This window comes from Lotus japonicus, chromosome 1 (assembly GCF_012489685.1).
Source record: "Lotus japonicus ecotype B-129 chromosome 1, LjGifu_v1.2".
NCBI lineage: Eukaryota > Viridiplantae > Streptophyta > Magnoliopsida > Fabales > Fabaceae > Lotus > Lotus japonicus.
In genome coordinates this window covers 128,594,588-128,738,068 of record NC_080041.1, presented here as the reverse complement: position 1 = coordinate 128,738,068, position 143,481 = coordinate 128,594,588, and the positions used below count along the sequence as shown (strand labels likewise).

The following is a 143,481-nucleotide window of genomic DNA, read 5'->3' as shown; positions in this document are numbered from 1 at the left end:
GCCAAACAACGTCTCCGACCTCACTCGACACGTCGCCACGTGTTCTAACTAACTTATTGTCTCTAAAAAGAATACCCTAAGGTAAATGTCGATTCTGCGACAAAATGAATTAATCAAAAGAAGAAGAAGATACTTTGGAACTCATGGTTCCCGGCTAAACTTTAGATAGCCAATCAATAAACTGCTCATCGAGCGAAAAGGTACCGAAGTACTTGGAAACTTATAGTCTCCGGCTAAACTTTAGATAGCCAAACAATAAACTGCTCATCGAGCGAAAGGGTATCAACGTACTCAGAAACTTGTAAGTTCCCTCGAAACTTGGACTCGACGACACTTCTCATATCTTCAAAACTAATATTCAAGCTCTAAGTTCTTATCTAAGGTTGTTATCATTGTTCAAGGGTTTTAGAGATTGATTAATGTCTTATGAATTTTCCTTGAGAAAATAGATTTCTTTTAGTCTTATAATACTTCCTATAAGTTTTCAGAGATCCCATAATCCCAAATAATTCCCTGAGAAGGTCTCGATCCATTAAAACATACCAAGGTCCGAACTTCGTTCGTCCTTTTAAACTCTCTCAAAATCTCATAAAAATTCGGCATGACTTGCCCGCAATCCTCACTCCTCAGAATCACAGTTATAAGTGGAATAACATAAATCAGCTCAATCAATAACCATAAACAGCATATTCCAACATATCCTAGATTAACCATGTAGCACGTAGCATGTGAATCATTTAACACACAATGTCATGGCATCAATTACTCAACAAGATCGGCCGAAGCCTCAGAGAACATTTCAGACATTTAGCAGTTAAGTGCATAACACATAAATCAAGTCGAATTCGTCGACACCTAAAGCATTATCTAGTAATTCAGAGAGTAGCCCTCACCTGCAGCTCCTCCAGCGTTTTCCTCACAAGCTCCTTCACGTTCCTCGCCTTGATCTCCAAGAACCTCCTCAACATAACCTTAAGCAAAAATCACAGAATCAACACAATGAGTCAAAAACTCAGCAAACAATAAGTCCTAGGGTTACACGGTACATTACAACCTCTGTGGTACGACAATCTAACGCATTAAGACAAGTTTTCGAAAAAGTCGGATTTTCCTCCCCCCTTGATATAGCTCTCGGCCACTTTCCTTAATTGGGAGGGTCGATTTTTCTTCGATCAAACTTGGTTCCTAGGTTAACATAAGTCGTAACTAAGACGGTTCTAAGCTCGGAAAAATTTTCGGATCGAAAACTGATATAGGGGTAGTTTGGTCATTATTTTTAGCTCAGAATTTCAAAACTGGATTATTGAAAAACAAATTGGATGCAGACGTCCACAACGACGTTTATGACGACAAATCCTACTAGCACTAAGCCAAGTCGATAGATTTCAGCTTAAAGGTTGCGACTTTGCCGAAAAATGGGTATTTAAGGTAGAAATTGATCCCGGCGGCATTTCGTCGACATTTGACAAAATCTAATCCGCAGAACACGCTCAGGAGCATGCAGGGAAGATGGTTAGACAGAGAAATCAAGCTATTTGGACAATTTTCCAAAAACCTCAAAATTTTGGACACAGAAAGACATAGGAGAAGTCGACAGAAACGACGATCAGAAGAAAGATATAGTTTACCTACCTCAAGGTCTTCGATTAGAAACGATCGGTGAAGCAAACGGGCAAGAATTCATGAAGATCAACTTCCTCCTCTTCTCCTCTCTTGGCCGCGGGTTTGAGCAAAGAAATGGGTGAGTTTTGCAAAATTTTCATTTTCTAGCTTACAACCTATATATAGTGTAGGAAATGGAGATATTTTGCAAAGTTTGGATAAGGATGCATTGGTGGATGGATAAGGATGGATAAATATTTTTAAGAAGATATTTTTGTAAAGATATTTTGTAAAGATTAGATAAGGATGAGTAGATATTTATCAAGGATCGGATAAGGTTGAATAGATATTTATCAGAGGTTGGATAAGAACGAATAGATATTTATCAAAGATTGGATAAGAACGAATAGATATTTATCAAAGATTGGATAAGAACGAATAGATATTTATCAAAGATTGGATAAGAACGAATAGATATTTTAGGGAGATATTTTGAGAAGATATTTTGTAAACCGGTACAGATTTGTTTAGATATCGGAGGATTTAACTCATAGAGTTAAAATAAAATATAAGAGTGATTCCTATTTTTTTCCGGCTTCATTCTCCGTGAGTTCTAAGATAGGTTTTGGCGACAGAATTCCAAAACTCAACAGAGGTTTCCTTGTATTTTAGGTGACTAACGCAAAGTCGATGTAAAACTATTTTACCCGATAAGTTACTTTTTGCAGTGGATGTCGGATGAGAAAACTTCCTTCGGAAGAAAGATTAGAAACAACGAGAGAAGTAGGCGAACGCGGGTGGAATCTTCATTTGAAGCTCCGAATAGAAAAAGTCTTCATCGTCCGTTGATTTTAGGGTTTCTTGAACTATCAGGGATTCCGTTTCGGCAAACTTCCGAGAATTGGAATTTGACGTTCGTACGTTCCAGGGTTTCGCGTCGAAATACTTGTTTATAGACGAATAAGAGAAATTCTAATATTTCTCTGAAGATTTTTGGAATTAGTTTCCATCGTGTCCTAAAGTATAAATTAACTATTCACTAGGGTCTTCGACCTAAGATTAGGCGAATGTTAGTCGTGCTATAACTTTTATCGGTTTTGATATAATCCTTGGCTTTTCTTGAACTTTCTCCTTCACAAATTCACTCCTTCCATTTAACCCTTGTTCAGGTTTTCCCTTCACGTTACATCAAATTAATCGTGAAAAGGAATTTTATTCGATTTATTCCAAACTTAAAAACTTGGGTCTTACATTGTGATTTGGAGATCTAAGTCAATTCAATGGATATGTTGTTGTTTAATATGTTGGCAATTCCTTATATCTATGATTTGTGCTATTGTCTTCATATTCATGAAGAATGTGAAACGAGTTCCTGTTGATTTGGTTCAGGCTTATAAGAGAAATCTTTATATCCACTTTGCTTAGGATTTCTAACTCTTCTATTTCATCCGTTGTTTAATATATTTTTAATAATCAAGGTATCAATTGATGTATCAAATACGATAGACATATTTCCCGTGCAACGCGCGGGTAAAAAACACTAGTGACATATGAAAAAACAATTGAAAAAAAGTACAGTAAGGAAAAATTGTAGAAACGCACATGTATGTAGGAGATAGAAGTGCAGAAACGTAGATGGAGGAACAAATGCAAGAAGGTATAGAGTATTGATAAATAAAAGGGGGTATAATTGTAAAATGATAATATTTTAAAGGCTTAAATATTCTGAAGGTCCCTGGAATTGTATGGTGTACGAAAATAAGTCCCTGAAAAAAATTCTGAATCCCTGGAAAAAAAAATTTAATCGAAATAGGTCCCTACCCGTATTACCAGCCTATGTGGCTCTAATTTTGCACAGTCATCATGTCCACGTGGCTTTTATAATTTTCTTTTAATAGCTTATGGGTTAAAAAATTAATTAAAAACTAAAAAAATAAAACCCAGAAAAATTCATCACATTTATCTAAAAAACCAAGAAATTTGGTGGTGGTGCTGAACATATATTGGATACCCAAAAACCCATTGGAACCTCTTTTTCTCATTTAATTAAAAAAAAATCAATTAACACAAAACATAACAAAATAACACTGCAACATTCACGCGTTTTCTCTCCCTCCCTGCGCTTTTTTTTTTCTCACGATTGAAGCTTCAGTCTTTAGATGAAATCTTCTCCTCCACTAAAGCTTCTCCGTCTTCATATCGCGCCGCCCCATCTTGGCCCAACCACCTCCCAATCGCGCAGCTGTAGCAAGGTCTTTTGACACAGGCCCACCCCGATTTCGACCGCAAACGACCTACCCACCTTACCGCAACCCACCCTCCCCCACTGCAGCCCACCTACCCACCTCACCGGAACCCCATCCACCGAAACTGTCACCCACCGCAACCCAGAACCCCCACCCACCACACCCATCGCAGCCCCCACCCCCAAAACCCAGATCTCAGAAAGAGAAAATAGTAAGAGAAACCAAAAAATCCAGATCTGGAAAAAAGCGAGGTAAGGATGACAACCAAGGACAGTTGCTAACTATGCTACATGTGAAACTCATATAGGGTAGCTTTTCACGGCCACAAACAGAAAACTGAAACCTAGGTCATTTTGGGGCTTACGACGCTGTCAAGTTGTGGACGAAATGCACTAAAACCAGTATCAAGTGCGTCGTATTAATCACCAAGTATGAGCTTGATCTGTATACACTCACCTATCTCCAGTTTACTGTCGAAATCTTCAAATTTGTACATGATGTGGTATTGATGATGATATAGGCATCCATTGCAATTTCTTTTCCATCTCTTCCACCACTGTTTCTTTCTTCTCCTTTGCTTTTCTAAATGCCAAATAAATGGTTACTGTTGTTAATGTTGTTTATGAAAATAATTAGGGATGAAGAAGATGGAGAGGGTGAGGGTGAAGGTATGTTGTGTTTTGTGGCTTTGAAGTTAGGGATTGGTTTTTTATTTTTTTGGATTTTTTTGAATTTTATGTTAAAGATGATAAGGAAGATGTTTAAAGATGATGAAGAAGATGTTAGAAGAAGATGAAGAATGTTTTGGGTTTTTAAGATTTTATTAATTTTTTTAATTTTCGGATTTTAATTTTTGAGTATTTAATAAGTTGTGGAATTAAAAAAATGACTGGGATATATAAAAAGCCACGTGGACGTGATGATTATGCAAAAATAGAGCCACATAAGCTGGTAACACGGGTAGGGACCTATTTCGATTAAAAAAAACTATAGGGACCGGAATCGGAAAAATAATTTTCAAGGACTTATTTTCGTACGTCATACAATTTCAGGGACCTCCAGAGTATTTAAGCCTATTTTAAAATATTAAAATTTTGGTTCCATCCCATACCTCCCAAATTGAGAGGGAACCAAATTGATGGAATCCAATGAGATTAGGTGGTATTTATCCCACCACATTCCATTCCATCCCACCCTTCATTAGCTTACCCAAACAGGAATTTAAAAAAATTACATCCCATCCCCTCCTACTCCGTACCACCAATCCAAACAAACCCGTAGTGAATTCTAATCTGAGCATTTTCTCTTATGCGGTATAACTTTTTAATCTACTACTTCTTATTCTCCAATTACTGTAGCTAAAAGACCCACCTGTCCTGCTTGACATTTTTTTTTTCAACTTGAAAGTAGGAAACAACGTCGTTTTCCACTTCAGCACTGTTTCACCGCATCTCTCATCGTTCCCTTTCTTCTTTCTTCCGTCAAATCGCGTTTGCTGCTTCAGAGGCTTACATCATCGCCGCCGCTCGCCGTTCCGTGTTGAAGGAGTTCTGCTCGTCGAAAATGGTGGAACCTACCGTATGTCACCACCTCCCTCCATTTACTGTTGTTTGTTCATCAGTATTTCAAATTCTAGATCTGAATCCATTTCCAAGGAAGAAATCGCGGATGGACAAGTTGTTGGTCAGTATCTAGTCTCAATCGCCATAAATTTTATTGATTTTATTTGAATTGTTTGTACTTCTCATTCATCTGTATCTGTTTTCACTTCATCTTTTTCATTTAATTTGAATTTTTGAGTAAACATTTTAGATGAAAGTACATATGATTACCTACAACTGATAGAGTTGTAGGTATGCCAGCTAATTTATCCAAGTTCTCTATAAATACTCCCTCCCTGTGTGAGGATTTTCATTCATTCTACTTTGTTGATTTGCTTGATGCATCAATGGTTCTGCTGGAGCAACTGATAAAATTATGCACGACTCCCATTTCCATTTTTCTCCTTTGTTGATTTGCTCCTTTGTTAATTGCAGGTTTGGTTAGAGACGAAGATCTGGAATTATCTTGGAACACTATGATTGGTGTCATGGTTCAAGTGAGCATGTTTGAAGAAGGGATTGAGCTTTTCAAGGAGAGGCAGCACCGAGGTGTGCAGCAAATTCATTTGATCATATCACAATTTGACAGCTTAAGTTTACATGATTAATTTTCTTTGAACTTCCATGTATCTCTTTCATTTTTAATAGTTATCAGATTCCGAATGCCAAGATATCTGAACATCAGTTTTGTGCTTGATTAAATGTTACATTAGTAATCATCCCTGATTTTGATGTCTTTTGCTATGTTCAATATTTTTGTTACTTGCTTTGTGTTTTGCCTATCCTGTTTTTATTATTAATCACCCAACACACCACTTTTTTTTATTAAGTTTGGTTCCACATGGTATTGATGGTGACATGCCAGTTGGAGAAATTGAAATCATAATTGGTGACATAATTTCATGTAGTGATACCTCAATGCCTTATCTTTCAAACTTTTCTTTAAGGATGTAACTAAAGGATTTTCCATGGGTTGGATAGAACGCACTACATGAAAGATGTATCTCATAGGTCATCCGTGGAGATAACTAACTACAACTTGAACAATTTTAAGGTCACCTTTGATTCAAATTTTAGACTAAAAACACCCACCTTCACTGCAAAAACTTCTAAACCAATCAACACAATCATATCTGGATTCTTTGTATGTCTTTTACAGCTGGGACATAATTGCAGAGAGATAGAGAGACTGGGATTCATGTTGGTCTTTGAAGATTTAGTGTGGATTCCTTTTACTTTTACCATTCAGGTATTTTTTATGATTGTGACAGTTATAATTGCTTAAATCATATTTGAGTTTTCTTCCCCTCTTTACAGAAAGAAGCACATAAGCATCTACAAACATTGCATATCCAATTAATTTAGTAACTAAATACTTGTTGAATTACACATCCGTGAGAAATCTCTTAGATGTAAAGCATAAGAGAGAGAGAGAGAGAGAGAGAGAGAGAGAGAAACTGAACAGAAAGTGTGATTTCATTACTTGAACTAACGGAATGAACAAATCATTGTATTTATACAATGCAAAGCTAAGAAGTTAAGAATACATTTTTGAACTAAAAAATAACATGCATTTCATAAAGATGACGGGAAATTATGCATTTGAAAGCCAAGCTTTATTCTAATCAGGATACAATCTCATACCCTCACCGGCAGTCTACTTTCTCATACATTAGTTTTCAATTCTTCATCTTTTTGTTCAATAATAATTATCTTCTTCAATTGATTTTGATAGAGTATAGAGAGTAGCTTACAGTGATACATAGTATAGAGTGCGATGCACTGGATAACGCTATCCTATATTCAGTTAGTTTATTATAGTTAATTATGTACATCTGTCAAAACTCACCATCTCTGCTCTCCATCATTTGTAGCTCTTGGGCAGAGTTTGTTGATTATTTTGCAACTTCCAGAGGATCTCAAGCTGGTAGAGGTGAATTCAAACTCATGGTAGCTACTACTCTTATTACTCCTACTCTTTGCTTCCTTCTTTTGAAACTTTTAAAAGTAAAAGTATTACAAGATATGTTATTTATGAAGACATTTAATTGCTAAAGTGTGTAACCATAGCCTTATTTATTTCTTATTTTCAAACATGCACTCAATACTGTCTAATCCATGAGACTCTTTGGGATGAGGAAATTGATGAACTGTGACCTTGGCATTGTCCATGAGACTCTTAAAGTGATCTCTTTTTAATTTAACACGAAACTGGTTTGAACTGTTTAATTTGAAGATGCTTACTCCCTACTTTTTAAATTATTTAATTATTTAAGATTATTTTATCCTGATATAAGTGAGCATTGTAAAAATCATGGAACCTGATACACACAGTTCACATTCTCTTTATGAGTCATAGGATATCATTTATGTGCTTTCATTATTTAATTGTGAAACTTACAGAGTAGGTTTGTTGATATTGAACAAATCTTAGTAGTAACTGGAATTACTGAAATTGCATATTTCATGCAATATGATTGTAATCATGTAATATACTTTTTGGCAATACAAAGCTAAACAAGAAAGTATGCTTAGTGTAGTGGATAAGAGAATGTTAAGATGGATGAGTAGTTATACGAAATATGATAGGATTAGTAATACAATCATTAGAGAAATAACAAGAGTGGGAGAGAGAGTTGGAATAGCTTCGATACTAGAAAAGGTGGTAGTGTTTGGTATTAGGTAGTTTGGGTACATATGGAGTAGAAGTATCTCTAATTAGGGTTGATCAGATGATAGAGAGCTCAGTCATTAGGGTTAAAGTAAGACCTAGGGAAAATTAAGGCAAAGTCATTAAGAAGGATTTAGAGGTAAATGACCTATGCAAAAACTTAATATATGACAAAGCATTATGGCTAGAGTGATTCATATAGCCAGCCGTGGGAAAAGGCTTAGATGATACTGATGGTGATTGACTAATTGGAATGTTGTTTAGTCTGATCCAAATAATATCTACTGAACTCATTTATCCAAATGTATTTGAAGCATTTTTAACACTTGCTTGCCTCTTTCATAGTTTGTGAAGGCTATATTTGATGATACTGGCCAACTTCATTTTTCTGATAAAATTGCTTGTGCTCAAGTTCTATGTATTCTTTTGTTTTCCTTAACTAATGGATACATACCCTTGCCCCTACGTGTCGAGCCAAAGCCCAAGAGTGGGATCAAGTAGATCTTCATCCATCCACTACTTACCCTTTCATGCATTTTATTAAAGAGAAACCATGATTCAGATGACTAAGAACCCATGATTCTTGACTCTACATACATGTGGGTTACTTTCTTAAAAGAAGGTTATTATATATAACCCAAAACAATCCCTAGAGACCAAAAAAAAAATATGCACTCTACTACTTTCCAACTCTAAGCATTTAGCAAATTATCAGGGATTAAAATAATACTCTATTTTTAAATTTAGATCCCTTGGGATACCACCATTTCCATGTGAAATTCTTAATTTATCTCTAACTTTCACCATCATAGTAAGCTGGAGAGTCCCACATTTTTGTTTTTTCAAGTTTTGATTGTACCACCATGTTTTGAGTTATACTGATGTCTTTTATGGTTGAAACTGTGAATTCCGTCCGCAGCTTATGTTTTGGCAGAGAGAGATACATGTACCATACGAGGAATACATAAATAGATACCATAGGTACCATTTTTATGCACCATACATATATAGCTATAGGTAGCAAGAGTGAGAAAGAACAATTTTTGTTTGTTCTAAAAAAAAATCAAGAATATTATACATGTAACAAATTCTCTGTACGAAATGGACGATCAAGCTAGCTGCTACTTAGAATGCAAAGTATAATGAGTGTGAAAATTATGATACAGATAGATGAAGCATTTGAAGGTGGTAAATCCAAATTGCTTAACAATACATATATAGTTTATCAATATATTTTAACAGTTCCAATGGCAACAACTAGCATGGATAGTTTATTAGATGAGGATACAAAATTAGTTTTAACCATAGAATATATTTTAGTTGTGTTGATTTGTCTTAATTATTGATTTTATCCATGTTGAGGAGTGCTGACTGCACATAGAACTATGTAGAATTTTTTGAGGTAAACGTTGGTACTTTTGAGGACACAAAACCTTTAGTTCTTAAGGATCATGTTTCCATTTGTTTCCAACTGTCTCTCTTCTACTTACTTATTTTGTTTTGATTTGATTTTTGTGGTGCAGATATGAATGATGGTAATAGATGAAGAGTTGTTGGGTGGATCATATCATTCATATGCTTAGGGGTATTTTTCTGCACATATGCAGCTCTTTATATAACTCTTATGTTAGTTGTGCCATATTTACATAGCTTTTCTCAATCTGTTTGAATCTATTTAGCATCCTATGTCTTTTTCTTTTTCAATTGTTGGTTCTGAATCTGTTCCATTGAACAAGTTTTTATTTTTTTTAAAACCCTGTTTAATATACTTTCAATTTTTGCTTTTTTGAAAGAATTTTCTGGTCTGCTATTTTCTTTTTAAATGGGGCCTTCGTGTAGTGGAAGGACAAATGATAAATCTTTTATTTATCTCACTGCTTTCTATTTTGATAAAATGTTTCATCTTATCCCCCTCTTGAGACTTTCTCTAAGACATCAGTTGTGAAAGAATCTCTCCCCTGAAAATTGAGCATGTCCCTAGAAACATCTCTCATTTTACTTTTGTTTGCATACCTCTATACTGTGAAATTATGTGAAATCTTATACCATATTATTTCACTGGTAATACCCTATAGGGAGAAGAAATCATCTACCATACATGCTATGAAAAAGATGAAAAAGTCTGAAATGCTTAGTGGGGGTCATGTGAGTTTTCATATTTTCCTCTATAGCATTTAAGTTTGTTATTTCCATTCTTCAGCTAATATTAGAAGAAATGGAAAGTTCTTTGTTATATTGTATTTTAAGTTTCATTATTTGATTTGAATATTTTTAGTTCATTGAGTTTAATTCCATCAGAGGTTGAGCATGTTAGAGTTGAAAAGAATGTGCTTGCAGAAGTTGTCAGTGAATTGTGAAACTCTATTACTCCATGTGACTAAGTAAATTACTTTATTTCTAATGAATCCATCTTTTTTATAGTGGAAACCGCTTAATTCATGCAAATAATGGCTGTGGATTTTCATTATTGTAAGTGTAGGTTTATCTAGCTTTTAATTATATGCTAATTCTATTCATACTACTACAATCAAAGGGAGTACAGAATTGGGGCTGGTTTGGTCAACATCCGCTCAGTTCACCAAATACAAACTACTGTGATGATGCACTTTATCTATCGTGGACAGGCCAGATTTTATATCCACATATTTGATCCATTTCGCAGGGAGATTTCTTACAAACTCTGTTTCATGGACTTGTGTGAAGAAGCTGTTAAGTTTCTTTTAAACATTGGTTGTTGCCATTTGTTAGATGTATTTTGATGTTTGTTTAATATCATGCATTTTAACCTTCGAAGTTAGTAATCATCTTTGGGGTGCTCCATTAAACATTATGTGAAATGCTATGTTGTATTTTGTGTGTGATGTTGTTTTATCAATACCTTTAATCTTTATTTTCCAAATAGATAATGTTATGTGTTAGAATTATTCTATGGTGTTATTTAATAGTGAAGATTGCCCCAAAGTGGAAGTCGGCAAAGGGGTCAAAGACAACTAACATTTAAAACTCATCTAATTCATATATATGATCAAAAATTTAAACATAAACATAATATAATAATGACATATAAGTGTTTGATTAATTATCTGTGCATTGTATTACTCAATTGTTGTAATTAGCAGAAGAGTTCGTAAAAATTTATCCGTGCATCGCACGGACAAACGGGCTAAATACTAGTTAAATAGATTTTTAAATGTTTAAGTCTTGTTTATTGATGTATTTGGTCCGGCTTGGCTCATGTCAGAGACAGATTAAGTCATAGACGCCTACGAGCAAACCTCTTGTGATATGTACACACTACACACACATATATGCTACTTCATCGTTATGGTAAGACTCTGCTATGTAAAATTGAAGCATAATCTGCAATATTGTGTTAACCTGTGGATCTTGATCAGACTTTTTTTTTGTCTAAGATCTTGATTCAATTAAAGTTCATTCAATGCAACACATCTAACTCCTTCAGCCCTTCTCCACTTCCCACGGAGCCCCTGCTATACCATTCTAAACCAATTGATTGCGAAAAAGGAAAAGTGTCAGAGAGGAAGGTAAATTTATGTTATTATTGGCGATAAAAGCTGTGAATTGATGTTGGCATTTTCAATAATGGCTTGGAATCAGGCCCTCATGTTTCAGGAACAAGAAGATATTCAGAACGTGTGTGTCTCTTTTAATAGAATTACCAACTCAGAATTCAGATGAATGAATGCCCTGACATTAGCATGAAACTAGTATGCAGACATATAGTAGTTGTTAATTAGTGCAGTGCCTCCTAGTACAATAACGTGATGCCAAGAATTATTGATCAATGCCATCAACCACTAACATTCTTTGATTTTTTTTGGTTGTATATCCCACCACCGACAGTTATGAGATGCTTAAGAGTTCATACACACCGTTCAGGGATCGAACTCTTAACTAAATACTTAAGGAGTTCAATTATCTACCAACTGTGTTTGCGCGCACTTTATTAGTTAACCTTCTTCGAATAACCCCCTTTCCCTTTTCCTTTCCCAAATACAGTAAAGGTTATATTATTAGGATTTGCTTTATAACTTAGACTATCAGCAATGGTGTGTAAAGGGGGGAGTTGAATGTTGAAATGGGTGATTAATGGTGTTGAAATGTGGTGTTGAAAGTTGAAAGGAGGAGAGAGGTGTTGAAAATTTTCAACACAGCTTAAACCTGAGTGCGGTGACACGTGGCAGCGCCTGGTTGGCGAATGCCAGGCGCGTGCCACACACGCGCCAACAAGACGCGTGACCTGCAGAAATGGCAGGCTGTGGGACCCAGGGACTGCGGTGGTGGGACGCGTGGCACGCGTCGGTTGGGCACCGACAGGCGCGTGCGTGCCACGCGTCAGAGGAGAGAGATATGTTCTGATGGCTGACGCGTGTCGCGTTTTAATTCGTCCGGGCGATTTTCTTTTATCCTAATCTTTCCAACTCAATTATTTCATTAAAAAAAAAATTAAAAAAATATAAAAAAATTACCAAAATTCATGATTTTTTTTTCTCTATAAATAGAGACTTGGTTCGTTTGATTTGGACACAGAAAAAAAACCAAGTTTTCCATCATCTTATTCATCTTATTATCTTTCAACTATCCCTTTTGCTTTGAAATGGATCCCAACAACTACCATTTCAACACCCAGAATTCTTCTAACCAAATTCCCAACAATTATCAACATCCAAATCAGTTTCCCAACAATTATCAACATCCAAATCAGTTTCCCAACAACCAAATTTCCAACAATTATCAACATCCAAATCAGTTTCCCAACTACCAAAATCCCAACATTTATCAACATCCAAATCAAATTTCCAACTACCAAAATCACAACAATTATCAAGATCCAAATCAATCCAACTACCAAAATCACAACAATTTTCAAGATCCAACTCAATTTCTCAACCAACGTCCTCATCCCCATCATGGATCTATGTTCAGATATCCATCTCCAACACCGTCGTCTAATGATGGTGCACCTGAATTTCCCGAGTTTTCAACACAAATGAATCTTACTGGCATGACAGCTGGTAATGAAGTCACTCCAAATGAAGAGGATTCAACTCCTACGAGCAGGAGAAGTCACTTACCAGCATGGAACACTGATCAAAATAAGGTGTTAATTAGTGGGTGGCTTAAATATGGAACAAACAGTGTTGTCGGGAGAAACCAAAAAGGAGAAACATTTTGGGGTCAAATTGCTGAGTATTGTAATCAACATTGCTCATTCAATCCTCCGCGGGATGGAAATGCATGCCGAAACCGTTATAATTATATGAGCAAGCAAATAAATAAATGGATTGGCGCTTATGAAGGCGCTAAGCGTATGCAACGAAGCGGTTGGTCGGAGAATGATATTTTGACCCAAGCGCAAGAATTATACGCAGATGGGAAGAAGGGTCAATTTAATTTGATGGCAGAATGGGAGGCTCTCCGCGATCAACCACGTTACAGTAGTCAAGTAGGAGGAAGTGTTGGCTCAGGAAGTAGTGGATCTAAGAGATCTCGCGAGAGTGATGCATGTGGCTCAAACTCTATAGGATCGATTCCCCGTCCAATGGGTAGGGATGCAGCTAAAAAAAAGGGTAAAAAGAAGAGCACAACAGCTGCCTTGGAGGCGATGGAGAAAGATTGGACTGCATACAAACAAGTCAAGGAGATAGAGGTTGAACAATTGAAGCAGATGGCGGCGATGCAACAAGAGACTAATAGATTGAGGAAAGAGGAGACTGAAGCTAAGAAAATGGAATTATTTCTAAAGTTAAGTGAAGAGGAGCATCTCAGTGACCACAAGAAAGAGCTGTTGAAGCGGTTGTCCCAAGAGCTCTTTGGAAATTAATTTTCTGTAGTGTTTGCTTTATTATTTTTCATGTGGTGTCAAGTCTGTAGTGTTTGCTTTAATAATTTGTCAGTGTTGTCGAGTCTGTAGTGTTTGCTTTAATAATTTGTCAGTGTTTTGTCAAGTCTGTACTGTTTACTTTAATAATTTGTCGGTGTTGTCAGTGGCTTTAATGTATGGGTTACCGAGTTTGAATATGCATCACTCAATTCGAATCTAGTCCTTATCCGATAATTAACTATAGTTCATATTATTTCGAATCCGTCAATGTCCATCATTCAAGTTATCTATATATATGGACTCATAGATCCACCATTCAATGTATCTCTTCCCATCTCTTCCCATCTACTTCCCATCTACTTCCCATCTCTTCCCATCTACTTCCCATCTTTTCCCATCTCTTCCCATCTACTTCAAATTTCACAAAAAATGGATCCACCAGAGTTTGATCTCGAAGCTTACCTTGAAAAAAGCAAGAGAGAAGACACTTATGTACTCAACCACTTTAGGGAGCGTAGAAATCTAATATTGGAGGGTAGCGCACCTCGTGGTAGAAAATATTTCAGTAGAGATCATGCAGGGGCAAACCAAAGGCTAATTGACGACTACTTTGCCAATGAGCCTACATACGACGATGGAATATTCCGTCGCCGGTACCGGATGCAAAAACATTTGTTCCTTCGAATCGTTGCGGACCTTTCAAGTAGTGATAGCTACTTCACCCAGCGAGTCGATGCAGCGAAGAAAGAAGGTATATCGCCCTTAGCAAAATGCACCACAGCAATGCGAATGTTAGCATATGGTGTGGCAGCAGATGCAGTCGACGAGTACATCAAAATAGGAGAGACTACAGCATTGGAGTGTGTACGTAGATTCTGTAAAGGAATCATACGATTGTATGAGCAAGAGTACATGAGAGCACCAACCCAAGAGGACCTGCAAAGAATACTACAGGTTAGTGAAATGCGGGGGTTCCCAGGCATGATCGGGAGTATTGACTGCATGCACTGGGAGTGGAAAAATTGTCCTAAAGCATGGGAAGGTCAATTTGCTAGAGGGGATAAGGGAACTACCACAGTTATTCTTGAAGCAGTTGCATCTCCTGATCTTTGGATCTGGCATGCTTTTTTTGGATGTCCGGGAACCTTGAACGATATAAACGTTCTAGACCGGTCACCAGTGTTTGATGAATTGGAACAGGGAAACGCTCCACGTGTGAATTTCATCGTGAACCAACGTCCCTATAATATGGCATACTATCTAGCTGATGGTATCTACCCTTCTTATCCAACTTTCGTCAAGTCTATTAGACTTCCTCAAACTGAACCCGATAAGTGCTTTGCAAAACATCAGGAGGGATGTCGGAAGGACATCGAACGTGCATTTGGAGTGCTTCAAGCTCGTTTTAAAATCATCCGTGAACCAGCTCGCTTCTGGGACATAACTGATTTGGGTATCATCATGAGGTCATGCATCATATTACATAATATGATTGTTGAGGATGAACGAGATACATATGCTCAACGATGGACCGATTTTGAGCAAGCTGAGGGAAGTGGATCTAGTACACCGCAACCATACTCGACCGAGGTGTTACCCGCTTTTGCGGATCACGTGCGTGCTAGATCCGAGTTCCGTGATCCAAATGTCCATCACCAACTACAAGCAGATCTAGTGAAGCACATCTGGGCAAAGTTTGGAATGTATGATGATTAAATATGCTTTGTATCGTACTAATTACGTTATTTGTGTGTTGTGTGTTTAGTTTGTTGTCTTGCATTTTAAGTTAAGCAAATAAAATGTATTATTGTGTGCTTTGTTACTTTTCTTCCATTTGAAGTTAATAAAATAAAATAAAATATTGTGTATATTTTTTTTAAAAAATATTAAATTGTTAAGTGTTTTAATTTAAATTATGTTAAAAAAATATTACGTTAATTTAATTTAATTTAAATAAAAAAAAATTAAGTTAAATTAAATCGATAATAGTTTATTTAATTTAATTTTTATCGTAAATTTTAATTTTATGAAATCATAAAAAGAAAAATATAAAATTAAATCAAAATATGAAATAAAAGTGGTGGGGTAGGGGTAGGGTGTTGAATGAAAAACCATTGGAGTGGGTAAAAGTTGAATGAAGTGTTGAACTGGAGAGAGAAGGTGATGTGGAGTGTTGGGAAGAGAAAAAGTGGTGTTGAAAGTTGAAACCATTGTGGATAGTCTTATAACAGTTGAGGCCATTTTAGTAGGGTGTTCTCAACCCTATTTCTATCATCACGCGAATAAACCTTAGCTTTACATAAAGGTTAAGCACCGAATATTCCAACAAGTGCTCACACTGACCAACAACTAAAGTGATACGAGAAGAAATGCAAATCCTTGTCAAAAGAGCTTCCTACTTGAAAATCAATTGATAGGAACCAACTAACTTATGCTTTTGATTCACCCTGCCACTCTCAAGAATTCCAAGGCAATCCCTTTCCCTAATGAGAACCCAAACTGAAGCGCACACAAACTGAAAATGGCCGTGGTCCCCTTCATTTCCCCACTCTCAGTACCTCGAGAATCCTCCACTAGTCTTAATTAAACTCAACAAATTTTACCTATATTCAGATTCTGCAGGCTGACATGTGTGAAATGTGAAGAGATTCTTAAGTATCCTGGCGCAGAAGATAGTGTGACATACACATTACTTTTGTCAACCATTGCTATTTTTAAATTTGAAAACAAAATTTAATATTATTAAAAAGCTCAATTCTATATGATGACATTATCATGTTTTTGGTCCAATTCCCTTAAGCTATCGATCTTTGTGTTGATAGAAAGAGGTGGAAAAATATGAAATGAAACGAAGTGTTGTTATATTCCATTAATTTTTTTGTTTTGTTAAATGAGGATATATGGAATGAGGAGTAAAAATCATCTGTCTTCTTTTCCTGTCTCAAACCCTGTCCCTCCAATAAAAATATGACACATCATTTAAAACTTACACATCAGCTTTTAAATTTGAGAAACGACGTTAGATCATTGTTAAAAAGAAAACGACATTAGATCCGTTTTTTCTCTTTCAGTAACATCCTTCCTATTATTTCAATTTTCTATCTTCTCAATCGGTAGCAGTAGCACTTCCAGCAATTGCAGAGGCTACCAAAACCCATGGATTATATATTTTTGTCTCCATCGTGGGTTCCATTTATCATAAGTTTTTTCCTTTTCCTTTTCCAATTACCAAAACACATCTGGCAGAGGCTACTAAAACCCATGAACTATGCTGTGGCGGAAAGCAGCAGAAGGAGGAGGAAAAGATAGACAAAAGGGTAGGGCAAATAGAAGAGAGATGTTAGAGACAGAGACAGACATAAAAGAAAAACAGATCTAGCCAATTTGCATCCCCTTCTAAGAATTGGGGGCTTGGATTTCTCGTTCTATTGTTTTTCTTCTCAAAAACTCAGATCTGGGAAATGATATAGTAGAAAGTAACACAGATGTGAGTGAATTATTAGGAAGTAGGAACAAGAGAGAGATTTAACGGCGTTAATCAATTCAGAAAAAAAAACTGTGAAAGATGATGTGTTAAATTAAATGACGTGTTATTTTCTTATTGGAGAGACAGAGGATGGAGACAGAGATATGAGACAGATGATCTCCACTCATGGAATGAGATGAATACCACCTTCGAATACTTGCCATCAATTTTTATACCATCACAAAAAAGATAATGAAATGCAAACACTAATAACTAGTAATTAAAACTGTAGAATTATTTTTCTGTTATGAGTATTTTAAAATAAGAGTAATATATTAATAAAAAAGTTAGATATAATTAACTCAACACACACACACAGACAGACGGTATGTATATATATATATCATCACTACATAAAAAAGGTGAAAATTATGACAGTTTTATTATGGCGGTTCTATGAAACCGCCATTTTGTATGTACTTTCCGACAGTTTTACAAGCCGCCTACGACAATCGATTTTTTCATATAACGGTGGTTTAAAAAATAATTGAGTACCTAAAAGCAGGATCATAACTGTCAAATAATCAAAAACTTAAGTTGTTGAGTAAGAGTTAGATTAATAATTTTATAATATTATTTCTAACATATTTTCTCATGCAATAGCTCGTTTGGGTTTTAAATGTGAACAATTCACATTTTCACTTATCATGTGCCTAAATTCAATCTTTTATTAAAAGAATTATAGGCGTTAATGATCAAACTATATATCGCTTAATCATAAGGACTCAGTTATCTTTTATTAACAGCTTAACGTTTTAGTTTTTAGGATGTAATTGGTTGTTTTACAATAAGAATGACAAAATATAAGCAGGGTCATAACTCAGTTAATAAAATTAATTAATAGTATAAAGTTTAAACGCACACTTAGTCTTATCTAACCCGTGCTTTCCCAAATATTATTATTGGGTGAGTAGTTAATGATATAGAGGTGCAGGGAGCATCGTACATGCCCTGTCACAGGTCAACATAACTTGTTTTTGTTGTCAAGTCTCTGTTGTTATAAATAGGCTTTGAGAAATGTTCAGATAAAGAGTAAAACACGAAGGAAAAACCGAAAAACCAACAGGGAAAGTGACAGAAATTACAGGTTATTAAATGTCGTGGCACTAGCAACCGGTGGGTGGCCGTGTGATGCCAGCAATGCGTAGTGGGGGAGGAGTACTGCACTGCAGCAGTCACCAAACATACCTACCAAAAGAAGGACGAAGATAATTCAGAAGACCATGCTATAAATGAAAAGGCTGAAAAACCAAATGAATTAATGAAAAGAGAAAGCTAATTTACGTATTGTAAGCTTTGTACGTAATAGTAAAGTGGAATCAAGGAGGAAAAAACGGCACTTGTTTGCTATCACCATAATAATGATATCAGTTTGACACTAAATGCTGGAGTAACATGTAAACTCTTAACACTAAACACAACCTAAAGGAACGGGTTGTCATCGCGTCAAGCGAGTCAGTTGGTATTAGGTCGGGCGGGTTAACATTCATTCAAGTCAGCGGACGTTGGATCGGGTGGGTTAGCGTCAAGTTAAGTAGGCAAAATGGATTGTTAAATTTAGCCATTTAGGATTTGTAGTCAACTTTAGGGCTTAGGGCGTGCGACGCCGAGCCGCTCTGAGCGGGCTTGTCTGCACCAAGTCAAGCAGGCAAAATAGACACGTTTAATTTGGTCAACGTTGGGCAATTTAGTGTCAGGTCGGACATGTCGGAGCCGAGTCAATTTGGAATAGGATTCATGTGTAAAATTTGAAAATTATTTTTATTAAAAGTCGTCTATTTAATTTTCAAAAGTACATTTTAAAAAATAATTAAAAACTAAATATTTTTTTATTAACTATTTTATTTTGTCAACTGTTAAAATAATAGAGTATGGGCTGCAGTGACGGATCCAAAAATTTAATGTTGTGAGGACAATATATACATATAAATTTGTAATAAAAAAATTTAACATATACTATTAGAGGTTATGAATTTTTTTACTAAAGATAACACAAGTGAAAGCATTTTTTTACTAAATGGGTCATCAAAAACCATACTTTTACAGTTTTACTACTCAAGTGAGGGCATTTAACAATGTGAGATACAAGTGAGGTCATTTTTTACCAAAGAAAGCATAAAAAACCACATATTTTTACTACTCAAATTTTTTTCTAATGATATTTTCTAAATTCAAGTGAGAGCACTTGCCCTCATATGCTTGAACATAGATCCGTCCCTGATGGGCTGACCTTGAGACCGACATTGTCCTATCCTACATCTTCGGTAGGTTGTAAGGGGCCATGGCTAATAAGCTCTCGAGTTTCGTGAGCTGAAAAAGTTAAGGCCTCAATAGGGGGTTTGATGGGCTAGCCTTAGAGCCATGAGCCAAATTAACACCTCTAATCTCACTAAATTGCAAATGAAACTTATATCTTTAATTAATTTCACATGAATTTTAACCAATTAATTAAAAAGTATTAAAAAGAAATGGTTATAGTGAATGTTAATAACTTTTTTTATCATCTCAATTCAATCCTTAATATTAATAAAATAGTTAACCAAACAAGACAAATGAAATTATCAATATTTGAACATTTGTGATATCACATATGTTCATTACATTTGGTGAACTTCTACTCTACCACTCAAAATGGAAGGATTTTATACTCTTTTTACTCTATTTTTTTATGTAATTTTTAAATTTACAACTCTTCACTCCATTATAATCTAAATAATGAACTAAATGATACTATATCTTCTCATTTCAATACTACCTGAACAATACCCTTACATTTATACATCATTTATCAAATTGAATTAAAAAAGACAAAAACCACAAATGGAGCACAAAAACGTGATTATTCTTAAAAAAAGAGAGTTATAGAAATAGGTTTGTCACGACTCACGAGTATAGTCGTGGAGCTCCATCTCCACGAATCACGCAGCCATTTTGGGAAATTACCAATCACATTAACCGCAGTTACTACCATTTAATTAGGTGTGTTCTACAAAACTCAAATCGTCATGTCCCACTTTAGAAAACCACTTCACCTCACACCTTCCTTCCCTAACATGAAGTCAAAGTCAAACTCTTATTAACTGCTATTCACTCCATCATACAAGTTCCTACTACAACTTACACCACCGTCAACAACAACAAAAAACTGCCGTCAGCGACAAAGCTTACGGCGGAACCTTACAAGGACTTGGTGGTAAACTAGATTTTCCGGTAGCAACAAGGCGTTGCACGAAGCTCTTGATCCTCTCACCGTTACTTTCTTCTAGTAACCGCTTCCCGCCAAACGGTAACGATTCCAACGCTCTCTCTTTCAACACATCGTTTTCTTCTCCTCCCAAACCAAACGCCTGCACAACAAAACACGCCGTCAATTCTTTTCTCGTTCCTCATTTTCTCGGGAAACAAACAGAAACAGAAACAGAAAGAGAAAGAGACATTGGCTTTGGTGTTAGCGCAGCGTACCTGAATCCTCACGTAGTCCGTACGGTTCCAACAGAATGCGTTTCCCACCATCTGGTCAACGATCTCGGAAACGCCGTCGAGCGCGATGTCAACCACCAACGACGTCGAGCACTCGCGGTGGTGGTCGCTCATTTTCCTCACCGGCGATCCGTTCCCGATGGAGAGAACAAGGAGATCCTCGACGCCGTTCACTGACGGGAAGTCACGCTTGTTGTGGAGGACGTGCGTGACCGCCGCTGCCGCCGGGTTGTTCATAACCAATCCGCCGTCGACGGCGGAGCATGAGGTTCTTCCGTCGATGGAGTTAAACTGGAATGGCTTGAACACCCCCGGCGTCGCTGACGTGGCTCGGCAAACCTTCCAGAGCTCGAAGTTGAAACTCGGCGATTCCGACGCGTCGGCTCTGGAGAATACGAACGGCGCAGAGCTCTTCAGATCAAAGCAAGGGATCAACAATGGCTTACACGTGTCCTTCAGTGTCAACAAACGTCGTTGATCTTCTTTTCGGCAGAAGACTTGCTTCAACGTGTTCTCCATGCTTCTCGAGGAGAATCTCCGTTGCCGGCGGAAAACCCCGGCGAACTTCGCCTTATAGAGTTCTTTGTTTTTGTTAGTGATGATGTCAACAGCGTCTTTAGCGGTGTGGAGTGGCCTGCCGAAACCGTCGTCAGCGGTGATCATGGCGGCCAGGATTGCGCCAATGCCGGTGCCGGCGATGATGTCGAAGTAGTCAGCGATTTGTGCGTGGGGGTCGGAGGTTTGGGATCGGATCTGGTCCTCAAGGTGGATTAAAGCGGCTCCGGCGACAATGGCGGTGGTTCCTCCGCCGTCAATGGTGAGTATGCGGGTTTTGACGGTGGATTCGCAGTGGGAAAGCCATTTGGTTTCTAGTTTGGTGAAGATCTCGAGGGTCACATTGCTTAACTCCATTGTGTTGCAATTCAGAGTGTGAGTGAGTGAAGTGAGTGAGAGAAAGATGGAACAGAGAAAGTGAATAGTTGAGTTTGGGAGTGGGGTAGTTATATACAGACACGACGCTTTTGTCGTTTCCTCCACTCGTACGTGTGAGGAGTGGGGTTTGGCACGTGCAATTGCGCGTGTTATTATGGGTCAGCCGGCTCGGCTTGCGCTTATCACTGCCTACACTACACTACTATACAGTCTCTAGTCTCTACTGTTGTCACTGACTATCTGTTGTGTTTAGACTGTATTTGTTTTATTTTATGATGATATATGTTTTGTTTTTAGTTAGATTTGGGGTGGTTTCTGGTGTCTTTCCTTGAATTTAATTTTTGTTGCCAGCTTAATTTTGTATTGCCTGCTGCAGCAGCTAGCTCAGTGATCTAGATGAGGAAGATGACTGGAAATCTCAATCTTCACTACTCACGTTGACAAGGAATCAACCTGGAAAGGAAGTGCAGAGTATATTATATACCAGTTCGAGTAGAGTTCAATTCAACCCCAGAAAACTAGCATTGTTAAGAGAATTTAAAGTTAATTACCATTTCATGCCTCTCCAAAATTTTATATTACTCTCACGTCCTTTGTTTGGGTACAAACTCGATCTCATGTCATTTGTTTTGAAGTGAAAGACAGAATGTTAAATATTTGAGATCATATGAATATTTATGAACAAATAGATAGACACAATGTTTGAATTGATATTATCGGCACAATAAGATTGACTCAAAGTTTAAGTTAGTTATAAAGTCAGGAATTAAACTGAAGTAAAGTTGATGCTACGTTAGAAGATGACACTTGCACACATGTCCACTGAGCCGTACATACTTAGGATTTGGAGGGTATTTAAATGCCAATTAAATAAAACTAAAGCTCGGCACAACTAGGTCGAGTATTGTTAGAGCTAAAAGCTCGACATAACTAGTTAAGTTAATGGCAGAGTAAACCATGAGTTGTATCAAATGTATCCCCCGATGATGACCAATATAATGAACAACAGTGTTATAAATGACGAATTAGCTTTTAGAAGTAAATCATTTCCTGAAACTAACTTCGAATAATTATCACTAACAATATGTTTGTTTGAAAAAAATTAAGAGCAAATTGGGAGAGAGATAAAGAGGAGAGTGGGCAACCTCCCTTATTTGGAGGGGGGGGGCAGAGGAGCTGCAAAGGTGAGTCTCACCACCTTTTTACCGTCTCGTTAAATTAAAGAGATGAGACTGCATGAGTTACTTTTTTTTAAGATTAAATAATTTATTGGCGGTTTGACACCCCTAGCATGTGTATAAAAACTGCAAGAAAATTCGCAAAGTTATACAAAATTATTTTTTAATATAAAAATTAATTTTCTTTCATTTATTCTTCTCTTCTCTCCCTATCACATTAAATAACCTTTATTTTTTACATCGGAAAGATATATCAAATAATCTCTAATAGATGGCCCGATATATTATTGCAGCCCGGTTAAATTCTAGGAAATAAGTGGGCCACAGTGGACTAGAAAATTTGAGCAAAAGAACTATGGAAATAAAACAGGAAAAAATAAGATATTTTTGGTTAAGAAAGAAAAGCCATTGACAAAAAAAAAACCATTCCTTCTGCATCTTCCAAGCTGGACTACTCTTTTTTTTGTCGAAGCTGGTTGTTTTTGGCCAAATATAAAAGTGGATTGAAAGACTCAAACTGTCTTCTTTTTCAGATGATTGGGCCTCAGTTCAGCATACAAGATGTCGCCCAGTTTATGTAAAAAACAATAGTTTTTCTTTAAAATATCTTTGCTGCAAGAAAATTAGCTTTCTTAGCTGATTCATCGCTAACAATAATGACTAATCTCTTTGCCGCGATTGCTTGCTGTAAGTGGTAAACGGATGATCATAACATACGTTCATTTCTATGAATGAGGATCAAACCCTCCGACCTCATAATTAAGGGACAGAGTGAGCTGATCAAAATGGAGAGCAAAGCTCAATTCTCTCATTGATTGTCCAAAATCTCATCTGATTACCTTTATTTTCTTAGCATAGCTTCTAAAGTGGATTTGGGCCCATAACACTTAAAATAAAAGGAAATTAAGATAATTTGATAAATTGTGCTAGCCCATATCAATGTTTTCATCGTTTTTTTTTTGAATTTTCATCGGTTTCTTGCTGGCTTTTTTGGCATTGTAATGGGCCGTACATTTTTCTTGGGCCCAATGCCATCAGGGTACTATATGTTAGTTTTGGAATTTACTAACTCGCTATACAAAAAGAGAAAAAAAAACACAAATTAAAAAATATAGTTAATTTTGTTAATTAATTTTCAAAATAGTATTATTTATTTATTTTATTTTACCATATAAAATTTATTTTATCTCACATTTTTTCTTCTCACAAGAGCATTTATTTTTCAAAAATATTAGTTAAAAATCTCTTGAAATTCTAAATGTACATATAAAAAAAATGCATTTTTTTCCTCTCTGAAACAGAGGTGTAAGCAGTACTGGGTATAACCGTATAAGTGTTTCTCTTTCTGTATGAAGTGTGATCATTTCCTCACAATCAATAAACAGAATTATTTCTATACATTCTAAAGTATATTGTGCGTCCTTTCTTTGCTTCTTTTATCCCAAAAAAAAAAAAATACTGTGCATTACTTTCTTGTGGGTTTTCTTCATAAAATCACTATCGAAATCTAACAATATTCAGGGCAATTTCATATTCAAAACTCAATCTCATCAGCACTTTTAATTAGTTAGATCAATCCATCAATTAATCGATCCATGCAGTGAATCATCAAGCATTTTAGTCTTGAATATTGGTATAGACTATACAGAATCATCAAGCATTTTAATCAAACAGCTGGCACGCAGTAGAAACATTTTTTTAAAAAACCCTATAATTCATTCTATAAGTCCAGGCTTAATATAAAAAGCAGCATGGGAACCAGTTATGAAATCTTATATTATAAGGTCTATGATAAACCAATTAAGAAACTATTTTTCTTCATAATAAAATAATTTGTTGTACATTACTATTTCTTAATCATGGTGAGTTACACGCATCGCAATTAGCAATTTCATATCTGTACCAACAAAAAAAAAATTAGCAATTTCATATCACCATTCAGGCATTCAGAATGTCATTCCAACGTGGAGCAACAAACGGTGGCCAACTCAACATGTATGTCCAATGAAATCATTATTAAAGTTTATAGTTGAGTCTGTGGAGACAGCTTGATCCATTATATTTTATAAAAAAAAGTTAGTCAAACATCTAATTTTCATTGGTGAAGAATATAGGTGGTTAATATTAAAATAATTTAATAATTAACATTAAAAAAATCACATGACTTTATATTCTTAACCATTCAATATATCACAATTGATATGTTGTGTGTTTTTTCTCAATTTATCTATCTTTATTCAAGATATATATAGCATTGGTCAAAATACACATACATCATTTATTGAATTAATCTACAAAACTAACTTTTGCTTATAATAATGACCGGAGGATGTAGTTTGATAAAGAAGTAATGAAGTATTATATACTAATATCCCTAATTAATCAATGCCTTGGTCATGTGCAGTGAGTTGAATTTGAATAACTATTATATCTGATTGAAGGTGCATATAAACCTTGTTTTGGTGTTAATTGAAATATTCTTACCGTCGACAATTGTGTCATTAATTTATCACCGCACTATCATCATATTAAGCGGCATAAGCTTAAACAATGACTTTTTCTTATTCATAAGACTTGAGAACTGAATCTTAACTACTTACTTAATAAATAAATATTTTTATATTTAAATAAGCACAACATTACCAACAAACTTAAATAACACTAGTGGAAAGAATTTTTATATTTAAATAAGCACAACATTACCAACAAACTTAAATAACACTAGTGGAAAGAAAAGTGATCCCTCTTCATGTATTCAAATTAAAGAGTGTCGGAGTCGGTAAAAGGGTTCTGTGTAACTTTTCCAAATTTGTAAACTTGAATAAGTGTTTATTCTAGTTAGCTAGCAATAACTTTCTACAAGCAATGTCATATAATATCTAATTATCTATAGTTTAGGACGCAATAATGTGTCCTTTTATTATTCTTTTTTGGGAAAGATAATGTTTGATTGTTTTTATAATGGAAAAAAGACAATCTATGTTTCGATCTGCATATTCTTGCATTAAAATAATACCCTTTCTCTTGTCCAAAGATCAGTATCAATGACTTAACAGTTCAAAGTCCCCAAGTCATCCAACAAGAATAATTTATAAAGGCATCAATGCATGGTGGAACATACTTTTAATTATAATTTATCATATTTAATTATCCCGTTTTACTTTTTATCCTTTTTATTCAAGTGAAAGGAGAAGACGTCTGGCCTTGTATACGTTCATTGATTGGCTTTATAATACAAATAACCTTTTGGCCCAGCAGTGCAAATCAGACTTTTTTTTGTTACATGCAAATCAGACTTTAAAAAAACAATTTAAATATATTGTAAACTGAGTATAAAATAATAATGGTTGTATTAATGTAAAAATTTAAAAAGGAAAAGGACGAAAGTCATATGTTTTTTATTTGAAAGAAAAGGGCGAAAGTCATTATGTTTATTATTTAAAAAATTAAAAGAAAAACTAATAATAAGGTTCCACTTTATTTCTTTTGAATTTCGCACGAGATATTTTCTGAATAATTATTTGAGTAAACCACTACTTTAATTTCTCAATAATTATTTGACCAACAATCCATTGATGTTGTGTCCAAATGATAACTCAAGTGGTAAGAGTTGATTGACACATATGAATTAGGGATGAGAGGTTTAGGACCAATATTTGGCGGATGTAATTTATATTTCTAATGTAAAAAAAACAATGATTCATTGATGTTATTTTAGCAGTTGCTTTGAGTTTTTTTTCAGTAAACTCATTGAAGCAATATGACAAGAGATTAATTCAGATGAGTATTCTTTGAAACATCTTTCTCGATCAATATTTTTACTGCAGAACCACATTAAATGTGTGAAAGAATGATTTTCTTTCGATTAGGATTAACTGAGGAGTAAGAGACAAAGTAGAAAACACTTTTAACCCTCTTTTTGTGTTGTATTTATTTATTTCAAGAATTTGCTTGGTAATTATGTGAAGAGGTATTTAGAGTTAGCCCAAGAGATATAGAGGCCAGAGTCCTCATAGAAGCTTCTCATGCGAGTAGATGGAGATCTTCTTGCCTACAAAAGCGCATGGTTTTGAAGTTTTAACAAGGAAGGAGGTGGGGAGAATGAGATGGTGGAGAAAAAGGGAGGAGAAAGAGAGTGGGAGGTGAGGGTTGAAGATATATACCATGGATCGAAAAATGGCGGAGGTATGGTCATCGCCGTTGGAGGTGGTGTTAGGATTTGGGATTAGGGAGAGGGGAAGATAATATAGACTAGGACTGATCTGGAAATTTTTACAGGACCAAAGTTGATGCACACATTGACGATCTATATCTAACTAGGAGTGTCACACAGACTGATAACTAAATAAAATAATCCATATATGGGGCATAATATGACCTTATTTCTAATAAAAAAAAATATTTTGAGCGACCAAAAAACTATGCAAGTATTTTACAAACAATTTAGATTCGCTTCTATATGTCAATGAATAATAACACGAGTGATGTATATCTTTTTACAAATCCTACTACAGTTAAATGAATAAAAAAAATTAAATACTTTTTACATTTTTTAGATATTAAATGCATTAATTTTTCATAAAATAACTTCTTCATTAAGTATACGTATGAGAATTGAGAACATGAGGATATATTTTGGTGGAATATAATTAATAACTTTAACATTGTCTTTTAATTTATTTATTTGAAACAAACAAATGAATATCCCGTGGTAATTGTTAAAGTCTATCAAAGCTTAAATTTTACTTCCCCCTACCTCAGCTAAACCATAGTAGTTGTCACTCACAACCAACTAAGCATCATATAAACTTTCATTACTTTTATCATTTTAATAGAATGAACCCTTAACGTGTGATGTTATTTTAAGTTAGCTCTAAATTCCGGGCACTGAACCATTATACCTCTGTAGTTGTTTTGAATTCAAAAGAAATCATGGTGATGGTTATTGCTTTGACGTGTATCGTGATATTGAATCTGAATTAGACCTTAATCACTCAACCGCAAAGAATGAGAGTATACTTTAATAACTTTATTAATCAATGCTTTAGATAGATAGATAGATAATCCCTTTTTTGTCTAATTAAAAGCCTTTTTATCATTTTATGTTATCAGCTCAATTGAATTCATAGTCTAATCAATCGGTTATTGAAGGTGGATGAAAAGGAAAGTTTGCTTACATTGAAAAATTGAATTAATTCACTTAAATATGTAACTTCAGTTCTCAAAGCAACCCATGAATGATGGGCTCATGATTTGAATAAAGAAATGATAAAACATTTAGCATCAGAATATTTTCAACCGTCCAAAATATTTTGTTTAAAAATGGACATATTATTATTGTACTTGCAGTTAAGAAACATTAAAGTTTTGTTCACGAATAAAACCACCTTGAGATTTAAGAAGGAAAAAAAGAGAAATGTGAGATATGATGATGTGATAGAATTAGAAGTGAAAAATATAAAAAGAAAAAAGTGAAAAAAAGGTAAAAAAAAAAAAATAGGTGTGAATGAATTAAAATTTATTTAAAAAATACTCTTTTGTGTCACAAGCACCACCCACCATTAGGTATTTCTTGTTAAGACAATTTTATTCAAGAAGATGGATATTATACTGAACCTATGTGATATTGTTAATCATGCATGTACTACATGAGTATATTATAAATTTATAAGTTAGTTAAAATAGTTTTACTTGCGTTACAGGGTTCATTTTACCCAGATAGAACTTAGACCAAACTGACCCAGCCGACTAGATAAAGATTAACCCTGGCTAGCATGTGTGACGGTTGGGCGACAAGTGATGACCCAAACTATACGTGTCAAGTGCCTTTGACGTCACCACTAGATCCAACAGTGGAGGACTTCAAGTCCCTTGAGAAGGAGCGAGCTGAAAGATACCCTTCATCAACCACCCCGACAGGCGGGGCTACAACATTGCTGATTGAACCGCGTCTCACGCTAAACTTGCTAGGCCTACCACTTTTCCCCACCGTAAGATCACGACCCAATGGCAAAGATCTAACGCTCCGTACCACAAGTAGGGTGACACCCTTGAAAGCGACCACTCCTTAAGCCTTCATCCAAACCTCCACTATAAATACTAACATCATTACCACCCTAAGTTCTTTTAATCTCATCTCTTTCCATTCTCTTTAGCTTCCACTTCCCTTACTGACTTAATTAAGCATTAGAGTCCCTACAAAAACCCCCCACGCATCGGCCCCCTCTCTGGCTCATTCTTCATCCAAGGCTCCCTATTCCCCTTTATTCTCTCGCAAAGTGTTTTGGACTTTTGGTCGATTTACCTGACCGCGGCCCTGCTGGTTCAACTTGGATCATAAAAAATGAATTTTTTTCTAAAATAAAATATTGATTTTTTGAATTAAAAATTGAATACTATTGAATAAAGAAAATGTCAATTAAAGAGAGCAGGGTAGGGATACATATGTCCCTCTCATACTCTAAAAAAGTGAATGACATTATGACAAGTGAACTTACTCAACTAAGCAAACCTAATTTATTGACATTGTTGCCTAAATTTACCAGTGCTATTTAAATATTTGAATTCGTTTCATATAATTATATAAATTAAATATAAAAAAATGTCCACTTACGTTGCTGACTTTGCTGTTATTTATTTATTTATTTATTAAAATAGTACTCCACTACTGTACAATATTTTACATGTTAGTAATATATTTTATTCGTTATATCTGTTAGTACTAATTTTTTATGGGAAAGTGTTTAAACAAACAAATTAAAAATGAACTATCCTCGTGAGTCGGCATGAAAATTTGGAAAGACGAGTAGTTAGTTGGTGGCGGTGCTAGTGTTCAAGTGGTGGGTCCTCACCTGGAGACCATTCCAAATTCTCTACCTGAAACTAAAGTTAACTAATATTCTGTCAAAAAATAATTAAAAACTATTCCTATGTGGCCTTTATCACATCTTTAATTATTTTAATTCGGTGAAATATCTTTATAACTTCTTAATTCAAATCTAAATCAAATTAATAATAAAGAACTCAAATATTAGATATGGTTTGCAACCAAATAATAATATACGAATACATAAGAAGAATATAAATAGAAAAAAGTTATACTATAAGTTAAGTTTGAGTGGGAAGCATTGGTCCACTGATCCATTTTCTTTGTAGTACTGTTCCATTATTTTTCTTATATTTGAATAACTTTAAATACTTTAATTCTTGTTAATATAATAACCAAAAATGATAATTCAATTTATTCGTGGCAGTGGCACTGACTCAAGATATTTTTAAGCCTTCCCACTAATATCCTGCGACGCGTATCTCACACTGCTGCGAGCCCACGACACAAAATGGGTACAGTGACGTGCGTTCATATCACGCGCCACCTTAACGCGTGCGAGTGGATCTTTTCACTTTATATTTTTAATAGGTGACACATGGCGAAGTGCACATTGCTCATATCAAATTCTGTGAGACAGGGACGTGTGTGCCACGTAGGCACGAGGAAGCCGACTGATCCAACGGCCAGTATGTGGCGAACTACTTCATCACGAAATCTCAGCCGCTCGTTACTCCTCCGGAGTAGCTTTCGCGTGAGTCTTAGAGTGAGAAAGAGAGAAACATTTATTAGATGAGCTCACAAGTCACAAGTCATAACATTACAATAAATAAAGTGCTTTTTTCCTTTTATATTTATTTATTTTTAGAAACTTATCTACATTTTTTTCCTTATTTTTATATTGTAAAAGAAGGTGCAACAAATCTTCGTTTGGTAAGGACGAACCACTTTCCTACGTTCAATTCTCGTTGTCGCTTCAAAGAGTTATGAGTTCGATTCCTGTTGGTCGGTGATCTGTAACTACTTCAGTATGTGACTTATGGTCGTGGACACATGCTCTAGCATGTGATGGTGACCGATGTCGAACTCACAAATTTTATATTAAGAAAATATATATATTATAAAGAAAAAAAAAGAGAAAAAAAAGATGAAGTGAAGTTTGAGAGAGAAAAAGTAATAAGAGAAGCAAAATCTGAAGAGAAAGGGTTGGTGTTATTATTATTATTATTGTTCTCAAAATATTGCATGATTCACACACCGAGTGAGAAGCGGAAACCACCACCACTTCTTTCGGTGTCAAAGGAATCCGAGCCTCTCGCCGCCGCGCGTGCTGGGATTCCGGTGACGCATCCACTGATTTCTCGGCTTAATTATTACATGACACATACAACACAGAAATCTCCAGATGAACAACAATAGAACCACCAGAAGATCATCCATGCCTTCCACTCCAAATGCCTTCCCTAAACGCCGTCACTCCTCCGATCAAAACCACCGCAGAATCTCCTCCGCGCCTCTCCGCCACTTCGATATCACCGGCGAAATGATCGGCGCCACCGTCCCCAGGAAAGCTCGTTCAGGTGAGAGTTAGTTACCACAAAAAGCAATAGCATAATCAATTTCACTCGGTTTAGGTTTTTTGATCGTTGATTTTTCTTCTTCTTCTCTTCTGCAGCTTCTGTGAAAAGACCGCATGAGAGTGCGGTGGAGGAGCAGAGTTTACAGACTGAAGCGGCGTCGCCGTCGTCTTTTCGGAAGAAGATGGTTTGAGCTTTTTCTTCCCATCTCTTCTGGTTTTCTTTCTGAAACGATTTTAGAAAGGTTAGAAAACGAGTGAATGAGTTTTTGTTTTTTTGCTTTCAGAAATCGATTGAACCGGAAACTCAGATTCCGAAGGCGGCGGCGTCGCCGGCGACGACTGAGGAAGACATCGAGATTGAGATAGCTGAGCTTCTCTTCGGGTTAAGGTCATCCACTAACCGCGACTCTTCTTCTTCGCAAAAGCTTGGAGCAAACGATTCACATCCTCAACGGAGTGCTAGCCCTTCCATGGAAGCTGGTAGGTTCAGTTTTTGAATCAGATCATGGAGTTTCTCAAGTATCTTTTGTGTGTTTTGTGTATTTGTGTTTCCGATCCTTTTTCAATTCGCATTTTTATCACCAGAGGAAGAGAAAATGGAAGATTACTCTGTGGCTGAGAACAATTCAGCTGCTGAATCAGTTAGAATTGAAAATGAACAACCTGAGAAAATAGAGAAAGCTTCACCTGGATCAGCGATGATTTCGGGTTGTCACGAGGATGAGAATGCTGCTTCTGGTAAAGAAGTCGGGTCATCCGAATTCCCAAAGGAGGACAATGAGAAAGACAATAAGAATTCAGGTGATACTGTGAATGGAAGATCAGAACTCTTATCAGGCTCCAAGTCTAAAATGGATGTTGATAAACTGGGTTCTGTTTCTACCAGAGAGTGAGCATACTAATAAATGACTTCTTTTTTCTGAGTGTGTTGTTTGAGGTACTTGTTATTGAGATGGCTGATTATTGACACCATTTGCTTGTTGCTGAATTTGACTAGGATTTCTGCTGTTCCGGGCGCCAATGACCAACGAGCGGACAAGTTTGAGATTGATCTGATGGTGAGGATCCTTCTTTTCCATTTACATTTTCCTTTGGTTTTTGCTATCAAATATCTGAAGATGGGTGTCTTTCTAACAACAGGCTCCTCCACCTATGTCCCTATCCGCGGAGATGGGTAACTTATCAAGGTGTGTTAAGAAAGAGGAAATGAAGGAAGATGTGAAGATAAAATTTGATTTGGAAAATCAGGACAGGAATGAGGAGCAACTTCTCACACTGACAAGTCCCAAAGTGGAGAAAAGTGGTAAGCTTACACTTTTGACTTTGATTCATAAAATTATACAGTACAACAATGTATTGCTTGTGGTTCACTTGCTGATTGAAGGTATCTTATATAAGAGTATGATCGAATGTGTTATGTGTTGCTATTATCTTACACTTCTTATTTCCTTCTCAGTTCAATCCAGCTCAATGCCTTTGTCAAAAGCTGTATCAGAATGGCCAAACTGTCTCTCTCTACATGGGTATAAGACCATTTATTCCCGCAGGAACTGTTTTTTCATCACTCTGTTCTTTATCTAATGTTTTGATCAAATAACCATGATTGGCAGATACGGGCCTCCCATGGAAACAGTTGTGAAGACAGAGAAAACCACAGGATCAACGACAGGCCAAGAGGTAATGAAGCTTCTCACTCGGTGTTTTGTTGTAGTACTTATTGTAATTAAGCCCCTTTTTTTACCCTCACAACAAGTGTCAATATTATTCTTGCATCCTACCTGTTATATGGAAGTTAGAACTGAATCATGTATACTTCGTGAATAATTAAATCATGCAGAGGGTGAATTTTGCTCTCTCTAAGCCTCGAACTAAAAGATGTGCTACCCATCATTGCATTGCCAGTAACATCTTCAGGCACCAGCAATGTGCAATGATGAACCCCCTTTTGCCATTAGCTATTGGCTTTGGTTCTCTGGGTGACACAGAGCCCAGCTATGTCAATAGAATGCGGTCTGCAGAAAATGTGGTTGTCCGGAAGCAGTCTCAAAAGCACTCACCTGGCATGGACCAAAATGCTGCACAAGGGAAGGGAAGGGCTGGCGCAAGTGAGTTTAGTCTTGCTGCAACCAAAAGTCCTGGTCCTGCCAACCCAATGGACTCGATACAAATGAAGCAGCTTGTGCTTCAGCAAGGTCATCCAGGGTCTTTTGGCAATACACTGGTACCTTTTCTCTATTAATTGCTTCTGTCCAGTTCAATGATAGAATGCCATTTATATTATTAGTTGCATTAATAGGTTTTGTTTTGGAAAGTTATGTACTTTAATTTTGAATGTAGCATGGTCCTACTTTCCTATTTCCTCCGGGCCAACATCAAGCATCTGTAACAACAGCTACTACTCAGGCAGGTGCTGCGAGCTCCATTATCAGTTCTTCCTCATCTAGTAAATCCCATAGTTCAGCAGCTGGTTCTTTTAGTACCTCAACACTGCCAGCAGTTCCCTCTCCGATGAGCTTCAGCTACCCAAATTTGTCTATCAATGATACTCCATATATGACAACAGTTCAGAATACTGGGTATCCATTCCCGTTTTTAACTCCTCTTGGAGCATCCGCAGCTATCAGAGGTGCAAGCCCTGCGCAATCAACACCTATACTCAATGGGCCTTTGTACTCATCTCAAATGTTCCATACCCTTCAGTATCCACAACAGCATCCTCATTCCCAAGCAATGGTTCAACCAAGTTATCTTAATGCAAGCTCTTCAAGTGTTTTGTCATCATCTCATAAGCAGTCACAGGGTATGCAAGTTAACCACAATGTTTTGCCCTCTACCTCTATGCAACTACAGCAGTCACAAAAGGAGCACACCTCGTTCTCTCGTACTTCTAAGCTTGAGACTGGGATGGCTGGAGAGAATGCCGTATCTGTTGCTAGTGGAAAAAATCACTCCCAAAAGAATGTGTATGGACAGAAGTTCACAATTCCAGTTCAGCCACTGAACCTTTCTTTCAGGCCATCTGCAGCATCAGACAATTTTGCTGGCAATAGTGGAAATTTTGGTGACAAGCAGCAATTGCCACAGGCTGTGAAAGGGGGAGCTGAGCAAATACCATCTCAAGCATTTGCAATATCGTTTTCTGGATTTAACGGGACCAGTGCTCCTTCAAATCTTAACTTCTCAACCATGGCACAGAACCCAGTGATATTTCAGAGCCTGCCTGATGTTGCATGGCCTGGGTATCAAGCTGTAAGTACATCTCATTCTACTCAGCAAAAGATATATTCGCTTAATGAAGGGAAGAGTGGAGGTAATTCTTCCCACCAAGATGATGAAATGAAAGCCACCTCTGGGAAGCCATCAACCAATGGGCCAACTACTCTTGTTTTTGATAATTCATCAAAAAATCTCAACTTTGCTTCATCTTCCATGAATGGAAACCGGCCTAGTCGTTCCATTACTTCAAGTGCAGCAACCTCAAGTTTGCCTCTTTCTAGCAATGCTTCAAATTATCAACAGCCACCGCAGTTTCTTCATCTTCAGCAGCAGCATGGTATGTTGCAGCAGCATCCTGCTATGGCTACTCTATATAAAGCATCATCAACTACATCTAATGCTACAACAGCTACGAAGTTTTTTAACGGTCCCCCGGTTTTCACACAAACTCAAACTCAGTGCAAAAGTTCTAATCAAGCTTCACAGTCGAAAAACTCGGGAAAAACCCCAGATTCTCAGGTTACATCTATTATAACATCTACTACACCAACCTTCAAAAACAATTCTCAGGAACATGGAAGAGTTATACAGGGTCATAAGCAAATATCTTTTGGGGGAAATTACATGTCGTCCCTGCCACCCCAAGGGCAACAACTACTCAGTAACAACCAGCCTCTTGGTTCAACTGCAACAGTTGCTGGGATTCCACCTCATGGGGGCAACTTGAAGACAAATTCCCAGGGGAGCAAAGTTGGTCCATCGATGAACACTTCGCAGACGCAACAAACTGAGAATTCCTCTGCTGGGACAGGCCAAAAATCTTCCCCAGTTTGTGGGAGAAATGTCCCATCGATTTTGAGCTCATGCCCTAGCCAACTATCTGAGCTGAAGTATTAAAAAACATAGTTACTTCATCTTGACAAAAAGGTTATCTCTAACAATCAGCACACCTGGGAGATACTTACTGCTACTACTTATTTTTCAAACTGCACTGCCCTTGAAGATTGAGGGCAAACGTTTTGGGTTGGAATATTATGTTGCAGTTCTGAGGTGGCAAACTAGGAGGAAATGGATAAAGCTATGATGTGGATGCACTCATCTGATATTCATTCTGGTGAGATGACAGGTACTGCTGCCATTTTTACTGGTGAGTGATAATGATTGAACTAAAGGAAGTTGGGATACATGGGCCTACAGTTTTGTAATCAAATCAAAGTAGGAACCACTTTCTTTGTGGAAGGTTATTTACTTGTTGACGGGGTCTTATTATTTGATGCGTTAAAGGCAATTCTGATACGTAGGCCTAGATATAAATACATCATGACTTTTTCTTATTTTGCTCGCATAGCAAGAAATGTACTTAGAAAATAGAACTATTTTTTATAATGGAATCTGTAGTTATTTCTTTCTTTCTTCTGTTCTTGTGTTGGGTGGAAATATGTGATACATTGATTTGGAAATTGGAAGTAATAGGATCGAGGAAAAGATTATAGGAAAAAAATTAAATAAGTGAGAAATGGGGAAAAAAGGAGGTACAATGTGTCAATAACTCAATATCAACAAGAAAAAGAGGTACAATGTGCAAGGTGAATAAAAGAAAATAAAGGAAGACAAAAAAAAAAGATAGAGAGAGATGTTAGTTGTAAATTTTAAGGCAATATCTCTGTTTTTTGTTAGCAACTCCGACTTTTTCTTGAAATCTGGATGTTCTGATTCCAAATTAGTAGTTATTCTTGTATATCTTTCCGGTGAGCCTCCGATTTGGAAATTAATAATGAGCTCGCTCGCTTTCTGGATGAGGATAGTGGACGTTAATCTTCGCGCCTGCATCTACTCTTGGATCTATTTCTGTTAAAAGTCACCTCATGCATTTCTAGCTGATATTGTAACAACTCCTCGCGGCATTCTGATTTCCTCAGTTCCTCTTATGGAAATTCACTTTGGAGAGGATCCAAATCTTTTGAGGTAACTCAAGTAATGCATCAAGTCTTAGAATCAATTGTTTTTAGTCCCTCTCAACGATTTGTGATTTTAGTCACTAAATTTTTGAACAAATTTAATCTCAGCTTTCATTTCTACACCCTTCTAAACTCTCAAATCCTCATTTTCTAATAATTGTTTTTCAACTTGAATCAAGCTAATCATCATAGACATTTTCCCTTCAAAACTCACTAAACAAAAAATACACTTTAACAAAAAACAAAAGAATCTCAATTTTTTATCTCTTAAAAACCCTAACATCATATCTTACCAAACTTTACTGCATTTCTGATTTTAAACTTTTAAAGTCATTTTATATTGAAAATACGTTATAAACTCTAAAATATTTGAAAACAAAATGAAAATTTAAGGATTTTAGGTATATTAAAATTGATGAAGGAAAAAAATATTTAATTTTAAAAGTAGAGTAACTTTATTAGCTCAAAAAAATTAGAAGAACTAAATTCACACATATAATCCAAACTAAATGGATCAAAAGTGCAATTAAGCGTAAGTTTTGATTAGTGTTTCATGAGAGTCTCACAGTCTAACAATAAGTTGATTATCTGAATCAAATAATTAATTTAAAAGCAGTTTTTAGTTTTTATTAGGGGCAATAGATGGTTAGAAGTTAATCTCCCTTAGAGGATCAAATTTCTATTTTCACAAACACCCTCAAAAAATGTAAAAATGCCTGTAAGTCCTGTTTTATTTTTCCAATTACAAATACTTAACCTGCCGGAGCTGGATCCTCAAAATAATAAATCCTAGATACTTCATAGTTCAGACATAATTGTTAAGAGTTGAAGTCTGCTGGAACTATAAGATGTTTAGGCTTTTGGGATAAGCCTAAATAAGAAATTAAATAGGGCACATTAGCCTCCTTCTACAATTGCCAGAATCAATTATGAGGTGAATCCAAAATGCCATAAATTCTCTTGACTTCGGATCCTAGATGTTACATTTTCATGTACAAGAGCGAGAAACTAAATTAATCGCAGCTAATAGTCGAAACTCTAAAGAATTGTCAGAGTAAAATAGTTATGAGATATGATTAAACTCACACGACAATCTTGAAGCCCAAGGCATACATCAACAAGGTTAAATTGATAACTAAGAGACATGAAACGAAAATTACTAGAGGCATGGAATTGAGTAAATTGACAAGTGTAGAATCCATGTCTTAGAGAAGATTTTCAACTTAACAGTCTATTTCTGGAGGTAAGAAGCAATGTTGAGCTCAATGTCTTCTTTGGCTTGTTTATCAAACGGTTCCTCCCCAACATATAAATCTAGGAGTGACCTACATAGGAGTTTACTCTGGATGCTTCCCACTTCCTGTCCATCAACTATAGCAACCAAGATAAAAATAATTAACTCCAAAGGTTCTTGTTGCAATGTAATACACACGCACACACACACAAATCGAGTAGTTTCTTCCTTTCACATTAGAAGCATAAAGAGTCTATAACGCCTAATACTAGGTGCTACTGATTCACATTGTTAAAAGGACATGAATACAGATCACTGTTTACAAGTTCCACTCTGAAACATCCCCTTAGTTGAACGCCTATTCATAACTGCTCAAGGTACAGCAAGATACTCTAAACTTAAAATTGAAACTTTCATTTGTTTTTTATACTCACTGTTTTTGGTAAAAGTAAAGGTAACCCCACAGCTAGTTTGTTGAAAAAAGTACATATTAGAAGAAGAGAATACATATCATCCACATTTCAACATTAGCTGTATTAATTTGAGGAAACTCTTTCCCACTATCAAATTGTCACTTTCAAAATAAAAAATTATAGCAGCTTTCATCAGATCACCCATTTCCTTTTAATGGCAAAGGTATAAATTAAATATGAGGGATAGGTCTTTCTCTTACATGCATATGCTTCACTAGCCAGTGTGGAATTATGGTATATGACTGGACATCCCATAAGCTAGACTGAGTACTATTTTGAACAAGAAGTAAACAGATAAAAAAGATGCATGATGTTGCAATTGGATCTTATGAACCACTGTTAAGAAGATTTGATTCATACTTATATGAAATACTCAACGCATGCGCGCACACACACTCAAAAAGTAAAGCATGCATGCTTTATAATTCTGTAACTGAAAGTTGAGAAGATGGAAATGCAAACACGGAGAAGGATATCTTACTTGATGTGCGAAGAATGTGGCCCTTCTCTCTTGAAAGGTGAATTACAGATCCACGTGGTATTTTGAATTCATCTTTAAACTGTGAGGTGAACCTACATCATAGGATGCTAGTAAAGTAAACTATGATACACAACAAAAAATTCTCATCCAATCAGAGAAAAAAGTTACACTACATACATCTCATGAATAGACACTTGGAATAAAATTTCCAGGGGGTTATCAAAGCTAAGATATCAGTAACAATAAGGGAATGATTTCAATGTGTCTTTTAGAGTGGGAGAAAAAAAAGGAATGACAAAGCTTCAAACTTGATACGTGCGCCGAAAGGCAACCTCCCCACCATGAAAAAGGAAAACTTCAAGAGAGTTCTGAAGTGTTAATGTGTTATAGTGATATGTATCAGAAATATGATATAACCAAAGTGGTATCACAACCTCTGTTACCAAGTGGTCTAAAACGTAATCTTTACTGCCCCGATTATTCTAATAAAAAGAAGCGAAATTTCTCACAAGGTAGTCAGGTCTATGCATTGTTCACGCTTCAAGTCCAAAGGGCTTTTGAGATAGTAGGCTCATGATATTATGCACACATATGCTATTGTATAACAAGAGATTTGTGAGTGTATGTGTGCATGTTAGAGAAATTGAGGGACCAATAGCCTGAGGCATAAATCTGAAAATTCCTGAGTAGTTCTACTTCTAAACAAGTAAATATAATGAATAATTCTCAGTATGTCAAAAGAAGATCACCAGTTGAAGGATCTATTCACCTCTGAAGCAATTCTTTATTGTCTGATCCTCCATACTTTTGCAACCTGCTTCCTACAGACTCTTCAAATGCACTACGTACTGAACGAATGCTCAATTTGCCATAAACAATTTGAAGTCTAACTGTCATGGATATATCATTTTCCAGTAGATCTTCACTGAACTCCTTATTACCCTTCAATTGGGAAGCAGACAAGTTCCCATATTTCTCAGAAAGACATCTCTTTATGTCATCATCATCAGCATAAACACCTACAACAAATGACACACATTTTCTAAAAATTATAGTTTCACAACAACTAGAATTAACAGTTCAGAAGGGCACTAATTAATAAACTTAGATAGCTTAAATAGGCAAAAATACAAAGAAAAATTGGTCAAATTTAGCATCAATTCAACATTTCAACACCATTTGAGTAGTAGAAAGAAAAAAATCTAATGTCATACCAAATGCATACACATCAATATTCTTCAGTCCAAAAATGCATTTCCTGCGCAACCCAATACCACAGAGCTTCTGAGAAGAGTCTAGAGCTGAAGGGAAAGACGATCCGGTTCTCGACTCGACAACGGGAGCCGCATTGTCAGCCAAACTGAGGGAACCCCAGAGAGGCAAGGAGTGGTGGGAAGAGAAGAGCGAACTCATGGCATTCCTGTCACGGTCGGAGGAGGAGATGGAGACGAAGGCTGCGGTGGCTCCAGCGGCAGCCGCTGCTGCTGCAGCGAGTGTGGAGAAGGGGCGTGAGGGTTGAGGTGGTGGTTGGGGTAGAGAAGACAAGAAAGGGAAGCGCAGGGACACCATGTTTGTTTCGTTACTTTCAATGTGTTCGTTTGTTTCAGTAAACTACTCGAAAATGTTATGTGTACTTAGCGGTTTTTTCGGTCATCTAATCCACGTAGCGGCGGTTAGAAACACACACTATCTGCTTACACTCAACGGAGATTTATAACCTCTTTCACGTTTGAGGTATTGGAATGTGTGATCTTAAATTTCAATGTCCTAAATGGACTTCTGAACTGAAAATTAAACACAACCTATGGCTGATCTTGAATGTTGGGTCTTCAAGTTTATATGCTATTTTCGTGTAACTCTGTTTTAATCATGTCTTTATTCTGTTGTTATGTGCTCTGTTTTCTTACATATATTTTTGGGTTGAGGTACTCATTCTCCCTCCGATTAATACATGTTTTTGTTTATAACAAAAAAAAAAGTACACATATAATCACCTTAAATTTGACTTGTAGATTTTTTTTAAGTAGGTTTAGATGGTTTAAGGGTTTTTCAACACCCGCATGTGAAGAGGGTAACCTGAAAACATTTTAGTAATAACATCAAAAGTCCTTATACATAAACCTTGTGAATGTGTGACCATCGTTCAAAATATGTATTTAGCGGCGACTATTCGATATATGTATTCAATGACAGAAAACTACCGCTTGACACCGTAATATTTTTTAAATACATTGCATATGATGGTTGTCTGAAACGATCACAATCTGCGTATGTTTATAAGTTCTTCATATCTATATATATCATTATTGTAAACACTCACTTTAACACTTTTTTCAACTAATTAGTAGTTCGTGCAATGCATGTATATTTTTCAATTCTAGTATATTTTACTTGCATTTCGCACTTTTTCATTCAAATTTTAAGATACAAACTAATATTGTATACATTTTATATATTTTTTTCTCAGTACAATAGAAAACTACATTTTATATTTATTAAACAATGTAAATGTAGAGTTCAAAAAAAAAACAATGTAAATGTAAAAAACAAATTTGAAAAGTAATATAGAAAATAAAGAAATGTGAGTAAAATACACTCATCCCCTCAAGATTTGCAAGAATGACACTCAACCTCATTCTTATTTAAAATCTATACTTCATCCCATTTTATATACTACATATGGTCTTTTTATAAGAGCCAAAAAATCACCTCACAGAGTTTAAGAAAATAAGTTCAATCTAATAAATTTATTCAATATTAATGGTAAACTTCCAAAATTACCCTTGTCATATTATGTGTAAGTGGCATTGGAAAGTTTGATTGTTGTTGATTAGTGAGATGAGAGAAAATGTAATCAATGAGTACACATTTTACTAGTTCAAAATTATTAAGGGTAATAGTGTCAAAAAAATAATTAATGTAGCACAAACTTCAATTAGGTTCTTATAAAAAGGATCAAGATAAACACCTCACTTAATTCTTGTAAATAGGTAGAATTTAGTGACGAGAAAAAATCATCACTAATATTTACTAATTAGTTAAAATTTAAATAAATTTAATGCATATACACTATCATACATTAATTTATTAACATAGTTTAACTGAATTAAATTAAAAAAAAAACCCACTGTGCATGTCGAGCCCACGCCCCATCCATCTCCAAAGCATGTTTCCCACCACAAACGACCACCCCCAAGCCTTTGTTCCCTTTAGCGCGGCGGCCACCATCCCAAAACATGAAACCCTAGAGGATGTGGCCAAACTCCATCTCGCACCAGTCGTGACGGTGCCCCTTCACCGTGAATCACACACCCCCAAAGCCACGTGTTCTTCTACTTCTTGTGAACCTCGCTCCACTGATGTTGTCAGGGAACGCTTTGTTAGTTTAAGATACTACTAGATTTTGTTAAAAAATGCTCCACCACATCGATGAATTGTAGTAGTCTCAGATTCACTTCACATTTCTTAATTTTATTTCTCTCTCTTCTTCATTCATTTGTGTTCTCTATCATTAAAAGATTAATTTATGACCACCATTGCTTTTGTGGGTATACAATCCATATTTGAAAATTGGAAGTAGAAAAAGATTATTTTGATTAAAATTGAATTATTACCAAATACAAGATGAAAATGAAATCACAAGCATGTTTGACCATGTTCAATAAATGATTTGTCTACCGGTCTGGTGTGCTATTGTAGAATTTGCATAAATTGCAATATGAATTTACGGAGGAAGAGCGCGGTTGAGAGAATGAGGAGTATTGAGATGTTTTCATTTTTGAATTTATCGGATTATATCGAGAAAAATTGAAATTATTGATTAACAATTTTAAATTATATCTCATTATTGATGAAGAAATTTTTTTCTCGTCACTAAATTTTTCTGTATATACAATGGAGTGGGTATAGATTTTAAATAAGAATGAGGTGGAGTGCAATTCTTACAAACCTTAAGACTTTACTATAAATTTAATGAATATATATACACTATCATGCATTAATTTATGAAAATAATTATACTAAATTAAATTTAAAGAAATCATCCACTATGTCTATTGAGCCCACACCCCATCCACCTCCAACCATGTTTCTCACCACAAACGACCACCACCAAACTTTTGTTCCCTTTAGCGCGCTGATCACAGTCCCAAAATGTGAAACCTCATGGGACCACCATGCCTCAAAGTTGTGTTGTGACCTGAACCCCAAAGAATATGACCAAACCCCACCTCCCACCACTAATGACGACGCCCCTTCGCCGTGAATCTCACGTCCCCAAAGCCCCTTGATCTTCTACTTCATGTGAATTTCGCGCCATTGATATTGTCGGGGAACGCTTTGTTAGTTTAAGATGTTGTTGGATTTTGTTAAAAAGTGCTCCACCACATCGTTGGGTTGTAGTAGCCTCAGATCCACATTATATTTCTTAATTTTATTTCTATCTCTTTTTCATCCATTTGTGTTCTCTCTTATTAAAAAAATATTTTGTGACCACCATTGCTTTTGTGGGTCTACCATCCAATTTTAAAAATTATTGGAGGTAGAAAAAGATTATTTTGATTAAAAATGAATTATTACCAAATACGAAGATGGAAATGAAAACACAAACACGTTTGATTATGTGCGAGAAATGGTTTGTCTACCCGTCTAGTATGCTGTTGCAGAATTTGCGCTGTGAATTTACGGAGGAAGAACAAGATTGAGAGAATGGGGAGGACTGAGATATTTTCGTTTTTAAATTTATTGGATTATATTGAAAATATTTTTTGAAATTATTGATTAACAATTTAAATTATAACTAATTATTGATGAAGAATATTTTTTCGTCACTAAATTTGTCTCTATATATATAGAATGGGGTGCGATGTAGATTTTACATAAAAATGAGGTGGAGTATAATTCTTATAAACCTTAAAGGGGATGAGTACTTTACACCAATAAGGATAATTAGGAGGCAATAATCAATGGAGAAAAAACCTACATAGCATTTTTAAATAATATGAATAATCGAGGTCTAAAGTCCCCAAAACCTGGCACATCAACCAATAAAATCATTTTGATTCTACTACATTCAAGACAAAATGCAGGATCAAGTATGTATTTTCCATCTAATTCCTACTTGAAAGTTTTCTGCAATTCAAAATGTCAATTGAATACAAAAGAATGGTCGCTGGTTGGCAGCGTGTAGGGAACAACTGAACATCAGAGAAATAATTTTAAATAAAAATGACATGACTTAGAGTGAGGGAGAGTGTTAAATTTGATTAGATGTACATTTGAGCTCTACATCCAAATGTATTAGTGTGTGTTTGGTTTCAAATCTGGAGAGGCCAAACGTGGATTCAGAAATCCAAAAGCAACTATTTCTTGCTTCTGCAAACATGGATCGGGGCCAAACGTGGATCTGCAGAAGTTTTCCAAACACACACTTAATCTGCATACCAGTCTCACATACATGCAAGTCACGGTTGTCGGTTGATGAATCCTACAAGTTTAATTTAGAACACATGGACTTATATGCATCAATGACAGTAGCAAAGAAAATAAAGCATGGTTTAATTAGAACACATGCAAAATATTACTGTAGGTTTTAGGCTCCAATCTATTAGTTACAATTTATGTAGATTCTTATAAATTAAAATTGAGACCCACATTTTAGTAAACTCTACAAAAATTTCAATCAATACAGTGGAAAATGTTGTAGAATTAATATATGATTAAAATTAATATTTTTAAATTTATTTAATAATATATTATAAATTGTGAAACTTATAAATACTGAATAATCCTAATTTGGAACGAGAGTGAAAATGGAAGAGAAATTAGTTATTTTATCATGTCAGGATAAGTTTTAACCCAACTCCCCCTTCATAAGTTTTACACGTGATGAATATGATAAGATAAGATATGTTTGTGTTATCTTATCTTACTGGTGCAACAAATAATTAATTACATCAGGATATTTTTTTTTGGTACAGACATCAGGATATGATTATACTAGTATTGTCATTAATAATTACATCAGGATATAATTACACTAGTATTGTCATTAGAACACATGGACTTAAATGCATCAATGACAGAAGCAAAGAAAATAGAGCATGGTTTAGAACACATGCAAAATATTATTGTAGGTTTTAATTTCCAATCTACATAAATTTCAATTATTGCAGTGGAAAGTATTGAAAAAAGAGAGTTAACAGGAGTATAATTCGCATTTTTCTCACACGCGATCGAATACGTAAGTATAGTTTATTGAAGAAGTAAGGACACCCCTATGTACCAACAAGACTTGTCAATCTTGAGGTGAAGTGATAAAAGCGTCAAAATTGCTATTTAATTTCATCTCCTACTGTTGCTCATGGAATATTAACCCGAGCCCTAGATTGATGCTTCAATATAGTCCTCCACGTGAGTTGTGAGGGACGACTTTTATTTATTTTCTTCTTGATTGTTGTAAGACTTTAATGAATTTATAACTAAGATCGCGAAACTAAAAAATAAAATAAAAAAGGGTTTTCTCTTAGGGCTCACCGGTGTAGTTCAAGTTTGAATTATAAATTCGACTTGTGAGCAGGGGCGGATCCAGACATTATATGTCGGTGTGGCTAAACATAAAAGAAGTTTTAAACTAAAATACAAAGTAGAAATTATATTAGGTAGCAAGCAAGAAGTAGTTATAATTTCACATGAAAATCACAAAAGTTTATAACCATGAAAAGTTAAGACTAATTTGTGCACGTAAAAGGAAAATTTTTACTTTTTTGGGAGAAAACATTACAATGCTGCTAATTTAACATTCCAAAATTTGCAGACACGAATCAACAATCAAAACAGGAAAACCCATCAGCAAAAACAAGCGGAGGTAGCTCTAAACCCAACACGGTTCCATCAAAGAACTCAGATCTGCTGAGTTCACAAGCAAAAATTCTCACCGAAAAAATTGATCCAACTCAACGCGTGCAACAAGTTCATAAACCAAAAAAAATCTTTAAAAATTGAAAATAAAAAAAATAGAAATAGGAAAAGATCATCCAACATGAATTCTGTGTAGCGTAGTAAGGTGAATTACGAAATTGATTTACCTGAGAGACAATGAATCAATTGAATTTCCTCTTGAATTGTGGTTGATTGGTGCGGTGATCAGAGTTCTCCATGCGATGAGAAATTTAGGAAGGTAAAGATTGGTGGGTTTTCAATTTTTGGGAAAAAAGGTTTTAAGTTGATGAATGTCGAAAAGCAGCAATGGAAGAAAGAAAGAAAGAAAAATCGCATTCTAGTTTGATGTTAAGCGTGAATTTTGGTTTTTTTACTTATTAAGCTATGGCGGCGCTTTCGACCGCCGCCATACATTAACACAAAACTTTCGACCGCCGCTATATACGATATTTAAAAAAAAAACTCAAAATCTGGTGTGGTTAAAGCCACACCCAGCCTACACATGGGTCCGCCCATGCTTGTGAGCAACGAGTTAATAACTTAAACAATTGATCTTCATGATTAACTACATTTTTAATCATGAGATATTAATGTGTTAATATTTTATTGATATCCACTTAAGTGTGAAGTAGGGTTGAACCGGTGCATTTTTTTAAAAAAGAAAAAATGCAAAGAGAAAAGAACATAAACGGATGAAATAAGAGTACTTTGTCGGCAGACTTCAGAGTTTTTCATATTTCCTCTATCATTTTTCTTTTTTAAATGCGAATATCACTTATTTATGTTTTTTTCTTCTAATCCTAGTTACATTTTAATTCTTTTTTTCTTCTTCTAATTTGTTATGCTTTGAATCAATATACCAAAATCATTTTAATCTTCCGGATGTATATACAAAAATATAAAATACAAAATATTTTAGTTAATTTTCAAATCAATCCCTTAAAATTATTTGATATCAATTTATTATGACATATTTCATATCATTTTGAACGTAAGATATTGTATTCAATTATTTCTTTATTTTTTAATATGAAAAATAACCATAATCATAAAAAAAAAAAGACTTTGTAGCATACATCTCCTAATGGTAGAAAAACCATAATTAACTTTTATTAATTATTGTAGTGGCAATAAAAACCTTTAAATGTCAAATTAATACACAGTAGTTATTTTTCAAAAAAGTCACAATTGAAAAAGTCACAATTGACTTTTATTAATTATTCTAATGTCATTAATAACTTTTAAATGCATTATTAATAAATAAAGTATTTTTGAAAATATGGAATTATTTAATATTTAAATTATTCAAAAAATAGAAAATATAAATATGTCATCAACTACCTACTAATTATAGTATGAGAGATAAAGTTTATGAAAAAAGATAAAGAATGAGGGGGTGACACTTGTCGGAGTTGCCACTTTTTTGTTTCAAAAATAATACTCCTATATTATATAAGATATAAGATAAGATAAGATATGTGACTGACCCATTTTACTATTGGTGAATGAATATTTTTATTTTTAATTAAATATAATTGTGTACTTGCAAGTGATGAAGAAAATTAGCTAGTTTTATAAGGTTAAAATTAATATTTTCACCATTTATAAATTAATTTCTTTTTAATTGAATTTATGTGAGTAATTAAATAATTTTTTAACTTAATTGTATCAACTAGCAATTTATAAATATAATATAATTAATATATATGATTACAATTAATATTTTGAAATTATTTATTAATATGTTATAAATTATAAAAATTATAGATATATATTAAATAATTTTAATTTGGAATGAGAGTGAAAAGGTAATATAAATTAGTTATTCTATCATGTCAGGATATGTTCTAACTCAACTCCCCTTCAGGATAAGTTTTACACATAATAGATATGATAGGATTAAAAACAGGTTTGTGTTGTCCTATCTTACTGGACAACAAACAACATATTACAACAATATCTAATTATATTATTCTATCTTATTGCCTTATCATGTCCACCGATAGGCCCGTAAATTTATTCAATAAGAAAATAATTAATTAGTATTGTCATAAATAATTTGTATATTTAGGAATTTGTATAGAAAATAGTTTTTGCATTTCATATTTCTACTATATATATTATATATAATTGGTGCTGTGTTTATAAATTTTTAACTGAAATAATTTAAATCATATTTTTCATTCAAAGTCAAACTTATTTTAAATGCTATATTATACATAAAGTTTTTTTTCTTTCTTAATTTACCCCACAACCATTAGCTACGAGTCTAATCCTCTCGAGACTTTGGCGATCATATTAAGTAGAATGATCTCTATTAACAAATCATTCTACATATCCACTACATAACATCGAACTCTAATATGTTTAAGAAGCTCAATTATTTACTAATTGTGTTGAATTTTTGTTAATGAAAAAATGTTACATGGAAGAATGTAAGGAATTAAAAAGGAAAAAGATATAAAGAGGAAAAAGACAGGACTACCCTTGGTCCCTGAGTCATGGATGATACCATGCACTCATTAGCGGGAATCTCTTGGGAAGTCATTTCTGTCTGCTTGCCTCTCCACTCCCTTTTAAACTCAACAATTTCTTGCATCAACTCAACAAATTGCACATCATGTCTTCTCACTTCACCACCCACTACCAACACCACCTTCCCTCTTTCTCTTCTTCTTCTTCTTCTTCTTCTTCTTCTTCTTCTTCCAAGCATTCCCCTTTTCCCTCTTCTATTTCTCTTTCTCATCACTTCTCCAAATCCTCTAAGGGTAAGTCCAATTAATTTCTTCATTTCATTTCTTACACACCTTGTTGAATGAATCATATCAACAACATCTTCTTGATTCATCTTCTCTAATTAATCTGCCATCAAAAAATGTTTAATTTATTGTCTATATCAATTTTAAGCTGTGTCTTCTATTTTCTGTTTACCGTAGAATGTGAAAGTACAGAAAGTTGCATACTGATTTTGTAGAAAACTACATCTGCTGAATGGAGCATCAAATTCATCAAATTGTATATCATCACAAATTCACAAATGTATTTTTTTGTTACTTAGCCAACCCTGTTTTATTCAGAATATCACCCCCATCATATTACATATGTCTTTTTTTTCATTAACTTTTAGCTCTCAAGATTTCACTATCAAGCAGAGGCTATAATTGTAGGATGTGTTGTCTGTAGTTTCCTGCGCCACCTAAAAGGAAAAGGACAGAAAAAGGAGAAGGGTGGAATAGTTTTTTTTTTCACTGGAAGCTGAAAGTAGTATAGTACTTATTTCCAAAACCAACAAAAGTATTTCAAATGAAAGGTTCTTATTTTTGTTTTTGCATCATTTTATAATATAGGTGTGGTGTCATCAGAGGCTAAAGACAAACAAGAGAAAAGATGCAGAGCAATATCAAAATCACGAACTCAAGGTATAGTTGGAGATTGATTCTGACTAGTTTTTTAATTATTTGAATTAAATAATTTAATTGGTAGTTTATTAATTGATTCATGTTGTGCTGCAGAATATGCAGAAGTATTTCAGAATAGTCTAACAACTTTAAAGTTGCATGATATTGATGTGGAGGATGACACACATGAGGAGCAAGCTATTGGGGTACTTTTCAATTAAGATTATTTATATTAACTTTCTCAGTTCTCTGTTTTTCTTAATTCACCATTTCTTTTGTTTTTCTCTGACATGTGCAATGTTCATTTGGTTACTTGTGAAAAGAAGGTTTCTGTGACAAATGAGATTCAAAAGAGAGTGGAGGCTATCAAATCAATACTGGGACTAATGGAAGATGGAGAGATAACCATATCTGCTTATGACACAGCTTGGGTTGCTCTTGTTGAAGATGTTCATGGAAGTGGTACCCCTCAATTTCCTTCAAGTCTTGAATGGATTGCAAAAAATCAACTTGCTGATGGTTCATGGGGTGATAGTGAATTGTTCTCAGCACATGATCGAATCATTAACACGTTGGCTTGTGTTATTGCATTGAGAACATGGAATATGCACCCTGAAAAGTGTGAGAAAGGTAATATATTTACCCTAAAATCATGGATAAATGGTGTCACGCTTTCTGCAGTCAATGTAAAACTTTGCCGATATGTTTGATATGGATCTGTGATCATATAGCCAACCTCGGGGTTTCAAATTGTGGTTGCCCCTGCGTTGCTGAAATGCGGTTTATTACGGCAGCAATAGCAGTCGTGATGCTGATGCGGGACCTTAAAACCCGTTATGCTACAGTCGCATTTGCGGTTGCTGGCCGCAATTTGAAACCCGACCGACCTCACATAGTGCGATAAGGCTTTGGCTACCGTTGCAGCTTCCGAATTCCGGTTTAATAGATGGTTATTTGATAATCACTATTTATTAATGTCATACATGTGTGTATATTGTGCAGGAATGGCATTTTTCAGAGAAAAACTTAGCAAGCTTGAGGATGAGAATGCTGAACATATGCCAATTGGGTTTGAGGTTGCTTTCCCTTCACTTCTGGACATAGCTCGTGGTTTGAACATTGAAGTGCCTGATGATTCCCCAATATTGAAGGACATATTTGCCAAGAGAGATGAAAAACTCACAAGGTATGTCATAGTTGTGGTCTAAATGGTTATGCTTTACAGCACCCATGTCTATGTTGATAATAGATTCAAAGTAACCTTATCTCACAAACTCTTTTTAATTATTTTCCCTAAGTTTGCGCAAGCTCTCTTTAACATGTGTGTGTCATTATTGTGTTGTGTTGTGGTTTAATTAATTATGCGGGCCTTGGTGTGTGTGTTTGGGAAATAGAATACCAGGAGAGATGATGCATAAAGTGCCCACAACTCTGCTTCATAGCTTGGAGGGTATGTCAGACTTAGATTGGAAACAACTTCTAAAACTGCAATCTGAAGATGGATCATTCTTGTTTTCTCCATCCTCCACCGCCTTTGCACTCATGCAAACCAAGGATGAAAATTGCCTCAAATACTTGAATAATGCTGTCACCAAGTTCAATGGGGGAGGTAAAGTCCACACAACTATAAAATATCTTTCTTAATTAAATTGTTTCTAGCAGTTTGGATCAGCTTTACATACACTAAAAATCAATTGTTTTTAGTAGAAGTTATCAATTTCACTTTAATCAAAATGAATTATGAATACTCTCATAAGTTTCCCCTTATAATTGTTTCTGGCATCATAATTAATGTAAAAGAGTTTTAAATTGCGGTATGCTACCGCAATTCCAGCCGCAACACTACAGGTTTTGAAGTCTCCACATTGACGTCAAATTCTCAATTACGGCCGCATCAATGAACATTTAACTATCCATAATCCCAAACGTAGCGGCAACTACAATTGAGACCACAACCACAATTTAACACCTTGACAGTAAGATTGTCAGAGTAGTTTCGCCACGATGACTTTTTAAACATGCACTTTTGTGAATGTTCACATCTCAATATATTCCAATTCAATTCCCTCTTTTCCATATTGTCTATCAGTGTTGTCAAATAGCAGATATCGTGACACTTTAGTGCTACAGTGTAGCGTTATGAGGGTTCACACAACTTTAAGGGCTCGACATAGCGAATTTTTAACTTTATGTTATTTTCCACGATCCGCAACTAACAACACTATTATATGTGGCCTATATCAGTTCCAAACGTGTATCCGGTGGATTTGTTTGAACATATTTGGGTGGTTGATAGGCTAGAACGCCTAGGAATATCAAGGTATTTTCAGCAAGAGATCAAGGACTGTATGAGTTATGTTTACAGGTAATTTATTTAATAATTATTGACCCTCAAATTAATTATAATATTTGGGTATGAGACAGAGCTTTACCATGCTAAGCAATTGTAATTCATGAAATAAAATTTCAGATATTGGACTGAAAAGGGCATTTGTTGGGCAAGAAATTCAAATGTTCAGGACATTGATGACACAGCAATGGGTTTCAGGTTACTAAGATTACATGGCCACCAAGTTTCAGCAGGTAATTAGTATTAATCAGATAACATAACATTATCATTAATTGAAATGCTTTCTTAGTATTAAAGTGGTAATGGAATTTTGATTTCATATTTTTGTAGATGTGTTCAAGCACTTTGAGAGGAATGGTGAATTCTTCTGCTTTGCTGGGCAGAGCACGCAAGCAGTGACAGGAATGTTCAATCTGTATAGGGCCACTCAAGTAGTGTTTCCAGAGGAGAAGATTCTTGAAAATGCAAAGCAATTCTCTGCAAAGTTTTTGAGGGAAAAGAGAGCAGCAAATGAGCTAATAGATAAATGGATCATAATGAAGAATTTGCCTGAAGAGGTAAGTAATCCATCAATTGCAATCATGTAATTGACAAATAGGGAAAAATGACGGAGATTCTCGGTTCTTAAATTATGTCATTTTCCCGGTCAAGCCAATGAAATTACTAATTAGGGAGTCAGGTAAAATGACAGCAAATGAGGACAAATGATTTCAGCCAAAGGAAAAAATGGCTTATATGAGTACACACCATTATTCTAGTTAGAGTTTAATTTCTACTTACGAAGGGGTGTAAAAAAAATTACACAGTCAACCAATTATATTTTAAGAATATAGGAAAATCTGTTTTTTTATTATTTAATTTCATTAATTGACGTGACACATTCTTACAATCTTATTGATTGGCAGTGTTAAAAAACTTTACACTGTTAGTGCATCATCATTTTTCTCTTTTAGTTATATTTTGAGTCAGGACACTTTCATCCTAAAAAATGAAAATTAGATTTATTATCTTTGAAAGATGAGAAAAATGATAAAAAATTAAATTCTTTTTAAGAACTAAATTGATAATGTAAAAGAACTATAATATTGTATTTTTTTATTATTATTCTCTTTCAGGAACGGTGGGTTAGGAACGGTGACTCACTCTTTCTTTAAAATTGAATTTGAAACTTGATATTTATAAAAGTTTCTCTTCAAAATTGATTGTCTAGTAACCACTAGGTCATGCGACATAAATTGTACTTTAGTACTAATGAATGAATGAATGAATAAATGATGTATGTGTTCCGCAGGTGGGTTACGCATTGGATGTGCCATGGTATGCAAACTTACCACGAGTGGAGACAAGATTCTACATTGATCAATATGGTGGTGAGAGTGACGTATGGATTGGCAAAACTCTTTATAGGTACTTACCTTTGTTTCTTTGTTCTTTCTTTTTAAGATTAAAACAACTACATTGCTATTTATGGAAATAGTTATATTAGATGTTTAACATAAGATTTTTTTTTTTTTAGGTAAGCAAATTTGTATTAAAAGTGAGTACAAGGGGTACTCAACCCATAATACATCAAGGACCAAAACGAAACCAAAAACAAAGAAAAAACCAGCATAAACCAGCTAGTAATAACAGCCCACCAAACCATAAAAAACAATAAAACCCCTCCAACATAACAGAACATAAGATAAAGTGATATAAAAAGTGAGGCAATCACGACACGTTAAGCAACTAAGAGCTTGGCCAAATTCTTGAAATCATGCATTTGGTCAAACTAGTACACAAATTTAGGTGATAATTAATTTAATCTCTCTCCTAACTCGTGGGCATTGATATATTAAAATAATAGTGAATTCAAAATGTATTTTTTACATAATACATGCTTAGGTGTTGCTTAATTTTGAGAATAATTATATTTTTAGAAAATAGTTTCTTAAAAATAAACTAATTCAAACACAAGACTTAGTGCCAGAATAATAATTTACGTGGTAAAAGTTATGAGACATATATATTGAGTATGAGAGATCCAAGGATAGAGATTGATCCATGGAAATCCCATGTGGGAAAAAAAAGTGATTTATAATTCATTCATTAGCTCTTGGTCAAAATCATACAAACAGATTAATGGATTTTTTATTGGTTTGATTAGAGTGAAGCTTTGTGTTCTTAAACCTGTCCACTATAATAGCCTAGGCACATACCAAAGGAAGATGTTAGGTGGCATCTTTAAAAACAATATAAGTATCTTATTATGAGATTGAGAATGATGTGAAGATCGGGAAAGTTTGTTGCATGCACACTTAAACATGAGGTTAATCAGATGGTTGTTTAATTGCTTGACAAATTTGGTTCATGACCTGGATATGGGTATCCATGAATGGCACAAAGCCACAAACCTTCCTCTCAGATCTCTAGCACTTCTTTCCCACGTTCTACTCATTTGCAGTTTCTTTCTTTGGGTTTAGTCCTCATATAAAAAGACTAATATATATTATATATAACTAATTTTTATAACCTGTATGAGGTGGAATGGTTAATATTTAATTTTCTCTCCTAACTTGTGCCATTGATCAATTAATATTTTCTTAAGCAAATACATGCTTAGGCACTTCGCCGTTGCTTAAAGATCATTTCTCTAAAACAAACCTATCAAAACACACATTGGAAATCTTATGATTTACTCTTTTCGTCCCTTATTATAAGATATTTTATTGTGAGACAATAAGGGGTCTTGTAATATATGACGGAGAAAGTCTAATTTATTCATTAATTGTTGAGATTTTTTTTATAAACGGAGCAAAAGAAGTTGTTGAGAATTTCTAACATTTAAAAGTTAATATTAGTCAAAATCATACAGCCTGAAATCATCAATATAATTGTTTTTTGTATTGATTTGATTAAACTAAAGCTTAATTATTTTGTTAAACCAGACTACAATTAATTCCAGCCTTGGCACATGGTCAACGGATGATGTTAGGAATGACATTTAACAACTAAATAAGACAGACTTATAATATTTTGGTTTAGATAAAAGTGGAAAGAAATCCTACCTGACACACACAACAGTGCTAATGCCAGGCTAACAAAATCATCAGAAGTTCAACCCAAGAGATTATCTCACATACCTAAACCAGAAACAATTTTATATAGTCACATGTGAAGTAAATAAGACAGAAATTGATTCTTATAAATCTAATATGAAAACCCTAAGAATAATTATGTATGTCCTTTAAAAAAACTGATGTCAGGAAAATATAATATTATGGGCTGGGACATCCTAATTAGTATTTTACAAATACTAAATAATATATCAAGTAATAATAAATTTTACTTTTTTTTAATCGTGAATCAGGAAAAACATGGTTCACAATTCAAAATGTTTCTTGGCAAATTAGTTTTAGCAGATAAAAAACATATTGCAATTGACATATACTGAATGCTAGTTTTAAAATTATGGTTTATAGGTACACCAATTTTTAACATGATCTACCAAAGTGTTTAGTAAATTCAAAATTGGTTCAATATGATGTTTAACAAATGTTAGCTTAATCAATTACTTCTGTAAATAAAGAATGATTTGTTGGGAGGAGCCTACCAGTGTAATGTAAATCTTAAAGCTTCGAGGAAATTAATCTCATGGCTACCAACTGTGAGATAGGTGCATCAAAAATAATAATTTGACAAATTAAGATTGATTATTTCTTATATATATTTAATTAGTACTATTTTTAATACACTTTCTCTTGCAAGTATTTCCCTGAATTTAATTGCTCTTCTTTCACAGGATGGCTTATGTGAACAACAACAATTATCTGGAGCTTGCTAAATTAGACTACAACTATTGCCAAGCATTGCATCTAGCTGAATGGGGGGAAATTCAAAAGTAAGAGCATCAGAAACCATTCCAAATTGAAAAAATAATCCAATATAAGATTATTTTTTATAATGGTTATTTTGACAATATCTCTAGTTAGTGTAGGACTTCTGAACACTCTATAACACAATTATCACTGAACTTTCGCTTTTGCAATGACATTGTATCAGGTGGTACTCAGAATCAAGATTGGGAGAGTTTGGATTGAGCAGAAGGAATCTTTTGTTGGCCTATTTTCTGGCAGCAGCTAGCATCTATGAGCCTGAGAGGTCCCATGAGAGGCTTGCATGGGCCAAAGCCACAGCATTGCTTGAGACATTAGCATCCTATGTTTGTGATGCAGAAATGAGAAAAGATTTTGTGGAAAATTTCAGTGATTGCATCAACAAGCTTGACTACTCCATTGGCTGGTAAATCAATTGATTATAAATATTCAAACATGACAAGTTTTGTCTCAATCGCTTATATAGAGATGCTGCTTTATCTGTTTCATAACATTGGCACTTGAATTTCAGTCGGTAGTGTACATTTTTAGCTAGAGATGCATGTAACTTACATACCCTTTTAATTGCCTAGTGATGTATGCATGTATAGTGATGAGCAACCTTTAACCAAAGTTTTGTCCATTGTGCTGAATACACTTTTGGAGTTTTCTTTTACTTTCTTTTCCCCAATCATTTTGTAACAGGCACCAAATTGTCTTGTCCACCTAGAGTTAGCATTCTTGTTAGCTATTAATCTGCAAAGAATTTAGTAGAGTCATGACTTAAGTGTATGTTTGAAAATTCTAAAATCAAAATTAATTATGGGGAGAAGTTTCACCGAGTAGTTTTCAGATGTCAGAATTGATATTGGAAAAAAATAAGCCGATCTAAACACATTATAAATCATTTGAAGATTGACTTGTGCAATTGTACATGTACTCTAGCTAAATGATAAATTGAACACAATTTTGAATGTGTATGAATGCAGGAGGTTGAACAGGAGCAAAACAGGACATGGACTGGCTGAGACTTTGGTTGCAACCATAGACCAGATCTCCTGGGACATACTTGTGTCTCATGGTCATGAAATTGGACATGATATGCATCACACTGTGAGTTTTCCTTACCTTAATCCCTTTTGATTAATTTCAATTCAGGAAATTTATTATAGGATAAAATCTTAATTAGTCCTTCATAGTAATAAAATGTGGACTATAAACTAAGGTGTGATTAATTTAAGTGACACATATTTAATTCTCTTTAAATAAAGTTTTGAATTAAAGTCATGTGTATGAAAAAAAATCACGCTAAAAAGCCAATCACACCATGATGTATTCATGTCTTGAACATAATCCTAACTCAATTGTAATTCATTAGTTTTTAACTGTTGATTCGTTGTCATTTATTAAAAACTCATAATTTCAACGGCTGAAAACTGAAGATCGCGGGTGGCCCATTTAAAAATTTGACTGGGATTATTTCTTTAACATGAATTTTTTTCTCCCTTCCACTTTTTTGTCTTCTGAGATGGGGCTCTGTCACCCTTTTACATTTCTCATTGACATAATGATTTTACAAGTTATGGCACATGATTGAGCATCAAAGCAAAGTGAGGTACTGGGTTCCAATGAATGAGTTTGATTTTTATGAACAATTATAAATTTATAATACTACAGTGGAAAAAGTGGCTATCAAGTTGGGAAAGTGGAGGAGGGGACAATTGTGAAGGACAGGCAGAGCTTTTGGTGCAAACAATCAAACTAACCGCGGGCCATTGGATTTCTGAGGAGCAAATGTTGAGTCCACAATACCAGCGTCTCCTTCAACTCACCAACACACTCTGTCATACACTCAGTTGCTATCAAAAGGACAAGGTCAGTGACTCTGCAACTAGTACATCCTAGGTTATAAATACTACATACTTTTCAATTTTTGATCTTGTTTGAATTAATAGCGCGTTTAGATCGACGGTGGAAACATAATTTAAAGTACGGTAACCCGAGGATATACTTTACAACTTCAACTTAAAAGTGATTATAGGGTTTTGATCGACTTAACATACTTTGACTTTTTTTCCTCTCAAAATCAATTCTAGCTCATAGAACGGTTAAATCTCACATTTATTAGAGATATAGTTAAATAAGTTTTTTTATGTGAGAAGAAAATCGTCACATATGAACTAACTTTTAGTGTAGAGTTAGATATAACTCAAATTTTAAAATGATATCAAAAAATATCCTAAATTCCCGCAAATATTCATTGCAAATTTCACCATACAGTTGTCAGCCCTGAATGTGAGAGAGTATGCTAAGATTTCATATTTATTAAAGATATAACTAAATAAGTTTTTATATGTAGAAAGAAAATCATCACCTCTAAACTGACTTTTGGGGTAAATTAAAGTCTAACTAAAATTTTAAAATTGGTTCTTATTGTTATAAAACAATCAAAGTGTCTCTTACCCAATAGTTTAAGCTTTTGAATTAATTGGTTGCTTGATATGGTATCAGAACCTCTATGACCGAGGGGTCTATAGTTCGATCATTGCTCCCCTTACTTTCTAATTAAAAAGTAGAATTTAAGCACATGGTAGACAAGTATGTGCATTTATCCACGCTTCAAGTCCAAATAACTCTTGCGGAAGGGGACATGTTAGAATATAATATAAAACTATTAAAGTGACTCTTACCCAGTAGCTTAAGCTAAATAGTAGATTAGTTGCTTGATATTTGTGAAGCTAAAATCAATTTTGAGGAGAAGTTTGTGTGAGTGAGTAGCTTCTGCTATGAGTTTCATAATTGATTCTGAAAAGACAGAAACTTATCGATAATGCATGTTTCTACAATTATCTTAAAGATAAAATTGGTTAAGGAACCTTCAAAATTCAAATGGGTATAAAAAAAAATTGTCATATAGATAAGTTAATGAAAAGGGATCACGAGATCAGAAAAAGGAAATGGGGAGGGGGATTACCGCAATAGCTGTTTGGTCATGATCAAACAGTTCCAAATCGTATGTCTCTTTAATTTGTCTGTATCTCTGTTTTGCTTATTAAGAATTGACACATAAATTATTTGAAAATATGCCTGTCAAAATGAGGAGTTACTAATCCTTAATAGATATGTACTTTTTTTAAATGATGTATCAGCTTCTAATAGGCGAGACATAAATTAAGACATGGAAAAGGGATATAAAGACTATTGATCTTCTCTAAATAATGCATAATTGAACACTTGTGGACAGAACAAAGCTCAAATCACTTGTGAATAATTAAGTGTTTAGCACTTAAGTATGCATAATTGAAGTACCTCACACAGCATCATCCAGCACACAAACTTTGTCGTTTCGTATAGTGCTGCACTATGCATGCACTATCTTCAAGTTTGATCAACTCCATAAATATCTCTTGCAGAAATTATTAGAGAAATATTATGTGCACAAGTTCTGTGCCTTACAGTAACTAATCAATTATATGTTATTGGACAAATATTGTATACACAAGTTGTGTGCATGCCTCATAGAACTAATAAGTTACTGATTTATATTAAAAATAATACTACTTACATAAGTTAATTTGTATCATGCAATTGTTTTATGTGAACAACAATATATTATTTATTGATTGATGTAATCTATTCAACTTTCTAAGTAACAAGTGTATTTCTTAATGAAATTATTTATCAGGAATCCAAGAACGACAACATCACAATTCCAGAAGTAGAGTCAGAAATGCAAGAACTCGTGCAATTGGTGTTCCAAAAATCTCCAAATGGCATTGATTTCAATATCAAGAATACTTTCTTGATAGTGGCAAAGAGTTTCTACTACACAACATTCTGTGATTCACGGACAATCAACTTCCATATTGCCAAAGTTCTCTTTGATGAAGTAGTTTAATCAAACTCAGTGTCTTGATTCTTGAAAAGATTCGCCATTATTATTGATAATTAAAAGGAAAGGAAAAAATAGTTGTTGGGGTTTGATTTATATAACTTTTTTAAGTTTACAAATTATTGAATCAAATAAAGTTGGAAAACTATGAATAAATTTTGTTTTTAGATAATGTCAGTAACTTTTTTTTTAATTGGTACATATAAGTGAGTGCAATAGATGGATGTGGAATTGTTTTTAAAACAACCTATAAATAATAAAACCCACTCAAGTCATGTATTACTGTATTTTTTTACAAGATAACCATATTTTCATGCTAAATAGTAAACACCACTATGAAAACGAATAATTAGATTTCAAAGATATTAGAAAATGTTATTTATTTAATTTAGTTAGTTAATGTAGCATATTTTTAAAATTAAATTGGTTAACAGTGTAAAAATATTTTACATTGTCAATACATCATCTTTTTTTATTATTAAATAGATTCTCTATACCAAAAGAATTGTCTCTTTTCTATGGTTAGTGTGCAATATCCAATAATTTCTTATTTGAACTTATTTAATAATTTACTCCTAGCCTTATTGTAGTTTCTGTCTATATAATTATAATTAGCTTTAAAATCTATGTTTTTCTGAAATTCTTCATATAGTGAAATGATCAAATTGTTGTAAACACTTTTCAACTTAAAACTCATCAAACAAAATATCAAATTTTACTCAAAGTAAAAGATATCAAAGTTTTTTCTTTCTAAAATTATAACCTCCCTTTGTGCTAAAATCCTTTAAAATTCATCAAGTGTCCATCAACTATCCTCCAAAAGTTCTTGCTTTTGAATTCACTTTGTATATGAAACCAATTACAAACCACATATATTTTTGTAAGGGGTGACAAGCTCGACTCACTAAAGTAGAATGAGACGAATCAGATAATTCAGCTCACAAACCCACTTAATCTATCAACTCGATGAGCTACCACATAAGTTAACTTATATTTATATTTTTTGAATTTTTTAAAGTGTTTTGACGGGCGACCCGCTAACAGTGCGTTATTATATATATTTCTTTAATGTTTTTACATCATTTTATTATGATTTTTCTAATTTATTTTACTTACTGAGCCAACCCGCTGCTAAATGAGGCGAGATGGTTTCAAATCTGCATTCTCTAGATGGATTTTACTTGCGCTGGAAGGGTAAATGCCGCATATTGTCACCCGCCCCATGTATTTGAATAGAAGGTGTTAATTATTTGGAAGCATTACATGGAGAATCATGTTTCTTATGATTCTCCTCTAGTGTACGTAACTATATATGCGTTAATAAGAATCAGGACCCCATTAATTATCCTGAATGGGGATTAGACTCATCGTGATTTGCACAAATTTAGAAAGTGGATGAATTAAGCAGTAAATGATCTCAGAAGAAGTGAGAAAATCTCTTTTGACCAATTTGTTTAAATTAATACTTTCCCCATAAATGGAAGTAGTAACAAAATGGCAGACAAGGCCATGTAAGAAAGTTGGTCGATATATTCATTAGGATGTGGACATGAGGATGAGGTGGAGCTTCACCAAATCCTACATTTTTCGATTTCCTATCCATTGCAAAAATCTTACAACAAAAATCATGTCAATTATATATAAACCCCTCAAAAAAAATTATTATCAAAGTAAGTGAAAATAATTATTTTCATGTAAATTATCTTACAACAAGTGATTTTTTTTTTCCAACAACAAGTGAAAATATATTTAATTACATTTGAGCGAATTAATACTGCTATAATTTGCCCGATCATTCCAACAAAGTGTAACACAACTGACACATAGTTGAGCTTCTTAAGCATCTAGTTCATGTTTTGATTTATCAGTGGTGCGTAGAGAGAAACATTTGTTAGGAAAGACTCACCCATTTAACGTGATCTTAGAGATAAAAATATTAGTTTCATGATTACCGACGGTAAACATATTTAAGGGAATAAATTGAACAATCATATATTAGAGCCTATATTAGAATAATGTTATTTCACCACTGATATAAGTAACATGCATGACATATTTTAAGTGTGTGTTTAGTTTGTATGTTTGAAATTCACATTAGACCTAAATAAAAATCATGTTAACACAAGCTACAATATGAAGTTTCACTGTCAATGTGCTTTGTAGCTGTGTTCGTGCTGTGTAGTCAATGTCATTTAACTCAAACCTCCCTCTACAAAACAAAGCCTTAAGGGCGAAACTACAAGTAACAATCATCAAGATCAAGAAGCAATTCCCAAAATCACATCAAGGGCGAAACTCAAACTTCTAAGTATAAATCTCACTTCTTCACGTTATTTTGAACTGGAAAATAGTACGTATCCAAGACATATCCAAATGCTGTAAGACTGAGAAAACTTGGACTATTTGGGCTCCACCATGTCATCCGTTCTTATCACATCCACCTCTTCAAAATGACATGATTGGAGCCTATGTACACTTGATATGGCAAGCAGATTGTTGTGCACAAATCGATGTGAGGCCCCAAAAATCTCTATCCCAAGCTCCATTACACTTATTTACACATGTCACAGCGCATACCACACAAACACAGCAAATTAAAGTGGGTGGCATCATGAGGTTGAGGCCTGCATGTGTTTTCCCATTGAAATGATGGAAAAGCTACTTCCTGATAACTAGAAGAAGCTGTGAAATCATCGATTGATCATTTGCCTTGTAGAACAACAGGATTGGATGTAGATTGCAATCCCAATGGCCATCCATGACCATGAGGCCCGTGACATGACATAGACAAGTTGGTAAAGATCAAGAAGACAGAGGAGTGATGGATTGTGGGAGTTTCAACGAGAAACAGAGAAGAGGCACCCTCTGTTATCATGATATCGTATCAGTATCAGATATATTATATATATGCAAAATAAGCAAAAGTGCTTGGACTGTATCCCACTTTGGTAATGCCCCTCCTACGTGCACTCTTCTGTTTAGGTACAACATCCAATCATGCACAATCTATTGTTTTTCTCCACATCTTTGTCTTCTTACTCTTGTCAGGTATCACTTTTTCTTCTCGAATTTTTCATTCATTCACACCCAAATTTTTCTTCCTTTTCCATTTTGAAGATCAATTTCCCACCAAAATACTTGATTTCTCATCCGCTTTTTTACTAATGCTCTGTTTAGATGTAGGAGTAAAAAATGAAAGAGTATAAGTAGAAAGAATATAAATAAAAAAATATAAAAAATGAAATAAATTTTAAATTGTTTGGATTAATAGAAAAAAAGGGAGAATGAAAAAGTGAATAAAATATTTACATAACTACTAATGAATCCCTTTCATTATTATAATATATATTAAAATAATTAAATTTTTGACATAAAAACAACATTTCACGCCTCCTGATGGAATTTCAACTGCCTTGCTTATTTTCATCTCCTGCCATTTTCCACTCTTATCCAAACACATAAAATTTTATTTTTCACACAAAATCCATACTACATATTTCTTTCCTTTCGAAATCCACCTAAACAAACAAAACATAAATTCTTATAATCCTTTCACTTTGGTTCAAGTTCCGTAACCAAAACGTGTTATCTTAACATTCGAGGAAACAAAACTTGAAACATAATTCAGACTATTTGTATCTAGTATAGGAATTTCATATTTTGAGTTCTTGAAATTTAACCCTCTTCCATTTTTATTCGTCCTCTTATCTCTTTTATATTTTTCTATCACAACACATATTATATATCATTTTTTTCTGCCTCTCTTAGTGGAGGTGTGATTTAAATGTGAATAAACATTGAAACTTCCTTTTTCTCAATTTTTCTTTTATTATTTTAGCAGCGCGCAGTTGTACAATGAATTCCAAACACGTACTATTACCATTTCCTTATTTTGTTTCACATTTCTCTCCTCAATCCCTTTCTAATGGTTTTATTTGTTGTGTAAATAGGAAACATACAAGTATATATATGTTAGGAAATAACACAGCTGAAGAAGTAAAATAAACCAGGAGCGCAATCAATAACACAAGAATATAACGTGGAAACTCCAAAACCGGAGAAAAAACCACGGCTGTTGTCAAAACCGACAACCAGAGAATAAACACTATGTGAAAATTGTTACAACACATAGACTTCACTCTCAACCACCCCATAACCCCAGTACACCCACACTCTCCAAAGTAAATATTTGAACTACATCTCACAATACTCAAAAACAAGAGCATAAGAGAAAAAGAAAACACAAATATAAACTTAAAGTGTTTTCAGGTGCTACTACATGGTGTTTTTTGTGTGTTGAAACAAGGAGTCTGAGATCCCTATATATAGTCTTGGACCCTCTCACCCATCACTAATCTAAGCGATGTGGGACTTCTCCAAGATGCATAACTTGATATTTTTTCTCCTTCATTAGCAATGTGCGACTTACATTGCAATCAACTCCAATAATCTCCACCTTGATTGTAATGACCTTCGGTCTTCATTGTCTACACCGACAATCATTGTCTTCACCGACAAACATAATTCTCATTGTCTATATACCGACAAATTAAATTATCATACTCCACCATAAAAGAGTACACTACACTTGGAACTAAACCATCCCAATAATTTTCACATGCCGAAACCTTGCTGAAAATTTATGGTGCAACTTCCATGTTGGCTTTCTCCGGAAATTCATCAGCCATCGACATAACCACGTACCTTGCATCAATGTCAACCAATGCCCGCACGCTATCACCACACACCCTTGCATCTATATCAACCAATGCACGTGTGCCACCTGGACAATTTAATGCCCAGAACGCCTTGTGTAATCAAGATTCCATCAACTCCTCCATCACAACATCATCGCAGCTGCAGACCACTTCTTCAGCACCTTCGCAATACCACACAAAGTGATATCTTTCGAACCGGAAGCTCTGATACCTCTATTAGGAAATAACACAGCTGAAGAAGTAAAATAAACCAGGAGCGCAATCAATAACACAAGAATATAACGTCGAAACTCCAAAATCGGAGAAAAAACCACTGCTGTTGTCAAAACCGACAACCAGAGAATAAACACTATGTGAAAATTGTTACAACACATAGACTTCACTCTCAACCACCCCATAACCCCAGTACACCCACACTCTCCAAAGTAAATATTTGAACTGCATCTCACAATACTCAAAAACAAGAGCATAAGTGAAAAAGAAAACACAAATATAAACTTAAAGTGTTTTCAGGTGCTACTACATGGTGTTTTTGGTGTGTTGAAACAAGGAGCCTGAGATCCCTATATATAGTCTTGAACTCTCTCACCCATCACTAATCTAAGCGATGTGAGACTTCTCCAAGACGCATAACTTGATATTTTGTCTCCTTCATTAGCAATGTGGGACTTACATTGCAATCAACTCCAACAATATATGATTATGATGAGCAATAATCTTTATCCATAGCTGGGTTAACTCTCAACTTGGTCCACCAACACTGACATACATAGAAATTCAGTTTTTTAATCCCTTTTGGATTGTTATTTAATTTGTTACGCCAGAAATCATGTGAAAAAAACAAAATTTCAACCCATAAAAGAACACGATAAAAGGGAAAATGTTTTTGGTAGGCCCGACCCAATTGTTGGGGTTGATTGCAATGTAAGTCCCACATTGCTAATGAAAGAGAAAAAAAGATCAAGTTATGCATCTTGGAAAAGTCCCACATCGCTTAGATTAGTGAGGGGTGGGAGGGTCCAAGGCTATATATAGGGATCTCAAACTCATTGTTTCAACACATCAAAACATCAAAGTTGTACCACCTGAAAACACTTTAAGTTTTTATATTTGTGTTTTTTTTTCCCTCTTATGCTCTTGTTTTAGAGTATTGTGAGATTTAGTTCAAATATTTACTTTAGAATGTGTGGGTGTAATGGGGTCATGGGGTGGTTGAGAGTGAAGTCTATGTGTTGTAACAATTTTCACATTGTGTTTATTTTCTGGTTGTCGGTTTTGACAACGGCCGTGGTTTTTTCTCCGGTTTTGGAGTTTTCACATTATATTCCTGTGTTGTTGATTGTGCTCCTAGTTTATTTTACTTCTTCAGCTGTGTTATTTCCTAACAGTGGTATCAGAGCTTCCGGTTCGATGGATGTCACTTTGTGTGATATTGCGAAGGTGCTGAAGAAGTATGGTTTGCAGCTGCGATGATGTTGTAATGAAGGAGTTGATGCAATCACGATTACACAAGGCGTTCTGGGCATGAAATTGTCCAGGTGGCTCACGAGCATTGGTTGATATAGATGCAAGGTGTGTGGTGATAGCGTGCAGGCATTGGTTGGCGTTGATGCAAGGTACGTAATTATGTCGATGACTGATGAACTTCCGGAGAAAGCCAACTTGGAAGTTGCACCATTAATTTCCAGCAAGGCTTCAGCATGTGAAAATTCTTGGAATGACTTAGTTCCAAGTGAAGAAAATTCTTGGGATGGTTTAGTTCCAAGTGTAGTGTACTCTTTTATGGTGGAGTATGATAATTTAATTTGTCGGATATAGACAATGAGAATTATGTTTGTCGGTGAAGACAATGATTGTTGGTGTAGACAATGAAGACTGAAGATCATTACAATCAAGGTGGAGATTGTTGGGGTTGATTGCAATGTAAGTCCCACATCGCTTAGATTAGTGAGGGATGAGAGGGTCCAAGGCTATATATATGGATCTCGAACTCCTTGTTTCAACACTTCAAAACATCAAAGATGTAGCACCTGAAAACACTTTAAGTTTATATTTGTATTTTTTTCTCTTATGCTCTTGTTTTAGAGTATTGTGAGATGTAGTCAAATATTTACTTTGGAGAGTGTGGGTGTACTGGGGTCATGTGGTGGTTGAGAGTGAAGTATATGTGTTGTAACAATTTTCACATAGTGTTTATTCTCTAGTTGTCGGTTTTGACAACGGCCGTGATTTTTTCTCCAGTTTTGGAGTTTCCATATTATATTCTTGTGTTGTTGATTGTGCATTTGTGCTCATAATTTATTTTACTTCTTAAACTGTGTTATTTCCTAACAAGATATACATATCTGGATGCAATCTTTAGTCTTGAGCAACTACATCTTTGAATATACGGGTAGAAAATAATGATGAAACCAAAATGAGAATGTACAATGACAAAAACTAATAAAAGTTGTTTTTATCTACCTGTGAATTTGAGTAGTAATTTTTAGTATTCAAACATGAAAACATATGTGAGTCTTGTCATTAATGCAATATAGCCCATTGGCTGGACCACAACCTAGAGTGAGAGCCTAATTATGTCTTTGGCAGGGAGAAATGCCCTGTTTCACCTAAAGCTTCCATCGAATGAATAACATTTTGCTTAGAAGAAGGGATGCTCTCGAGTACTTGCCAAAATACGCCCAAATTGTTTAGAAGAACCAATGCATGTATAGTGAAGGACAAGTGTTGCTTTAGGTCTAACAGAGTTACAAATGGACATCACCTATATATATGGCACAGTTGAACTATTGTTTATTGTGCAGGGGGTGCATGCAATGGCGTGCACAAATTATGTCCACATCTCAGTTGCTTTAGAAAATGTTTGGTAGATGATGAAACTTTTTAGATAATTAGAGAGTAGAAAAAAATAATGAATGTGATAAAAAATGTGAGATAGATTGAAAAATGATGTGTCTGATTGATGTTTGTACCGTTATGGAGTACTATTAATAGTTATTGTATCCTAACTGAATTACTTTTAACTGCCAGATCAGTCTGTCATACAGAACCTCTAAACTCATATACTGCAATGATCATTTGTAGAGTACTTTGATTCAATTCATTTTGGACCAATTTGCAAGAACAAGTTACAAATTAACTTAACAAAAAACTCTTTGGATTAGGACAAAAAAGAAACGCTTTCGATGAGCCTTTCTGATGTCTTTTTCTCCTTGGATGAATTAACCAATGTAATTTTCAAGTATTAGGGTGGGGATCGATGTGAAGGTAAGGCAGATGAATGATGGAACCTACGGGGTTGACAGACATATGAGGTTGATGGGGAGAAAGTTGGTGGGGGCGGGTGAGAGGCATTTGGTGGGAATTTGAGTGAGCGATTAGCGGTTACCTTGTCCGGTTGTCCCTAAGGTGAGGAAGGAAAAAATTGCAACAGTGGAGTGCCTGCCGATAGAATATATATAGAATATTCTCTTTGCAAATTAGTTAACACATCTTCTCATGTTCAGTCAACACAGAATGAACATTAACGGATGACCTAAATATTAAAGACATCCACAATAAATGAGTCGATGATAGGTTGATATCATGAATGAAACAATTTTCTGTGTTGATTCTATTACCAATACAAGTATAAATACAAGTTATGAGACAATTAAGAAAGCCAATAAACCTCCATAATGAGGGCCTCCATAATGAGGTTTCATAATGTGAAAGATATTTGACTAATTAGAGAAATGCATAACTAATTTACAAAGAGAATATTATATTCTACCAACAACTAATGTTGGCCACAAGAAGTATAAAACCTCACGTGATTACCACATTGAGCTATAGAGTAAATTACAAGCGAATTTAACACCACATTTTTTACTCAAAAACTTTAACATATTATATGTATGAATTATCTCATTTATAAATTGTTCAATACATTCTTTTATCTAATGTAGAATTACTTGTTCACATTTGATATCACCACAACTACTTAGATTTGCGGTTTGTTCTGGATTATTGCTAGGATAATGATGGGATTCAATGAAAGCACACCAATTGATATGCTCATTAGTTTTTTTCTTGGGTCAATAAAATTATAGTATTAGTATTTTTTTTGGTCAACGGTTCATAGATTCAAAATAAAAGGGCCAGGCCCAGAGGAGTACAAACAAGCAGAGCCCAAGGTACAAATAAAGCCTAAACCAACAGTAAAAGCAGGAGCATTCTTTTGACTCTCTACTAGTAAGTTACCCGTGCAACTGCACGGGTCGCGGTCGGTCGACCGCGATCGATTTTACTTAACAATATTTTTTAATTATTTATAATTAAACATAAATTAAATTAGAGATAAATCAATTTAAAACATGTGTATATATATATAAACATGTGTCTTAAAAAATACATTGATATTTGAGTTTATTTCTAATATAAGTTCTTGTAAAAGTTGGATTAGTTCAAAAAAAAAGTTTATGAGAAATTTGTGACGTGTGAATATTTTTTCGAGTTTCTTTTCATTATTAATCTCTATATAATATCAGAATTTTTTACGGAAGAATTTCAAAAAAAAATTATTATTGTTGTTAGCATAGAAGTTTGCCCCGTTGATGATTGAAATTATTTATTTAAACATTGAAAAATAAATTTATTTTTAAATTTAATGTAAATTAATTATGTATTAATGAAGATATGACTAATATCTATATAAAAATTTATTGTGTAAGAATTTAAATAAGTTGTTATTTTAGTTGGCATAAATTTTTCCCCGTTGATTAATGAAATTATTTATTTAAATATTGAAAAGTAATTTATTAGTTAAAATAAATTATAATAAGATTATCAATGTAAACATTGAACATTAAGTTTATTCTTCAAGTTAATGTAAATTAATTATTTATAAATAAAGATATATCACTAATCTATATAAAAATTATAAATATAGATAGCAAAGACATTTTCCCCGTCGATTAATGTAATGATTTATTTAAACATTGAAAAAATAATTAATATTTATTTTTTTATGTAAAAATTTAAAATCTATATTTTTGTGAGCATAGAAATTTTCCCCGGTGACTAATGAAATTATTTATTTAAACAATGAAAAATAATTTTATACTTCAGTTAATGTAAATTTTTTTAGATATATCGAAAAGATAAATTGCACCCGCCAGGAATCGATCCCTGGACCTCCCCTAGTAAGGTTTTAATGAGGCCTTCTCTCAAAGTCCCCATGTGTTCATTGGGTGGGTTTTTTTCTTTTTTGTAGGTGTCTTGAACATGTACCTTGATGCTTACCTATTTTTGGAGGCTTTTTAATAATATGTTATTCAGTTTTCAAAAAAAAAAAATTCATTGGAATATTTTCTTAATTTTTACAGTCATGTAGATGAAAATATAAATTTTCAACTATCAAATTTCATTTGCTAAGAACTTTATTTGAATTTCATTCAAAATTTACTATTTTTTTATACATCGGAAAGTTATATTGCACCCGCCAAGGATTGATCCATGGACCTTCCCATCCACAATCCATATGTCACCCACCTCTTACCACTTAAACTATCAAAGGGACTCAAAATTTACTATTTAGATAACATAGATATTTTCCCGGCTGAATAATGTATCAATACGCTCACATATATATATATATATATATAATTTAAGTAAAATTATCATTTCTAAACAATATAAAAAATAATTTTCCCTGTGCTTTATACATTAATAAAGTTTCATATACATTTAGTCGTATAAAATTTGAATCCATGTGTAGTACTACAAATAAAATCTAATTTAAAGCACTATTAATTTACCCGTGCGGTTGCACGGGTCGCGGACGATCGACCGCGTTAATTTTACTTAGCAATTTTTTTAATTTAAAGCTTAGATATAATTAGATATAAAATAATTTTTGAGATAAACCAATTAATATATTTATATATATATATGCATATATATATATATATATATATATCTTAAAATTAAACATAATTTTTTAGCTAAATTTAAAGTATAACTACATAGTTAAGGTTCTATATTTTTTTTTGATAGGCAAAGGTTATATTAAGGTTAGTAGAAATTTATGAGAAGTCGAGAATTTTTTTTGTTTCTTTAAATAACTAATCTCTATATAATATGTAAAATTATTATGACATAATTTTTGAAAAAAATTATAATTTTGTTAGCATAGAACTTTTCCCCGTCGAATAATGAAATTGTTTATTTAAACACTGAAAAAATTAATTATTAAAATGAATTATTAGTTCAGAACAATAATTTTAATTATAATGATATAATTTATTTAAAAATTAATATAAAATCTTACAATAAAAATTAATGTAAATTAACTTAAAAGAAATGAAGATATAAGTAATCTCACAATATACAGTTTTATTATTTAAGAATTTGATAAAATTATAATTTTTTAAGCATAGATATTTTCCCTGCTACTTAATGAAATTATTGTTCAACATTGAAAAAATAATTTTATACTAAAAGGTAATGTAAATGAATTCCGTATAAATGAAGATATAACTAATCTCTATATAATATAAAAATGTATTGTGTTAGAATTATTACGAAATTATTATTATTTTGAGATCACATAGGTATTTCCCCTTGATTAATGAAATTATTTATTTTGACCTTGAAAAAATAATTATTAGTTAAGCAAAAAAAATAAATTATATTGAATTTTTTGATAATGTGGAGGGCTTTAAAGCCCTGCGTTTGGCGTTGGGGCAACGAAACATTGTAAATAAATTTTTATGTCCAATGGGTGCAGATCGTAGTGGTAAAAAGTGGTTGTTTGATAACCCTTTGGTCGAGAGTTCGATTCCTATAATTCACAGACTTCAAAAGATCTTTGGCCATCACCACACCGAGGTCTAAATTGCAAGCACACCAAAAAAAATTAACTTCGATTACATAAAGATATAACTAATCTCTATATAATATAAAAATTCATTATATAAGAATTTTAAAATATTATTATTTTAGTTAGCATAGATATTTCCCCGTTGACTAATGAAATTACTTATCTAAACATAGAAAAAATAATTTACTTAAATAATTTATTAGCTTAGAAAAATAACAAATTATAAAGAAATTATTTATTTGAACATTGAAACAATTGTTTTATAATAGATGTAAATGTAAATTAACTTTGTATACATGAAGATAACTAATCTTTGTATAATATAAAATTTTTTTATGTAACAGTTTTTTTTCAAAATATTATTTTAGTTAGCATAGATATTTCGCCGTTGCTTAATGAAATTACTTGTTTAAACATTAGATAAATACACTTTTTCAAATTATAATGAAATTATCTATTTAAACATTGAAAATACTATTTTATAATACTCTGTATAAATGAGTATATAACTAATCTCTATGTAAATTCAAAAAAAGAAACTAATCTCTATGTAATATAAAAAGTATTATGTAAGTATTGTTTTATTTAGCATAGATATGTTCTCGTGTGATTAATGAAAGGTTTTTGGTACATGAAATTATTTATTAGTTAAGAAAAATAATCTAAAAGTTACACTGATAATCATTTTTTATAACATCAAAAAATAATTATATTATATCCATGACCATGATCGTGTCATTACACAGGTCACGATTAGTTTACCTATATTCCTAATAAATTTAATTAAAATAAAAATTTATAATTAAATATAATTGAATTTTTTGCTATCAAGCAATTACAAATATATATACACATATTATGTATTTCATAAAAAAATAATAATATTTGAGAATATGTTATAAGTACTTTAGTAAAAGTTGACTAAGTTATGAGAAATTTATGGTTTGCCTATATTTTTTTTTTCATAAGTTTCTCCAATTTGCTTATGAATAAAAACTTATATTTATCTATAAACTATTTTGAGTTTATTAATCATAAGTTAAGCAAATAATTTTTTAAGAAAGTAATATTAAGTTTATTTGAGAATCACATTATTTGACTATATTTATTTTTTACATAAAATTTTGAAAACAAAATTTATGTTTACCCTATATAATCATATATAAGTCTTTTTTCATGTAATCATTCTTATTTATTTGATGAAGACCACAAATTTTCCCAAGGTTTTTTCCGATAGTGCAATTCTTAAAGATTATCCCAATAGTACGATTCTTAAAGATCAAGCTTTCAGCCTACTGATTTAACAATCACTTTTAACCCTTGCAATCAAATAACTATTTTGCCCAAATAATATGCACAAACACTACCTAATAATGGTAATTTTGATTTCAATTGATAAATCTAAACACATCAGGGTGAAACTAAATTTACAGAGGTAACTAATGACAGTACGCTAAACTGCTAAAGTGAGTAACAGCTTGTAAGCCGATATAAAGAAGCTTTTCACATGAGGCTCCAAAATGCAGCATCCAATTAAGCTGGCTGCATATATCAATAAGCAATTAACAGTCAATAAGGTACTTATCCACAATTAGAGTCTAGAGAGAACATAAGCAATTACATGAGTGTCATGACAACACAAAAAATAAAGTCCTAATTATCAAAATAGCAGTTCGTAACAATTATTCCTTTTGGTCCAAAGTAGCACATTGAATCTAAGACTGGGCCATCATGCTTTACCAAAATAGAGTGAACAAACTGAGCTAATAAAGAGAGAAAATAGAAATAAATGGAACCTCATTTTTCATCATGCTTTAGCAAGAGAAACAAATCCAGGTTAAGGAACAAAGAGAAATAAAAACAAAGAACAAAGATAACTAATTGCGAACGTGACATGCTCTTTCAAAATTAAACAATAGCAAAAAAGAGACATAATTGTAGATTCCAAGTAGCATCTTGAACTTGCTTACCTACTATAGTGTGTGAGGATGATCCAGCAAGAAGCAGGTAGCTAGAGGTTTTCAACCAATGAATGAGCTACATGAAGGAACATTAGGTTCTTCATCTGTGCTACCAAATTTGGACACTAAAAATTGAAAAGAAAATACTAAATTAGAGAGATCAGTTAAAGACACCCAAGTCATAGTCACTTGTGTTAGACTGACTCTTAACTTCAATATGAGTTTGTCCTAAGAACATGTGATTGTTCAGTGAAAGCATATCAATTGGATTGAAACCATACAATATCTTGGGAAATAAGTATGAGCTGTAAAAAAAAGTGCAAGAAATGGCACATACTTGTAAGTGGCTTTTTACATAGTATATGGCTAATACTTCAACTTTCATGAACTTCAACATACCCATAGGGGTAACTCCAGTTAAAAGAAAGCAAGAAAAAAATACTGCTCAGCTTTTGAATTAAAAATATCATGCTCCTCTACAGCAAAATGGGATCACAGTGAATGAAGAGTGAAGGTATTAGGTAATATGATTAATTAAGAAGTAAATCACCAAATTAAGAAGCATAGACAATGTAACAATATGAAAAGAAAACATCTACAACTTATTCACTCAAAGAGTTCACCATTTGCACACTAAAAGGATGCAAATATTCATAGAGGGAGCAAATAACAATGCATCAACTAAATCAAAACCAATTCAAGTATTTATATAAATAGCAATGAAAGCTTCTGAAAGGTGTCAGAAAAATTTTGACCATTAAAATTAAGAGCTGCTAAAGAAAAAACACAGTTATTAGATCCAAAGCAATCTGACCAGCAAGATCAATACCTGCCATTGAAAAACATATATAGCTTTAGAACAAAACCAAAATTTTAAAAATAAAAATAAATCTCCAATATTCAGGAACCTAACCTGCAAGGAAACAGAGAGTGGGCACTTAAAAAAGGGTTCAATTGATATTGTGCACTACCTAAGAACATTCCAGAGAACCATTAACAAACATTAGAGCTCATAATAAAAAAGGAAACAGAGAGTGAGCAATTAAAAAAGACAAGTTGAAAGTTAAGGATATACCTCTAAGAAATTGTCCCTCCAAGGGAATTAATTCATTCCTGCAAGTCAAGGAAAAGAACAGTAAACAAAAGAAGCAGAGTAAACATCAGTAACAACATAGTAACGGAAAGGGGAAGAATAGGTTTACATCAGAAGGAAAATGACTCATAAACAGCATCTCCATATCACTCATTCTTCCAGATTGGTCAATATGTCATAAATTTGTTAGCCTCACTTCCTATTTCCATGTCGCTTTGGAGTTTGGAGTCATTTACTTGTGAAATTAAGTTAAGTCTTCGTGTCATACCTGTAAAATACAAACCAAAAGATCAAAAGAAGAAGAATAATGGTGAGAATGTGGATAAATCAGATCTGGAGAAATTTGCTTTAAAACTGCCATCATATTACGCTATCTACATTGGTTATTATGCTTGTAGGCACATAGCACGATTAGAGTCCTTCGGACCACGTTTTCGATTTATATCTACACTATCTACATCACGGTTTCCTATTTCACAATGTTAGTTGAGTTCTCTATCTCTTTTAAATGATAGACATGTTCAAGTTACAGTAAAAACTTTCCAAGTAGCACCTACAGAGAGACATAAAATATACAAATCGTACAATTTGGTCTCAGATTCATACAAATTGTCTTATATTGAATAAAAACAGGAATGAAGAGAATTGGCTATTTAGATTCTGTTTAGAATCCGTGAAAATAAGAGATGAGAGATCTATATTTGGGAGAAACATAATAGTATCAAGCCTTGATTGAGATATAAAAATAAAACGCCTTTTAGAAGACCCAGGTGAACAACAAATTGATTTTCGTTTTCCTGTCAAATGGTGAGCCAGTAAGCCTTATGAGAAAGAGATGGACAACAGAGGAAATACAAATTAAAGGTTAGGAAGGGAGGAGATGGAACTAACCGGAAATGGGTGCAGCAGACCCTTCTTCTAATAGAGAACTGATGAATAGATAGTGAAGAAGTGAGATAGGGTTTCAAGGGAGATGAAGAGGACGAAAATCAGAACTGAAAAGTGAGATAGCAAATTGAGAAGAGATGGGGTTTCTCAGTTTTTTATTATTTCTCTTTCCAATTGAAGTCTGATCTTGGCAGCCTTTTTTTTTCATGTCAAATTTTTGAATCTATTTGAAATTTGAAATCAATTAAACACGGAACTAAAAAGAAGAACAGCGGGAACTGTAAAAGAAGGAGGAAAACTTAAAATAATCCAGGAAAAAGGAGAAGGTGACACGTAATCCAGAAGGGGTTTCTTTTCTTAGAGTATATTGATGAACTGCTGAATGGAAACTGTTCCGGGAATGGACATTCAAGAGAGGTATAGTACCCAGAGGTAGAGGGATTGTACTAAGAGAGAATCAGAATGAGAGAGAGTGTGCTGAATTTCAAGTGTTATTTCATCAAATGAGCAAAAAGTCCTCTACACCTGATAACTACCTCCTATTTATAGAGCTTGGGTACTACCTATTGGGCCAATTGGGCCTCCGAGGTCAAGGCCCATCTGAAGGCCAGGGCCCCGCCTCAGGGCGGGATACATGCTGGGCGTTGCCCCTCTAGGGGCTCGCCCAGTCCACTAGTCCACAAGACACCGAGCTCGAGGTACGAGAGCTAAGGGTGTCTTTTAAATGCTTTTACATATGTCTTACAGTACACCAGAATCTGCACTGCCAACATGGCTTGAGCAAAAGGAAACTTGCATTTTCAGTTACCCAGTCCACTGACTTGACGAGCAACCCGAGCTGGCAAGTCCACTAGTCCACAAGCGGCGAGAACGACTACTTTGTATTGGTGATAAGTTGGAGCAGGTGCATGATCGCTCGCCGGCGGGAAAGGTGGCAGGCATGGGTCATGTGCCGATCATTCAATCATTGACTGGCGGTGACCCCGGCGAGCGACTGAACCTCGTTGTTGGTGTCAATCGTCAGGCGATGGCGTTTGATCCTTATAGTGGCGAGGCTTTCCGCGCTTTCCCTTATTTTAAAACCCTTTCAAATTTCTATCTGCCTCACGTGGCTGCCCCACGTGATGTGTTGGTTACATCAATTTCCCTCTTTCTCCGGAACCGTCACTTCACCTTTCATAACCGTCCCATCGTGCGCAGTAACTCCCCTTTGCACGCGACCCACCTCCCCAAAACCATCATGACTTCCAACCTTCCACACGCGTCTAACACGCGTCACCCTTCCAGCTTCTCCCCTTCTCCTATAAAAACCCTTCTTCCCCACTGTCATCCCTTTCCGAGACCCCTCTTCACTTCCCTAATCGCTACCAAACTCCCTCTGCCCACTTCCGCTCCGGAGCCGTCGCTTATCACCCTTTCCGCTACCCACTCTTCACATCCTACTCCGGTGAGTCCCACTGTCCTTATCTTTACATCGCACACATACTGATCTTTTCCTTTCTTTCACCTCACTGTCTTCTAAAAATGGCTTCAAACCCTACCTCCCCTAATCACTCTTCTTCCTCCTCCGAAAGCGACCCTGACTCCACCGCTGCCGGCGGCCTCCGTTTAGAGGTTCCGGAGATCCCAGCTCACCGACTAAAAACTTACACCACTCTGCCCCTTCCAGTCCAAGCAGCCCCCAAACACGAGGCTATAGATCAACCTTCCATCTTCCAAGATAGCGATCCCATTGTGCAATTCGTGAACTCCCTGGGTGGCTTGTCCAATGACGATGAGTTTAACGCCAAACTCAGGATCTGGGTTTGCAGTCCCGGGGATCGCCCCTGGCTTCACAAGCCAGAGGGCGACGTAAAGAGATCCCATTTTTTCTTTGCGTACGAATACATGTTTAGCGAGCTTGGAATCAGGCTTCCTTTCTCGCCCTTTGTCCAAACCGTCCTCCGCGACATCAACGCGGCTCCCTGTCAACTCCACCCTAACGCCTGAGCCTTCATTCGATGCTTTGAAATCCTAAGCGCCGCTGTCGGCATCGCCCCATCCCCCACCAGTTTCTTCTACCTTTACGACGTCGACCCCAAGTCCATCAAAAACAAAGGATGGATTTCCTTGAAGGCCCGAGCCGGCCGGAAGTGTTTGCATCCCCACAAAAGTAACGCGAAGTCCTCCTTCGCACGAAAGTACTTCCGTGTGGCGGTTCATCCCGCCTACCCAGAGGCATTCACCCTCAGAGACGGGACCGCCCTCTTTCCTCTTTACTGGACAGAGAAGCCCAACGGGATCACCGATCCTTCAGAGGATTCCTTGTCCGCCAACGATAAAGCCTTTCTTAATCTCCTTGCCCCACTTCCCATCCTTGACTGCACAACAGTCCTTGAGGGCGCTGACCTCTCAAGAACTCCCAAATACTTAGGTTGTCCATAGCTCACTTTTATTATTGACATTTCCTTTCTCGACTCCTATGTTATCACTGATCGTTTTTTTTTATTGTTACAGAAGATATGAATTTCACGAACGCCGAGCTCCTGAAGGCCCGCGAGAGGAGAATGGCTCGCTTTTCCCCAAAATTCAACACTGAGGGCGACGCGAAAAAACGGGGCGGTGCTGAGAACCAAGCCGAGAGCACCAAAGCTCCCAAGAGGAAAAGATTGACCAAAGCCTCCTCCAATGCCGACACATCCAACCCTGGCGCTCAGCCCACCACTGCTGCTGCGCCCAAAGGCAAAAATGTCGCTGAAGCCTCTGTCGCCGCAGCTACCGAGCCAACCGCCGTACTAGCTTCTTCTCCTGCCTCCGCCGGTGCGACCGCTGCTGTTGCCACAGAGTCCTCTATTGGCGTCACAGCCGCCTCCGCCGGCGTTAACGCCACAAAAGCTGCTGCGTCTTCCGACACTCCTATTGGAGATAAGGAAAAAGAAAATGAAACCCCAAAGTCTCCCCCTCGCCAAGATGCGCCTCCTAGCCCGCCCTCAACACATGATGCAGGCTCCATGCCCTCCCCGCCTCATCAAGGGGAAAAATCCTGTCCTGGCGCTGCCACTACCTCTGAAGCAGCTCAAATTGAACAAGCCCCTGCTCCCGAGGTCGGTTCTTCCAGCTATTATAATATGCTCCCCAACGCCATTGAACCCTCAGAATTCTTTCTTGCTGGTCTCAACCGTGACGTTATAGAAAAAGAAGTTTTGAGTCGGGGCCTGAATGATACTAAGGAGGAGACTCTTGCTTGCCTCCTACGCGCTGGGTGCATCTTTGCCCACACGTTTGAGAAGTTCAATGCCGCCAACGTTGAAGCTGAGCGGTTGAAGGTCGAAAGTGCTAAGCATCAAGAAGCCGCCGCTGCTTGGGAAAAGCGTTTCGACAAACTAGCGACGCAGGCAGGAAAAGACAAAGTCTATGCCGACAAGATGATTGGCACGGCGGGGATTAAAATCGGCGAGCTGGAGGATCAGCTGGCGCTGATGAAGGAAGAAGCAGATGAGCTTGATGCAAGCCTTCAAGCTTGCAAGAAGGAAAAAGAGCAAGCTGAGAAGGACTTGATCGCCCGAGGCGAGGTGCTGATTGCAAAGGAGTCAGAGCTTGCCGTACTGTGCGCTGAGCTGGAGTTAGTGAAAAAAGCGTTGGCGGAGCAAGAGAAAAAGTCTGCGGAGTCCTTGGCCTTGGCGAAATCTGACATGGAGGCGGTGATGCAGGCTACGTCCGAGGAGATCAAGAAAGCGACCGAAACTCATGCCGAGGCCCTCGCCACGAAAGATGCTGAGATTGCTTCCCAACTAGCAAAGATCATAAGTCTAGAGGACGAGCTGGCGACGGAGAAGGCCAAAGCCATTGAGGCGAGGGAACAAGCCGCTGACATCGCCCTTGACAACCGCGAGCGCGGTTTCTACCTCGCCAAAGATCAGACCCAACATTTGTACCCGAACTTTGACTTTAGCGCCATGGGAGTAATGAAAGAGATAACCGCCGCAGGACTGGTTGGTCCCGACGATCCTCCCCTGATTGACCAAAACCTCTGGACAGCGACTGAAGAAGAAGAGGAAGAAGAAGAACAGGAGAAAGAAAACAATGAATAATGTAATTTTAACATTACTTTAGCTTTTACTGTCACCTTGTAGTGTACTTTTCCACCATTCGTCTATGTTTAAGCAACCCTTCGCCATAGCCTTTTATATCGCCGTTTGGATATTTTGTGAATCATGTTGGAATGCTTCCGCCGTACATTTTTTAGTCGCCGCCGCATCGTCATCACCATCTTGCTTTAGCCTTATAAGAAATTAGTTTGACTTGCTCGCCACTCTCAGCGTAAGGCCGCCACCATTTTGCGGTAGGTCGCTACCCTCATTTTTGGCGGTAGGTCGCAACCCTCTTGCGGTAGGTCGCGACCCTCTTGCGGTAGGTCGCCACCATTTTGCGGTAGGTCGCTACCCTCATTTTAGGCGATAGGTCGCGACCCTTTAGCGGTAGGTCGCCATCCTCTTGCGGTAGGTCGCGACCCTCTTGCGGTAGGTCGCCACCCTTAGCGTGAGGTCGCCACCCTTTTGGCGACTTTTGTGTGTCTAAACTGAGTCTTACAGGTCGCCACCCATAGCGTTTGGTCGCCACCCTTGGTGTGATCGTCCCATTTTGGGACTCAAAGTGCTTTGGGTTCCAATGGCCAGTTGGATTACCAAAGCGGTGCTCAGTAGAATGGGCAATTTGTACCCCACACATCGCCAATGAATCCGGTGGTTACGTGGGCTTTTCCGGGGCTAATTTAGTTCATCGTGAAACTTGTTTCACTTTGTAACTAAATCGCGCCATCAGGAGCTTGTCCCACCCAATAACAAACCGCTTATGGAAGAGTCTTCCAAGTTTCATAAAACTTTAATGGTGTGCCTCAATTCACCCACTCCTTCTCTTTGATCCGATTTGCTCCTCTCTGTCTGAATCAAAACCAGTGAAGACAATATAACTTCTAATATCAACTTCAAAATAAGAAAATTAGGAAATACAACAACTGAGAAGGGAATCAAATGAAAGATGGAGGAAAAGTTTGAAGGAATTGGAAAATTTGTTGCCAGCGATCTTAACCATAGCAACGCTTTACTCGCCAAACTTCCACGGCCAAAACAAAACGTGCCCGCCAGAATTCCGCCGCCAGAATAAAACGTGCTTGCCAGATTCCAACGCCAGCGACGTTCTCCCGCCGCCGAACTCCATCGCCAACAACACTTGCTCGCCGCCTAACCTCAAAACGTGCTCGCCAAAGCCAACGCGTGCTCGCCAAAGCAAACGTGCTCGCCAAAGCAAACGCGATCGCTAAAAAAAAAACGTCTCGGGATTGGCTCTGCTCTTCATGTATTGTGCTCTGGACAGTTTCCTCGCCTTCGTTCTTTTCTTCGTCATTACCAATCTGCTCTCCCTCGCCTACATGCTTCCTCGATCTGAAGCATCACCTCTGTTGACGCTCTTCATGGTCGGTCTGAACCGTGTTGCTCCGATCTGCCATCGCTGGATGCGCCTTGAAGAATCTCGATCTGTCATTCTCTCGTGAACGCACCTTGTTCTTTCCCCTCCGCCTTGCCACCGATCTGAAACTCCTCCCTCCGCCTTGCCACCGATCTGAAACTCCTCCTTTTATCACTGCTTGGGCGACGTGTCGCCCTTTTCCAACTTCGCGCGCTTTCTTTTGAAAGCGTCGTCCTCCTCATCAAGAATATAAGTGCTGGCGCGAGCACGCATCTCCTCCATCGAACGCGCCGGCTTACGTGTCAATTTGCTGTTCAACCCTCCCGGTAGCAAACCGTTTTTAAATGCTAAAGCACAAGCTCGAGGCTCCTCGTCCTCAACCTTGACCGCCGCTGCGCTGTACCTTGCCATGTACCCTTTCAGTGATTCTCCTTCTTGCTGGCGAATATTATATAGGTCGTTGATCGTCACCGGCTGATTCTTATTCGCCGAGAATTGCACTAGAAACTTGGATGAGAAGTCTCTGAAATTTGAAATCGATCCGCGCGGCAAAGTTGTGAACCACGCCATCGCCGTCGATTTGAACGTCGATGGAAACATCCTGCACTTCACCGCATCTGACGCCGCAATTATCACCATCTTCGTATTAAAATACAGAAGATGATCCTTCGGATCGGAATCGCCGCTGTAAGAATCCAGAACTAACGTTTTCATGTTATCCAGAATCGCCACACTCTCGACATCTTCCGAGAACGGACGGAACTCAGCCACGGAATCTGCTTCTCTGCTTCCATCACCTCGCTGCTCGCGGCGGTAGAAATCTAACTGAGCCTGTAGATGCTCATTCCGCTGCTGGATGTTGCCAATGCTGCGCATCAAATGGCGCCATTGCTCCTGCGTCACCGCCGGTTGTTGTTCCGGAGCAGGTGAATTCTCTGGTGAGCGCTCCAGAGATCCCACCTGTGAAGGCGATGGAGGAGGTGGTGGTACAGGAGGTGATGGAGGAGGAGAAGGCGATTGTACTCCTGTCGTTCGTACCGGAGAATCCAGGACCACACGATGAGGCCGCCGAGGCGGCGAAATCCGCTGTCGCATTGGTGAATGATGTTGCCTCCTGCGTCGAGTCTCCATCCAAACCAGAAACGATGCAAACTCGATCGGAAAACCAATCACTAATCACAGAATCAAAATCAGAAAACCAGAGAATTGCCTAATCACAATCAGAGGTAACTTCATGCACAATCAATCCACGTGAATGGGAGTAGACAAAAAAATAAAAAAAAATAGACAAAAAAATTATAAAAAAAAACTCTCTATTTCAAAGTCTGACTGGATTCTTTTTTTAACTTTGAGGGTTTATGGCCTTCTATTAAGGTTTTTACTAGTTTATAGCATCATTGTTCTTAATTTACTCAACTATATGCAGTACTAATATCATTTTTTTTTCTATTCAATTTCAATTCAAGTATCATTGAGCATTGAGTGTTTAATACAAACATCTTTTTGATGTAAGACAAATATCTTCTGCGACAAAAATATTTAAGTCGGCAAGAGAAATCAAACATATACCATTTGAACTAACTACTCGTTATTAATACAATACAAATATGTGGCTAAAAAAAAACTAATACAAACATCTTTGGAAAAAAAAGAATGTTTATTTTAATAAAATTTTTTTTTACATCGGAAAATATTAATCTTTATTCTTACATAAAGAGAAACAACTTTATTTATTTCTAAATGAGGAAATGAATAAAAAGATTCTGTGGTGTGTGAATGAAGTGGGATCCCGGGATTTGGGTTTAACACCCCACCCATTAGGCCCCCCGCCCCACCTTGGGGGGCGAAATTACCAGAAAACCAGTTGATTAAAAACGGTAAATGATTACCCGACTCTATAACGGGTAATCATTTACCGATCTTGTTTAAAACATATAAACACGACAGTTTGGGTTTTGAAACCCATTATTTCAAAACCCAAATTTCCCTCCCTCAATCGCATCCTCTCTCAAAGCTCGGTTCCACTACTTCAATCATCTCAAAGGTCGGTTCTAATCATCATCAAAGCTCCCACAAAGACCCATTCCATTACATTCAAAAGGTAAGTTTTGATTTCAATGATTTCATCAAAGAAAAAGGACTCTGTCATCCCTGGAACAAAAACGGTAAATCAATAACCGACCCTATAACGGTAAATCAAATTCCGGTATAATAACGGTAAATCATAATCCGATACATTAACGGCAATTCATTTACCGATTCGATTCACGATTCAGCAGCCTAAATTACCAACTTAACTAACTAAACTAACTACTTAAACTAACAACTAACTACTTAAACTAACTATAAATAAAGTACCAAAGCTAACACCACTTACCAGAAGTTAAAAGCTTTCCCTTGGTGGTGGTGGTGTTGGTGGTGGTGGTGGTGGAAATGTGGAGATGGTGGTGGTGGTGGGAAGGTGAAATGTGAGGGAGGAGTGGAGTAATGGTAGAATAAGGTAGTTTGGGCGAGTTATGGGGGGCTGGTGGGGGGTTGTTGGAGGGAGGAGTAATGGTGGAGGGGTTGGTGGAGGGAGGAGTAATGGTGAAAATGTGATCAAACTGCCAGATTACCAATCGGTAAATGATATACCGATATCAATATAAGAATCGGTTAATGATTAACCGATATTGTTCTTCGTGTTCTGGGTAATGGGATAAAGGTGTTCATACTGAGGAACAATAACGGTAAATCATTTACCGATTGTTATTTTGACATCGGCAAATCATTTATCGATGGGTAGTTTTGGAATAAAAAAAAAATGCTGGGGCGCGTAGCCTAAAGGGTGGGGTGCCAAACCCAAATCCCGAATCAAGTGAGTGTGCAAAAATGGGAATCTCTATCGCAATCTCATGCTTGATATAGCCACCGTGCTCCACCACCACCTCCTCCTCCTCCTCGCCGTCACCACCGCCACCAGCAATGGCGAAGCGACAGTGTCCGTCAGAAAACCCTAGACCGGAGCAGGTGGAGAATCTTCTCAACGCGTTCCTCTCCCTCTCGGATTTACCGTCTCTCTCCCTCGATCTCTCCTTCGAGAATCTTCTCCAATCAATGCCCGCTCCTCACGACTCATCCGATCTCATCGATCGCGCTCTCAAGATGGGCTCGCTCCTCCTCCACGTCGCCAACCACTCCTCCCGCAAACGCGCTTCCCACCATAATTCACTCTCCTGGCCCCTCTCTCACGACCTCACCATCAAGGTTACATACATACAATCTCCCAATTTCATCCAATTGAAAATTCAATGTAATCATGAAATGGTAGTAATTTTGTGTGGGTAGGGTAACGCTTTGCTTTACTTGTTTCATTGTGAAGCTTTTTTGAACAGTGGTGGGTTTCTGTTTATGTATAATTGGAAAGTGCTTATGGGTTTTCTATGCATGACTCTATGGTTGCATTATAGAGTAATGGTGATTAATTAAGCTTGTTTGATGGTTCCTAAATCATGTTTGAGCAAAAGCTTTTTTTATTTCTGTTGAAGTATAATTGGAAAGTGTTTATGGGGGAATATGCAAGAGTCTATGGTTGCATTGCATTATACACAATTGATGATTATGCTTGTTTGATGGTGTTTTCTGGGGGAGAATCGATTTTTTCATTTATTATGAGCTGATTATGAACTTGCTTTTATCTGCAAGGTTTTATTAGCATGTTTGGAGGCTCCTAAATCATGTTTGAGCAAAAGCTTTTTTGATTTCATAATTGGAAAGTGTTTATGGGGGAATATACAAGAGTCTATAGTTATATTATACAGTAATGATGATTATGCTCGTTTGATGGTCTTTTCTGGGGGAGAATCGAATTATTCATTTCCTATGAGCTGATTTTTAACATGCTTTATCCGCAATTTTTTATTAGCATGTTTGATTTCCTGATAAGAAGGTCCCTAAATCAGGTTTTAGCAAAAGCTTTTTTTTTTTTGCTTTTGCTAAAACGTGGTTTGGAGCTTTCTAAATAGAATATAGCCGAAACTCTCCGCATACTGATTCGATGATGTGATGTACAGGTCTTCTCGATGCTTGATACCCAGAGCCTGTGCTATGCATCAGCTTCTTGTTCATTCTTTAGCAAGTGTGCCAAAGATCCTATGTGCTATGCAAATCTTGATTTGACTACACCTGTTCCCAAGGTTAACAATGCAGTGGTTGCAACGATGATTCAGCGAGCTGGAAAGGCACTGAGGTAGGAGAAATTTTGGGTCTCATTGGTCCTTTTCCCTTCCATGGTAAATTTGTCTTCACAAGGAAACTTCAATTAACTGCTAATATGATGATTTTTTGGGGGTATAATTTGTGAAAGTATAAAAATAAATTGCCTAACTTGACCATTTAGTTTCATATTGATTATTTGTTTTGATGGTCTGCCTCATTTGCTTTGGTTTCCTCATTTCATTATTGACTCATGGTATGTAACATATTACATACTCCTACTACTAAATTTTGGTTCCTTACTTCCTATTAGAAATTTATGTTTACCTGGCCTGTAGTTTTAAGTGTACTTTTCCATGTAAACTTCGATACTGCTTTCAATCAGTAATTAAATTAAATTAGCTCTTTCAATTAGGAAAGGAAAAAGTATCATCCATTTTAATTTGTGTTAACTCTTTGGGTATGGTTTACAGTTTGATGTATTTTTACCTGATTATATGCTGGCACTAATCTATTTAATTCTTTTAATAAGGTCTCTTAAGCTTGGTGTTGTCCCTGGTGCCACTACTTCACCTGGATGTTGTCAACCATTGATTTGTGCCGTTAGGAATGCTATTGTAGACGTTTCTAACATTTCATGGATTGATAAGAGATCTCGTCAAGGGAGAGACCCATCATCCATTCTTACAAGATGCTGTTTAAGCCCTTTAAGTGGGGACGGTGGTGCTCCGGGGTATGTTTCTCATGGACTTGAGTTCTTAGTATGGTTAAATGGACTCTTACATTATGTTTTTGTAGGGCTCTTTTGAGAAAGTTGCACCTGTACAATATTGAGAGAATGGATAATGCATCCCTTGGTGGGGCATTGTTAGCATGCCCTTCTCTCCTTGATCTGGAAATTGTTGGGCTGTAAGTTGTTTACTTCAACTCGTGTTCTTCGCCTTCTTTTCATTATAAGCATTTTTCTCACGGGTATGAATGTCATCGATGAAACATGTTAGAGATGAAGAAAATGGAACTCTTTCTTCATGATTAGTTTACTTTCTTGTGATCTGGAATGTACCCTATTTTAAATTCTATCTGTCACAGTTAGGCTGCGAACTCTTTCTGCTGTTAGTTGTGACTACAAATATGATTTGTTTTATTACAATATTTTTTTTCTTTTAAACTCTAATGTGCATGTACTTGTATTTTAGTTTCATTTTTAAATGTGATTATTATTGTTTGTAACCATTTAATATGTATCTGTATATGTGCCTTCACATATTTTCCACTAATTCTTTCTTTTGAAAGAGAAGGTTGTTTCTAAGTATTTGCTGATGGATTTTTTTTTTAAACTGCTAGCCATGTTGAACTGAGGCAAACATTAATGTCAGTAAGTGCAAACTGCCACTTGATCGAGCGTTTGTGTTTTGAGTCTTCTAAAGCAGGCAAGTCACTTTCTTAGATATAATTTACCTATTAGGACTCTATATCTCTGCTTATCTCGTTTTAATTATCAGGTAGAGATGATAGCTTGAAAGCGCAAACGTGTTCTGAGCTGGTAAACAATTGTCCTCATCTAGCTTCTTTATCTCTTCGAGGGTTTAAGCTACATGATTGTAAAGTTCGCATACTGGTTAAGGTATGTTTTTAAGGAAATTATTATTTTTCATTGTTTGTTTCAAGTTCTCATTCTCAACATTTTTTTGCATTGCTCAAACATTGGAGGTTTTGATTAAATATCAGTCTCTTGTTGCTCCTTGGATTTTTTTCTTTTATAAAGTTTAATTCATTAAAAGATAGATGTCTGCTTAAATATATAATGTTGAATTTCTTCATTTTATCTGCTAGGAAAAGGGAAGAGTGTTACAGATTGAATAAATGTGCAAGTCAAGCAAGATGTACATGCACCCAAATTTAGTTTTTTATGTCATGTCTCCACCTTTTAGACTCGAAAACTATTTTGAACTCTCAAGTTAAAGAGGCATTTTGGTGAACTTTTGCAGCATATAACTTCTGCGGTTTAATGGAGTCTAATCATCTGGATGGATGTTTTACAATATGAATCAAAATACAAGTCAAGCAAGATGTACATGCAACCAAATTTGGCTTTTTATGTCATCTTTTCACTTTTTACACCTGAAAACTATCTTGAACTCTCAAGTTAAAGAGGCATTTTGGTGAAATTCCACAACATATAACTTCTGCCGTTTAATCCAGTGTAATCATCTGGATGGATGTTTTATAATATTACCAATAGCTGGTGTGAAGTTTCAATTTGTCTGAATAATAATTTTGCAATGGTGCATACCATTGTTGATTGAATTGCCTTAGGGAAAGTGAGGCAGACTTATCTTCTTGATATTCTATTGATGTGCGATGGGAAGCTACTGTAAGGCCCTAAGTTCAATTTGGAACAATTTTATGGAAGTTTGAATAAAATTGAAGTTTTAGTTAATGTTTGATAGCTGGCAGATTAGAACTGTCAACTTGGGTGAATTTTTAGAGGGTCTTAACGACTTCATTTGGGAAAACTTCCTTCATGAGAGTTGTAGCCCTTTAAGTCTAGAAAATTCTCGAAGTGGAATCAGGTCATTCCGACCTCTGTAGCTCGAGATATCATCGGTTTAGTGACGATGGTCCTGGCTGTACAGTACCAGCGGATTTAATTGATTTGTTTCCTTTCAATTCCGAGTTTGATCGTGATATTACTAAAAAGGGCTGAGGTTTTTGATTAGTTTCAGACCTGAGTAAGTTCTTAAGTGATGGGGTCAAGGGTTTTGACTTGGGTCGGGCTTGAAGGAAAACAAACCCTAGCCCAAGAGAGAGAGAGAGGGGACGCGGGCTATGTAGGGTTTTGGGGGGGAAAGGGTTTCTTTTCACACTATTCTGAAGAAAGAAACCTGGTGCACTTCTGAAACACGTAAAACAGAGGAGAAAGAGTGAGAGAAACTTTCCCCTTGCACCCTAGCCGTCACCGTCCCAAGCCCCACCACCGTCGACGTGTTCGCACAAGAGGGAGAAGGAGTTCGCGAGCGAGAGGGAGAGAGGAAGGTCACGCGTGGGAGAAGAGGAGAGAAACCAGAACCTTGCTCTTCAATTTCATCTTTTCTTCAAGCCTAAGGACAAAGGTAAGGGCTGGTCCTAGGATCTCTTGGGTAGAATAGGAGTTATATCTTGAGTTTTCCTTGGAAAGTTATGACTTTTACCATGAGTTTGCATGAGTTTGTGCTTGAGTGAGGTGGCTGCACCTTGTTGCTAAGTTTATCATGGTCTATATTTTGCTCTAACATGTTCAGTTCTGGTTCAATATTTACGTGAAGGATTCCATGATAGTAGTAAATCTCAAATTTGGCATGTTCTTGATGTTAAGGGGATTTTTGTGAAAGAGATGTTTGCTGGAAAATTTTACTAGATGGTGATATGGGGTGTAATATGCCATACGTGTTTTTTTTTTTTGAGATTCAAGGTCCTGGAAATTTTGCTCATGTGATGATTGTATACTTACTTTAAAATTGGCCTTATTTCATGCGTTGATGATGATGTGAGTTTGCTGGATTTTTCTTTTACAATTGTATAAATGTTTGACTTGGAAAAATGTTATGGTAAGTAATCAAGGGAAAAAGAAATTTTTTTTTACAAACCTAGGGACCAAAGTTGGTCTCGGCCGAACCCAACTTAGAGGGGAGTTTGGTGACTTTTTCCTTGGTTGGTTGCTTACGTACATAATAATTTTCCTTGGTAATCTTGTAGCATTTTTAATGCATGAGTTGTGAATTTTGGCGACACGGGTCGCTCACCTAGCCGTAATTCCCGTGTTACCCTTTAAGGAATTAATTATGTCTTGTTGGGAGTGTAAACTTTGAGATGAGAAAATAAAAGACTTAGGATGACTTGACCTAGAGCCTCAATCTTAAGAAAGTGAATTAACTCGCTTGCAAGATGATTGTGAATAAAATTTTATTGGACATAGGTCTAGTGAGACTATGGACCATGAGAACGATGGTACCTTGCACGCGGGGGAGTTATTTGGGTCGACTGCGGTCACCCGTGAACTCTGTGGGCCGGTGTGGCTCACGTGATTTGGTTGACTGCGGTCACCGTGAACTTTTGTGGATCATTGCGGCTCCACGTGATTTGGTTGACTGCGGTCACCGTGATAACCGTGCCTCTGCGGAAGCACGAAGATGGCCATGGAAGATTTGGTGGGTTGTGTGAAGTGAGGAACCGATAGATGACTAACTAACATCTTAAGCCCTAATGTAAAAGAGATAGTTACTTTTTAAAATTGTGGAAGTTGTCTCATTATATCTATTGTATTATGTGTTTTCTTTTAGACCTGACCCTTTCTTGTTTGCTATGTGTTTATTTGGGGGGGGTAGATGGCGTCGACGACAACGACGTACGTGCCTCGCTGGAGGCTGAGACTTGATGGGGAGCTAGACGATCGGGCCTGGAGAGCCGACTCCTCCGGGATCCGAAGAGTTTATGTCGGAGATGTTAGCTTTATAGGGATGGACCGGGACGGCAATATAGTGGAGGTTCGCACGGTTGAAGGGGGCATCCTTGACATGCCCTATCCACCTCCTAGGTTCCTACGACCTGAGGTCGAGGGAGTCGGGGAAACACCTTCTGAGCCTAAGGCTGGGACACCTGCTGAGTTCGTGCCTCAAGACGGGTCAGACGCTTCGGTTACAGGACAACGACTCTATGGAGGGGGCGCACGGTGGATTCACAACAATTTAGTGGGACCGAGACCCAGGAAGAGGAGACAGGTGGTAGACGATGAGAAACCAAAGGATGAACCTGCCGAGTGACCGTGACACTGATAGCTGGACTGGGAGCCCTATGAGCGAGCGTTCTTTTGGAACTTCATTTTATTTTGTTGAGTTTTATGAGAACTTGAGTAACTGATGTAAACTATTTACTTCCGCCGTGGTTTTTCCATACGTGGGTGTGGACACGGTTTTCTTTATTTACTTACAGTTGATTTTATAACGGTTGATGTTTTATCTTCTTTTTGAGTTTAATGCAAAACGGGTTTCTTTAACCCGCGGTTTATGGTTGTGTTATGAATCGGAAAACATTAAAGTGATTTCTATCAATGGTATTCAAGAGCTTTCAAAAGTAAAAACGACCTTTATCACCTAATCAAGAGTAATAAATGAATCGGCGAAATTTTTTGTGAAAAATTGGTTACTGTGTGACACTCGAGAAATCGGGGCGTTACAGCTACCATTTCTTTTCTGAATTTCAGGCTATTTAATTCTAAATTAGTTGGCATTTTCCAATTTCTCATTTTAATCTAAGTAGAAGTAAAGCCCCCATATTTTCAGGGTTACTAATTTCACACTGCATTGCAGGGATTTCGGAAACTGAAATATGTTGACTTTTCAACATCCTATTCAATCACGGGAAATTTCTTAAGGTTAGTTGTTTTCAACAAGACTTTGCGAAACCTTCAGATTCATCTGTCTTTGAGATTGTTGATTTGAAAATCTGAAAACCTTTCTCTGTCAGAAACCTTGGAAGCTGCAATGGTGGGAACTTGCTTGAGGTCTTAATTTTAAGGGATTGCATGCATCTCAAAGAGGTCAGATTGCAATACATTTCTAGTTGGTTCCTTATTTCCAAACCATTGCCTCTGAAACACTAATACTTCGTGTGCAGACGGAAGCTACCAGGTTGTTGACAGCGATTCTTGCAGGAGATTTCAAATTGCTTGTACATCTGGTGGGTACATAGAAATATGTTACGTTGCTAAAAATAAGTGAAGTTCTGCTTGATTCTCAATTTTGATTCAAGTTCTTACTCTTAACCGCAAACAGGACATATCCAATAGGGAAGGCTTAGCATCTGAGGTTGACTGGTATCGGAGGTGCTACAACCCTAGGTATTGATTATCATTCATGAATGTGATGCTTCAATTTTCTGAATGACTTATTTTACTATTTTTATTAAATTAAAATATGGGGTTCTATGTTGCAGTACTATGCCTATAAAGCAGGTTTTGGAAGCAAGGCCTGATATGCATTTGGTGGCTGAATATCCATCAGAAGGAAGGTTAGATATTTTTTCAATTAGAGTATTCTGATGCACTGAGATGGAGGGTTTTTCGTTTTCAATTTTCATTCTAAAAGTGACCAATTTTTATGTTTATGGCCTGTGTTGCAGTTACATGGAATTTGATGCTGATGATAGTGATCCAAGTGTGCCATTACACTCTAGCAGCCACACATCAGATGGATCAAGTTTTATGAGTACATCTGAAGGCAGCTATAATAGTGATCAGGGTAGTGGCAATGAGGATGCTCCAGATGCCAACTATGTGGTTTATGAGGAAAGCTCTGATGAGATTGACTTTCTGGCCGTGTAGCGAAATCCTCATTGTATGGCACTAATTGAAAATGGACAACAATCTAGTGAACCTGGTAATGTTTCTTTCTGTGTACGAGTGGAAAAATGATGAATCGTACACGTTCATTTCTATTTAATAACAAATTTACTAGAATAGATTACCTTTGCTTTTGGTCCACTGTGAACTAGTACTAAGATTATGGAGGAATAGATATATGAAGTTTTGGCGAATGCCATGACTGACACATGACGTGTTGCATCTGGTATCCCGTTTTGGAAAAATGAGTACTAGCTAGTAGCTACACTCTATGATTGGTTCATTTATTTTTACCAACAAATTTTTTAAGATTATGGAGGAATAGATATATGAAGTTTTGGCGAATGCCATGACTGAGGCATGATGTGTTGCATCTAGTATCCCGTTTTGGAAAAATGAATAATAGCAACACTCTTTATGATTGGTTCATTTATTTTTATCTACACATTTTTAAGCGATCAGTTCATGAGGCAAGTGTGTTGATTTAAAAAAAAATTATCAATCATTAAATGTGTGGTAAGAAGCATCACAAGATGAGTTGTTGGTAGGGATGACAATATTCACCTGAGAACGGGGATTCCCTTTTCGGGCCTTGACCGTAGGCATTTTTTTTCTCGTGGGGATGGTGATGGATAAATTCTGTCCAACACAAACTTGGGGTTGAGGATTATTTAGTATACTCCTTGTTCCTTTATTACAGCCCACTTTTAGATTTAAATGCTAGACTTCACATTTTGGATTGCTCATTTGAAGATTTAACGTATGTTATGCTTCGTGTTGAATTTTAAATGATGTTATTTTGAAATTTTATTGTATATTTATATTGAATTTGATGTAGAAAACTATCACTTGTGGTTTTAAATTTAGTGCCCAACTTTTTATATTGTTCGCTATGTTTCAAAATTTTTGTTGATAAGTTCAGGGTCCCTGTGAGGAACAGAAATATGAGAAATATATACCCCATAGCAGGGATCAGGGACATGGACTTGGGCGGGATGCAGGAGTGGGAAGTGGGAAGGCACGAGCACCCCACCCCTACCCGCATTCGTGCCATCCTTGGTGTTGCTTGCATTCCTCTTGGAAATTAGAGATAATACTTTTTGCTATGTCAAAATGGAATGGCACAATTTGATGCTTTGAAGTTGCCAAAAGCTTGTCTTCTGAATTTCAATATTTTTGATAGCCCTATTTCGAGTATGTTTGGTTTTCCATCCACTGGCACATTCAATCACAATTTTTTTTTCTTGAAATGCCAAATTGCTAATTTTAACATTCACGATTTCACGTTCTTGTGTCTCCTGATTCATCAACCGGGGAAGGAGGATGTGCGGCAGCGGCAGGATGGATGTCAGCTGTGGACCAGATTTTTTCAACTTTCATTTTGTCTTGTATTGAAGTTCATCACTGTGGAGCTTTGAATGTGGAGGTCTATTTGAGATTGGCAGCAATTTTGTTAATGTCCTTTGTTTCCATTTTGTTAGCGTAATTTTTCGGGGGGGAGGGGGTGGGTGCAGGTTCTAATGTGGAAGAGACAATCATGTTTTTTTTTTTTTATAACCAGATCTTCAATCATGTATGTTGTGCCCCTCTCATTTGCAAACAAAGTAAAATATAATAAACAATCTTTTTGGTCCTAAAACAATTATTATTATATTCCTTGAGGGTCAGGGAAGTCATGGATCCATGTCAGAAGTGAGCACGGCATACCATGACTACATGAGAACAGGTTATACTGCAGTAGTGTAAATTTCATGTCAAGACAAGAAGCAAAGTCACTGTATGTTTGGAAATCTGGTAGTTTTTCAGGTTTGAGGGAAGGTGATTTTGAGAAAATCTACTATTCGAAAAGAAACTTAGATATGATTAAAAGTGATTCTAAACATGGTATAATAGATGGATGATTGAAAAGTTATCGTGCACGTGACAATCAGAATTAATGGACGAACAAAGCCCTCATCCATCACTCGAATTATGTGAGAGTTTAAATTTGTAGCATCTAAGTACTGCGGTTAGACTTGAAGAAAATGAATAAGAATAGAGAAAGTTGGGTCTTGACATAGTGTAAATAATAACGTGGTAACCAGTGCCATTGGTCCTTATCTTAAAGAGAGAGAGAGCATTTCAGCAAGCAACTGTAACTTGACATTGCAATCGACCAATTTATAATGCTCTAGTACACTCCAATGTTGCTAAATGAGGAGAAAAGAAAAGCAGCTTTCACTTTGACATTGCTATGCAGGGTATATGATGTGTGCATTCCAGAAAATGATTTTCCCATTTATTTACTTCAAAAATTTTGAAGATTTAAACACACATATTCATGATAACATCAAAAGAGAATATGACAGTAGTAAACTACAATCAGAGTTCAGTATTCACTGTTAGAGCCTCTTCTAACTTGTAAAAAGGAGCATACAATAAGGATTCCACAGACAGGGTCTAAAGGCAGTTGAGCCCTTTGATATCCAACTGGATCTGATAGCTGAAGTCATCAGTTACCATTGAACTTATAATAGCTGCCCTGTTCAAACAAGCGATAGGCACAACTTTGCCTGGTAAAATATCTTTTTAAACTGAGTAATAATAAAGATGACTAAAAATGTGAATATTGTCCTGGAGTAAATTACTCAAGAAAGCATGGAAGTTTCAAATATTTTAACTCACTTATGAGTTTTTGTTAACCTCAGGCATTCTTCCAAACAGTGGTAACTGGTCGGTTGGTATCAAAGGTTTGAGTGCCTAAAGAACACCGTATGTAGAAACAACCAAATATCTCATGATACAAACAAGTTTAATTCACCAAGATAAACCAAAAGCGATCAATTTTCCCAAATGCAATAAAATCTCATCTATGCTAATTTTAAATAGTTAAGGGCAGGTTTAGTTTAGTCTAGCATACACCAAAACCTGTGATGGTGAGTCTATTTTATTGATCGTGGTATACAATCATTGATAAAATCCAACCTATACAAAGCTCACTGACTTTATATCAGAAACAAAATTTGTGCACTAAATCTTACTGAAAAATTTCACTGCTATTGTCCAAAAAACATAAAAAAACTTATCAGGACATGCAATTAAGGAACAGCAGGAGCTGGAATAATTTGCAATTTTCTACGAACATCTTCCAGATCTTCATCAAAATGTCGTTCATAATATACACACATGAGATCAGTGCACTGCATGCCAGCACGAACGGCCCAGGGGAAGTAGTGCTGATAGAACAACTTTCTTTGCTTTTCGCTGAATCTTGCTGTGCCTCCTACAACAGACAGCATGCACATAGGAAGGTACATCTGCTCAAACTCGATTACCTTCAGTGCTGACTCCCCAATCAAGTTAGTAGGTAGGTCAAAAAGGGTATGCCAGAAGTCATGCACTTCACGAGCCCGCATGGCAACATAGGCCAGCTCATCTGTGTCCATGAACCGTACAGGAGGTCGATCATCTGGTGAGAAGTTCCTGGATCCCATGAATCTAGCATAGGCAGCACCAAATGTGTTCGCTGGCAGATCCCAAGCATGCCCTACGTTTGCGGATACAACACGAGGACGCTCCAATAATACTGCCTGTCAAACAAAAGAAAAATCATTGGTCTTTATAGTGAGTTAGTGACATTTAGCAGTATATCTAGACAGAAACAAGTTTTGGTCTAAGCAAAGTAAAGAATATCAATTATTTCAGTGACGGTAATCAGAACCATTGTGTCTTTTTTTTTTTAACCAAGACCTTAAGTATTCAAAAGTCACATTAGGCGCCAATTAATTTGAGTCAAGATGGTGGATTCACCTAAGAGATCAAAGCTCTCTCAGCAAAAAAATTTATTCACAAAATTTCAATCTGAGACCATACCTAAGAACAATCAAGCTTTTTGGCACTTGGACCAACAGACACTGGTTATAAAAATCATTGTTGAGAGAAAAATAATTATAACCACTCTTATCCAGAGAGGCATTTCAGTAATGCATAAACTGTAATTGTCCAAAGTGCATTAATTGCACATTAGTTGGCATAAGATAGATGTGAGCAAGTATTAGCAAGTTACTAGTCTTAAAAGTACATAATTAGTTTGGTCATTTCAGCCCTTTGGCAGTGATGATAAAAGGGCAAGGAATCCCTTGGGCTGCACTCCTACCAGTAAGAGGTCTAGTGAGGGGTTTTAACTTTGAATATAAGTTGGTGCAAAACACATTATATGTGTGTATATACATGTGCATAGATCATAAAAACAATTATAGACATTTATGGTGGGTGGGAAGACACTTACTGAGCTCCATAAACTATCAAAACAACAATCACCACAATAACAATTTAGCATAATTCCAAACTGATATGGAAAATAATAAAATAAATACAAGGAATGTACAATGGTGTTGTGGCACACAACAATTGCAACCTATTCCACAAAAATGTATCATTCTTATTGAAAGACAATCCCAAATCCTGATAAAACATAAATTTACTCGAATCAGTACAATTTCCATATCTAACGAGTTAAGACGAGTGTTAAGGTCTTACATTGATTAGAGATCTCCCCAAAATTTTCTTATAAGGAAGGTTAGGGCAATCCTCACCCCTTAAGCAAGGTTTTATGTAGAGTTAAGCCCTATTCCAAACTCTCGCTAAGACAGTCCAAAAAAATGAATCAACAATCATCCTTATATCCAGTCTACACTTTTGAAATTCACCAAATATGTGCCATCACATAATATTCCAAAAGGAACCACTACACTATCCAAAATTTCATTTCTCATATTGGCATTGTCACCTAAGCTCTCATGGATGCATTCCGACTGACAAGTACTAATAATAACAAAACACCACCTCATTACCTTCTACCAAAACAAAAAGGAGTTGGTTCAATATCATATTCGCAGCGGGAAAAACAGTGTTGTTAGTTGTTACTTACTTGCCAATGCAAGTTGGGTTATTTGCAAGTCTCAATTTTTTGCTACCCCATCTGAATTTTTTTCTTAACAAAGTCTCTAAGACCAGGACACAAGCATTTTCATCTCATCCTAAAGCTTTTCTCACCCAAAATACAAACCTTTGTTGTTAAATGCTAGAAAACATCCCATAAAAAGTGAAATAATCAAACAAAGGCCACTCAACATTCAACATTCAACATTCAACATTCAACATTCAACAACAACAACAACAAACTTGTTTTCACAACATGATTTCTATCAAGCAAAAAGGGAATTAATTATTAATTATAAAAATGAAAAACTGACCCTCCCTTCAGGGCAACTCTTCATCCTCTGAAGAACCCTCTCAAATGCAGGCTTTCCAGTAGTCTCACCAAGAGCGGCTATCAAATCCGCTCTCCGAGGGTCCAACAACGCACCCACCGCCGAGCCCACCGCCACCGCCGCCTGCTGCCATGTGTTCAGCCGGATTCTCCCACCTCCTACTACCATTGCAACCGACTAAACTACTCAAATCTGAACATAACATGGTGCTGTTATTGACAATGCCAATTTTTGATGTTTTGAGCGAATTGAAATGGAAGGAAATCAAAGTAGGAAAATTGTGAACCTGTTTGTTGATGATGATGAGGATCAGAGGGAAGATTGAGAAGCGAGAGAATAATGCGAGTGTTTGAATTTGGCCGGAAAATGAGCGATGGCGGAGGAGACGGTGGCTTGCGGCGGCGTGAGAATAAGAGGGGTCCCGCCAAAGACGTATGAAGCAGAATGAATCTCGGTTCTAGTAGTGTGTGTGTGATGATGAAGAATGAAGATTAAATTAAATTGTTTTTTATTACCTTCACATATTTGGCTTTAAGAAATTATATAGAGACACTATATAAAAACAGAGAGATATGTATAGAAGACATATTATAAAATTAAATAATAATTTAGTACGTTAATTCTTAGTTATTTATTTAGTTATTAAAATTTAGATAAACTGACATTTATAAACATCTAATATTTTTATTGATATTTACTTGTGTTTTAAAAAATAATTCAAGATATACTTTTAATTATACTACACATTAAAATAAATTTATTTGATGGACTAATGATTATTTTTAAGATTTTACAAAATTTGTACCCTAAATTTGCATGATATGAATAACAGTTGAAATTTTGGAAATCATACTTAATTCACAAGGTAATTAAATAGAGTAAGTTTCTCGTGAAGAAGAGTAACTAGATTTCTAAACATGTTTACTACTTATAATTTTTTTAATTAGAGGTTTAACCTTTGTTTTATCGAACGGTAAAAAAGAAATTTATTTTATCAAGGAAAAAGTACTACATCTATCAAGTGAAATTCTATTTTATTTTGTCGGATGTCGCCACTATTCACGGTTGGGATAGCAATTGCATGTCACTCTTAACAAATGTCTTTTCCGGAATTCAAACTTGTATTCTCAATTTTACAGAAGTCTAACTTACTTACCACTAGATAACTGCCTTGTTAGAGTAAAATTCTAATATATATGATATATTTACCAAGTACATTATTAGTTTTCTTTAAAATATTGTTTCACTTTCATGTTCATGGATATGTTCATTTCATAATTTTATTATTTATTTAACTTGTACTTTGAGTTAACCTGATCCTGTCCCACTTTAACCTGATCTTATTTAGACTCATATATCAACAAGTTTCTTCAAATCTATGATTGAGCTTGATTCTACAAAAATTACCTAGCATACAATTATTAGTGTAAGATATGGCCAAGTAGAAAACGTAGGGTGAGACAGAGCATAAAGGTATATTTTCATTCTTCCAGTCAGTAAATAACAGAATAATAAGATACTGAATGAGTACTCTCAATTAAGTATAAGAAATTAAGAATGAGAAACTTCTTATTTACAAGCTAGATTTTCGTCAACAACTCAGGCCTGATACCACGTAAAAATAGATAAGCATCAATGTAATTGACAATAAATGACAATACATGTGGGTCTGCATCCCCTTTCTCCCATCATTTTTCTTTGAGTGTTGTTAACTACAAGTGATTCGTCGTAGCCTGCAAAAATATTGAAAAACATGTGATACAAATAAGAGAGGAAAGACAGTGTCCAATGTAAGATGAATCCTCACACCAATCAGGTTAATAATGAAGACAGTAATAAACGGATTACATAAGACCATGAATAAACCCAACAGAATCGAGCACAAAGAAGAAAAGATATCACATTACCTATTTAGTAGCACCATCACGGATTTAGTTCTGCATGGCATAGTACTGAGGAGCAAGTTCAGTTAACCATAGGTAGTCAACTCTAGTTAAATTCCGGACATACTTGTTATTAGTTTGGAGAAGTTCGTTAAATATTACACACTCTGGTTTTTGCCGAAATAATACAGAAGAAGGGTGGATCTGCACCACCTGACCACTGGCCAAAGCCCTGCATGTGATTAAAGCAATGAGGGAGTCTTTAAAAGCAAATATATGATAAAATTATATATGCTGGTACGAATTCCAATTAGTGAGTCATAATCCAGATGAGAATTTTAGAACTAACAGATACTTTCGCAAACAGTTTGATTCAAGGTTGTTAATGGCGGATGGCAGACTGGCGAAAAGCCAAAAATCAGCCATATTTAACAAATAATGATGACAGATGGTGGATTATGGCGAATTATCGGCCATGGCGGAGAGCCAAAAACCTGTCATGAGATTCCGCCCGCCATGCCAGATATTTGATAACACTGGTTTGATTATCACAAAGGGAATAGATGGGAAGCTACCCAGATGGGTTTTGCCAATAATTTTTAAATTGAATTAGATACCTGTAGGTTCCATCAGGCTGCTTTATAGCTGCATTGAGGAAAAAGGAAGCAACAAGGCATCTGCGGAATTGAAGCATATCATCTCCACAGGAAGCAAGATTCAGACCCATCTGTTGAACATGTCCCTTAATCTGCCTGCAAAAAGTGTTTTACAAATGAATGCATAAATATCTATGTTATAGATGCCTTGAAATATACTTATAACACAATACAACTTACCTGTGAATGTCACAAGCATGTCTAAGAGAACGGCTATTAATAAAATTTTCCTTGCACCATTTTCTCAAAACCTTTTCACTTTTTGGTTTACTCATTTCCATTGATCTCTTCTCCAAGAAATCATTAGATGCTCGATACACATTAATCAAAGTGATGTGGTCTCCCTCTGGACTTGAGAAGCATTTCGTTGCAATTCTCGACTGGTGAAAAATGGGACAAACACAATAAATGAGTACATAGAAGGGAGAAAGGGTGATGTATATGTAAACATGAAAGACTATATAATCTTCAGCCAGTCATTACGAATTGCAAATATTTGAACCATTTATATGATATTTACAAAAAAATTGTTAAATGGTCAAATAGAGTGATGAACTAGTGTAGTACATAATCAATGATTCATCTTCGTATTCATGTTACATCATAACATCAAAAGGTAATATGACAAGAATGTACTACAATGAGAATTCACTCCTCAAACCTCTTCTAACTTGTCACGAGGAGCATAGAATATGGATTCCACAGAAAGCATTGCAACAGTTATCAACATCTCTTCCAAGCAGTTAAACTGACTAGCTAAAATAAGAGCTTTGGCATAAACAGGATCCAAAGGCAGTCGAGCCATTTGACGCCCAACTGGATCAGATAGATGGCACTCATCTGTTAGAGCACCTAATAAAAATAGCTGCTCCAATGATTTTATAATAGCTGCCCTGTTGAAACATGCACAGTCTTTGAGTAATTTGTTGCCTGGTAAAATACTTTTAAAGAGTAAACTAACAAATAAAGATCCCTAAAAAAATTAAATTAGTTTCAGAGTACAATACACACGACAACATATCAATAAAAATTTCAAATATTTTAACTCACGTCACTACTGACTGATGCAAAGGAATAGATTTCTAAACTCTTTATGTGCCTCTTATTACATCTACCTAAACAGAGCTGTTTATTAACATTGGTATTCTTTGAAAGGTTGCTAACTGCTTAGTTGGTAAGGTTTGACATAAAAGCAGTTTAATTCCTCAAGATAAAAGGACCTGCTTTAGAAAATGCAATATAATAGCAAATGTACCAAATTTAAATAGTTCAAGCAGAGTTAATTTAGTCATACAGGCACCAAAGCATAAAGGAAATGCCTGATTATTTACTCGTTATAATTCCATACTATGATATGGTGAGTCATCCAAATTCATTGTATTTTATCATGTACATCCAACAAACTTATTAGTTATTCATCATCTTCCCATCGTCTTGCTTCCTTCAGTTTCACAATGTCCACGAATATGAAGAGCATAAATATCCACGAATATGCAAGTGTAAGAAAACTGTAAAACCAAAATTCTGAAAAAGTTTTTACCTTGAAGGTTTCTCAATGAAATCAAACCCTAATATGTCATCAACGCCCAAAGCCTTAAGCTGCAAAATGACATTAGAAAGGTTGCAGCGCTTAATCTCTGGCATTGTTGAATCCTCAAGTTTCTCGAATTCAATTTCTGGATATAGACGGAAGCATTTTCCAGGTCCTTCACGCCCTGCACGCCCACTGTTACCAAAAAGTAGATAATCAATTTCTGCTACTCTTCCAGAAAAATTATTTTAAATGTATTGGTTTCACTAAGATAATTCGGCTAAAATTGACTACCTATACAACATATCAATCATTATAACCAAAATAAGATTTAAAAAGCACAAACCAGAATCAAAGAATGAGCTATTATATAAAGTAAATAGTTAAGAAAATATTTCATGAAAAAGAAATGATGCTTTACATTACAATGTTTATTTTTTATATTTTGATAATATACATTACATGATCTGTAACCTTCTCAATCACCTACAAATGAAATATTAAAAATAGGACATGCATCCTCAATCATTCTAAATATGAAATAGAAACTTTGATGAAAGATTCACATCTCAAGTTTTTAAGTAAATACCATGTTTTTAAGGAAAACCAAAGGCGTGCATTACAAAAACTGAACTTGGAAATAAAGAAAGGAAGACATCATCAAACTGGGACAAGCTTATTTTCACCACAATAACTCAATCAACACAGCCAATATTTGCAGCAATAATCAAACATTTCATAGATTCAAATTTAATCCAGCACCATACCTTCTTTGCATAGCTTGAGACTTGGACGTAGGAACTATAATCAAGGATTCCATACCTTTTCCAGGGTCATAGGAACGTGCTTTAACTAATCCTGGATCAATTACATATTTGATTCCAGGAATTGTTACTGATGTCTCAGCAATATTAGTCGCCAATATCACCTACGAAAACAACAGAGAACTAAGTTTTTTTGCTTGAAGAGAGCTAAGTTGAATACAATTAGAAACAAGTGATTAGTGATTACCTGAGTCCTGATATGGTAAAAATCTCATGTTATTTTAAATATACATAAGCTTACATTAAATAAGTGATGCGCAGTAAAAAATTATATGGTCCTGACAGAAACTATTTCGTGCATTCAAGTACTATTTATAGGGATTGTAGCCAATTCAGATGACATAGTTCCTAAAGGAGTGGTGTCAGTTGAGTGCAATAATCCATTAGTAAAGTGATGGAAAAGATGGAATCAGTTGTAGACTCTTAATGACATCATATTATATGATGTTGGGTTAAGGATCACCAGATTGTCAGTTAGTATACAGAAATATTGGTAGAAGCATTTGGGTGAGTGTGACAACTAGGAAAAATGGTACAAGTAGTTCTTACACTGACATCAAAAGAGCTGGATCACATTCATAGTGCAGAATATTGTCAGCATGAAATTGGTCAGAGGTAAACCGTGTGTTACCAATCATGAAAAATGGATGAAAGGGGAAGATGATCATTATACAAGTCATGTGTGCCCAAGAGAAATTCCAGTACAGAAATATGCAAAAAAAAAAAAGCAATATGAATCCTAACTCCTAAACCTAATGAGACTCTAAATAAGGCAACCAGCATTACTTGCAATTATTGTGATTGAGAAATAGAGTGCTTCAAGAGAATTAATGAAAACCTAGATAAAACATGTCAACTGTTTAAAAAGAAAGATTCGCTCCCCTGTTTTTTTAGTTAATTCTATCCACAATTAATTAATACACTTATTAAAAAGAAAGAACAAATGTATGGCTAGGATACCTTGCGACACCCAGATGGAGGTGGTGCAAAGACTCGCAGTTGCTGCTCAGATGGAAGAGCTGCAAATATAGGCGCAACTAGAAGCTTTTGACTTTCTTGAGGTAATTGTGTGAGTTTCTCCTTGATCTGTCCTTCAACAGATTCAATCTCCTCTTGCCCAGTAAGAAATACTAATATATCACCAGGACCCTCCGCTAAATGGATCTATTACATCAAAGATATGAACTTTATTTCTCAGTCAACACCGCAATATTATAAATTTATATAATACATAAAAGCAGCAATATGCGTGAATAACCATGCAATGCACAAACGTGAATGAAAAGAACAGGATAATGAATGACATGTGAAACTGCAAATACCATAAACGCATACACAGAATGAAATTATACGGTCAGAATAAACCAATGACCTGGAATATAGTTATCAAGGCAGCATCTAAATAATCAGTCTCTGCACGACGAGTATAAAATATATCCACAGGAAACTGTCTCCCTTCAATGTGAACAGCTTTGGCACCACCAAAGTACTCACAGAAAGCACGAGCATCCAGACTTGCAGACATGATGATTAACTTCAGTGGAGAAATCTTCTTGTGGTGGTCCTTTCTAAGAGAACTGCTACTCTGACCATTCTCTTTGTCTGACAACAAGACATTATTTACATGTTTGTTCCCAAAATTAAGGCCCTGACCATCACTGATAGACCTTGACCGAGTAAGTTGTACATTTTTCAACAAGCCCAACAACACATCAGTATGGACAGTTCTCTCATGAGCTTCATCGACGATTATGACAGAATACTTAGAAAGATACGGATCCAGCAATGCTTCTCTGTAAGCACAATGAAATTTATATCAACTCTCCTACATAAAAACTGTATCTACAAAACCATAGAAAAAGTAATTTAAATTTGAAACCTCCTTAGTTTCTTGAAATCAACAAGCATCTTAATTCACGTCAAAAAGACAGGTGCCAGGTGGTCTAAAAAAAGGGAATACCATCATGTCTTAATAGGCAACACCCCCAGTAAAGAAATCAAGTGATCCAAGTTACATAAAAGTTTTACCTCAGAAGCAAGCCATCTGTCATATATTTGATCCTTGTCGAGCTGGAAGTAGCATCGTCAAATCTAACAGAATACCCAACCTTATGGCCCAGCTCAACACCACATTCCTCGGCAACACGTTTGGCCACAGTAACAGCAGCCACACGTCTGGGTTGAGTTATCCCAATAACTTTCCCATCATGGCAAAGTCCAGCATCAAATAGAAACTGCGGAATCTCTACACAGCACAATGCAATAGACACAACATGGTGAAAAATCTAAATTATGAAGGAATAAGGATATAATCATAATCACAATCTAGGATAAAATGTAACCTACGTGTGGTTTTCCCACTTCCAGTTTCGCCGACAATAATCAAAATATCATGCTTTCGAACCTCTTCAACAAGCCTCTTCTCAACTACAATACAATACAGACAATACAAACAATAACCATACTGTGAATGATTACACCACAGGCTGAAAGTAAGAAAGTGAAAGTTACCAAAATTTCAAGCTCTTCTAAGGCAATACCTGAAGCAATGGGAAGAGACTTCCTCTGTTGTGCAAGCTTTTGTCTCCTGCATATACAATAACAAATTGCAAATACCATGAAACAAACATCAAATTGATTTGAAAGAGAGAATGAAACTATATAGATGAATTAGGATTAGGGTAGGGTTTATACCCGGGAGTGAGCTGGGTTTGGCGATTCCGATTTGCATTGGAGAACTTGCCATTGGCAGTAGCAGCAGTAGGGTGATTGTGATTTCCGGGAGCCACAGAAGGCATTTGATGCCGCCTATTCGAAAAGAGCAGCTTATTTCAGTGAATTTGCACAAGTGTTGTTAGAACGGAGGCGGCGGAAGACGGTGGCGCTACAACCAGGCGAAGAAGGAAACAGCGCGACGGTGGAGGCAGATTGTAGGTTGCATCCAAGTGTTTGAGACTTTGCCTAGTTATATATTGAGGGTTATTTTCGTAGTTTCACACACCGTTATGGTGGCCGAACCAGATAAACCGGTTTGATTAAAAAGCGGTCAAAATCCAGTTAAACCGACGGAATGACCTTTTTAAGGTAATATGGGTTGCTAGTATCTCTGGACTATTTAGAACACTCTGGGTTTGTATCTTCACTCTTTGAATGTTTGCCTTCTGAGTCACCTTAAGGTTTGGTGGAGGATTCAAGCAGGGTTTGATTGGGGCCTGTGTGATGGTGTTTGATACGTTACGACTTATGAGGGTGCTGGTGTCTGTTGTTTCTTGTGGTGGGGAAATTGTATTTGTAGGGTGCAGCTAGTATTGGATGGTGTCTAGTTTACATTAGTTTTTATTGCACCTTTTTTTTTTTATTTGAAAATTACTGTGTCGTTTACCTGGGTTCGTTTGGTAGTCAAAATATAATAAGAGTATGATATGATAAATGATTAGATAATGACAGAATAATAATAACAGCAGGATAAACTCTTATCATATCCTGTGTTTGAGGTAAACAGGATATGATAGAAACAATGAAAAAAGTATTAAATTTTCCTTTCAAATAAAAAAATCATAATATTCATAAATTGATATCATATTCTGTCAGGATATTTTTTATCCTAACTCCCCTCTTATGATAATTTTTACACATGATAAACAATATAGGATAAGGGACATGATAGTGTTATTCTATCCTGCTGGAGGATAGGATTACTGCTATCATATCATGTCTGTTTATCATGTCCACAAACGGGTCCTAAAAACTTTAATATAGATTTTGACAAAAAAAAAAACTTTAATGCAGATAACACTTTGTGAAAAAGAATAAAATGTAGGGAAAATGTATTAGTACCAGTGTACCACTCATACACATATTTATGTTATTTTTATGTATACCGCACGGTATGAAAAAACTGCATACAAAAAAGTGCGATATGCATATTTTTCATATCGCAATTTAAAGTGTGGTAAAAAAAATTTAATGGAGATGGCATTAATAGATTTGTGGGTAATAATAATAGATTTCCTTAAAATGTAGATAAATATTGTACGGCCCTTGAGTTTAAAAACCATTATTGTATGGGCAATTTGAAACAAATGTAATTTTTCCTTTCCTCCTTCCTCCTACGTAGTATACCAACCAAGATTGGTTGTCCTTTTCAAAAAAAAAATAAAAAAACCAAGATTGGTTGTCAGTGTTAAACGGTGCATATCCATTAAATTAAATTTTATGTATAAAAACTTTTCCTAAATTTTATCTGAGGCCAAATATTTTAGTTTCAATGAGAGGATACCGTACACTTGGACAATATAAATATAAATATTGACAAGAAAAACAATAAGGACAAATATAAATTCTAAAGAAATCACCCCAAAAGCACTTGCAATAGAAAACAGAAAGCACTGTTCCTCAAAATTTTAATTTCTCAAAAAAATTTCCCCTTTAGGTGATTTGTTGATAAATAATCCTAGTTAATTATACATAAGAAAAACACATGAATTTATCCTATTTATCTAAAAACTTTTTCTAAATTTTATGCTGAGCATAAAATAAACAATGGAAAAGTATAATTAAAAAACAAGACAAATGCTCTTCAAGTGGCTACATTACGTATAGATTGGCCTCCATGAATGGCATAGTATTTGGCAGCAGCAAGTAACACACAGCTGACTAGACCAATCTTAACCAAAGACAAATGACCCAACTTGTTCTTTTTGTTTTCCAGTTTCAAACCAGGTTCAGAGTGCACAGAGAAAGCACGAGATGGGTTCTTCATAAAAGATGAGTATGAATCAATGTCTGCTGGTGTTAATGCTGGTTTCAAGGAACTCTTTGCAATCTGGAAATGATGGTCACGAACAGCATAAGCGGATATGTCTTCCCTTAGGGCTACTATTCCAGCTTCCCTGCATAACCCCTCCAGTTCAGCACCTGTGAAGAGCTCAGTATGTTCTGCTAGTCTTCTAAGATCAACATCACTCTCTATATTCATCCTACTTGTATGCACACGAAGTATCTCATATCGAGCCTCCAAATCAGGTGGTGGCACATATAGAACCTACAATTGCACAAAAATATACTAGAATAAGAGATGGAATATTTGACCAACCCTTTTTCCGGGTAATTATGATGGTGATAAAATTTGAACCTATGACCTCATGTAAACTGCCCAAAGTCCCAAACTACTATGTCCTAAGTCCTAACCAAGGTGCGTTTGGGTAAACAGTTTAGTTAAACGCTTACGGCAATAAGCGCTTATACTTATATGATAAGCGCTTATTCATAAGCTAATTTGAAAAACTTATTGAAATAAGCTCAAAATAGTTTATAGGTTAAGCGCTTATTGATAAATTTATCTGAGTAGCTTAGAAAAATAAGCTCAACATAACTTATAGGTAGGTCATAAGCTATTTTCATAAGCTTACCCAAACACTTCCATAAACGCTTATGCTGTAAGATAAGGTCAAATAAACTCTTCCAAACGCAGCCTAAAGCCCAATCTTAGTAGCCTATTTGACCAACCCCTTTCAACTCCATCATTAAAATATTGTTATAAGCGGTTCAAAAAATTCTTTCATCAGAAACTGAGTCTTAACTCTTAATTATAACAACTTGAAACAAAAGCATAACTTAGATATTAATTCGCACCAGATCAAATCGTCCAGGACGCATAAGTGCAGCATCAATTGCATAAGGGCGATTTGTAGCTGCCAAAACAAGGATTCCCTGGAAAAAAAAAATATGGGGCATGATTAAAGGGAAGTCACCTGATTAATGAAAAAAAAAATGATATCTTTTGATTCAGGTAGCAAATCCCACCAGTTTGAAAAGGTTCTATTATTGAAGTATATAATTAAAGGGAAGAAAGAAACTAGATGCTGTATACCAATCTCTTGAACCTTAGTTTTATATTTTCATTTTTTTTCCTTTCCTTTGTCTAAAAGAAGAATTCATTGTTAGAAAGAAGAGGACAAGATGGGAGAGGGTAAAATGTTCTCATCAGAAGAAAAAGGTAGACTTACTTTAGCTTCTTCTAAGCCATCCATCTCAGTCAGCAGAGTGGATAAAAGTCTCTCTCCAACAGTAGCACTACCGCTTGAGCTATCACCCCTGCAATTGAAGTGTATAAACTTAAGAACGTAACTTGTCATGCATTAAAAACATTAAAATATTCTTGTTTCAATCTCTAACAATAGAAAAATGTGCATCAAGGAAGTCAACATTGAATTCTAAGTAAAACATGAAGGAAAGACCACATTTTCCTTATTTCAAAACAATTGAAAACTGATCATGAAATGTTATCACAATATGTAATGCTTATCATTATTTTTCATAATATAATTCTTATTCAAAGAAAGCTTACTGACCGTTTGCCAGCTATCACATCCGCCTCATCAAAAAAGATTATACTTGGTGCTGCAAGACGTGCTCTCTGAAATGTTTTACGAAGCAATGCTTCCCCCTCTCCAACATACATTGAGTATAATTCTGCACCACTAATTCAGCATTTATTATTTTATAACATCTCCATAACTTGGAAATCAGTTTTGTATAGGAACTGCTGAACTGGATTGCAAAAAGTAAGGTGTGTGTGAAATTCTAGAATTATTTTTTCTGTTCCCCCCACAAAAGCCGTATATCTAAAGTTGATTCGTATACTCAACTTAAAAAGGACATATTTAGAGAAAGATACAAACAATTGTGAGGAGTGTTTTAGGAAACTTGAAAATAAAATAACGAGTCCTAGTACAGGGGGATTTACATTTTTCTTACTCAACTGTTTGACACTTTCCTGAGGTAAAGGATAGGATTTAATCCATCTTATAGCCATAAACTTCAATCCTAATCATGCCAAGGCTCTCAGAACCACAAGGATAAACCGTACTTAATAACATTTAAATTATTCAAACCTCAAGGAAAAGAATGAAGATTGGGCAGCATGTGCAGCAGCTTTGGCAAGTGTAGTTTTGCAACATCCTGGAGGCCCATGTAGAAGAATTCCACGTACAGTAGTTATCCCCAATCTTGAAAATGCAGCAGAATGCTTAATAGGCCATTCAACAGCTTGCTGGAGCTTTTTCTATTCAAGGATACACTCAAATATAACTGAGATCTGAGGTTGAAAATAGCATAACTACATTCAAAATTTACAAACCTTCAATTCTTTCAGGCCCCCAATGTCTTCCCAAGTCACTTTGGGAATTTCCTTAGTTACACTTCTTGTTATACTTGGACCAACCACGGACCTTGCGTTCACCCAATCCTCCATCGTTAAACAGAAATCACTAGCATTTTCATTTGTATTTGAGGACCTTTTAACCGCAAACATAGTAGCTTCACGACACAGTGCCTCCAAATCAGCTCCAACATATCCATTGCATGATGCGGCAATGGGTGTTAAGTCAATACCCCTATCTAAGGGAATCTTCTTTGTATACAACTGAAGTTAAAATAAAACCACATAAATTCATGCTGTCAGAACTTCATTACTCAAGGTTGTAAACTAAAGGACTGACTTTTCTTACTAAACAATTGCTCATGCAAATTACTTAAATCTGAAAAAGTTATACTCCAGCCAAGAAGCAAATCATCCTAAGTGCTCAAATTGTTAGTAGTCTACCCATGAATGATTTTTTATATGCAACACAACCCTCACAAAAAAGCCATTTGTTCTCAAGTGTGGATAAAACACAAGCCTGGTTTATCTAGTGCTGCTTTTTTTTTTAATTATGACGAATGGATATAACAAGGTTTTATCAACTAACTTGGTTGAAGGGGCTTCATATCATCTTTAGAACCAAATCATTCTAAAAGTTTAAGTTGCTAAGAGAAGATCCATAAACATTTTCTCTCTTAAAAAATACCTTCAAAATTTGACAGCGCTCCTCTTCATTTGGAACTGTAACTTCAATTTCAGCATCAAAACGTCCAAACCTTCTTAGGGAAGGGTCAATGGAATCCACTCTGCATGCAGAAACCAAATATATAAAATTAGGTGTAGACGAACAGTCACAAGCAGTGCTTAAAGATTATATGTATTATAAGATCACAGCCATGTGTTTTAAGAGAGTCACATGAACCCATAATATTCATTTACAGGTTCCAGGCATCATTGAAAACTAAAGAATGAAATGTATAAAAGAATATTAAATAACAGAACGCGACTCTCAATAATCTATCTAGATACCGAAAAACAACTTAGACCAATCATTGTCTATTTAAGTAAAACAACTTAAAGCACTTGATGGATTCCATTGCAACCATCAAATGTAGGATGATGATGATGATGCACAATTAGCTAAAGTTACACAATAAATTATACAGCACATAACTTCTTCAAACCATTATATGAAAACTTCAAATTCGCAATATCAGATTTCTAACAGAGTGCACAGGTTTAGAAAGTTGGGCACGAAATAAAATAATATTACAAGACGTGGAAATTGTCTGTTGATGTTAGTTTATTCCTGAAGGAAAAAATGTGAGGAGTCCAGGGGTTACTTAGTTATAGAGACTATAACAGTAGCAGGGGATGCTTTGAAGTTAGGGGGTTTAAATAGTTGGGATGAATACAGAATAGGTTAGGTTGGAATAGTTAATTGAGATTTCTCAGTTGTAAGGAAGAAATTGTTATCATGTTATGAACTTCCAGACTAGAATTGAAGAAAAGAATGAAAGATAGAAAGAAAGAACAAGAAGGGTCTCTACCCTTACCCCCCCCCCCCCCCAAGGGGATTTACTTATGTAACTAATCCCTCTAACAAACTAATTGCTCCAACTATCAAAACTAATTATCTTACTTTTCCCTTTATTCTTCTGAGCAGATACCATTCTGTCCTCCTAACAGATATTCAATCTGTATCCTCTCTCCATAACAGAATTTTAGTTCCCCATTTCTCACTTTCTGTACCATTCTTCGTGCACTTATATCTTCGAACTGGCCCCAATCAACTCTAAGATCGCAGATGTACCTCAGGCTATTATAACCATATATGGGAAAATCAGGTTACATGGAGAGGCAAGAAACATAAAGTGGTAGCTCAAACCATGAACTTTGCGACAGAATGTGATTGAAAGAATTACTCAATGAACCAAGGATCACATGCAAGGGGCCAAAATTATTCTCTGATATCCAGGTCACAATCAGTATTTCAAAGAACCCAGATCACCAAGACAGAACCAAAAAATTTCTGGAGAGTTTATTTCAAAGGAATAAATATAAGGAGTCCAGGGGTTAATACTACTGGTTATAACAGTAGCTGGGAAATTAAAAAGTAGGGGGGCAGGAATGGTAAAAAAAAATGGTTAGGCTGGAAAAATAGTTTGTTAACTGATATTTCTCAGCAGTTAGGGCATAGCCCTGCTAAAGGAGATATTCTCCTTGAACCCTCTCTCTCCATAACAGAACAACTAAAAACTTCATTTCTCTCTTCCCCTACTGTTTTTCCTACAACTATGTGTATCTTTGTACAGGTCCTTATAACTTGCATAAGAGAACCAAGAGACATAACACCTCTTTAACTCCCATTTCAATAAATTAAAAAATAATCTTTGGGAAAGAAATAGTTAACCTGTTAGTAGATGCAACCACAACTACACCTGGTGTAGAAGAGGATGGTTTATTTGAGTCCATCAGCGTAAAGAGTTGAGAGGCAACTCGGACATCTTGCTCCCTTCTGCATGTAGACAATATGAAATAATAGCATCAATAAGCTTGCTTCATGAATAGATAAAATTCTAAAGAACTAGCTAAAGCCACAGGACCACATATTTCGGGAAGCCAATGGCAATATGTTGTGGATAGACTGGAGATTTTTCTTATGAGATACAGTTTTCATAATATATTTTCTCGTTTTTCATAAAATTGTGTTCACAATTAAATTTATCCATATAATCCACCAATTGTCCCATACTTGGAATCCCGACGAGGACAGAGTGAATCAATTTCATCTATAAATATAACTGATGGCTTGCCCAAGGCTACATGAGATGATGCCTCTGAAAAAGCTTCACGGAGAATTCTCTCACTTTCACCGGCATGTGCTCTATGAACAGAGTGTGGACTGGAAAATAAACAGACAATTAATAACAAGAAAATGACTCGGATCATAAAACTTTGGAAAAAAAGATCCACAAAACTAGACATTAAAAAGAAAAGAACCTGATAATTGTCAAATGTGCCCCGCATTCCTGAACAACTGCTCGTACTAAACTTGTCTGTTATCACATTCACAGACATATATGTATAAGTCATTTTAAATCAATAAGCAAAGCAAAATATAAGTTTGATTCATAGCATAATCACACTATCTGAGAACATCATATAATTATTTTATTCACATTAAGTTACTCGAAGATTTTGAAAGACAGATGCAGCACATTTGAATGAAGTTTAAATAACGAATTTGCTCCACTCCACTGGGCACTTTGTGAAAGAGTGCAGCATAGTAGACTGTTATGTATAACTGAATTTAACAAACACTACTTCATCATTTGATGGTTCAACTTATCATCACACAGCAGCTTGTCTTTTGCTCACAGAAAATCTTTCACTCTCAACATACTCTTTTAGTCAATAAAAGATCCATACATAAGTGTAAAACCGTAATATTGTTAACAAAACTCTCACAAACCATCTGTTATGACAAACAAACACCTAGTCAACTAGGCACGGTCACTCACATGCAATGAGGAAGACAAAAAAGGCTGTGAAGTTATGCAGTAGAACAATAACAATAAAAGACAAATCAGCACAACTCCACCAAGTCAATTTTTAAACACAGCATAAAATGGCTCTCCATTTCACGTGATGACACATGGCTAAAAACACACACTAACATAATGGAAAATGAACAAAGATAGCACCTTATTATCCGTTCCATATTGAGTTAATCAGTTAACAAAGGGATCCATTATTCTAAAAAAAAAATACCTTTCCGGTGCCTGGTGGACCGTAAAGCAGCAACCCTCTCGGCCACTGGTGGAAGAAAAGAACAAATCAAATGGAAAAAGACAAACTAGGGGTTAGAAATGAACAAGACCAATGTGATTAAAAGAAGTAAAAACATGAATGAGAAAGGGAGGGGAAAACAGAACTTTAAGGCCAAGCTTTCGTGCTTCATGAGAGAATCGTTGAGGGAATATGATGAGTTCTCTGAGGGCTTCAAGAGCTTCAGTGTTGCCACCAATTGCTTCCTCAGCTCTCCACTGGTTGTTGCTGTTGCTGCTGCTCATGCTGCTTTCCATCTTAACAGAGCAGAGCACCCCGACCCGGATGGGTTCTTCACTGAGGCCTTGTATTATAAATGAGGCAGAGTAAGTGTCTTTTGAAAGCAAGTTAGGTTACTCTAAAATAACTTTCAAGCTATTGGAAACACGAGTTTTTTTTATTTTTTCTCTCAAAATTCGCAACATGGTCTAAGTGATGTGTGATGTTAGTGTTACTAGCATGTTTGCTACGGTCAACCGCGGTATCTAACATCTCCATTGAGGAGCCAGGACGGAATTTATGTAAAAAGGTCTAGCCTACTTAAAAATATAAGGCCCAAGCCTGGCCAATTACTTGTCATATGATTTTTTCAGATCTGGTCTGGCCTGACAACCTATTAAAAAGCACATTTCATAATAAGACCTTTAAATAGGCTAGCAAGTTATGATATACTAAAACAAGGTTGTTTATAAACAGGCCAGAAGGCTTATATGCTAATAGGCTAAGATATAGTAAAACAAGCTTATGAGTAACTAGGCTAATAATCCTACATGACAATTCATCATCCTCCCGAACCATATAAAACTCTGGTTAAGTATCAGAGAACTTTGAACCGCACGTCCAAGTAAAACAATAACAACAATTAAAGCTCTGCTTAAGTTCCCTACTCACTAAAGCCCAATTAGCACTAGATTTTAAGCCATTAAAACAATAAAATAACTCCAAAAGGGTACTGCAATGGATGAAAGGCCGCTTCATATGAAACTTCAATACCAAAGCACAATTAGCTAGTACAATACCATCCCGTGAGTTCAATCCATTTTCAAAACACCAACTTCAGCAATTAACCACCTAAAGTTTCATTTTTTTTTTTTGTTGATTTTAAACCTGCTAACAATAGAACAATCTAACACCAGCATCACTCCAACCCAATCAACTTAAGAACTCATCACACACTTATTGATGCATCTAACAAGACGAAAAAATTGATTATACATAAATTAAATACAAATTATGCAATCAACTTTCCACATAACTTAACTCACTACACAGTTTAATCTTTAAAGCATAAAACTAGAATAAGTACTTATATTATAGAACCATGTCGAAGCAACAGGCATTGGAGAGGGAGCTTAAGGAAAAAATAGGAAGGGGTGTTTTCCACATTGCAGAATACAAACAGAGCAGGGAAAATTTAGCCAATAGCAGAAGAAACAAGCAGAGGCCAAAACGAGCAGAAGCAACACGAGTAGAGGCCAAAAAATTGCAGAATTCTTACCTTTGATGAAGAGGCCAAACGAGCACCGCAGCAGTGGAGAAGAGGAGGCGCGGCCGGAGAGGGAGGAGGCGCCGCTGGAACAGGCCGGGCTAGCAGCTGCGTCGTATCCAGAACCCGAGTGGGTTTAAGTAAATTATACCTCAACCAATTAAAACACTTAAATCCCTAATTAACTTATCTAACCCTAAATCAATCCCAAATTACACTAACCTAATTTTTTGCAAAATTGATACAAGAAAAAGGTTTGAGGTTGTATGTCCCTCGATTTTCTCGCCTCGATGAAAACAAAAAAGCCTCAAGAACCTTGTCATCACTTTCCCTCTATTGATCGCAATTGTTGTTGTGAAGCATTTGAGTTTTCTTCAATCTCGTATCTCGTTCGTCATTATCGGAGAGCTTATGGCATATTTACGGTTTCAAATACTCATCTGTGCAAGGTACGTCACATACTCAGTCGCCATTGATAAAATCATGTTCAAATACTGATCATGGTCGTCATTGTTATTGTAGGATGACTTTTACAGTAGCGGTGAACCATTTACGGTCTTTTGTGCATGAGTCTAACTTGTCTTGCAGGGTAGGTGAGATTCATGATATCCATAGGTTGGATATTGACATGTGGTCATTTTTTTTCCTAATGTTTGGATTTGGTGAAGATCTAAGGTATGATATGAAGTTTATGTTATGGTGGAGAACGAATGAAGATGCAATTTAGAGCAAGTTTAGAGAGTTGTTGAGTGATAATGATGTTATGATGCTGGATATATATGCCATGTATAACAAGGTTGAAGTTTCTATATTTCTTGAACATGAAGTTGATGAAATGTCAAATGCTTCAAGTTACTTGCTTTTACCAACCCTAGTCGAATGTGAAGGTGTGAGTATAAACTGACTAAGAGGGGTGCGACTAAGGGGAAACGAACAAGTGAAGAGGCTAGTGATGGGGGCGAAAAGAAAAGGGTTTGGGGCAGGGAACAAATGAAGAGGTTGTTGCTATGAGGTAAAAAAGAAAGAGGTTGAGGGACAAGGTGCAAATGAATGTGGTGGGGCTGATGCTAGAGGTAAAATTGAAGAGGGTTGATGTTGGGAGTAAAAAGAAAGAGATTGTTGGTACAAGAAGAAATGTGTCGTGGGAGGAAAAAGGAAGGAGACATGTAGAGGAAATGTTACTATTGGGCAAGGGGACAAAGTTAGAAGGTTCTCAAGGTTGATGGCTATTGTGAAGCCTTCTAAGCACAACTGGTCAAGTTATGTACATAAGTGATGGTGTGCCTACTGTTAATGCTCACTTTGGTAATAGTGAAAATGAGAGTGACTTTGGGGTTGATGATAGTTTCATATTCCAGCCTAAATGAACAAATCAACATGAGTAGAGACATAAGGGCGTGGTTGTGAAGAGGGTTCGGGTGGCGGGGCAAAGATTGTTGAGGTAGAACATGTCATGGAGGAAAAATTGGAGTTCGGATTTTGGTGTTTATGGTGAAATCCGCTAAGGTTGGGGGAAAATAGTATGAATGTTGGGAAAAAAAATCTAATTCAATAGACTAAATAGGGTTCTTGGTCCATCTAAATTTCATAAAATTTGATTTTTAGTCTCAATGACACGTCGCTCATTACGTCATCTCTCACTCTCACGCCATCTTTCACATGAGATGACATGTGATGAGGCGTGCCACATAAGCCGTCATTGGACACATGAGCATTTCGCCTAAGCTAAGATTGAGACGATGACTAAAATCAACTAATTCAACAGTGTAGAAACTAAAATGCAACTTTGCTACGCACGAGAAACTAAATTCTAGCGCACTAAAGATAACACCCTTAATTAATTTATCACAATTTTAACAATTAATTTTGCAATGAATAATTATTCCTGGCATTTAATTTTATTTTGCAGCATCATTGAAGCTTTTCTTTCAGATAAACAAAAAGAACTGCTTAAAATGACGACAGTGTCACTGTTGGCGTCGCCATTTCTTCTCCTCCATCGACCTCGTACTCTAACAACTCATCAAACCCATTTCTCCAATCCCACGTTGTTGTCTTCTTCTTCTTCTTCTTCTTCTTCCTTCAATTCCTCCGTAAAACCCCACAACAAAACCATAGTCTTTGGTTTCAACAACCCCACCGACTCAGAAGACCCTTTGTTCTTCGAAGAAAAAAATGTGGTCGAAGATATGGAGGGTTACCTCAATCAACTCTCCCTCGAGTATGACTCTGTCTGGGACACTAAACCTTCTTGGTCAGTTTTTCCCCATTTTTCAAGTTTCATTGATTTCACTCCTATCCTATCTCATGTGTTTGTTTGTGACCCCAATATGCAAAAAAATCATTTTTTTCAATTAAATATAAAAAACTAAACCATGAATTTTGTAATTCTGGGCTTAATGTGACTAAAATTATTGTACTTTTAATGTATGTTTTGTGTAGGATTTGTACGCTCTTTGTTGTATATGCTCAAGTGCATGTTTGAGAACTGCGGTGAAGCTAAAATCATGGTAGATAGAAATAACTTCCTAAGCTTTTGCTTATGTCCATCATGATTTTGGCTTAAACGAGTTTCCTAACACGTGGTTGTTATTATAATGACAGATGAATGAAGTACCTGTTCATGCTATTAGGCTATTTATTGAACCATTCAACTGTACTAATTCCTTGTTTGGAAGTTGTTTTGTTTATGCTTGCCTTAGTTTATTTGTTCATCATTTCTCATATTTTCTTGTATAGGTGTCAGCCATGGACAATTACACTGACAGGGGTATTAATTATTGGCATTAGCTGGTTAGTTTTGCAATCAGTGATTGTCACTTCATTCATATCACTACTAATAGGAGCATGGTGGTACATCTTCTTGTATTCTTACCCTAAGGTTTGATATCATCTACACTATCTATTTTACTTAAATTTTTCTTGTTCTTTCTAAGCATGTTCTGCTTTATGGCACATAATAGTTATCTCATCATACAAGTTCTGCTCTACCTTGAAAAGAAGTTATGTTTTAGTGATTTTTTTTTGGGATAGGAATATCAGTTAGTTTGTATGTTATTGAGGTTATTAATATCCAATAGGTATTTAAGGTTACCCTGAAGCTCTTTGGGGATGCACATGCAATGATAAAAATTTCATGATTTCCCCCACACTTATACATGCCAGGTTTAGCCACAATGAAGCAATTTTGGTTTGTATAGATTTGTTCAGGTCAATGTCATATATTTATATTGATCTCATTCGCGTCTTTCTCTAAATTAGGAAGAATGGGATGCAAGATATTCCCACAAATCACCCATGTTCTACGTACATTGTGTTTGGTTCTGCGCCTCTGCGGTTTAAAGTTCCATAATCACTTATGAGGAGAAGCCTCTAAGTGTAGCTTGTGGACTTACCGTACTTTGGACTGTTTGCCACTTTAATAATGATATTTCGAATCTGGGAGTAGGTTCTGCTGCAATTACATTCAGTTGAAACTGGGCAGAAAATAGAAAAATAAACAAGATAACTGATCTTAAAGTTAAACATATAATATTTATTGTTCATTGTCAGGGATACTCAGAGATGATTGCTGAGCGCAGAAAAAGAGTTACAAATGGTTTTGAAGACACATTTGGCCAAAGCAAGCAGCAGTGATTCGAATCATTCCTACTCCTATGTTCTGCTAGTCTTTTCACCTCCCTTGTTTTCTCTTCTCTGCTTCTGCAGTTCTGCTTGTATTTTCATATTCAATTGCAGAATAGTAGCTGTTAAGGCCTTCTCTCACATTACTGTAAATTGGCTTGGAGATCAGAGGTTAAAGTACAAGTCTTGACAATTAACACCCTGGGAGTATAAATATTTGACCTTGTCCTCACATTCTTGGGCACACTTGTGCTAACCTATGATTTGGTTAGATTAGTTTTTGAGAATTGTTCATAGAATCTATGAAAATTAACATTTCTCTGCAAGACCTATGTTGCACTTACTTATCTGTCAAGTATAGCATACTCATAGCTTTGTGCACCAACATTGGTCCAGAATTAGCAGAGGTTTAAAAAGAAGGGCTTGGAGATGCTACATTGAATAGAAGTTAAAAGCGAAAGGAAAGGGAAGCTAAATTTTCAGTTTAGCATTAAAAAGAAAAAGGCAAAAAGCAGTCAAACAATTTATTGCAGAGTCAAGAATTAAGTTTGTTTAGTTTGAACTTTGAAGCCATCAATAGGGTGGAAGACAAACTCATTTAGAAGCACTTTCATTCTTCCCTGGACTGCAGTACTAAGGAAAAATATTTGAAAACAGATATAGTTGACAACTACTCTTACCACTGAGTCTCATCCAAAGATGGTTTGTAGGGAAAAAATGCAATTATGATATGAAATTCATATTATCTCTTTCTTAATAAATCAATTACAGAATTCATGAAAAAATAGAGTTGACTTTTCTTCCCAAGGGTATAACTTGATCATTTAATAGCTCTTTCAAGATATCTACCCTAAATATTTAGTGTATTTCGATAACAATTAAGTGTGACATAAACGATTTTATCACAAATTAAAAGAACAGTTTTGTTAACTTTGTCTTGAAGTAAGGGTCAACATTCATTTGGTGCTATGGTATCCGAATATTGCCTTAATCATCCGAGTTAGGAGGTAAGAAAATCTCTTTTATGCATTCACTTTTTCCTTTGAATGAATAGAAAGAGGTTCTCCAAATGGCTGAGAAAAGAGTTGATGAAAACTTGAATTTCTTTAGTATTGTCGAAGTGGAACTTTCAGCAGGAGTTCAGTCTTGTCCAATATCATCATGCTATTATTTTTTCAGTGATTATTGAAAACAAACATTAGAAGCTTGTACTTATAGTTAAACTGTCAAACATCTGAAATTCCATGAAGCTGCTATGCAATGTTTGTTCTTTTCTCTATGAAACAAAAGCTTGTTTTCAACAATGATAACACTTAGAAAGCTTGTGTTGCACACACCTTTCAGATATTTGTAAACCATATATCTAATAACCATTTTCTGCAAGAAACAGATTCTGAAATTTAGTAACTGCTAAAAGAGATTACAGAAGTGCTAATAGAAGGGAAATGATGTTGGGGAAGAAGGATGTACGATGCAAACTGGATCAGAACAACGGCAGGTTGCAAGCTGAGTCGTGAATTTGATTCACTATTTTTCCAACTAAAGAGCTGGTATATACAAGGAAAAAGAGAACAAGAAATAATATAGAAGGGCAGGGATGGATTTAGCAGTTTCATGTAATCTAAATATCTGATCACATGATTGTTGAAAACTGTGGCTGGAAATAACACATTAGTACTCAAGAATAAGATTAAAACTCTTCCACTGACTATTCATTTTTCCAAGCATACAAAATGAGAGAGAATCCAAGACCTTGCAACTGGGAATCCCTGAACTCATGAGAATAAGCCCATTTCAGAACAGAAGGATCAGAAGCAGATTGGCCCTTCTCAGTTGAAATGCAGGTTTGGAACATGAAAACTGCATTTCCTATAGTATTTCCAAAGAGCCAATTATGAATATCCCAAAACACTTCCACTGGAATTCCATCCACCAAAATGGTGTGATTCCCCCTGAACTTCCAATTGAGTTGCTTCACCTGCATCACTGTCCTGCTATCAATTCGAATCACAAGACAAGGATCATTAAGAGTGTCACACTCAATTCTCACATCATGCACTTGACCCTTGTCACAAAATTGAGCCTTTGCACTGTAAAATTTCTTACCAAAAATGTGTTCTCTCTTTGCAAGAAAAATAGCATGATCAAAGTGAGCATTAACCCTGTGATGCTCAATCTTCTTGCATGCCTCCTTTTTCAGATCACCTAGGAGTAACACCATCTCTTTGTTGAACAAAACTGCTACATAAAATCCCTCCAATGGTTCTGGCCCAGAACCAAATTTAGCAGAACTCAAATCCCAAAGTATATCAATTTTACCATATTCAACTCCCAAATTCTTAGACCCTTTTCTTCTTTGGAACAACCATGGCTTTATGTCAACCTTGCAGAGGCAATGATTTCCCAACTCATCTATTCCCACACTTAACCCTTGACCCATCAGATATTTGGTCCAAGAGACTGTGATCAAGCATGAACGACCTTGTAATTTACACTGATAGATACAAGTAACCACATTTTGAGCTCCTCTTGTGGTACTTGAAGAAGATGAATCCACAACCTGAACACCATTTTCTCCAAAACAAGATGGAAACTCCTTCATGACAGACAGCAGCAGCAGCAGATTTTCTGAAGTTTTTTCTAGAATCTTTGATCTTTATCTATTTATCTGCTGAAAGAAGGTGACTTGAATGATCATATAAATAGAAAGGACTTATTATACACATCAGCTAATTCCAGTTGAACACCACAAAGAACCATTTGTTTCTTGTTAAGGAGAGACAGAAAAAGAGTGAAATTTACTCAAAGTGTCAATTTTATGGATTGATGAGGCTACTAAGTAAAAACCAAAATGTCTGATTTGAAAATTGCAGGGAATTTACATAAAGGGAAGATTATTGGAAAAGAGAAGTTGCTTTTAGCACATGGGGTACCAAGAAAAGTGAAGCAATGGATAAAGCCTAGAGTAGAGAGGATGGGAATGAGCATGAAGCATGGCAAGTGGGTATGTATGTATTAGCTGCTGAGGCTGGTATTTGTTTTATACAGAGTCATCTTGCTGTCCCTATCTTTCTTTTTAATTTTTTAGGCGTTTTGATGGATTTAAATTCATTTAGAAAATTGTAGATGTTACTTCTAACCGATGACATTTTTTAGGTTCGAACTTGTGTCTTCATCATTTTTAACAGATGACATTGTCGAGGTTCAAACTTGTGACATTATCCTTACAGGTTTCCTATTTCTCTTTTAAAATTAAAAAAATGATGCAAGCCAATTTTTGAAAATTATAATTATGTCCCTGCTGTGATAGGTAAACTGTTGAAAATAATTGCAATAAAATGATTAAAAGCAATAGAAATAAACGTGATATTTAAGAATAATCCTTCGTGCATGCACGATTACACGTCACTTCTTGTCTGTATCAACTGGTATAATATTATTTATGAAAAAATAAGACATTTTATATATTTAAGTCATAAAATAAGGTATGCAGATTCGAAATGCTATTTATATATCGGTGTGTGTATTGCATTTTTCAATATTTAATCACTACTGCACTCCTTTTATTAGAGAGAAATGTAAATTATTAAACTATTTGGTTAAAGTATATCAGCAGGTTTTTGTTATATGAATAAATTTTAGATATTTAGAATAAGTCTATTCAAGAGAACAAATTTGACTTTTTCGTGGATCATATTTTGCAATTAAAGATATAAGCAAAAATACTTCAACAACTTTTTTTAAGTCGTCAGCTACTATTTTGATCAGGGTTATCCAACCATCCAGCTGTGACCTTTCCCATAAGTAAAGGGCACAATTGTGTCTAAGACAATCAAAGTTGAGTTTGGTAATAGTTATAACTATCTATTTGATTAGAAACAAGTTTCATAGGCTAAATATTTTAACACACTCTTGAGCTTGGCAAATTGTGAAATTGCAGGACCAACAAAGTGTTAATTAGTGGCTGGTATACGAGCTAGATTTTTATAATTAAGTCCAAAATTTAAAAAAGTCATTTAGTTTATTAGAAGTGTTTGATACAATTTCTCAAAGGAGTTTATTTTGTCAAAAGACAAAAAAAATATGTCAACCTCATGTTGTTTACCATCATGATCAATAATAAATCCCATGATATAATGGATCATATATTGCTCTAACCAATCCAAGGATTAGGTGCCCCACCAAGGCACAATTAAATCATGGACAGGCTAACTGCTCTGGACTTTAAGGCACTGTTTGACTAGCCAAGCTTTTTTCTCTTCCCTGTAAGTATAAGTTGGAGGAGAAAGGGCCACACTAACATATGCTGCCACAGTGATTTCTCAGTTGTTCTTTTCTGTTTGACAGTTTTCGTAGCTCATATCTTGGTTTTACAAGCTACTTATTTGTTTACTTTTTGTGGATTCATTTTTTTTTTATTTAATAGCTGATCAAAGATACTATTGTTAAATTCAAATGACAAGTTTTTTTCTCTCATCATTTTGGAAATCGTATACAGCCAAAACTCTTGCATAGTAGATAGAATGCATGGCATGTGTTATCTTATCTCCTCAATTTTGCCTCTTTTTTTTGGTTTCAATCATAAATGGATAACCACCAAATTGGAATGACTCAGTGGCATGAGAACTACACAGTCAATATAGAGGATTTAAATGGTCATGGCGTGTGTGCACACTTGATGTGTCACAGTGTCACACTACTCCATGAATCACATCCAAATTCTCTCTTATTACATAACAAATTGTATTTATTATAAATATTCAGAGATGTTATAATTAGACTTAAGTTTCACATTAAAAATATGAGACTCTAATATGACTTTTATTAGGCCTGGAGCTGTCCAACCATAACTGTTAGTAGCTTTTATGCTATGGTTATCTATCCCAAAATTATTGTCAATTAGTATTATGTAGAATGATGATGTAAGCATTGCAGTGTTTGCTCATGATTAATCATAAAATTACTAATGTACAACTGGCTCGCAGGAGTGCAGAATGTGGTGAAATGCCTGCCTTTCTAATATTTACGAAAAGATGGATGAATATGTTAATGTAACTATTCCAGGAAATATTGCACACAATAGCTAGTGTGAGACACAAACTACATGACAGATTGACAGGACATAAGACGACATCCATGACTGACTTTTTACTAGGATTGGTCACAAAGAACAACAGGTAAATGGACGGACATGAAGAATCACTCAATAGGAAACTGATTTTGCTATACAGTAAGTCAGTAACAAATGTTCAGGATCTATCAACTTCAGAATTGAGTGAAAGCAAAGAACCTATATATCATTCAGTGACACTTATTTGTTTTCCACTAGGATTATACCCGTGCGATGCACGGAGCCAGATTATCTTATTTCATTCAAGTTTATTCAAATCATCATAATTAATGTATTAGTTATATTAATATTAATTAACATTAATAAATTATTTAAATTTAAGTGCATACTACTACTAATTTTATAAGTTCTTAGTTTTTTTTAGATATATAAGTTCTTAGTTGTTTGTTCTTAAATATCAAGTTAAAATTAGCTTTAAAAAAAAGAAGTTAAAATTAGGCTTAACTGCACTTTTGGTCCCCCACTTATACTCTTTGTGCGAAAATGATCCCTAAACTTAAAAATTACAATTCTAGTCCAATACGTTAACATCTATTTGCACTTTTGCACATCACACACGAGTCAAGAGAGTCTCACACACCATGAGATGTGTAAACCATCCGACCATTGGTCCAAGCCCAATAGCCCAGCACTCTTCTCAACGTGACTCACTTGCAGTAATTTTGCACATGCAGCCGAAGCAGCACCTAGTCATCCCTTCCAAAATTATCAGCCCAATAGTTAAAGCTTAGTTAGAATATGCTTCTTGTTTTTTAAAAATAAATAAAATAGTTCACCCACCAAATCAAAAACTTTTGTAGCAGCAGCCATGACTACTACACCCCTTCTCAAAAACCATCACCGAAAAAGAATTTGGTTTGGAACTATCTAAGGTATCAGTCATGGCATCCACAAGCAAGCTTCCAAATTCAGCAACTTACCCTAAGAAAGTCAGTGCTATAAGCTAGAAGAATGTCACAGTGCTGAACAAATGTTCTCTAGTCGTTCTGCAAGAAATCACAATGAATGCTAAAGTCATTGATAGTTTGAGGTTGAATGGTTGTTTATCGGTTTGATGGAGGCATTTCATCATGCATCTTAGCCAAATTATACATTATCATTGTTCCAGCTTAAGGCATAACTCATGTGGGAGATGAATAATTCAATACCTTCTTAATTATGTACCCAAAAATATAGTAAGTTTTGTGTGTTGAAAATATTGAATACTTTCTTGGATGCTGCTAAGACAAATAAAAATGGATCCAACAACTTTTGGCTTTTTTAGCAACATTAAGAAACGTGCAAGTGCCAAGATTTTCAGTGACCAATTTTTGATGCGGCAACAACATGTTAAAGGAACATAATCCAAATCAGGTAATTAACCAAGGTCCACAAACCCTTGTTGTAACATGTTCTAGGAGGAACAAAAATCAGAGTGACCAGAATGGTATTCATGAATTATAACTGATAAGTAATTAAAGAGTGAATTCCCAACATCAATCAGGTACAATAATTGATCAGAACCATATCTTTCTGCTTTCCTCAAACTAAATCCAACGTTCCTTCATTTTTTTTTAAATATTGAAACTAAATCTTGTACAAACAGAGTGAGTATGTACAAACTAATCTTAACAAAGCAACACCTGAGTAACAATCATAGCAGCCGCAACTTCTAAAGACTTCCTCAGATCAATCAAATTGCACACTGAGTGTTATTAGTCCTGCTTGTACCACGTCCAGCAGCCCAGCCAAGTCTGATCAGTCCTGCTTGTATCACGTCCAGTAGCCCAGCAAACCTCTATGCCTTCTGGTCACTCCTTGCTGCCTTCATCACAATCCCAATTTTCATTCACCACCATGTGTCAACAACCTCTTACTCATTTCCAACTTCAGCATAATTTGATCCATTTGTGTTTCCATTATTAAAATGTTTCAAACATGTTCCCATTAATTAAGGATCTGCAAATGTCAGTCATATTATATTGAGAGAAGTCACAATTTAGAAATTATACTACAATACTTTATGCAATAAAGAAAATAAACTGCAAATTCTACCTTATTCTATTTAGAGAGAGAGAGAGAGAGAGAGAGAGAGAGAGAGAGAGAAACACTGTAAGTATTTAATAGCCTAGAGAATGGATAAAGGAAGTCAAGTGCAAGTTCTAGAAAAAAGCTGCTGCTTAATTTCAAACACGTCATGCAAGGTTGAAGAGCTAGGGCATTACCATTGCCCAAATCTTAAAGATGATTTTTTTATTGAAGATGATTTTCATAATAAAAGATCATGAAGGGTAAGACTTTGGCTAAAATTCAAGGTCTCAGTATTCAAACATCAAGAATTGTTTTGATTTTTCAATCATATGATAATCAGTTTTACTTCATGGTTCAACACCTAAACAACTATAAAATTTTACACAACAGATTCCTATTGTTTTTCAAAGCAAGGTTGAAGAGGGCCATTGCTCCAACTTCCTGAGCCATCAAATTTCCTTCATGCACAACTGATTGTAAAACTGCAAAAGGGCTTCAACAAACTCATTAGCTCCCATAAAAATTCAGGCTTCCAGCTCATCCCTCAGCAACAGCCTTTTCTATTCCACCACTTCACTTTTCTAATCATAGAAAAAAGTAGAAACTTTTGGTAGTTTACTGCTAATGTCCAGTGTTGTAAAAATTGGTCTGAATTATTCAGAATCAATGTTTAAAGATTGGAGCAATCATTTATGATTTGCAATTAATTATCTTTCATGTTAGAACCTGCAGAAATAGTACTGAAATACCAACAAAAAGTAAAGACAAAATGACATCCACCAAACCATCATGCACTTCAGGATAGTCTTTCAAGTAAACATTATGCCATCAAAACATATATATAACACTAATGTACTGTAGCTGAAGACAGTGAAGAGAACAATATCGAAATACATTGAGAGGCTACACTGTTAGGCATTGAGAATACACCAATTCATTGAAGATTTGCAGTCTAATGTCTACTGGAAGAATTGAAAAGGATTTATATTTGAGAAAATCACATTAAAACTTTTAATATGAGGGGAAAGTACTGAATGGAAACACATTAATTTAAAATAATCATCTGTTTTGTATCAGTTAGATGTCTCAACTCATCAACTTACTTGTCCATGAGAGGAAGCAAAACACACGAAAGCCAAGAACCCCAAAAGAAGAGTGACTCTTGAACATGCATGGATTGTTGGCAAACCAAAATTAAGATTGAACATGAATTATATTAACCGTTGAAGGAAAATAAAGATATTACATATCGACAAATGACGTGGATACCTGAGAAGGAGAGGGTAGTGTGTGAGCACCTCACTTTTCAGAGTCAGTACTCAATAAGTCATTTGACATTGAAAAACCTGTCAAAAAATACAAATTCATGGTTAGCTTATAAGCTTCATTAGTGGGTAAGAAAATACTTGGAATATTAAGCATTAACATTCAACACATGATGATAAATATTTAAATCATAACAGAGCTAAAGATGAAGGGCATTTGAAATAAAAAAAAATTACTGCTATTTTTTTTGATAAAGAAAGAAAATTTATCTAATTGTTAAACCAAACATACGATTAGCACCATTAAAATGATCAAACATTTGACTAAAGGTCTGTTGTTCTAAACAACTGAATAAGGTAGTGATGTTCATAAGCCACTATTAATTACCATTCATTGATTATTATTTTACGAATAAATACTCCAGATTACTGAAAAAATAAAGTATTAAATGCTTTTCGTGTTCTAATGATATTAAATGCTTAGAAGTTGTCATTTAATACATTTTATTTCAGTCCTGTATCACTCAACTCAAACTATAAGCAAACACATAGAGATAAAGCACTCTAATGGCTTGATATATTTACTACTTGGCACGGGCTACAAATTCTAGTATTTATCATGATAACTGCAATGGAAAAGGCTGTTTTATCAATAGTAGCTATTAAAATTTGTAAGTCAAAAAAGAATTGCTCACATACCTGCTGAAGTCTCAAAGCAACTTTCTGGTACTCTTCGTTCATCTCTGTGAAGTAATTTTCTTTTATGGTTTGGATCTGTAGGTTGAAATAAGCAGAATCAAATAATCAAAACATTAGTAACCTCGAGACTTCTCATGATTTAATCTGTAGGTTGAAATCGGTAGAATCAATTATCAAATAATCAAAACATTAGTCACCATGAGACCCCTCACGCAAGGCATTTGTATCACCGTTGCATCAACACTTTCAACACTTTTGGAGGAAATAAAAAAGGTTCTTTTTCTTTTTTTAACCTTTTGTTGGGTATCATAAATTGCAAGTTTCACTTCCATTCTCAAATTTAGATGTCTAAACAATAGTACCAACTTGCATTGAAGAAATCCCATTTATATCACTATAGCATTTGATTAATAATTACAGAGTCTTTAAACTGCAGAATGGCACTAAATAAAAGAGGATAAAAAATTAGTAATGAAAGAAGTTCCTTCCGATATAGAACTCAATTTATTTCATTGTAATAAATAAGCAGTTTCAACAGTAGAGTAATGTTATGCTCAGAAGGATGAATAAAAGATTCCAGTCCAATGGGTATATTTAGAAAGAAAAAAATTATATCATGATTTTTCCTCAAAGACTAATTAAGATTTCACATTCTTGTTAATTAATATTTTCACCATAAAAGTCATCATATAACTCTTATTTAATTTACATCACAGTTTGCTTTATCAATATCTGTTGTCATAGCAAAACTATATAGTAAGGAAATAAAAGTAAATAGCACAGTACCTTTTGGTACACTTCTTCTTGCCAATCAGCCCCACTTGGTTGTGCAATCTGTGCTGTAGAATCCAAAGAAGCTACAATAGGTATGATATGAAACAAACATAAGAATGCATGAATGTGATAGCAGGCCAGTAATGAAAAGGACCAACACTATGTGCAAACAGCAGAGGATACCACCCCACTATCTATAGTTATTTAGAAGTAGGGAATACTTAGTGGGGGTGGGGGGGAGAAAAATATTGGTGTTCATTAGTTAGTTGAGAAAGGGTCAGGGTCTCTAGAATATTCTGAGGAATGGTCAGTTTATGTATCATCTTCTACCAACAAACCCAACCTCCACCTCCCAACCCCCCTCCCCCCTGGACCAAAGAAAGGACCATTACAGCACAGTGAAGGATCCAAGGACACCTCTGCCTCACAACAGAGTAATTCTCCTCGCAACAACCATTTTAAGTTTATTAAATAATGTCCAAAGTTTTTTGGGGGTGGTGGATGATTCACACTGACTTGGTAACAGTTACACAAGTTCAACATGGAATCTTATAACTTTGTAATACTAAGAGAATGGATTTCATATTGATGTGTTGACAAAGAAGCTGATCCTATTACAAAACTACACAGACTACAATTACTCATGATGTGGATAATATCATGACACACCTCACATGAAGTAAACACATGCTACATTTTCCGTGTAGAACCTGAAAGTCAAATCAAGGCTATGCCCATTCTCATTTAGAATCTTAAAATCACACATTTCATCTTATGAAAAAAAAAATCTCAAACACAGTTCATAAGTTTATTGCTCGTACTTGTTGTTCCTAATTCCCTAATTCCCACCTAGCTAATTTACGATTTCAAACTGCACATATTCCTAAAGTCAAACACCAGTGTAAACTAATGAGGTTCAAATAATTACACTTAATAGTTATTTTAGAAAGTTTAACTTGACTATTTCACTCTAAGGGACTATGCTCTGTCAATTCCTGTCGTGTGTTAGTGTGATTCCTCACACTAACATCTAATAAGAGAATTCTTTCCTAAACCATCAAATCCAACCCCATTAACTGATATCAGTATTAAAATAACCCATTTTGGGTGATGAATCACAATTACATATAAAAACCTTTGGTATAATCAAAATCATATGAAAAACATGTATATTGAATAATTGAGAAAATTCTACATGATTAAAGATTGTAAAATACAAAAAAATAATAAATAATTGAGGACATGACACAAATATCTTGCAGAGGTAAATTCGTGAGCTGGATATGTTGTTTGCTCACTAAGCCGACATATCCAATAATTTAGGGTACATGAATTTCATTATATGATCAACAAATAATCACCACCACCAGGCCAAAGGCAAGAAACACACACTATAAAATTTCTCCAAACATGATTTTAAAAAGAAAAGAATCATTATACTATTTCAATGTTCCTGATTGCCTTGATAGATAAGAGGTAAGAACAATTCTATTACACATATACATATATATTGATCTGCACTCAAGATTAATTTAACACTTGAAGTGCAACATAGAAAATATTCTACCACTGCTCAACAACTTGAATAAGCAAACTGCTGCACTTTGGCAAAACTTGTGAAGGGGAAGGATAAATTGAACTGACCTCTCAACTTTGAAGCCATCTCAGAAAGGGACATTCAAATCATGAGCTGAATTTGATTGGCATGAGATTTTCAGTGGGAGGCAAGTGGGCAGAGCAGATGTGGAGAGCAATGAAGTCCAAATGGATGCATCACAACACTTGACACCACTTATATACAAATCAGTGTTGAGGACTTAATGGGGTTGACACGGGAACTCATATCTCCCAATAAGAACAGGACAGTGAACTCAAATACACACAATACACACAACAACAGTGAACTGATCAAAGTATGAGCAGTTATATTTATAGACAGGAACTGCAAGCTGTGGCCAGCCAAATTACAACTGTAAATGACTAAGAAAATGGATTATAGCGAATAGATGATAGCATATGGGGTAGAGCAGGGCCAAACAGACTGTAAAGCAGCAAAGAAATTGAGAAGAAGATGGTTGAAGGTGGAAAGTACCATTGATTATAGGAATAACTGCCAGAGGATAGGTAGTAGATAACCTCCTTAGGGAACGACCTTCTATGCACCAGCACGGCAACAGCTGGCCGGTGGGATGTCGAACCTCCTGGCTCCTACATCTAGAGTGCCAGAGTGCGTGGGAAAATCGATGAAGTAGAGGGGACGAATGGGGAGGGGATGCTTGATGCTCATGGGCATAGATCATAGATTCTCTTCTAGGGTTCAAGCATCAAGAACAACCATGAAACAACTGGAGTATGCAGCTGTCAATGACGAAGAAATTGCTGGAAATCACGTGAAGAGAGAGACGGAAATCATGTAGTCAAGGAGGATAGGTAGTAGATCAGCTCCTTAGGGAAGGTGACAGAGGGCTGTGTAGGGAGGTCTGAGCTCCTACCTCGGTGACAAAGGTTTGTGGAGGGAAGGAGGTTTCAAGTGGCTACTACTCCTAGACATACCCAGCCCACGAAACCGGCAGGCCCAATCGCAAACGCAGTGGTAACAAAAAAAAATGGCACTGGTGAACAGTGCAATTGGATCTTGCATTTTAAGTTATTAGATTAGATTACTAGTTGGCCTCTTCCAATTATGTTCTTCACTAATTGTCCTTAATATGTGGGTCTAGCTTAAAATTAAAAATCGTGCACAAAACCAATCATAAATATAAAGCCACAGTTAAACAGTACTTAGAAATCTATGTACAGTTCATTTAAGTAAAAAAAAAAACATCTCATACACTGTACTAAATAGACAAAGCAAACAAAAAAGAGGATGGGATGATTAAAGGAGATGGAATAATGATAAACACTACCAGACAAAACATTGCGTGTAAACTCAGGTTAAATTATCCTTTCTCTAGAGTCAGTGTTACTGTTAGTAGTGGTGTATCATAGTATTAGAGAAAAAAAAGTCCATGGAACCGGAAGGGAGCGACATTCAATCGGCATAGCCTTTAGTAGTGACTTTTATTATTGCTAAACACGAAATTCGAATCCTACTTGGGGAGATTTGATTCATTCCGAATAAAAGAATTCGGAATGAAAGGGTTAGCTTTGATCGTTAAGAGTAGGTAACCCGTTCCCCAGGGTTTTCGCCTTTCTCTAATAAACACATAAATTTGTAGTGATTCCTACAGTGTTCTAAAACCGTCAAGATCATTATTTTTAAATACTCTATAGATTATGATTGTTTAAAAACCGTCACAATTTACCTATATCTATATCGCTTGTGTGTCGTCTAACACCCTATGTCCATGAATCATCATCGGAGAAATAAAGCATATACAGGATAAATCACTTTGATGAAATTAAGTATTTCTGTCCCCCACCTTAACGGTAATAAGAGCATGCATCTACATTGTTGCAATCAAGTGTTCTTAATCACATCAATGGTGGGTTTCATACTTTTATGCGTTTTGTTCGATTGCATGGATTTGAGAGCAATGATTTTGACATTGAGATCTTTGATTGGCCCTACCTAGCCTCTCCCCATGTGATGAAAAGTTCCTAGTCATCCAATGTCAACAGCAAAGGTCACAGAAGCATAAACAATGAACATATCATGTGAATTTTAATTTTATTTTTAATTTTCTGGCATCCAACTTTTTGCTCGAAATTATAGATCCAATTGTTGTTTTGGGTCACACCAAGTCTTTTTATGTGTTATATCAGGCCAAAGTTGCTTTGTCAGAGAGAAACGTCCAATTTTGATCAGCACAGGAGAAGATCATTGCTGATCGAGTAAGATTGAGAAATAATTTGCTTTTGGAGGAAGAAGAAAACAAAGGTTATTGTTTAGTGTTTACACTTCCTATTCAGCTTTTAAAATTTGTTAACCAAATAAGATTTCAAACCCAGGCTAATCATATAGATTTCAGTATTTCACTTCTTATGAGTTTCATATTTAGATTCAATATAAGAAAGAAACTGAGCTTATATCACCTCTCAAGAGTATAGAGATTAAAAAGGAGACTTTCTCGTATGAGAAGTTGATGGCAATTTCATAAGTTCCCTGGTATTCTCATTTGGTTAACTATATGGTATACAATATCATTTCCCATGATCTTTTCTATGCCAATGTAAGAAATTTCTATTTGATGCTAAACATTATTTGTGGGAGGAACCTTACCTCTCTAGAGTGTATATATGGGGATTTGATTATTAGGTGTTACATATTGAAGACTGAAATCTGAGCTATCTTAGAACATTGTCATTCTAGGGAACCTTAATGTCACTTTTACCCTACATAGACAACACAGAATTTGCCTCTTTTGTTCTTTAAGGAAAGGAATGGATGAGTGAGCATTGAAACTTGGGTATATTTAGTACATTTTATAGTTTTCATCTCTTACCTTGTTTAAAGATTTCTGAAACTCTGCTAAAAGAAGATTATGAAAATATTCAATTCCCATAAAAGTTCCCATCGCACTGATAAATACTGGCATGGACGCCAACTCCAAAACTTATAAGAAACCCATTTTTCTTTGCTTTCTTTGCATATTGATCTAATTATTCATGGAAGTTCAACCACCAATAAATATGAACTATAATTATCGGTGTAAACAATAAAAGATATAATTATTGATGTAGACAGTAATGACGGAAAATACATTCATTATAATCAAAATGAAGATTGTTGAAGTTTATTATAATAACTAATGATAGAACAATACTCACATTACATAGCATGTAAAGGAAGATGGGTGCAAATAAAATAACTTTGAGAAGTCTCACATTGCTTAAGACGGTAAAGATAAGGGAGGTCAAGATTATATAATATATATACACTTATTTTCTTGTTTTAAGATGCATCAATTGAAAATACTTCAAGCTTTATCTATAATCTTGTTTTTAACTTTGATCTTAATTTCTCTTTAACTCTTGTTTTAGAGGGTTGTGAGATGATTGTCGTGTAAATAATGGAAGGTATAATTATTGGTGTAGACAATGAAAGTGTAAGATATATCCATTATATTTAAGATCTAGATTGTTGGGTCAATTTTAATGAATGTAGCTGGTTCCACACTTCCTAATATGGTAAAAGAAGCAAAAAGTCAATGGAACATCTTGAAGAAGTCTCACATAACCTAAGATGGTAAAAGACGAGAGAGGTCAATAGACCCAAATTGTTTGTTTCAAAAAGTCTAGACTCGATATACTTTAAGCTCTTTACTAACTTTGTTCTTCGGTGTAGTGAAATTATTATCATTGTAGACAGTTAAATCTATGATTATTAATGTAGTCAATGAAGGTAGAATAAACATCTATTATAATCAAGGTGTAGATTGTTGAAGATAATTGTAATGATAAAACAATTCTCACATTGCTTGGTATGCATGCCAAAAGAAGATAGAGGTCATGTTACATAATTTTATTATAAATTTTCCTTTGACCTATTGTAAAGATCCAAATATAATGCTGTAGAATCAGAAGAAGAGCAGTTCTCCCATAGTGTAATAGAGGGAAAATAAAAATGAACAACTGAGGTTGGGCTGTTGGTCAAAAGTTGGGCTAGGATTTGAACAGCCCAATTGGTTGTTCCTGGGCCTTTACCGGGCCGCTTTTCAAGACCTTTCCTGTGATGATTCTTTTTTCCAGAGTATATTATTTTTTGACAAAAAGTGTGTTATTTTAATGAAGTTATTTTATTACATAACAATTAATTTTCTGCAATATAATTAGAGTTTAATGGATATGCACTGACAGTGTAAAATAGTTTTACACAGTCATCTAATCAAAGAATGCCACATAGGAGAGATAATTACATTTGACTTTAATTTTAATTAAAAGAATAAGATATTTTCTGATTTGGCGGAATTCAATTGGATGTCTGTGTAAAACTATTTTACACTGTTAGTGCATATCTATTAAACTCATATAATTACTCTTATGATGTCAAAAAAATGTAAATATGCCAATTTTTGAAAAGAACTATTGTTTTTTTCTTGTCCACAATTTAAAAGAACCATAATTGTTCATAGGACTTAGTGTGATACTTACGTGTTACAAACTCTACTAAGTAAAATATACAATATATGAAAGAGAATTTTTTTCGGGCCAGATCTATCATTTTAAGATTTGATTATGCCTCATTCAAAATGTGATTATTCAAATAATAGTTTTTTCTGATAGAATATTAAGAAGAAAAAACTAATGGGCAGATGAAAAATATATATGTTTAGTACTTATTATATAGATGCTACTCTCCTATCAAATTGTTGGTCTTGTAGCGCATTTCATATTGAACCCCATGTCAGACACCTAACTATATAACATCACAACCACAATAGCTAATATAACATCACACCCACTCCATATATTTCACTATATCTCTTGAATTTAAGTACACCACCATGTTAGTTTTCCTAAGAGCGTGAATTAATAATTTTATTGGAAAAAAAGCCTAACAATTTCACAAAATCTTTTGGAAAGATTACCAAAGAAAATAGAGATTAAGTTTCATCTCTTTCTTAAGGTTTGGATAAAAAAGTTAACAAAGGAGAGAAAAATGAGGAAGGGATTAGTAGAAAGTTGAAAGCCATATGTTTACTTGTTTAGAATCCTTCCTTCAAATTGTAGACAAGTTTGGCATGTGAATTGCACGTTTTAATCTAGAAATCTTTCAACTATTAGCTACTCTCTATTATACATTTTAAAGTACATATTAAGAGATGATACATTTAAAACTTTGTGGATGTGGATTCTGGAGTCATAATTTCCCGCTACGTAACAAATTTAGTTGTTTCTTGTGTATAACTACATCACATCATCCAGAAGAGTAGAGTTTTACCACTTGAAGAAATTAAACCCACCAAATGCGTAGAAACCAAGTAGGCATAAAATAGTAAAGAAATCTTTAGCTTCACTAATAAGTTCAATGTGTACGTTGAAATGTAGGATGGTTTGAAAGCGTGAATGTCATAGAAAGAATTACTTTTTAGTTTTTATACACATGGGTTTAGCTCCTCCCATAAGAGAAAGTGCGTGACAGAGACATAGCACCGAGATGGCATGTTTTTCTTGCATGATTACACTGAAAAGGAATTTGGTGGTAAATTACATGAGAAGTAGTACTTTTCAAGTCACTATGCTCCAAGCAACCCTTCCTTGTTTAAACTTGCCTCTTCCAAACTAAGAGCCAAAATTGTAGCACATCAACCAAATGGGATGGCTTCAATCCTTCCTCTGCCCACTGAAGAAGCTCTGGGATAGGCTTCACTCAAGCCATAAAAAGCGTAAGCTTGTATTCCAATTTCAATTTTAAACACATTAATGTGTATGCATGTTTGAAAATCCTTCTACCATTGTTGATTCTAAAGTCAGAATCAATTATGAGAAGAAGCTTAATGTAAGTAGTTTTTGAATTTCAAAATTAATTTTGAGAGAAGAGAAATTGATCAAAATCTACTAACATTATGATTCTGTCTTGAACTATATGCTATTGATATTGTGTCATTTTGCTTCTATATGAGAGTTCCTGTTCTTCCTTCAATTTGAGAACATTTGCATTGTGATTTTCTCCTTTGATTACATTATTTCACATTCTTTGTTCATCAACCGAACAACTTTCATATATTCATATCATTAATTATGATATTACCTTATTTTATTCGGTTTCTTGTGTAAAAATTAGGCAGAGGAATATACATCTTATATAAGGATGTGAAGTCCTGCCCTTGTGATGATGTGCATGTCCTTTGGTCAATATTGGTAGAGTCAGGCGCGGCCCCTGCTTCTCTTCCATCAAAATAATTGAGCTTTAACTTACCTTATAGCCAAGCGTGTTTATTTGGAAATTCAGTAGGTTTTCATGTTTGAAGAAGACGTGATTCTGCAAGAAGCTACTTCGAGTTGCTCTTGTGTGGTGGAATGATTGTGCAAGGTTTATATGTGGATGAGGATCCAAACATGTAACAAGTATATAGAGATGAAAAATATTGACTTAGTTTCTCTTCAAATACTAATAAATATGTACAGCTAGCATATTATGTGTTTGATTTTCTTTTCGTTTCATATATACTTGTATTTTTATGGGAAATAATGGGTTAGACTCATTTAACCTCCATGAATAAAAGAAAGATATGAAAAATCTAACGAATGATGTTATAGTAATAGTTATAGCGGAAATAGGTCATGCGACCCATTAGGGCCTGTAACTTGGTCCCTCAAAGGTCTGGTTTGATCTGACTCTTAGGGCCCGTTTGGTGACCAGGACACGATATGATAGGACAGGATAATAATCATATCCTGTTGTTATCTGTTGTTTGTTGCGCCAGCAGGATATGATAACACTATCCTGTCTCCTATCCTATCCTGTCAATCATGTGTAAAAGTTATCCTGAGGGGGGAGCTAGGATAGAGCAGGATATGATACCAGTTATATATTTTCTTTCAGTATCCTAACTCCAAATTAATTTATTTTAATATTATATAATTTATAATTTATAATTTATAATAATATTAATTAATAAATATAAAAATATTAATTTAACTAAAATAAAAAATAAATAAAATTATTATTCATAAATAGTAAAATAGACTACTCACTTACAAATATTGATTTATTAATAATAATAGACTTTTTTTTTGAAAGTATTAATAATAATAGACTAATTCAATATTTTCATCTCCTATTATTTAAAAATTATTTATCTACTTATATAATAATTTAAATATAAAGTATTTTTGAAATAATAATATTTTTAATTTTAGTTAATTTTTATTGTTTATCACGTGTCACAACTAAGTGAAAAACATTGATTACAAATATTGATTTTTTTAATAGTAATAGATTAATTTTTTATTTTCATCTCCTATTATTTAAAACTACTTATCTACTTATATAATAATTTATAATTCAAATATAAAGTACTTTTGAAATAATAATATTCTTAATTTAGTTAACTTTTATTGTTAATTATCATGTGTCACAACTAAGTGAAAACCAATCAGTTAACTGCATAGTTTTATTTAAAATATAGGGCATCTTCAAAACAATAAAATAGGCTAATTAATAAAATTTAAATTAATTTTATTTATTTTAAAATATAGACTCATTCATGAAAATGTAAAGAAATTAAATTTAATAGAATGATCAATTTTAAATGTATTTTTTATTCAAATATAAATCTGATACATTTTTCCTTATCATATCCTGTTCTTATCATGTGCACCTCAAACACAGGATATGATAAGAGTTTATCCTGCTCTTATCCTATCCTGTTGATATCCTGTTCAGATATCATATCCTATCATATCCTATCCTGACCACCAAACGAGCCCTTAATAAAAAGGCTAGAATTTTTTTTTTTTAAAGAATGTTTAATTAAAAACTGGGCTTAAGCTATTAAAAAAAAACATGTTGGCTTATCAGGCAAGCTGTTTGAAAAAAAAGTTAGAGGTAAGCCCAAACTAAGACCATGGACAATAAAAGGCACATGTGACAAAAAAAATCAAAGCTTAAGCTCAGTAACACCCACACACTCACTTAGCTGGGAAAAAAAAATTCTCACCTACACATGTTAGGAGATGATTTGTGTTAGTTATTTTTGTCTTCCCTTTTTTATATCCTTACCTAATTTCCACAAGAATTACCATTTATATTTTATATAATTAAGTAAAAATGTTTTTTTACATAAAATTATTTTTTTCTCTTTTCAATTTTTATTCAACCAAATGTAAGGGATAGAGAGGTCGCGTCATTATTTCTCATTTCTTACTTTTCTCTTTCTATTATACCAAACAACTTAAAAAATCTACTTTGTTTCTCATGTCTTTCTCTCTACTCATCTTCTCTCTCTACCAAAATCATTGGCCAAAGGAGCGACAAGGCGATGGCATGACTAAACGACTTGAACAATCACGAGATTGAACGAAGAGGACGAAGAGGGCTTGCACAAAGATGAACAACGAGTGGCCAAGTAGTAGAAGAGGAGATACAGGATTTCTGGTGGGAGAAAGAGATTAGGGTTCACATTGAGAGAAAGCGACGGGAGTGGGAGAATGAGGTTAAAGATGTGGCTTAATTGCAACTTTTGTCCCTGACGTTTACCAATTCCACGATTTTAGTCCCCCACCTAATTTAATTACACGGATGGTCCCTGACTTTGCTGGTTGTCTGCAACGTTGGTCCTGCCGTTTATTTGATGAGGTAAAGACCATATCAAGTATGTTCTCATATAGGATTAAGTTTTTCATTATTAAGTTCATTTAGTAACATGATCGTTAAAGTGTCATCACAAGTAACACTATGCGAAAACTAAACTACTCAGATCAGAGCGAAACCGGGAACCACCGTATACTAGCCTTCATTGTGTTCCCCATCCAAGAAGTTTAACACTCGTATGCATTTAGTTAGATTTTGTCTGCTCATATATATCTTGTTCACCATGTTTTTAAATAGTTGTCCTTTTGACTGAGGATTAGTTTGGCATATGCTGGTCAGTAATTAACAACTAGACTGTTCCTCCACCGATTGCACTATTATAATATGGATGCTCACGCAAGTTCTTGTCACAAGTTCCTATTACAAAAACATTATAAACTTTGTCATGTTTTCAATTTCTTGCACTCTTCCATTGCCCGGGTCAGGGAAAAGGGTGGCCAAAATGTTCTACTGAATCTTCTGCGTGGCTTACTAGTTACTTCATTAAAAAAACAGAAATGAAAGAATCCAGAGGAAGAAGGGGTGTCAAATTGTGATTCCCTGATTTCACGTTCTACATGCAATTATTCTGTACAAATTAAGAGATTCTCATATTTGTTTATTGATGTATGGACTTGTCACAAATATCACTGTCCATCAATAGTAATTAATCAAACCAAATCTACTCAATAAAATATTCAACTGTTCTTAGACAGAGAGGTGGGATCATACCGGGATCCATGCACCAAATCGGCAGATCCTATTAAAACTGTTCTCATAAATAATTTCACTGGCTGCACTATTTAAGGAGTACTAGTTTTGGACTAGAATCAAACATAACTTGAATTCTGATACGGTGCTATATCAATTTAATACACCACCCCTATAAGATTCATTCACATATGTCCAATTATAAAAACTTACGCTCCAAATATCGATCAACTCATTAAAGATATATGTTAAGAAATCTCACATTTACGAAAAATATGACTAAAAGATACCTTGAGAATAATCATCATCGTTAAACTAGCTATTAATATTGAATCAAGAATTCATTAATATCATCCGTTTAGAGAGAGACACAGAACTGCTACTTGCAAATTGCAATTATATGAAGTGTACAATACTGACAAAACCTGACTGGGATTTGGGAGGTATACGAGCGTGGCTAACTGGCCCCTGGCAGCATTCAGTAAGAGGGTTTCAGCTTCGATGCAATTTCATGATACATCATGCCAGGCTAGGAAACAAATATATATTAGTCCTATGCTTCTCCGATCCGCAACCTTCAGGGTACAGACCATTTTTGTTCTTTCCTTTAGCTTATTCGAAATTGATCTGCTGCTTCCAAAATAAGACGATTTTAGCTAAACTTGTCCTCTACAAAAAGCTTTGTCTATCATGAATTATGAAAAATATGATTTACAAATTAAAAAAATATTTCTTCAAATTAGTTTTAGCAAAATAGCTAAAGCACACAATGAGCATATTATAAATAATATCCATTAAATATTATTTGTAAAAACATGATTTATGAATTGACTAATTCATAACATGGAAAAAAAGTGAACGTGAGATAAATTATTCAAGGTAATAGGTAATGATTTCTGAGAGGTGATCATATGTGTAGTAAGGGAAATGATTTGTGAGCATACGAATAGTGCATATATCTCATCAAACACTAAAATTGTGAAAGAAAGAAAAAAGATAAATAATTGATATAATATACAATAAAAGAGAAAATAGAGAAAATCATCAAGTGTTATTGAATGTCTTAATGTTTTTATTTTTGTATCCCAGAGCATTTCTAAAGATTTTTCACTATTTCACATGCAACTATTGATGTTCTTCTAGAACACCTTGTTAGATTAAAGTACACATTGTTAGATGATCTAATTATAACTTTTACACGGTGGTATTGTCACTTTTATCTTAGCTTTTTTTTTTGGTAGATTCTTTTATCTTAGCTAATTCACACTTAATATTTTTTCCACTACTTTTGGTTTCCACTTCTATTTTGTATTTATTTTCCATCTTTCTTAATTATATCACACATCTTAATTATATATATTTTCTCTCTTTTACTTTCATCATTTCTCCATTTAATACAAGTGTCCGTGAAACTTTTTCCGATGATAAACAAGTAAGCACTACTAAGAGCTGTACATTTTGAGATCAAGCACCACACTTTGACAACTCAATTCATGGTCTATGATGCATAAAGATCTGAATTATTTGAAGGAGGTCGACCTAATATACTCATCATTTGAGTTTGACATGTCATCAATTAATTAATTAGCTTCTCAAACCAAAATGAGAATGCTAGAAATCATAAATGCTGAGAACTACAACAAAGTACCAAAGCATGTGATAATTAAGATTAAACCGCGGAGAGTCCCAAATAAAACAAGAAGTATATAACAAAAGAGATAAAATAGAAAAGATGGATAAAGTGATGATAGCGATAGAAGGATTAGAAATAGAAGACACCGAGTGCTTTACGGGGACCAACCAACTAATTTCAGGTTTCGCAATCCCCACTCACCAAGAAAACAGAGATAATATCCCAGAACGTGTATATACATTTTAGGGATTATTTCTAAAAAAACTTTGAAAGACTTAATACTTTATATAAATTATCAGTTTTTCATATTAACTTTTTAACTTTTTGAGCTATAAAATCATTTATAGTTGTTCTAACACATTTTACCTATTACACTTACTTCTAATTTTGAAATCATTTTTATGTAATAGTGATAAATTTATAAGGATTAAGGAGTGTTATGTTGAGATTCAATTAACTTTTTAACTTTTCTTTAATTTTTTACTCAATTTTTCAAAACCATATTCATACTTTCTATTTGACATTTTCTATTAATTGTAAGCAATAAACAAAATTAAAAACAATAGAACCTTGAAAAAATTAGAGACTTTGCTAACTTTGATATATATATATATATATATATATATATATATCATGTATCTCATTTGGTACTTTACTTCAATTCTTGATGGTAGAAACAATAAAAATAAGAGAGGAGAGGAGACCATGTATGTAAAATGCGACAACATATTCGTTACAACTCCAAGGATTTCTAATGAAGATTTATTTCCAGAGCTTGTTGTTTTGTTCCAACTTCCAACGTTTTGATTGAGTATTGGTTAGAGTATCTACATCGATCATACTCACTAAAATATCTACATATCATTTTTTAATTTCTCATAATGCCACATCATCTACCCATTTTACTAACATTTTACTCAAACCCAACAACTCTTAAAAGTTTCTATAATGGATCTCACCATCAACATCACATTTGTATATTTTATTATTTATCTTCATTTTAATTAATTGTAAGTGCATTACAAGCTCAAATTTTAAGTCTAGTGTAGAGTATCTATTTCCACATACTCACATTTGTCATGTTGGAATTGAATATGTACTCCAATGGTAATAGATACTCATATGAGTATGTATTTAACTTTAAATACTACCATTGGAGATGTTCTTAGTAGGCTTTAAAATAATATCTTATTTCCAGAGTTTGATTCATCAGTTTCAACTTTCAAGGTTAGAGATGAAAGGGCAATGGAAAGAGAATTAGGTGATGATTAAGTAAAAGTTAATGGAAATTAATGCATTATTGGATAAATAAAAATATCGTAAATAATATTCATGAATAATGACAATAATAGTGCAACTTCCATTTTTTATCGATCGGTTGATTCTTATGGTAGATAAAAGATTCTCGATTATCAATTATCATACAAATATTTACTCCTATATAATGTAAGTATCTATCTATCTATCTATCTATCTATAATATATATAAAAGAAAAGTTCATGCAGCTTAGAGGGTAATTTTGTAATTCACTTTATTATTACACATTGTTGTATTTTTTTCATAGTCATTACTGTAATTATGTTTCTTATTGAATTAGAAATCAATCAGGATCGTTCGTTGGTTTTGATCTTAACATCCTCTTTCAATCTTGGCCACAAGTTTTGAACACTCTTCAAATTATTATATCTACACATAGGTGATTTTTGGCATTCCATCTCATTAAATTTATCATACTGCTTTAATGTAATACATGTTTATATTCATAATAAATTTAATGTTTTAAATTTAAATATTAATTAATGTGTGAATTTTAATAACATTGATTTTTCGTATTCCATTAGATTAATCAACAATGCTTTAACAAGCATGCATACTAATTTTAAAAAATATTTTTAATTATTATGTGATTTTTGTTAGTAATACAAATATGTTATTTTATTAGCACATAGTTTTTTATTTATTCTAAATTTTTAGAATTTATGTATTTTTTCCCTTCCAATTTCGCCATTTGTCTAATTAAATATTTATTTATATTTTTATACATTTTCTAAAAAATTATATATTTTTAATTCATCTCTTATGAAATTGATTTTAAAATTTGATAACACAAATGATTTTATAACTTTAAAAAAATTCTTGACCTTTCAATATTCTAATTGTTTCAACTTTTCTAAATGAATTATTCATGACTTTTCATTGTCCAAAACTCCTATTCCCAATTTCAATTAATTCTAAAATGATTAATATTCAATGAATGGAATGAAGAAGATGATTTTTGAGGCTTTTCATATCCTTCATAGTTTAGTCTTTAGGTATAAATACTCTTCATCAATTTGGTTTGTCTGCATCTTTTCTTTAACTTCATCTACATTTTTTAGCTCCAGAGTTGTCAGTGACGGAAAATCATAACACAATGCAGGGTTTGTTTTGCTGCTGTGAAATTGGTGAGCTACTAACTTATGTTTTAGGTTTCAAGTTTTGTAAATCCTGTACAGAACATCAATGTGGTCTTTAGATAGTGTTCATGTTCTGTTTTGTTCTTTATTTTTTCTAGGTTTTTCTATAAGATGTAAGATGTCAATATTTTATGAACAATGACTTAAATTTGGTTGAAACCTTGAAATCTTTAATGTTACGACCATAGAAAATATGAGAAGTTCATGTTTATCGATTTCATTTTTGTGTGATTTATTTTTCTATCTTCGTGTCAATATGTTTCTAATATGCATTCTTCTTGGTTCAAAAACTAATCCAAGATGTTAAGTCAATATCTTCTTATCTGAGGTCAATTGTTGATGTCGATCTACTCTTGAAGGTATAATGTAACCAATGTGAAGTTTCTTATCCTAGGCTTGGTTAGAGCCATTAAAAAGTTGTACATCTCAAGGTAGCCAACTGATTAAAGTTTATGAACTCTCATCTTTTATATAGTTTTTTATATCATTAATCTTATTTTGATTCAATTTTTCCATTGTATTTTTATCATCCTTAAGAAATTTGGTATATGGCATGGAGAAGCTTTTGTGAACATCCTCTAGAGGCTGGAAGCACCTGCAAAATTGCTTTTCAGTGACCCAATTATTCATCCATATCATTTAACATCTAAATTATCAGCGGATAATTTTTTAAAGATTGTTTTGTAGGTTGACAGCTATTTTATTTGACTTTCTTTGTCAATTGTGAAGGTATGTTTCGTTCAGTGTGATAGATATATTTTTATGTCATATTTTAGCTTTCTTTGTCAAATTAAGAAAAATTGTTCCTCAATTTTTATCTTCTTAATGAATAAAAATTTATGCTTTTGGAAAAAGTCCACTTAGAATGTAGATCTATCATGAAGGCATTTTTGTTTGAATGATTATATGACAAAAGAATTTATAATTTCAAGTTAAATTTTCATAATAAGTGATTTATTATTTACAATTTTTTTATTATATTAATGAAATTTTCTAGACCAAAAATTGAAGAATATTTGGCTTATTTTCTTTTTAGGGTTGAATTCTTATACTTACAAATAAAAATTGAATAAGATGATTGTGTTTAGTATTGAAAAATATTTCATTGAAATGCTTAGTCACTATCAGCAACAACTATCATTTTCAAAAAAAAAAAGCAACTACTATCCAATAAAACATCCAAAAGTAAAATCTTAAGCATATGGGAGAAAAACAAATGTGAATATGAAGAAAACTCATTAATATACTTTCGGAGTTATATAGGAGTTAGAAAATTCAAACTTTAAAGATTTAATTCAAATCTCACTTTAATGTGTCTAATGATAACACAAAAATAGAGAATTTACTCTACCGACTTTTGTACTTCTATGATTTCATTCACATATTCTTACTATTATATAGATGTTGTTTAATTTTCTTTATATCGTACTTCATTTTTTTATAAATTAAAAAATATTAAATTTAAGAATAAAATAGTTTAAAAATAAAAATTTAATTCATAAATAAAACTAAAA

The 143,481-nt window shown here is 35.1% G+C and overlaps 11 protein-coding genes and 3 long non-coding RNA genes across 20 annotated transcripts; 6 read left to right on the top strand and 8 right to left on the bottom strand.

Moving 5' to 3' along the window:
* Positions 1-14,237: 14,237 nt before the first annotated feature.
* On the top strand, positions 14,238-15,774 carry LOC130732666 (protein ALP1-like). The gene has a single exon (XM_057584672.1). The coding sequence runs from the start codon at positions 14,395-14,397 to the stop codon at positions 15,679-15,681; it is 1,287 nt and encodes a 428-aa protein (XP_057440655.1). The 5' UTR covers positions 14,238-14,394; the 3' UTR covers positions 15,682-15,774.
* A 4,538-nt stretch (positions 15,775-20,312) lies between these two features.
* On the bottom strand, positions 20,313-22,183 carry LOC130730625 (probable inactive patatin-like protein 9). Its single transcript, XM_057582680.1, has 2 exons — positions 20,954-22,183; positions 20,313-20,838 (listed from the first exon to the last, which is right to left on the bottom strand). The coding sequence occupies exons 1-2, from the start codon at positions 21,881-21,883 to the stop codon at positions 20,656-20,658; spliced, it is 1,113 nt and encodes a 370-aa protein (XP_057438663.1). The 5' UTR covers positions 21,884-22,183; the 3' UTR covers positions 20,313-20,655.
* Positions 22,184-31,111: 8,928 nt separating this feature from the next.
* LOC130730624 (protein TIME FOR COFFEE-like) lies at positions 31,112-36,112 on the top strand. The gene is made up of 10 exons (XM_057582679.1): positions 31,112-31,488; positions 31,584-31,672; positions 31,772-31,967; positions 32,073-32,376; positions 32,485-32,545; positions 32,628-32,790; positions 32,944-33,010; positions 33,098-33,164; positions 33,325-33,708; positions 33,825-36,112. Exons 1-10 carry the CDS (start codon positions 31,314-31,316, stop codon positions 35,598-35,600), a joined length of 3,282 nt encoding a protein of 1,093 aa, XP_057438662.1. The 5' UTR covers positions 31,112-31,313; the 3' UTR covers positions 35,601-36,112.
* Positions 36,113-37,507: 1,395 nt separating this feature from the next.
* Positions 37,508-40,472, bottom strand: LOC130730623 (fatty-acid-binding protein 1). Its single transcript, XM_057582678.1, has 4 exons — positions 40,064-40,472; positions 39,619-39,868; positions 38,850-38,941; positions 37,508-38,032 (listed from the first exon to the last, which is right to left on the bottom strand). The coding sequence occupies exons 1-4, from the start codon at positions 40,416-40,418 to the stop codon at positions 37,893-37,895; spliced, it is 837 nt and encodes a 278-aa protein (XP_057438661.1). The 5' UTR covers positions 40,419-40,472; the 3' UTR covers positions 37,508-37,892.
* A 7,909-nt stretch (positions 40,473-48,381) lies between these two features.
* Positions 48,382-59,454, top strand: LOC130730621 (ent-copalyl diphosphate synthase, chloroplastic). Of its 2 annotated transcripts, none has more exons than XM_057582677.1 (15): positions 48,382-48,556; positions 49,136-49,207; positions 49,301-49,392; positions 49,513-49,816; positions 50,189-50,372; positions 50,581-50,795; positions 51,431-51,551; positions 51,657-51,769; positions 51,867-52,093; positions 52,828-52,943; positions 55,318-55,416; positions 55,578-55,817; positions 56,380-56,503; positions 57,068-57,265; positions 59,076-59,454. In XM_057582677.1, the coding sequence occupies exons 1-15, from the start codon at positions 48,409-48,411 to the stop codon at positions 59,286-59,288; spliced, it is 2,466 nt and encodes an 821-aa protein (XP_057438660.1). In that variant the 5' UTR covers positions 48,382-48,408; the 3' UTR covers positions 59,289-59,454. The 2 variants fall into 2 exon arrangements, with proteins under 2 accessions (XP_057438660.1, XP_057438659.1); XM_057582676.1 differs by having other exon boundaries at positions 49,510-49,816.
* A 12,771-nt stretch (positions 59,455-72,225) lies between these two features.
* LOC130730620 (uncharacterized) lies at positions 72,226-75,006 on the bottom strand. Of its 2 annotated transcripts, none has more exons than XR_009016398.1 (6): positions 74,808-75,006; positions 74,026-74,184; positions 73,899-73,936; positions 73,737-73,794; positions 72,833-73,299; positions 72,226-72,404 (listed from the first exon to the last, which is right to left on the bottom strand). It is a non-coding gene; the product is annotated as an uncharacterized LOC130730620 (long non-coding RNA). The 2 variants fall into 2 exon arrangements; XR_009016397.1 differs by having other exon boundaries at positions 72,833-72,948; positions 74,808-74,994.
* Positions 75,007-83,056: 8,050 nt separating this feature from the next.
* LOC130730619 (F-box protein At4g02733) lies at positions 83,057-92,336 on the top strand. 5 transcript variants are annotated; one of them, XR_009016394.1, is made up of 13 exons: positions 83,059-83,495; positions 84,302-84,477; positions 84,976-85,176; positions 85,242-85,352; positions 85,788-85,873; positions 85,946-86,067; positions 89,789-89,853; positions 89,946-90,018; positions 90,096-90,158; positions 90,254-90,318; positions 90,414-90,488; positions 90,600-90,856; positions 91,742-92,336. XR_009016394.1 is itself a non-coding variant. In XM_057582674.1 (12 exons), the coding sequence occupies exons 1-12, from the start codon at positions 83,214-83,216 to the stop codon at positions 90,799-90,801; spliced, it is 1,521 nt and encodes a 506-aa protein (XP_057438657.1). In that variant the 5' UTR covers positions 83,059-83,213; the 3' UTR covers positions 90,802-91,025. The 5 variants fall into 5 exon arrangements, 2 of the variants coding, with proteins under 2 accessions (XP_057438658.1, XP_057438657.1); XR_009016395.1 differs by having other exon boundaries at positions 92,139-92,335; XM_057582674.1 differs by lacking the exon at positions 91,742-92,336 and having other exon boundaries at positions 90,600-91,025.
* A 1,379-nt stretch (positions 92,337-93,715) lies between these two features.
* LOC130730618 (ubiquinone biosynthesis protein COQ4 homolog, mitochondrial) lies at positions 93,716-96,564 on the bottom strand. The gene is made up of 3 exons (XM_057582673.1): positions 96,358-96,564; positions 96,054-96,263; positions 93,716-94,388 (listed from the first exon to the last, which is right to left on the bottom strand). The coding sequence occupies exons 2-3, from the start codon at positions 96,237-96,239 to the stop codon at positions 93,897-93,899; spliced, it is 678 nt and encodes a 225-aa protein (XP_057438656.1). The 5' UTR covers positions 96,240-96,263; positions 96,358-96,564; the 3' UTR covers positions 93,716-93,896.
* A 963-nt stretch (positions 96,565-97,527) lies between these two features.
* Positions 97,528-104,188, bottom strand: LOC130730617 (pre-mRNA-splicing factor ATP-dependent RNA helicase DEAH10). Its single transcript, XM_057582671.1, has 13 exons — positions 103,660-104,188; positions 103,506-103,552; positions 103,312-103,392; positions 102,994-103,210; positions 102,338-102,758; positions 101,926-102,129; positions 100,909-101,069; positions 100,151-100,336; positions 99,272-99,503; positions 98,791-98,990; positions 98,572-98,706; positions 97,979-98,186; positions 97,528-97,804 (listed from the first exon to the last, which is right to left on the bottom strand). Exons 1-12 carry the CDS (start codon positions 103,761-103,763, stop codon positions 98,003-98,005), a joined length of 2,172 nt encoding a protein of 723 aa, XP_057438654.1. The 5' UTR covers positions 103,764-104,188; the 3' UTR covers positions 97,528-97,804; positions 97,979-98,002.
* Positions 104,189-105,501: 1,313 nt separating this feature from the next.
* Positions 105,502-113,706, bottom strand: LOC130730613 (cell division control protein 48 homolog B). The gene is made up of 13 exons (XM_057582668.1): positions 113,439-113,706; positions 112,048-112,244; positions 111,884-111,928; positions 111,113-111,168; positions 110,865-111,014; positions 110,523-110,627; positions 108,816-108,915; positions 108,107-108,391; positions 107,862-108,031; positions 107,319-107,447; positions 106,974-107,061; positions 106,600-106,677; positions 105,502-106,009 (listed from the first exon to the last, which is right to left on the bottom strand). Exons 2-13 carry the CDS (start codon positions 112,195-112,197, stop codon positions 105,545-105,547), a joined length of 1,821 nt encoding a protein of 606 aa, XP_057438651.1. The 5' UTR covers positions 112,198-112,244; positions 113,439-113,706; the 3' UTR covers positions 105,502-105,544.
* Positions 113,707-115,322: 1,616 nt separating this feature from the next.
* LOC130730616 (uncharacterized) lies at positions 115,323-117,393 on the top strand. The gene is made up of 3 exons (XM_057582670.1): positions 115,323-115,680; positions 116,166-116,307; positions 116,979-117,393. The coding sequence occupies exons 1-3, from the start codon at positions 115,382-115,384 to the stop codon at positions 117,060-117,062; spliced, it is 525 nt and encodes a 174-aa protein (XP_057438653.1). The 5' UTR covers positions 115,323-115,381; the 3' UTR covers positions 117,063-117,393.
* A 1,048-nt stretch (positions 117,394-118,441) lies between these two features.
* On the bottom strand, positions 118,442-120,243 carry LOC130730615 (uncharacterized). The gene has a single exon (XM_057582669.1). It carries the CDS (start codon positions 119,650-119,652, stop codon positions 118,759-118,761), a length of 894 nt encoding a protein of 297 aa, XP_057438652.1. The 5' UTR covers positions 119,653-120,243; the 3' UTR covers positions 118,442-118,758.
* A 3,990-nt stretch (positions 120,244-124,233) lies between these two features.
* LOC130730612 (uncharacterized) lies at positions 124,234-127,026 on the bottom strand. Its single transcript, XR_009016393.1, has 3 exons — positions 126,942-127,026; positions 126,156-126,230; positions 124,234-125,537 (listed from the first exon to the last, which is right to left on the bottom strand). It is a non-coding gene; the product is annotated as an uncharacterized LOC130730612 (long non-coding RNA).
* A 6,962-nt stretch (positions 127,027-133,988) lies between these two features.
* On the top strand, positions 133,989-135,016 carry LOC130732665 (uncharacterized). Its single transcript, XR_009017097.1, has 2 exons — positions 133,989-134,257; positions 134,656-135,016. It is a non-coding gene; the product is annotated as an uncharacterized LOC130732665 (long non-coding RNA).
* The last annotated feature ends 8,465 nt before the right edge of the window (positions 135,017-143,481 follow it).

Excerpts from the sequence above, each read along its gene's own strand:
- LOC130730617 (XM_057582671.1), bottom strand. The coding sequence starts at position 103,763 with ATGCCTTCTGTGGCTCCCGGAAATCACAATCACCCTACTGCTGCTACT. Across the intron at positions 103,211-103,311 it reads TGGAAGTGGGAAAACCACAC|AGATTCCGCAGTTTCTATTT; the intron begins GTAGGTTACATT and ends TGTGCTGTGTAG. Across the intron at positions 102,130-102,337 it reads CCTTGATAACTATATTCCAG|ATCCATTTAGCGGAGGGTCC; the intron begins GTCATTGGTTTA and ends TTGATGTAATAG.
- LOC130730625 (XM_057582680.1), bottom strand. The coding sequence starts at position 21,883 with ATGGAGTTAAGCAATGTGACCCTCGAGATCTTCACCAAACTAGAAACC. Across the intron at positions 20,839-20,953 it reads CGGACTACGTGAGGATTCAG|GCGTTTGGTTTGGGAGGAGA; the intron begins GTACGCTGCGCT and ends TTTGTTGTGCAG.
- LOC130732666 (XM_057584672.1), top strand. The coding sequence starts at position 14,395 with ATGGATCCACCAGAGTTTGATCTCGAAGCTTACCTTGAAAAAAGCAAG.
- LOC130730613 (XM_057582668.1), bottom strand. The coding sequence starts at position 112,197 with ATGGAAAGCAGCATGAGCAGCAGCAACAGCAACAACCAGTGGAGAGCT. Across the intron at positions 108,392-108,815 it reads AGCGCTGTCAAATTTTGAAG|TTGTATACAAAGAAGATTCC; the intron begins GTATTTTTTAAG and ends TTTTAACTTCAG. Across the intron at positions 106,010-106,599 it reads GTCCTGGACGATTTGATCTG|GTTCTATATGTGCCACCACC; the intron begins GTGCGAATTAAT and ends GTGCAATTGTAG.
- LOC130730616 (XM_057582670.1), top strand. The coding sequence starts at position 115,382 with ATGACGACAGTGTCACTGTTGGCGTCGCCATTTCTTCTCCTCCATCGA. Across the intron at positions 115,681-116,165 it reads TGGGACACTAAACCTTCTTG|GTGTCAGCCATGGACAATTA; the intron begins GTCAGTTTTTCC and ends TTTCTTGTATAG. Across the intron at positions 116,308-116,978 it reads TCTTGTATTCTTACCCTAAG|GGATACTCAGAGATGATTGC; the intron begins GTTTGATATCAT and ends GTTCATTGTCAG.
- LOC130730619 (XM_057582674.1), top strand. The coding sequence starts at position 83,214 with ATGGCGAAGCGACAGTGTCCGTCAGAAAACCCTAGACCGGAGCAGGTG. Across the intron at positions 85,177-85,241 it reads GGGGACGGTGGTGCTCCGGG|GGCTCTTTTGAGAAAGTTGC; the intron begins GTATGTTTCTCA and ends ATGTTTTTGTAG. Across the intron at positions 85,874-85,945 it reads TTTTGAGTCTTCTAAAGCAG|GTAGAGATGATAGCTTGAAA; the intron begins GCAAGTCACTTT and ends TTTAATTATCAG.
- LOC130730618 (XM_057582673.1), bottom strand. The coding sequence starts at position 96,239 with ATGGTAGTAGGAGGTGGGAGAATCCGGCTGAACACATGGCAGCAGGCG. Across the intron at positions 94,389-96,053 it reads AGAGTTGCCCTGAAGGGAGG|GCAGTATTATTGGAGCGTCC; the intron begins GTCAGTTTTTCA and ends TTTGTTTGACAG.
- LOC130730621 (XM_057582676.1), top strand. The coding sequence starts at position 48,409 with ATGTCTTCTCACTTCACCACCCACTACCAACACCACCTTCCCTCTTTC. Across the intron at positions 48,557-49,135 it reads CTTCTCCAAATCCTCTAAGG|GTGTGGTGTCATCAGAGGCT; the intron begins GTAAGTCCAATT and ends TTTATAATATAG. Across the intron at positions 50,373-50,580 it reads AGAGATGAAAAACTCACAAG|AATACCAGGAGAGATGATGC; the intron begins GTATGTCATAGT and ends TTTGGGAAATAG.
- LOC130730624 (XM_057582679.1), top strand. The coding sequence starts at position 31,314 with ATGAACAACAATAGAACCACCAGAAGATCATCCATGCCTTCCACTCCA. Across the intron at positions 32,791-32,943 it reads TCCCAAAGTGGAGAAAAGTG|TTCAATCCAGCTCAATGCCT; the intron begins GTAAGCTTACAC and ends TTTCCTTCTCAG. Across the intron at positions 33,165-33,324 it reads GATCAACGACAGGCCAAGAG|AGGGTGAATTTTGCTCTCTC; the intron begins GTAATGAAGCTT and ends TAAATCATGCAG.
- LOC130730615 (XM_057582669.1), bottom strand. The coding sequence starts at position 119,652 with ATGAAGGAGTTTCCATCTTGTTTTGGAGAAAATGGTGTTCAGGTTGTG.
- LOC130730623 (XM_057582678.1), bottom strand. The coding sequence starts at position 40,418 with ATGGTGTCCCTGCGCTTCCCTTTCTTGTCTTCTCTACCCCAACCACCA. Across the intron at positions 39,869-40,063 it reads TATTGATGTGTATGCATTTG|GTGTTTATGCTGATGATGAT; the intron begins GTATGACATTAG and ends CATTTGTTGTAG. Across the intron at positions 38,033-38,849 it reads CCACATTCTTCGCACATCAA|TTGATGGACAGGAAGTGGGA; the intron begins GTAAGATATCCT and ends TGGTTGCTATAG.